Genomic DNA, 144,179 nt, shown 5'->3' with positions numbered 1-144,179 from the left:
TCGGATCTGGTGTCAAGTTATCTACAACCGGACATTAACAAATTCCCATCTGCCAATAACCGCAGGCACGGCTTTCGAAAGATTATACCCTGCAGGGGTGTCCCAACTTAGCCCATGACAAGCTCTCGCGATCAACGAAGGAATAGACCTTCTCCCAGGAAGACCCGATCAGACTCGGAATCCCGATTTACAAGACATTTCGACAATGGTAAAACAAGACCAGCAAGACCGCCCGATGCGCCGACAATCCCGATAGGAGCTGCACATATCTCGTTCTCAGGGCAACACCGGATGAACACTACGTACAACTAAAACCAGACCTCGAGTTTCCCCGAGGTGGCGCTGCAAGTGGCTCTGGTTCGGACCAACACTTAGACAAGCACTGGCTCGGGGGGGGGGGCTATAATAAAGATGACCCTCGAGAGAGCGACTCCCACGGGAAAAGTAGGTGGTGGTGAGGCAAATGGTAAAACCAATGTTGGGCCTTGCTGGAGGAGTTTTATTCAAAGCGAACTGTCAAGGGGGTCCCATAAATCACCCGACCGCGTAAGGAACGCAAACTCCGGGAACATAACACCGGTATGACGGAAACTAGGGCGGCAAGAGTGGAACAAAACACCAGGCAAAAGGCCGAGCCTTCCACCCTTTACCAAGTATATAGATGCATTAATAATATGAGAGATATTGTGATATCCCAACCAAAATCCTGTCCACCATGGAGAAATCTTCAACTTCACCTGCAACTAGCAACGCTATAAGAGGGCTGAGCAAAAGCGGTAACATAGCCAAACAACGGTTTGCATATTATGAAAGGTATCAAAGGTTAGAGGTTCATGGCAATATGGGAGGCTTGATAAACAGGTGATAGGTAGCGCAGCAAAGCGATAGAACGAAGCAACTAGCATAGCAATGATAGTAGTGAGATCCAGGGTAACGGTCATCTTGCCTGAAATCCCGCAAGGAAGAAGAACGAGTCCATGAAGAAGATGAAGCCACGAAGACGAACCAAGCGTAGACGAACGAATCCTCACGATCGCAACGAAACAGGAACTATCGAAAAGAAGCACACAACATGGTAAACACACCACACATGAACAAGGCATGATGCACAAACAAGCATGATGCATGACAAAGCTACATGAAGCTACTCATGGCAAGAGATGATGCAAAACAAGAGCAACACTCCAAGGCAAGTTTAAATGAGGCCGGGAACAACATATAACAATTCCGGTAAGTCCTCATATGCATATTTCGAAATTGGTCCAGATCTGAATAACCCTTATGTTCAAGTTGTTAAACAGCAAGTTAAGATGCACCAAGATGATCTACACGAGATTCTAGTCAAGTTACATATGAAGTTCATTTAGTTCGGAGCTACGGTCTAGAAGATATGAGCAAAACAAGTTAAACATGGCATTGATGCAAAATGCACCCAAACATCAAGCAAACACCTCAAAACAAGGATGCAACATGATAATATGAAGCTACATGCAATTCTACACAAGTTTCATATAGAGCACACTCAAAACGGAGCAACGGTTCAACACACACATGAAACAAGTTTAAAGGACAAGCTGTCCAAAACAGCAACTAGGCATATTGCAAGCATCAAAACAACATGCTACAACATCTCAACATGAAAACAAAAGACATGGACATGATGTACAAGTAAAGAACAACAAAACATGAACACTGAGCTATCTCCAGAAATCACTAGAACATGCTCAAACACACATGGTAAGATTGCAAGTTATAACAATTTCAGACTTTGCAGAAAATAACATCACGATGCAATGTTTAGAGCTATCAAACAACATGTTACAGGAACTTATAATGGCAAACAAAGGCATGGCATGAATCTACTAATTGCATAGATCAAAAGACCCCTACTGACCATAAGCCAAAAAGGATCAGAAAATATGATGGCACCCATGTAAACATGGCAAGTTATTATACAGATACATACATGCAGGAACATAATTATGAAGGCATGTTAATGAGCTTGTGCAATTCACAACAGAGCAATATATAACATGGCAAGGCAGCCAACAGTAAGAACGCATGTTTGTGAAGCTAAGCATGGCAATAGCAAGTCCATAGGGTGCATGGAACACTAGCAACAATCATGGTAACAACTGAACTTAATGTTAACAGGCTGACAGCAACATTATGAAGCAACTTTGGAGCAAGATAAGAACAAGCTACAGCAAGCTATAAATGCAACCAGGGGCATGGATGAATAGAGCATGATATATAGATCAAAACATGTTTAGTGGACATCTCCAGATTATGCATAGAATGATTTTTAGAAGCATGTTTATATAGCATCACGAAATAACAGATTCAGCCTAGCAAAACAGTAACAGCATGTACACTACTTAACAAGCTCGATTCACTCATCACAAGTCATTGCATGACAAGATAAGCATAGCATCATCAAGAAGACATGTTTGTGAAACAAACCAAGTCAAGAACAAGTTCATAGCATGCAAGGATCAACTACAACAACCTTGTCAAAATTGAATAACATGTAAATAATCTGCCAGGAAACATTTTGAAGGAAAAGTAGAGAACGCAAATGGCATTCTAGACTACTCAATAATTGCAAACAAGGGCACGAATGGACAGACAATAACCATATGTTCAAAACACCCTTACTGAAGTATCTCTAAATATGCATGGATCTCTCTGTAGCATCAAGTTTACATGGCATCAAAATAACAGCAGAACAGGGACTAAAACAACAACATCACGAAGCCTAGTTTGCATGCTTGTGCTAGTCACCACATTGATCACAAAAATACATGGTACGCACCTCTGTAAAGAAGACATAGCATAGTTCAAAACACATGTAGACATTAACCTCATAGGATGCACACATCAATAATAGAAAAAATGACAAAAGAGCTCGTTCTGTTAATAGACAGCAGAAAACATCATGAAGCACTCTTACAATGATGATTCAGGCATCAAGATGACCTCAAATGAATATGATGCAATGGAAGGAAATGATGTACTCGTTGAGGCGAACAATTTGACATATTACACGCCTGAAACGGAGCAACGGATGCCGAGATACGGCATGACGAACAGGGCATGAAAATTACTGTAGGCACGGGGACTTAGCAGTTTTCTCACCCCGGGGAAAAAGTCAACCGCGGCACGGAGATCGAGGATGGCCGGAAAACGCTCGCCGGAGCTGCGGAAGGAGGAGGAGGAGGCCGGAGGGGCGCGGGGAAGGGCGCGGTCGGCGGCGCGCGGGGCCTGCGGGCTCCGGGCGGCGCGGGGGAGGCACGGCGACGCCCGGGGCAACCGGCGGCGGCGGTTGACGGCGAAGGGTGGCCGGGGACGGCGCGCGCGACGCGCGGGCCGGCTCGGGAGGAGCCGAGGCGGCGGCGACGGTGCAACGGCGGTGGAGGGCGCGGCCGGGCGGCGCGCGGCGCTCGCGGCGGCGGCCGGCGGCGAGGCGCGAGGCGGCGGGGACGAGCGGGCCGGGCGGCGCCGGATCTGGGCCCGCGCGGGCCCCGGATGGGCTCCACGGGCCGGCGGCGCTGGGACAGCGGCGGAGGACACGTGGCGGGAGCTGGTTGGGCGCGGGGCGGCGGCTGGATGTGTCCGGTGGGGCGCGGACATGTCCGGCGGCTGGAGGAGAGCTGGGCTAGGGTTTCGTCCGCGAATTTGGACGGGGAGGACATATTTATAGATTCTGGGAGCTAGGAGAGTCCAAATGAGGAGCGGTTTTTGGCCACGCGATCGTGATCGAACGACCGAGAGCATGGAGGGGAGTTTGCTGGGTTTTGGGCCACTTTGGAAGGGTGTTGGTCTGCAAAGAGAGAGGGGCTTTTACGGTTACCCGGTTAACCGTTGGAGTACCAAACGACCTCCAAATGGCACGAAACTTGACAGGCGGTCTACCAGTGCTATACCAAGGCTGCTTTGCAAGACTTGGTCCATTCCGAGAACGTTTAACACCCACTCACGAAAAGAGAGAAGAGGGGGACGCCGGAGGGCATAGGAGCGCCGGATTGCTAAACGGACAACAGGAAAAAGGCTCGGATGCAAGAAACGAACACGTATGCAAAATGAAATGCACAAGATGACATGGCAATATGCAACACGCAAGCAAATGACATGGCAACGACGGCGAATAACTGGCAGACACCTGGCGCATCGAATCCGGAGCGTTACAGAGGAGATGTTGGTGAAGCTATCTAGATGATTGAGGTCATCCTCTGAGAATGCCTTGGCCTTCTTGTACGGGGTACTATGGACCATGGCATAGAGTCGCACAGTGGTAAATTAGTAATTAAAGCTAGCATGAAGAATGAAATTGCATGAATCGAACCACATACCAAGTGATCCCCATACTAAAATAGGTTGGAGCTCCCTTGATTGTGCGGCACACCTCGCATCTGGGCACGCTTGTCCCTGGCCTTTTGGTGGGCGGCTAGCCATTCTGGAGAGAACCACTCATCGACCAACCTCTCCCAATAGTCCATCTTATCCGCACACCATCTCGGGGGCACCTAAGTTAGACAAAAGAGAAATTTCAGCGCTACGCCTACGAATCAAATCAAGGAAACTGGTACAAGGCCTTAAGAATAGGTAATTACCTTCATGTACTTGTCCTTACTCAGATACTTGATGCGGCACTTCTTCTTCTGCCTCCTGATGTTAGTCGAGGCGTAGTAGTCTCGAACAGCCTGCACCCGAGCCTCGTGCCATGAGTTTTAAAGTAGGCGCTTGCACTCGGCTTCGAGAACCATGGCCGCGTCTTCCTCGTGCCACTCAAGACACATTATAAAGTCTGCAATCAAACAAGACAACACTGATCATTAGTACAATCACTAGGTACTATTGACTTTTAATTCTATAAAGGAGAAATTACGCAAAACCGCCATCCCACAATGTCGGCCACCGTCTCCCACACGACACCGTCGACCATCTCCACCAGCGAGGCCGGGGCAGCCTGGTACAGCTCCCAGGTGAGTGCTAGTTGTGGAATCTCACCCTCACCGGGCTACGTGACCCACCCCGGGAAGTGGTGCCGGATTGGAGTACCAAGGACCTAGTTGGGCCTGCGGGCACCATCTGCATGTATCCAACCCCTTCAGTAAGACTATTAACCCACAAGTGTAGGAGATAATTGTAGCCTCTTTCGATAAGTAAGAGTGTCGAACCCAACGAGGAGCTAAAGGTAGAACAAATATTCTCTCAAGTCCTATCTGCCACTGATACGACTCTACGCACGCTTTGTGTTCGCTTTACCTAGAACAAGTACGAAACTAGAAGTACTTTGTAGGTGTGATAGAATAGGTTTGCAATATAATAAAGAACACGTAAATATAAACCAGGGGCTGTTTAGATAAAGAAGCAATAAAGTAAATATCAGTAGAGAGCTTTTTGTCACGAGAAAGTTATTTGTCCCTAGGCAATCGATAACTAGACCGGTAATCACTATTGCAATTCTATTTGAGGGAGAGGCATAAGCTAACATACTTTCTCTTCTTGGATCATATGCACTTATGATTGGAACTCTAGCAAGCATCTGCAACTACTAAAGATTCATTAAGGTAAAACCCAACCATAGCATTAAAGTATCAAGTCCCCTTTAGGTTTGTGCTTCTGTCACTCACGCCACCCACCATAAGCAAATCATGAACATATTGCAAACCCTACAGCGGGGATCCCTCACGCTTGCGCGACACGGAGGGCACCATAGGACAACACTAATAATAAAACATGCAACTCAAACCAATCACGATCATCAATTAACCCATAGGACAAAACGGATCTACTCAAACATCATAGGATATCGATACATCATTGGGAAATAATATATAGCATTGAGCACCATGTTTAAGTAGAGATTACAGAGGGTAAGAGAGAGTTTACACCGCTGCATAGAGGGGGGAAGAGTTGGTGATGAAGGCGGTGAAGTTGTTAGTGAAGATAGCGGTGATGATGATGGCCTCCGGCAGCGCTCCGGCGCCACCTGAAGCAAGGGGGAGAGAGCCCCCCTTCTTCTTCTTCTTCCTTGACCTTCTCCCTAGATGGGAGAAGGGTTTCCCCTCTGGTCCTTGGCTCCCATGGCGTGGGGGGGGGGGGCGAGAGCCCCTCCAAGATTGGATCTATCTCTCTGTCTCTCTCCATTTCTGCGTTCCCAGATTCTGCCCCTTCACTGTCTCTTTTATATCCGGAGATCCGTAACTCCGATTGGGGTGAACCTTTCTCCTCGATTTTTCTCATAAAATTAGCTTTCTTGAGGCAAAAGAAGGGCATCAACCTCCTTACGAGTGGTCCACGAGGGTGCCAGGCGTGCCCAGGGGGGAGGGGGCGCGCCCCCCTGTCTCGTGGCCACCTCGGACACCGTTTCACGTTGATTCTTCCTCCGGAAATTCCCAAATATTCCAAAATAATTCTCCGTCTTTTTTTATCCCGTTTGGACTCCGTTTGATATGGTGTTTCTGTGAAACATAAAACATGCAACAGACAGGAACTGGAACTGGGCAATGGATCAATATGTTAGTCCCAAAAATAATATAAAAAGTTGCCAAAAGTATATGAAAGTTGAAGAATATTGGCATGGAACAATAAAAAATTATAGATACGACGGAGACGTATCAGCATGCCCAAGCTTAATTATTGCTCGTCCTCGAGTAGGTAAATGATAAAAAAGATAATTTTTGATGTGGAATGCTACCTAGCATAATCTTGATCATATGTCTAATCATGGAATGAATATTAAGACATGACTGATTCAAAGCAATAGTCTATCATTTGACATAAAAAAGATAATACTTCGAGCGTACTAATAAAGCAATCATGTCTTTTCAAAACAACATGGCCAAAGAAAGTTATCCCTACAAAATCATATAATCTGGCTATGCTCTATCTTCATCACACAAAGTATTTAATCATGCACAACCCCGATGACAAACCAAGCAATTGTTTCATACTTTAGTAATCTCAAACTTTTTCAACTTTTACACAATACATGAGCGTGGGCCATGGACGTAGCACTATAGGTGGAATCGAATATGATGGTGGGGGTTATGTGGAGAAGACAAAAAAGGAGAAAGACTCACATCAACTAGGTGTATCAACGGGCTATGGAGATGCCCATTAATAGATATCAATGTGAGTGAGTAGGGATTGCCATGCAACGAATGCACTAAGAGCTATAAGTGTATGAAAGCTCAAACTGGAAACTAAGTGGGTGTGCATCCAACTTGCTTGCTCATGAAGACCTCGAGCGTTTGAGTAAGCCCATCATCGGAATATACAAGCCAAGTTCTATAATGAAAATTCCCACTAGTATATGAAAGTGAAATTATAGGATACTCTCTCTATGAAGAACATGGTGCTACTCTGAAGCACAAGTATGGTAAAAGGATAGTAACATTGCCCCTACTCTCTTTTTCTCTCATTTTTTTATTTCATTCATGTTTTTTATTTTTTTTTATTTTCTTGGTGGGCTTCTTTCGCCTATTTTCTTTTTTTATTTGGGCTTCTTTGGCCTCTTTTATTTTTCATAAAGTCCGGAGTCTCATCCCGACTTGTGGGGGAATCATAGTCTCCATCATCCTTTTCTCACTGGGGAAATGCTCTAATAATGATGATCATCACACTTTTATTTACTTACAACACAATATTACAACTCGATATCTAGAACAAAGATATGGCTCTATATGAATGCCTCCGGCGGTGTACCGGGATGTGCAATGATCTAGCGTAGCAATGACATCAAAAACAAGCCATGAAAACATCATGCTAGCTATCTTACGATCATGCAAAGCAATATGACAATGAATGCTCAAGTCCTGTATATGAGGATGATGGAAGTTGCACGGCAATATATCTCGGAATGGCTATGGAAATGCCATGATAGGTAGGTACGGTAGCTGTTTTGAGGAAGATATAAGGAGGCTTATGTGTGATAGAGCATATCGTATCACGGGGTTTGGATGCACCGGCGAAGTTTTCACCAACTCTCGAGGTGATAAAGGGAAATGCACGGTACCGAAGAGGCTAGCAATGATGGAAGGGTGAGAGTGCGTATAATCCATGGACTCAACATTAGTCCTAAAGAACTCATATACTTATTGCAAAAATCTATTAGTCATCAAAACAAAGTACTACACGCATGCTCCTAGGGGGATAGATTGGTAGGAGAAGACCATCGCTCGTCCCCGATCGCCACTCATAAGGAAGACAATCAATAAATAAAATTGTGCTCCAACTTCATCACAAAGAGGTTCACCATACGTGCATGCTTCGGGAATCCCAAACATCAACACAAGTGCTTCTACAATCCACAACTACCCACTAGCATGACTCTAATATCACCATCTTTATATCAAAAAACTATTGCAAGGAATCAAACATATCATATTCAGCGATCTACAAGTTTATGTAGGATTTTATGACTAACCATGTGATTGACCAATTCCTGTCATCTCTCTAAATAGATATAAGTGAAGCAAGAGAGTTTAATTCTTTCTACAAAAGATATGCCTATGCTCTAACAAATATAAGTGAAGCAAAAGAGCATTGTACAAATGGCGGTTTTCTATGTGAAGAGAAACAGGCAATCCAGACTTCAAATGATATAAGTAAAGCACATGAAGCATTCTATAAAGCCATACTCAAAATATTTAAGTGAAGTGTAATGAGCATTCTATAAATCAACCAAGGACTATCTCATACCAGCATGGTGCATAAAAGAAAAGTGAAAACTAAATGCAGAAGACGCTCCAAGACTTGCACATATCGCATGAACGAAACGAATACGAAAACATACCGATACTTGTTGAAGAAAGAGGGGATGCCTTCCGGGGCATCCCCAAGCTTAGACTCTTGAGTCTCCTTGAATATTTACTTGGGGTGCCTCGGGCATCCCCAATCTTGAGCTCTTGCCTCTCTTCCTTTTCCTCATATCGAGACCTCCTCGATTAGACACTTCATCCACACAAAACTTCAACAGAAAACTCGGTAAGATCCGTTAGTTTAATCAAGCAAATCACTAATCTAAGTACTATAGCAAACCAATTCATATTTTGTTTTTGCATTGTGTCTACTGTAATATAGATTTTCCATGGCTTAATCCACTGATATAAATTGATAGATTCATCAAAACAAGCAAACTATGCATCAAAACAGAATCTGTCAAAAACAGAACAGTCTGTAGCAATCTGAACATTCACCATATTTCTGGTACCCAAACAATTCTACCAAAATTAGGAAAACTAAAAAATTGTACAGAAAGACAGTGCAAAAGGAATCAGAACCATTTGACGTTCCAGTTAAAAATGTAAAATCGAGCACTACAGCCAAAGTTTCTGTCCTGCACCGTACAAACCAACAAGCATTGTAAACATCCTAAAGGCAAACCTTGGCACATTATTTTTATAATACAATGTAATTGTACAAGGGGATAATTATTTTTGATGAAAAGTTTCTGTAATCAAGATTCACAAAGTTTCCGTGAGCATGAACAAAGTTCAAGGAGCTCTCCCACTTCAACAATGCGTGTCTCTCTCACTTTCACTTTTTGAAAAGTTGTTAGGTTCCCCTCTTTATTTTTTTTTAGACTATAAAAAAGCACTCAACCGAAATAAATGACTCTCTAAAACTTCCGGGTTGTCTCCCTGGCAGCACTTTCTTTAAAGCCATTAAGCTAGGCATATAGTGCTCAAGTAATGGATCCACCCGTACCAAGGTATATCAAAGCCAATTTTAATTAACAACAATGAAAAAAAAGCACGCTACAGAAAATAACGTGGCCCCTGAAAATATGTTATTAGCATGCTATAGCGCGCTATAGCGTGCTATTAGCGAGGCATTGTACATTGATTTATTTAGCGAGACAATTCTCTATATGCTATAGCGTGCTATTAGCGGCGTTATAGCGCGCTATTTTTTCCAGTGATTAACAATGATTTGTAATTTAGTAGTGAGCACAAAGTAACATATATCATGCAACAACGAAGTCCAACTCTCTTCCTATGCATTGGCATGTCATAAAAGAACAATTCATGCACAAATAATAAAGGCCAATGCATAGTATAAACAGTTTCTTGCAATTTCATCGTATGGGAAACATAAAGAGGCGGAGATGTAGTTCCTCTCTCATAATAATTGCAAGTAGGAGCAGCAAGCACATGCATATTATATTCATCAAAATCATCATGTGCAACGGTAAAAGGCAACCCATCAATATAATCCTTAGTAAGCACAAACTTCTCCGATATAGTGTAGTTGGGATAATTCAAAAAGATAATAGGACGATCATGTCTGGGTGCAATAGCAACAATTTCATGTTTAACATAATGAACTATATCAAGTTCATCTCCATAAGCAAAATTCATATTGGCATCTTGGCCACAAGCATAGCAAGCATCATCAAAAAGGGGTATTTCAAGAGAATCAATGGGATCATAACAATCATCATAGCAATCATCCTTCGGTAAGCACGAAGGGGAATTAAACAATTTATGAGTTGAAGAGTTACTCTTATTAGAAGGTGGGCACGGGTAGCTAATCCGCTCTTCCTCCTTTTGTTCATCGCTCTCCTCATCATCTTTTTCATCCAATGAGCTCACAGTTTCATCAATTTCTTCTTCCAAAGACTCCTGCAAAATATTAGTCTCTTCTTTGACAGTGGAGACTTTCTCAATAACTGCATCAATATTGTAATTGTATTCATAGATTTTATAGCAATATCTAAGAATAGAAAAATTTTCAGGTCTGTAAACTGAATCATCAAAATCTTCAAACTCTTTAAACATAGATTCAATCTCATAAGCACCCATAAAAGCAACGAATTCTTCTATTTGTTCCACGTCATAGTAATCATAGATACCATTAGCATAAGAAGTCAAGGTTTTATTATCATTGAATTCGCATGAAAAGGGAAGGTGTGGAGCCTTCATCCTAGAGCAACAAGTATAATCATATCTCAAGCATAGTTGCCTAGCGTACCAATACAACATAGAAATTTGATCCCATAATAGTTTCCCTTTTTGTGTTAAGCGATAATCCCTAAAGTATTCACGTTGATCCAAGGTGTCTCCCATAACAAAATTGAATGGGTTTTTCTCAAGATTATCAAAGTAGTACATAATTTCTTTCTCATAACGAGCATTGAGGGTTTTAGGAGGTTCCCCATCTCCATGAGTAGCAAGTACACCTAATTTTTTTGGTATTTCGTGTTCCATATCCATAACTAAATATAGAGAACAACTTAGAACAGCAAATAAAAATTACTTAGTGATAAAGCAAACAAGCACACACGAGAATATTCACCCCACGCTATGACTCCCCGGCAACGGCGCCAGAAAAAGGTCTTGATAACCCACAAGTGTAGGGGATAATTGTAGCCTCTTTCGGTAAGTAAGAGTGTTGAACCCAACGAGGAGCTAAAGGTAGAACAAATATTCTCTCAAGTCCTATCTGCCACTGATACGACTCTACGCGCGCTTAGTGTTCGTTTTACCTAGAACAAGTATGAAACTAGAAGTACTTTGTAGGTGTGATAGAATAAGTTTGCAAGATAATAAAGAACACGTAAATATAAACTAGGGGATGTTTAGATAAAGAAGCAATAAAGTAAATATTAGTAGAGAGCTTTTTGTCACGAGAAAGTTATTTGTCCCTAGGAAATCAATAACTAGACCGGTAATCACTATTGCAATTCTATTTGAGGGAGAGGCATAAGCTAACATACTTTCTCTTCTAGGATCATATGCACTTATGATTGGAACTCTAGCAAGCATCCGCAACTACTAAAGATTCATTAAGGTAAAGACCAACCATAGCATTAAAGTATCAAGTCCCCTTTATCCCATACGCAAACAACCTACTTACTCGGGTCTGTGCTTCTCTCACTCACGCCACCCACCATAAGCAAATCATGAACATATTGCAAACCCTACAGCGGGGATCCCTCACGCTTGCGCGACACGGAGAGCACCATAGGACAGCACCAATAATAAAAAATGTAACTCAAACCAATCACGATCATCAATTAACCCATAGGACAAAACGGATCTACTCAAACATCATAGGATAGCCATACATCATTGGGAAATAATATATAGCGTTGAGCACCATGTTTAAGTAGATATTACAGCGGGTAAGAGAGAGGTTACACCGCTGCATAGAGGGGGCAAGAGTTGGTGATGAAGGCAGTGAAGTTGTTGGTGAAGATAGCGGTGACGATGATGGCCTATGGCAGCATTCTGGCGCCACCGGAAGCAAGGGGGAGAGAGCCCCCCTTCTTCTTCTTCTTCTTCCTTGACCTTCTCCCTAGATGGGAGAAGGATTTCCCCTCTGGTCCATGGCTCCTATGGCGTGGGAGGGGCGAGAGCCCCTCCGAGATTGGATCTATCTCTCTGTCTCTCTCTGTTTCTGCGTTCCCAGATTCTTCCCCTTCACCATTTCTTTTATATCTGGAGATCCGTAACTCCGATTGGGGTGAATCTTTCACCCGGATTTTTCTCGTAAAATTAGCTTTCTTGCGGCAAAAGAAGGGCATCAACCGCCTTACGGGTGGCCCGTGAGGGTGCCAGGCGCGCCCAGGGGGGAGGGGGCGCGCCCCCCTGTCTCCTGGCCACCTCGGACACCGTTTCGCGTTGATTCTTCCTCCGGAAATTCCCAAATATTCCAAAATAATTCTCCGTCCGTTTTTATCCCGTTTGGACTCCGTTTGATATGGGGTTTCTGTGAAACATAAAACATGCAATCGACAGGAACTGGCACTGGGAACTAGATCAATATGTTAGTCCCAAAAATAATATAAAAAGTTGCCAAAAGTATACGAAAGTTGAAGAATATTGGCATGGAACAATCAAAAATTACAGATACGATGGAGACGTATCAATGACAAGGCCAACACGTTAGATATTAATTTGAACAAACATGAAGGCAAAAGGTTAAAAAGAGTAAATGCACTTACTTCTCCCCATTAGGCTAAATCAACCACCTCTGGTCACGGGTTGCCGGCACGGACGGTAGCTTAATACCACCACGTTGGTAGACCTTCTTTCCCTCCTCAACCCGCTCGCTCTCGCTGTAGCTATCCTCAGGTAAGGTGTCCTCGAGACCATCATCATGGTCGCTAGTCTCCGGAGTCGCGTGTGACGAAGACTCTGGGACCCGAGTCTCCTGGGAGGAACACTCTGGGACCCGAGTCTCCTGGGAGGAAGACATTGGGACCTGAGGCTCGGTGATCAGAGGCTCGTCGACTTGAGGCTTGGCGACCAGAGGCTCGTGGACCAGAGTCCGACACGAGTCTAGGTCAGACGGGTCCACCTAAGACGGAGCACTCAGGTGGTCCGGACACTCAGCGGGGGGTGATGGCGAGGACGGCACAGCAACCTTCCTACCTCTCCCAGCGCCCAGTCCACCTCTACCCCTCCTCTTCCCCCAACCTCCTCTCCTGGCCGAAGAAGAAGCGCCCACCGAAGGTGTTGGGGGTGTGTGCATGCTGTCTACCAGCGCTCTCCAAAGGTTCTGGGGTGCAATAACAACACCCCTCCCACGCGCCGAGGTAGGAGGCTCGGAGCGCTGTCGACCCAAGCCCACCATCTATCAACACCTGCAATGACAAAGAGTAAACAAAATTAGTACAACATAAACATAATAAAAAAATAGTGTGTATCATCATCATGAACATAATAAAAAAAATTAATACCTAATAACATAAACTAATTAATATCAGGGTGTCGTTGTCGGGGGTGCCGTGTCGGGATCTCGGGGTGTCGTATCGGGGGTCGGGGTGTCGGTGGTGTCGTGTCGGGGTGCTATGTCAGGGTCGGGGTGCCCCTCGGCAACCCTCAACCATCGGCAACCCTCGGGGGTCGGGGTGTCGGTGGTGTCGTGTTGAGGGTCGAGGGGTCGGGGTGTCGTGTCGAGGGTCGAGGGATCGAGGTGTCGGGGTGTCATGTCGAGGGTCGAGGGGTCGGGGTGTCGGGGTGTCGTGTTGAGGGTCAAGGGGTCGAGGATTTGCCATCCCGACCACGACACCCCGACCCCCTGACCCCGAGGATCGAGGGGTCGGGGTGTCGGGGTCAGGGGGTCAGGGTGTCATGGTCGGGATGGCAATCATCGATCCCTTGACCCTCGACATGACACCCCAACCCCTCGACCCTCGACACACACCCCGACCCCTCAACCCTCGACACGATACCCTGACTCTTCTTCTTCTTCCTCCTCTTCTTCTTTTACTTCTTTTTTTATCTTTCTTATTTTTTCTTAAAAAAACAGAAAAAATACTACCTAAACTAATTAAACTAAATAACCTATACTAATTAAACTAAAAACCTAAACTAATTAAACTAAATAACCTAGACCAATTAAACATAAACTAACTAAACTAGAAAACCTAAACCAATTAAACATAAACTAACTAAGATAAACAACCTAAAATAATTAAACATAAACTAATTAAACTAAACAACCTAAACTAATTAAACCTAAACTACCTAAACCTAAACTAAAAAAACTAAAATAATTAAATGTAAACTAACTAAACTAAAAAACCTAAACTAATTAAACTAAATAGCCTAAAAAAATTAAACCTAAATCTAAATGAAAAAACCTTAATTAATCAAACCTAAAAACTAACTAAACTAAAAACAGAAGAAAAAAACAAAAAAACAGGGTGGCAGGGGCTCACCGTGGCGGCGGCGACGGGTGGCGCTCCTCGGGTGCGGTCCACCGGCGGCTGCGGCGGGCAGGCGGCGGCGGGGAGGCTCGAGAGGGTGGTGGGGAGGCAGGAAGGGGGCGGCGACCGGGCGGGGGGGGGCGACTGGACGGCGATGGAGAGGTGGTGGGCCGGTGGAGCGGTGCGGCGACGGGGCGGCGGCGGTGCTCGGGCGGACAGGAGAGGAGAGGAGAAAGAGAGAGGGCGACAATGGGGGCATGGGCCGTTATCTTATTTTGAAGATTTGCCGTCCTCCTCGCCTTTGCCATCTGCTAGCTGAGGACAAAGGACGCTTTGCGTCTACTGGCGGACGGCAAAGAGGGGCCGTTAGGGCTTAACAGTCAGTGGGCCAAACACCCTCTTTGTCGTCTGCTAGCAGACGGCAAAGAAGCTTTAACGTCAGCTAGCAGACGGCAAAATGTTGGCTGATCGCAAAGCCTTCCTTTGTCGTCCGCTGCCTCTTTGCTGTCTACTTTCTGGTGGCTGATGGCAAAGCCATTCTTTGTCGTCTGCTAGCAGACGACAAAGAGGGGGCTGACGGCAAATTTTCTGATTCCAGTAGTGCAACATATCATGCACCAATGCGTATATGGTCCTAGAGAGATTTCCCTAAGTGCTCTATAAATTTCAAGAGGTAAGAGTGAGGAAGGATCAAATAAAAGGCTTTGAAGTTAGTTTATCCGCGTTTTGCTTCTTGAATGATAATTAAGTTATATTAACATTATCCACCAACATCTGTCCAAAATGTTTTGTTATCGCAAACATGGTCTTTGTTAGCAAGAAAAGAGAAGAAAAATGTTGTTTGCTGATGTTGTGTGGACCACTCAAAGAGAAATATTAAGACAAATTAAGAATTAGAGAGGGAAAACATAGGGAGGAATGAAATTGTAATCTCACCCATGAAGATATATTGGTGGCCTTTGATGGACACTTGGTATTATTAACCTTTAAGCTAGTCTCTACATAGCCACGACGCTCGATGAGCTTAAAAAAATTGAGAGTAAGAGAGGACGAACAAAATAGCAAACCTTGTGCGCCATGTCTTTGATCTCGTCTGGTGATCCCATGGGACTGCCCAAACTGGCCACGAGGATGGGGACCATGTTGCTACTAATCTCAATCTGATGTCGCTCAATCTCTGTGTCTCAATCATGGGTAGTACTCTTCCAACGTTCTATGCCTCCTTTCAGGTTCTTCGCTCTGGTCTTGTCGCTCCATGTATCTCTATTTCAACCTCTCTCGAAGCTAGTTGAGGGGTGAGTGGGATTCAGTGAATTTCATAAGGACATTTCTAGCAGATCCCCTATCCTAAAAACCAAAAATCTTCTCCCTATCCCATTTTCCAATTTTTTTAGGGAAACGCTTCTACTCAGTTAGAACATCCCCTATCAATTTTTACCAATTCTCTAAAACATTTTTGTACTTACCACAACATATTAATAAACAAACTGAACAATCAAGTGCACACAATTCAAATACAGATGAAATTAAATGTTCTCAAACATAACAATTCAAATCCCAACACAATATATGCTCCAAATGAACTAAGAATTCGAATAATCATGATAAAAGCAAGAGAATCAAGTTCTATTAAGGTCCCAATGATGCTCGATAAGATCTTCTTGAAGCTGGTTTTGAGCTTGATGGTTCTCAATCCTTCATTCTACTTGGATGAAGGATTCAATACTGTTTGGGTTATATTCCGGCTCAACCGGGTGCCCAATGAAGAGATACCGAAAGTCATGTGGGTCATCTCTTTCATCCTTGATGCTCATGTTGTGTAAGTTAACATATGTTGCCATGATCTTCAAAAATTTCTCATGCTTCAAATACTTGGCAGGGCCACGAACAATTGAAAAGCATTTCTCAAGCACACCAAAAGGACTCTCAACATCCTTTCTATCTGATTCTTGCATAGTTGCAAAGTATGACTTGTTACCTTTAGGTTTTTGGATGTGGCCCATGAATGATAGATGTGATCAGTAAGGTAGTAACCCATGTTATACTGACGAACATAGACAACATAATTTCAGTGTGGATTGTCACCGGCAGGAAGACTTGCAACACGAGAGGATCACTGAAGGACATTTAGATCATTGTAAGAGCCAAGCATCCCAAACTATGCATGCCAATCCAAAGATCATGTCATGTGTTTGCCTCAACAATGATGTTTGGGTTGTGCTTATGCCCTCTATACTGGTCTAAATAGAGTTTGACAGTCCATTTGAGATATTGTCTTGATGAAAAGGAGAAAAATGGGGGGGGGCATAGATACAATTTGACAAACACTTTGTGGGTGGACAGGGTGAAGAGACAACGGCTGGTTGCTGAGCTACGGCTAGGGCCTCAAGGCAATGGAGGACACCACAACGGCTTCCTAGGTGGACGCATAGGCAGTTACAGGCGTGGACACAATAGAGGCGGCAAGGACAAACTACTTCACTGGTTCCAGTGTCGTCAACCAGCTTGAGCTTGCATTGTAGCTTGTGACACCATCTCCAAGGTCCACCTGGTCAAATTTAGGGCTGAAACTGACCTCGGTGGCCGCCAGGCGAAGCTACAAGATTGTGGCCTCGGCAATGAAAAAGTTGATTATGGTGCTGTCAAAGGAGGAGGAGGTACGAAATATGATGAAGGGTCTGCGGGATGGAGGTGCGGTTCGATTCCGCCGCTGGGACATGGACGACAACCATAGGGGCAACTGAGGGCTGGGTTGAGCACCGCCTAAATATCCAGAGAAGTTGTGTGGACAGACTAAAAGTACGGAGAAGGACATCTATTTATGGGAAGAAAGTTATACTTTTGAGGATTATATGGTTTGGGGAATCTGCTACAAATGCCTTCAAATATAACTTTTGATGGATCTGCTAAACGTACCCTTAGCAAAGTCACATGGTAACTTAGCCCTTCATATCCACCATTCCATCCAGGTTGAACAGCAAAGACGATTCAAAGGATAAAACAATCAAGACTTTATAATATGTATTACCATTGAATTTAAGTCATTTCTATTTCAGAAGGTTATATTATTTCATTTGTAGTTTGCCATGAGGGTTCGAAGAGCTTATTGGAAGATAGATGTTGAATTAATTCAAAATTGACATTCAGGCTTAGTTTGGCAGCACAGTTTTTTTAAAAACCATAATATTTTAAAACCATAATATTCTAATGCATTGGCAAAAAATACTCTGGTTTTAAAACTATAATTTTCTCTGTTTTGTCAAAACTACAGAAGTGGTTGGCTGGTGTTGTTTTGCTATAGTTTTCAGTAATAATTATATATGCATGACAGCTGAATGTAATTCAGCTACACGGCCAGATCAATCAGCATGTGCTAACTGAACTAAACGAGCGCCTGCTAACGGCTTCCAGCTGCATGCAGCCTTGTCATGCATGATGTCAGCCTCCTGGTGCGAGTGTCAGTGTGCTCCAATGAGCTAGCATCACTCGAGACATGCGGTGCAGCCGAAAAATAATTGGCAACCAGCAAACCCCTATAAGCATCCAAGATCACCATAAAGTAACCGGTGTCGTCGCCCTGCAACCAGCGGCATGTCCGTCAATGCTGCCCCTTGCGACAGTGGTGCAACCAATCGAATGGATATGTTTCTTTCCAGTAGTGAGGTCGCATTGCTCGTGATTGCAAAGACTTAAGAACAAGTCACAACGGCCAGATTCAAGAGACCAACTAAATGCTAGGTAATCACCTAACCTAAAACGCCTAATAATCGCGAGATAGCCATCAATTCATTTAAAAATATAGTAGCAACAAATAGAGGAGGAGTTGGAGGCGATCGGATCTTGTTATCTGTACAGAGGATAGCGATGTCCATAGGCCGAGCCCTCCCGTGAATGATCTCTGAGTTCAGTTTAGAAAAAAGTGTCCGGGGCCTATTTTTTAGATACTGCAGAAAAACCACAGTATAAGAGATACTACGATATCTTATAATGTAGTCTTTTCTAGTCCAAACACCTCAAAGTATTTAATACCAAAGCTTTTTTCACAAACCACAGTATTTCTAAAAAAGTGAAGAACTAATTTGCTCCTAAACGCACCCTCAATTTTAGTTATGTTTGAAAAATATGTTAATATAAAATTGAATGGAACTACGTGTCGAATTGAGTCAAGTAACAATAAGTAGACAGTGGCAGACGAATATCAACAGATCGATAAATGGAGTGCATCATCTTGTATATATGCCTCATGTATTTATATTAAATATTTTTACTTAAAATTTATTTATCTTGCCAAAATATATGCTATTTATATTACATTATTAGAATCTATCATGTAACTTGACATTGTCTAAAATTAGTTTACTAGAACTAGATGATTTAATAATGACATGATGCCATGATATTTATTAAGATACATATCTAACAGATGATTATATTATTCACAATTAAAAATATTTTTTCTTGGATTAATCTTAAATGTAGTATGTCATTATTATTTTAATCATTTTGCCATGCTTAATATTTTTCTGTTAGCGATAGATTTCACTAAATCTAATGAAACATCAAATATCGCATTCGCCCCAACGTTAATTTATGCCCCTTAATGTGCTATAATGTTATCATATGTTTGCTTGTCCCTAGGATCCATAAATATCTACATAACTTGAAACTTAGTCGACTATTTTACATTGTAAGAATCTAGCAAGTAACTTGACAGAATTTTCTAGAGTACAAGACCAACATGATTTGGTGTAATTGAGCAAACAACTAAAGAGTGTTTTCTTCAGTTAGCGTTGTTACCGAAATAGGTAGTTTACTAAATACTATCCATAATAGACTTATCACAGATGATTCAAAATGATACTAACGTAACATGCCGATGAGTGTATTTTTCATCATATTTTATTTAGTTCTTCGCGCCATAGAGTTATGATTATCTGCATTTTATTGTGGTCCTTGCCCCTTCTTATCTGGTTTAACCATGATCCCCATTTTTATGAGGAATATGTTGATTGAATGCCGTATGAACCTTACGAAGAGAGAAACACATAGGAGGATACATCATGTTGGTTGGAGGAAGTGTAGGAGAAGACAACCAACGATACGAGTACACACACACTTGTACCAACACTTGTACGACTTGGTGACGTGTCTATTTTCACCCTGCGCAACCAAATTTGAATAACGATGAATAAAGAGGTTCCAACTTACAAAACAGTGTTAAAAACCTCACCCCCGGAAGAGATCTGAACGGGGAATCAGCAGAAGGGCATCCACCAAGATGTCAACTCAGGGATGAAGATCGCATCATCGAGATCCACCATCTTCATCTTCGTCCACACCAGTGACCTTGATTCTTTCACCAATTTTGTTGTAATTCCCAAACCTGTTGTAGATTCGTATGTGGATTACATTAACCATTCATTCGTAATTCAAATGGATAACTCGATCATGTCTTGTGCCTCTATGTTTGAGTAATTTCTCTAGTTCTCGGGGATATGTAGGAACCATAGTTTCCATATGAACTGAATGTAATATTGTACTAATGTATGTGATATGGTTGTTCTAATGTTTTACATGATGTTATGCAAATGTTGATTGCGTAATATTTTCCCTTCGGGGACATGAATGATATTAATGTCAATGCAAAGCGGGGTTAGAGGTATGACGGTGACAAAAGCTACATCTCTCCTTTGTGGACCTTTGGTAAGGGAATAACAATGATTGGCAAGCTTTATGCAACATTCACACAAGCCCATTAGTCATCATCCTACTCCAACGGTAGCTATGGAGGGTTGGTGGTTGTTGTGCATTATACCAAATTAAGACATTAGGGAATATCTTAGGATTAACTAGCACAGGTTGGTTTGTTTATTGAGATATGCTAATAAATGATATGTGATTAGATTAGTAATTTTTATTCCGGAAAATGTTTTGTCCTTCACCGAGCATACACCTTTTCCTATACGGACGCGTCAGTTTGGTGTGATACATCCTTTCCTTATTTCCTACCGTACCTATAACCCATTTTCCTCATTTCCGTGTACGCGTAACCGAGCCCCTCGGGCTGTCCATAGTGGTGGTATCTTAGCCGATATCATGCACTCGGGACTTGCAAACACACTGATGTGACGGACAATTAAAGAAGAGAGAGAGGGTTAGAGTAACACATGTAGATACCATATCATAATTAATGGTATGCTACTATGTGTCATGCATGGCAATAAATAAGATCATCTATGATACTATGCACTATAAAGGTAGTATCATACACTAGTATCATATGCATGGTAGGATTCTAGCTAGTAAATGATACTCCCCACTATGAGTAGTCTCAGACCTCTCCCAATGCAAGCTATTTTATCATGGTTTCATAGGTCTTTTGCTGAAGTGGCATAGTACTTAATAAAGAGAGAGATGAAGGTTGTATCTTAGCTAACATACAACCCTTGCACGTGAGCATAGGCAAAGAATCATTGTTGGAGCAATCACATGTATGCATGAGGCTCAAATCATTAAATTTAGATACGACCCCTAGGAAACAATGCATTGGGCTACTTGTCTCTTAAGTTCTAAGACCTCCTATGATAACATGCTAGATATAATGCATTGGGAGAGCCCTCAAAGGCATCCTTTTAAACTATATATAGGCTTCCAAAAATGCAATCCAGAGACACTGTTTGATCATTCATTCAGTTTATTACATGGGAATATATCTGTTGCCTTTCTCTCGTGACTATTCAAGACTACCCATTTTACAGTTCAACTATGTGTGTCCTCCTGCAACCTACTATGTGAGGTAGAGCGCCACAATCTGGCTCATCTTACAATTCAACTATGTGCCATGCACAAAGCATACCTCAAATTTGCATGTGAAAGAAGTTTCTAATGATATAATTTTTATACAATATATTTAATATATTAATAATTTTATCGGTGGTCAAAGGAAACTTTGAAAAACCATTAGGCCATGTATATTTGAATGGAGGGAGTAGTATGATACTGTCTACTACGAGTTGTCTAAGACTAGTGCCCATTTTCATCTTCTCCCTTTCTCTTTTTTCGTATTTATCATATTTTGTCTAAAAGTACGCGTAGAGACAGGCTCTCACATGAGAGTTCACTTCCCTTTCTGTTTTTTATGTGTCTCTTTCACATAGGCAAATGGTCATGTAAGTGGGCTATAAGACTACTATTTTTTCTTTTGAAAGATCTAGTGATCACTGGCTTTTCATTGATTTAACAAAAGGAGATTACAAAAGCTGTTTGGTCAAATAACCAGGGAATAGAGCACCACCAAAACTGGTTTCTCAAAAAGTTCAAGGGAGAATGGCTCCTCCCCGCAGTTTTCTCTGCGCTACCTCTCACGTTGGGTCCCCAAACGGGGGCGCTAGGCATTTTTCCCGGCTACTATTATATTTGCTTTTACATGTGTATGAACAATTGTGGGAGGAAGTGATGGATGACTGCAGTTGGGAAACTACAAAACCTACCTCGGCACTTTTTACAGTCTATATCTATATATGTAGGTTCTGCACTCTCCACCCATTTTGTATGAATCTACACTTGAGTAGTACTACTAGAGAAAAAAAAGGACTGCCAGAAGCCATATCGCATCAAAACGTACCTTGATGGAGCGAAGTGTCTGGACCTCCCCGACGACTCCACCTCTGGCGCTCCCGCGGGCGGCAGGGGAGGAAACCTAGCCGCCGGCCGCCTCATCAACTCTCCTCTCCTCCTTCTCCTCCCGCCGCGGCCAAAGGGTGCGCCTCGAAGCCCGGCCGGCGCCGGCGCCGGCGGGGCATCTTCGTCGCCTCATGCGGGAGGGCTAGCGCATCGGCGCTGGTGATGGCGCGCGGGTGTGCGGGTGGCATGATGGGCGGCGCTTCGGTGGTGCTCGGCTGGTGTGGTGACGACATCGGCTCGATCCAGATCCGGTAAGAGCGCGCTGCGGGCGGCTTCCTCCGCCGTGGCAGTCGTCTGGCGGAGGTGGCGGCGCAGTAGTGGCGGCCTCGGTGTTGCCCTCCTCTTCTTCAGCACCAGGGGGAGGTGGTGGTGTGAGACGGGGGTCGGGGATGGCTGCCGGCGACCCAACCAGAGCTGACCTTGAGGCGGGGCGGGCTGCGTTCGGCCTGGCGTTGAGGGTCGGCCGACGGCGCGTGGCTCCGGTGGTGCGTGCCCAGCGGCTCCGGCGCTTGGAGTTCGCCGGGCGACACGAGTAGGGCAACGGCCGGGCTGGCCGCTGCTCCGGCCGTGGGCGGCGGCGTGGGGAGGTCCGTCGGGTGGCCTCCCAGTGTCGTGGTGGCTTCACGGTGGCTCGACGGATCTGCCCAAGGCAGCGGCCTGCTTCTCCGTCGTCGACTCGTCTACGTGCAGACCGTCTCGACCTTTGCTCCATCTCCTCGTCGCCCGAGCGCTACTCTCATCAGAGGGCTGGTCCTCACCCAGCTGCGGTCCACCGCTCGTCTCGCGCCCGGTGCTGCAGGACCGATCTCGTTTCGCGCACGACAAAGAAGGACCGAGCTCGTCTCACGCACGGTGCAGCGGGACTGACCTCACCCCCCTCTTGGTGTTGCAGGACCGAGCTCATCTCGCGCTAATTCGGGCAGCGGGACAGGTCGGTGGATGCCAGTTCTGGCCGGCCTACTGGGTCTCGACGCTGGGAGTCGCCCAGGGGTGTGAAAGGTGGGACCTTTCCGCTCGTCTCTTTTATTAGGGTTGCGGCGGGTCTCGGGTGAGGTGGTGTCAAGGTCTTTGATGCCGGGGCGGCGGCTCTGGTGGTGGTAGCACGGTGCTCTTGGGCGGAGCCCGTGCCTTGGCGCTGCCCAGTCACCATGGCCGTGTGGGCGGCGTGGTTGCCGGGGTGTGGCGTTCGGTGGCGGTGAGTGTAGGTGAAAACCCGTTCTATCTTCGGACGGACCGGGGGCGGCGAAGATCGCTTCCTTCTTGAAGGCATCGTCACGGTTCTCGTTTTCCGTCATGCGGCTCCAGGGGAAACTCTGATCCTTGGATCGGGCGGTGGCGGCGCTCTGGTGTCATACCCTTCTTGAAGGCGCCGCCTTGAAGCACATGGTTCGTCATATGTAGCTTCATCTCTTCGTGGTGGTAGTGCTAGGGGTGGTGGTGTTGCGCTCAGCGTCTATATATCTTGCCCTGGGTGCGTGCATGTGTTGTGGTGGCGTGTGTTTGTACTGGATGCTCGATGATCGGTGTGTTATATATAAAGCGGGGCGAAATCCTTTCTTGGTAACGTACCTTGATAGCAAAATGCACTAGTGTGTCTCCATTTTTAGTAATGTTTTCATCTGTAACTTAAGCATGGTCTGGACCCTTGATTTTATCTAAAGGAAACAAATAACGAACCGAGTCCTTCCTTCTATAGTATTGACGTGTTGTGCCGGCAACAGCTATGTTTGTACTTCCTCTATTGATATTACTAGATGACTCGTTGCGCCAATGGCGCAAAGGCCGAGAGGGAGCCAAGTATTGTGAGAATATTTAGACACCAAAGTCAAAAACCAAATGTGCTAACACTCCCACATGCTCTGCTTGGAAGCCGCCTTTTCTCACCAAATCTAACATAGATACATATGATTCTTCAAGAGCAAATTTCAGAGAAAATATAAAGCATGGAAGGCTTTAAGTTGTACTATTGAGACTATACCACCATATCTTCATTTAGTTTCTTTGAAAATCTAAAGGTCTAAGAGGACGGTACATGTGAGAAGCTGTGAATCCACAACAAAAAACTAAACTAACTTCCAAACAAACATTTCAAGTTTGGAAGCCACAAAAAAGCAGCCAAGATCTCTTGTTGTAGTGCAGGTACATGTCCTTAATCCTGCATCCACAATCCATAATTTTTTAACACCTAAATCCACGAAATCCAACCAAAGGAAATCATGGCAGAAACATGCACCGTGGCTTACATATCCGAGAATGACTTCTTGGCATTCTTGTGCAGGTTGGACACAAGAATCCTCGCTGCGAGCTGCAAAAGAACCACACATGCACCCTCCTTCACCTAGCCCTTGGGGATGAGGGGGGCAACACTTGCAGCGCCGCGACAAGGCCTCATTAGATAAACCTTTACTCTTGTAATCTACATTGGTGAATCTATTGATACCTTTCTTTATCATATGCTCATTGAACCTTCGAAACAATATAAGTGGTCGACCTATCAAGACTAACCGTTTCAACTGACCAAAAAGAGAAATCAAAGCTAGCAGAAAAACAGATAATAGACATCCAAGAAAGAAACTTGTATGTACAGCCATGTCAATTGTTGCTTCAAAAGGCCGGAACTTCTTTCACTGCAAGCCCAATACTTTTTCACACGACTGCATGGCAATGTACTTGGGTCAAAAGTAGGCCCAATAGAGTGCAACGAACATATCAAAGTCAAAGATGCCAACATATACGTAGGAAAACATAAAGTAATGATCTTGGATTAAATTTCATCCTAAAACCTGAACACGCATGTTGAATGTACCAAGTTGACAGTACGTCGCCAACTGGCCATTTAATAGGTAAAAAACAAATTAGGTGAACGCTCACACTTATCTTACTACTTTATATTTCATCCTGACAATTAATAAAATCAAGCATCGTCACTTTTATTGCCTCTTGCAGCAGGTTCATTCATCAGAATGTTACACACTGTAATTGCGTCTTATTTACTTATTAAGAAAATGTTCTCTTATCAAATTCTACAATTCTTTTGGTGATGTGAATTTTCAGGCCCCCACTGACTGTAACTACAACAGAACACAATTTTCTCTTAGAAAATAAGCATACAGAAACAATCGTAGTTCAACAAAAATCTGTCGAAGCTACTGAAGATCTGCATACTCTGTTTCGACCGTTTTAATAGCAGGTAAAACTTTAGTTGTCAGGAGACCTTCATAGTGAGTCTTCTCCAGGTTCACATATTCGGTGGAAGAAACTACCATCAGTATATACATGCTACAGAAGATTGGGTGATCACTATTTGGAAGTACTTATAACCAACTGGTGGCCTTGGATGGAACTAAACCGAAACAACAAAAATAGTTGAATATCAATAAATTTAAGTACGTATCCAGCAGAAGCGAAGGTTGCTATTCTCCTTCGGAATTAACTACAGTATGTGTCTCCTGAGAAACATGCATTTTATCTGACAAAACACACACCAACTAAACATGTGTTAGCATAACAATATTCAGTTGTTGAACCCTCTGTGCATTGCGTCGACAGCAGATGGAATCAAAAAATACATCATTGTAGTGACAACAAAAACTGCAGTCTAGTGTAGCATCATAAGGAAAAACAAGCAATGTTAAGAATAAATGGAAATAGGCAGGAGAGTTATTCTGTTTTGGTGGCATTCTATAATGCATCGGAAATATTTCTTAAAATCTACCGGTTTTAAAAGTAAGTACCAATGCGCAGAGAAATGGCACAATCAATTGCCTAATTCTCAAACATGTCAAGGTCAGTCAATTGTCACACTATCTTTGTCTCCAACCTGTGGGTCAACTTCAGCAGCCGTCTACCGAGGCAGATTGGTGTGCTCAATACAAGTGACACAGCCTGTAAATTAAACATAAAGAGGTGTCAAGAGCTAATATCTTTTGTTTATGGCACAACTACTAAAACCATTATGCCAACAAAATTAAGAACAAAAAACAAGTTGATGTTCTGGTCTTAAATGAAAGTACTCTAGATATCAGAAAGACCGATAAAAGAATGGCCACGGAGAGGAATTAGGGATCAATCAATCTGCCTGTGTGGTTGAGCTAGCTTTGTGTTGTGAACTACACTGAACTACACATTGTGTTGTGAAGCTACTTTCTCGAGTTCAGCGAAACCGCCAGTATGCCAAACCATCTCCGAAACAAACTAATACATCAACATGTTTTGAGTAATCAACAGCTCCGTACACAGCAAGAGCTATCTGAATTTTAGTAAGTGAAAATCATTAACTAAATAAGCTCTTTTTCAAGGTCGTGCGATAAGAAAATGGGCTGGATGACCATCATAGCAACATGTAGAAGCAGCAAAAATATAGGCTTGGTGTGTAACTGATCATGAATGTCAACGAACAATATAGCCTGCAGTTCTTTCCTCCTTATCATGGTGGAGCAAAGCCCATAATAGCATATTACTATAAATTGTCAATAATAAGCTCACAAAAAACTATATTTGTCCAGGGAAACTTGGTTTTCAATTTTAAAGTTACAACAGAACACTGAATTTAACTAATCTCATAGTAGTATTTTGTGGTTCATACCACTGCTGCTCACCGTGTTCCATGGCCCCATGGGAAAGATGTGCATCAGGTGGGGAGGTGGCCGGCATGCCTGCGGGGAGAGGTGGACTGCGCGCGGTGGCGAGACCCTTTGCTAAGGTACAAAAGGACATATGTTAAGTAAAGGGTTCATGATCATTTAAGTAAAATAAAGAACTACGGAAGGAACTCAAGCCTCCAAGCTGGGGTCACAACCTTAGTAATTCATTGATCACAGAAACATGCTAATTAATCAAGCTAGTTATCCTGAAGCAAAATCAGTTCATTAAGTAGAGAGTAGAAGTCTTGCACTTTCTGTATCTATCATTGGTACAAAATAACATATGCCCACCACAGAAGAGTGCTAGGTTGTACGAAAGCAGCAGAATAAATGGCAGCAGCTAAAGAAAATGTGCTCCCCACAAGACCCTAGGCACCAACTCATTGGAAATTGATCCTACGGGTAAAATACAATAATATCTAGGAATCAAACCAGTCTAATTTATAGTAAGCTGTTGAAGCTTTGTAACTATAGCAACATGTAATAAATAGATATTAGTGTAACAACCGCAGTAGGTACAACTACCTAATGCCATTGCGACAAAGAAAATGCAATGGCTCCTGTGACTGCCATCCTGTTGCCTAACCTGACAGAAAATAGAGACAAATGTAGATATGGTTATCTATTATGCAGCTGATAAAAAAAGTAAAACACTAAACAGAGACAAATAGAAGAATAGTGAGGACTGGAGTAACCTCTACATAATAATTCTGATTGTATCACTGAACATATGAATGACAGAGAGCCCCAAAGAAATTAGCTTTATCAGGTATATGAATGACATTACAGAGAGAATTACCAAATTATCAGGTAAGTGACATGATAGAAAGAAGAAGGTGCTCCATGCTTGTTGCTTGAAACTCCATCAACTACCAGTGCATACACTACATAGGTTAATAATAAACTAATCCTTGAATTCCTCTCTCGTTATATTATCACTGGACACATACTTTTTTGTGTGGTTAGTGGATGCTGGAATTTTGCTACTGCGACGCTGCAAATCTTGTTTTGTTTTTACCGAAGGACCTTATTATGGTTTGAAACGTAGTAGTAGTATAGTACTTCGCTAGTTAGCATCCTCTCCTCTCCTCTCAAGAGAAAAAAAGAGAAGAAATGGGTAGGGGTCTCAACTGGACATCTGAAGAGGATCTGACCACCACACTTAAATCAAACAGAGTGGAAGCAAAAACAAAACAAAAAACCTTAATTGACCTAGAACCAGACGGAGTTAACACAGAGGTTAGAGAGGTGAAAGGGACCTTGATGAGCACAAGAGCGGTTTCGGCTGTCAGCGGTGGGGAAGGAGCTTTCTTTGGCTGTCAGCATCGTCCTGGTGGCTGGCCGCTATAGCTCCAACCCAACCTTGACCCAACAGAGATGAGACGTGGTCAGGGAAGCGAAGAGAGGAAATCGAGAGAGGGTGGGAGGGGGCAGACCATGATGCTGCTGCTGCTTGTCATGGGACTGGAACAAGGAGCAGCGGACCTTGATGAGCACAAGAGCGGCGTCCATGGCGCCTACCTACAGAGACAAGATGAGACCAGTTATAGGTGACACCAAATAGTACATCATTTTTATAATACACAACCTCCAGTTATCTAGCTTTCAATAATTTAAGAAAAAAAATCCAATTATATGTATACCAGCTATCTTTTGCTATCATATACCTCCAATTATATGTATACCAGAAAAAATCAACCTCAAACTGCAAGCACACCCAGTCAGTCTCTGGTCACCGAGTCAAAGCACTGCCATAGAGCAATTCTTTTCCTATCATATACCTCCTATGGCCGCCTCTCCCGTTTCACACCCGCTCTCACCGCCACCCTGAAATATAAAGAGGCTGAAGAATAGAAATAGATAGGAAAATATGTTTACCTATGACGCACAAGGTAGATGAAAAATTTGTGTTTTCTATATTAACAAATCTACGACATCTTCACCGACACAACTATATAATGAATTCCAAAGTACTTCATGGGCACCAACCAAAAGCTAATATATAGTTCAATATATCCACATGCTGCTCCCACTCACCAGAAGAGTAGAGGAGAGATCAAAATTGAGAGAGGGTCAGTGGGGGGTTGAGGGCGCTGGGAGCCGCAAGACCTGCCGTCCATGTTGTCGGTCTGCACATTTCACTTATTTTCTGCAAGAGCAAACCAAACCAAGATAGCATTAGCATGTTGTATCTTACGCAAGTGACCAGAAGATGAGAATGCTTGCCGGCAAAGGGGAGCAAGGAAACAATAACCTGAAAACATCCAAGGAAGTAGTAATCCACCTAGCAAGAAAAACAAAGGCCATGGAATATTCAGTCAGCATTCCGAGACCTGACTTGCTCTCTGGATACATATCTTGAGAGTCACAAGAGATGATCTATTTTACCTGTGCCTCTTGTCAAGTCTTCCCAGCCAGCCGAGAACCCCGTAGATCTGTTAGAGCAGCCAAAACAGAACAAATACAATTAACTTCGAATTATAGAAGTTGACAATTGCACAGAACATATGTAATAAAACTATCAAAATCGTAAAGTAGGTATTAAAAAAGATAGAATCATGAGTGTGAGTGTACTGTCCGAAAGTGCATTGATGCCTATTTTATACAGTGACCTAGAGAAAACTCCAGTACATAAAAAGGAAGGCTAACACATTACATGCGATTAATGGATGACTTGTTAAGATGCAGGGACATACATTGATTACAATTTTTTTTGCCAATCCAAGCTGTAGAAAACAGATCATCTCATCATTAAGCAGGTTATCCTTGTTTAGCCCATCGTTATACGTAGATATTAGAGGTACATTGTTATCCAAAAATATATAAATGGTTCAATCTATTTTCAAAAACTAAAATTTCTATTTTTTTATGTGATCCACATTAGAGAATAGGTGATAACCTTTTGACGAGTCCTCTACAATATCAAGAAGCTAGATCCAACTAATGCGCTCGACTTGCTCTGCAAATATATACATGGTTCAGCCTTATTTTTAGAAATTAGGATTTCAGTCACAGTTGCAACTCCAACACCAAAAATAATTGACTATTCATTTTCTGTAAGTTCAGACAGAAACAAAGAACAATGCTTACCTGATAGAAACCAACAGAGTTGAAACCTAGACTCTGGTTGAGAAGTCCAATTAAGATGCCATTGAGCACTCCAAATCCCATGACAGTCCTTGCGTCGAAAGGTTTGTGCTTAAAGGGCTTCATACATAATGCCACAAGAAGTCAATAGAATAGAACAAAGAGATGCCAGCTTGTCAACATGGTTGCTGCACAATAAAGAATAAGGGTGTTCTTATTTGTAGGGATAACATTTCTGCCAAGTTATACATGACTTTCATAGATCAGTAAACTAAATTCGAAATTTACAGGTTGTAGAGGGAAAAAATGGTAGTTATAACATGAGACACAAAATGATACTACAAACAGGGGATATGCAAACGTCAATGATCTGAACAGAAGCTCTAAATAAATAAAGAAACATTAATTCATAAGAACTGAACTCACTACCTCCAGTTCCATAGACCAATACTCAGTTTTATGTGAGTACAGTTTTCTAACACGTGAGAATCCTTTGATCAAAATGTTGACTACATAAATAAAATTAAACAAGAGCAGTGATTTTTCCATGATGGCATCAGTAGTGCTCACTGGATGTTCACGTTATCTTTCCATTTTGACTGTTGGAGAACTGGAGGTGAGCATGCTTGGACGTTGCTGAAATTTCATCAAACACCTTATAGGAATAAACAAAAAAGAATTTGCACAAGGAAACAGATGAGTTGAAGAGAGAGGGTAGGAGGCAATGGGGAGAGATTAGATTCTACAGCAGGCAGGGGAATAGCCAGGCGCGAATCCTCCTGCCTTGCCATGGCCGGTTGCACCTCGGGGTCCGCAGCTGCCCTCTAACGGAGAGAGGGAGAGATGTAGAAGGAGAGAGAGAGAGAGAGAGAGATGTAGAGAGGGGAGAGAGCCTGACTGTACCTGGGACTCACCGACGATGGCGCCGGCGCTGTGGACCAGCGCTGCGGCTCGAGCTCATCCTGGGGTCTCCGCTGCACGCGTGGAGATGCTCCGTGGACCACCGATGCGGCTCGAGCTCCTCCCGGGGTCGCCACAACACGCGTGGAGATGGACGCGGGGGCGGGGGCTCGTGGCCAAATGGAGGAGGTGCCGACGACCACAACGACCTTGTCCGGGTTGAGCTCGTCCTCCCGCGGTTTCCTCACGACGGCAGCTCTCGGCACCGCTCACCTGCGAGCGCAGCGGCGACGACAGGGCCGGCGGATCTGCGAGCGCCATGGCTGGCCGGGTGGAGGAGGTGCGGCGGCGGCTGGCCGGGTGCTGCTCCTTCCCTCGCCCGCCAGACCCCCGTCGGCCGCCACCATCGCCTGCATCCAGGCCGCCAACAGCAGCCTTGACCCGACCCCCACCCTCAGCTCACTCCGGAGGCGTCGTCCTCGGCCGCGAGGAGGAGGATGCAGGGGAGCCTGTCCCGCGTGAACCCGGAGCAGGCGTTGGAGATCGGGTTCGCCCGCGAAGCGCGTGGCCACAATGGCCTGCACGCGAGCGATGGGAAGGCGGGGAGGAGGAAGTGGCGGGCCAGTGGAGGAGTAGCAGCAGGGCGGCGGCGGGGCTCCTAGGGCACAGAAGGAGGAGGAGGAGGTGGGAGGGAGCGGCGGCGGGTGAGGGAGGAAGGAGCGAGGGGCGTGGGGCTGTGGACTGGGGCTAGGGTTCGATGCCGTTTTCGTCCCTCGCGCGGTGCGGTGTATTTTTCGCTCGCGTGGTGCGCTGCGCCACCCACGCGCGGGCGCGGTGCGGTGGTCTTTTTCGCCTCGCGTGGTACCGTGCTTTCGAGGCATCGGTTGTGCCTAGCACTTCTTGAGGCTTTATATGTTAGATTCTACCATCAAAACTAGGCAGCTTCAGGTCAATCAGTTTAGCCTGTTGCAAATATGCGAATATGATTCTAGTGGAACATAATGAATAGAGAGAATGTGTAATAAATCTGGATTCAAATAACCAGCCTACCTTGCATCAAGAATATGATATACAAATCATGAGCAAGACAATCCCAAATGATTATGCCGAAGAAGATGACCTTTAAAAGTTGCAAGTCCCGAAGAGGAAGCCCAAAGATTGGGATACTGAAATCAGCAATTTGAATCTTGTCGGGAATGATCGAAGAGTTGAAACTACCAAAATGAACCTCACCATAGGAATGTGCACTAGTAGAAAAATGGCCTAATGTGAAGCACAATAGTCCCGGTTTGTAACTGAACCGGCACTAATGTAACCATTAGTGCCGGTTCCAACGGCTAGGCGGGCCGCTCTCATTAGTACCGGTTCGTGCAGAACCTTTAGCACCGGTTCGTGCCACGAACCGGTACTAAGGGGTGTGGTGGCAGGACGTTGTCAGATTGGGGCCCGTCTAGCACCTTTACTACCGGTTCTTGCCACGAACCGGTACTCTAGGTCATCCTGCATATAAACCCTTCGTCCAGCTCGCTCTATTCTCCCCCCCCCCCTTTCCCCTCTCCTCCTCTCTGTTCTTCCTGTTCTCCCCTCGAGCTCATCACACATTTTGCCCAAATTTTGTCAAGATTTGAAGGCCCCATCCATTCAAGTGATCACAAAGGTTAGCAACTTTGTCCTTTCATCTCTCATTGCTAGATTAGCTCTTGTAATGCTTTATATAGTGATTAATTTGTGGGATTTAGTAATTTGGGAGGAATTATATGTGGTAGTTTATTTGATTTATATGCAATTTAAGCTTAAAATAACTCTTAGTTTGCATATGTAGGTGTGGTTTACTTAGTGCCTTCCCGTCTCCGTTGTAACCACCGTCGATCGTCCGCACCGACCCGTCGCCAGCACCTTGTTCTTATCTTTTTTATATAAAAAAATCATGTTTGTGTGATTTAGATATATAGTTACTTGTATAATTATCTTACTCGTACGTTGTTTGTTATACATAGTGCCATGGTTTTTATATCCGCCCCGTCGGCCCTCGTCCGTGTTATGATTTGGATGTGGTATATATTCTCTTTTAAAATTATTTGTTGCATTTTGTGTTTATGACAAATTGTGCCCATCAAGTTGACATAGATATTTTTATCTAGGAGGTATGTGAACCGGAAATTCCAACCGACCCTATTGTCGAGAGGTTAAATGTAGTTGAAAGAGAAAACGAGTATTTGAAAGAACAATTGAAAAGAATTGAGGGGGAGAAGATGGAATTTGAGTTGCATGTTGCCGATGTCGTCGATGATCACAAGATCAGGATGGAGAAAATGCGGTTGAAGATTAGAAAGATTAGAAAATATGCCATTGATAGTGTGGCTTGGTATCTTTATGTTGTTGTATCAATTGTTACCTTAGTTGCGATCTTGATCGCATTTGTTGTTGCATTTAAATTCTTTAGCTAGAGAGTTATTTGTATGTTGCATTTAAGTGTTGTATGAACTTTATGTATGAACTTGTATTAATTTGATCTATTCGGTGGTGTGTAATGAAGATGCACCGGCAATGGATGAACGATGACCGATGCTCTCGCCAGTTCATTGATGGCGTGCATACTTTTCTGATTGCGGCTCAAACAAACAAGCGAGCGGATGGTTTTGTGCCTTGTCCATGTGCTGGCTGTAAGAATGGTCACAATTACTCTAACTCAAGAACCATTCACGTCCACCTGTTTGAGTTTGGTTTCATGCCCCACTATAATGTTTGGACCAAGAACGGAGAAAGAGAGGTTATGATGGAAGACAATGAAGAAGAAGAAGTGGACGACGATAGCTATCCTGGCCATGGGTTCCCTGAATACGATGATACAACAATGAGGGAAGAAGCTGAGCCGGCCATGCGGGAAGAAGCTGAAGAAGAGGCATCAGATGAGCCCCCTGATGATCTAGGTCAGGCCATTGCCGATGCAAAGAGAAACTGCACAAGTGAAAAGGAGAAGAAGAAGTTGCAGCGCATGTTAGAGGGTCACAAGAAAATGTTGTACCCGAATTGCGAAGGTGACAAGAAAAGGCTGGGCACACACTGGAATTGCTGCAATGGAAGGCAGAGAATGGTGTATCTGACAAGGGATTTGGAAAGTTATTGGTAATGAGAAAGAATATGCTTCCAAAGGACAACGAACTGCCCAAGAGTACGTACAAAGCGAAGAAGGCTGTCTGCCCTCTAGGTTTAGAGGTGCAGAATTTACATGCATGCACTAATGACTGCATCTTCTACCGCGGTGAGTACGAGGATTTGAACGTGTGCCCGGTATGCGGTGCATTGCACTATAAGATCAGCCGTGATGACCCTGGTGATGTCGAGGGCGAGCGCCCTAGGAAGAATATTCCTACGAAGGTGATGTGGTATGTGATACGTCTCCAACGTATCTATAAATTTTTATTACTCCATGCTACTTTGTCTACTGTTTTGGACTATATTGGGCTTTATTTTCCACTTTTATATTATTATTGGGACTAACCTATTAACCGGAGGCCCAGCCCAGAATTGTTGTTTTTTGCCTATTTCAGTATTTCGAAGAAACAGAATATCAAACGGAGTCTAAACGGAATAAAACCTTTGGGAACGTGATTTCCTCACCGAACGTGATCCAGGAGACTTGGACCCTACTCCAAGAAGTGCCAGAGGCGGTCACGAGGGTGGAGGGCGCCCCCCTGGGCGCGCCCCCCTGCCTCGTGGGCCCCCTGGTGCTCCACCGACGTACTCCTTCCTCCTATATATACCTACGTACCCCCGTCAGATCATATACGGAGCCAAAAACCTAATTCCACCGCCGTAACCTTCTGTATCCGCGAGATCCCATCTTGGGGCCTGTTCCGGAGCTCTGCCGGAGAGGGCATCTACCATGGAGGGCTTCTACATCAACACCATAGCCTCTCCGGTGAAGTGTGAGTAGTTTACTTCAGACCTTCGGGTCCATAGTTGTTAGCTAGATGGCTTCTTCTCTCTTTTTGGATCTCAATACAATGTTCTCCCCCTCTCTTGTGGAGATCTATTCGATGTAATCTTCTTTTTGCGGTGTGTTTGTTGAGACCGATGAATTGTGGGTTTATGATCCAGCTTATCTATGAACAATATTTGATTCTTCTCTGAATTCTTTTATGTATGATTGAGTTATCTTTGCAAGTCTCTTTGAATTATCCGTTTGGTTTGGCCAACTAGATTGGTAGTTCTTGCAATGGGAGAAGTGTTTAGCTTTGGGTTCAATCTTGCGTGTCCTTACCCAGTGACAGAAAGGGTTGCAAGGCACGTATTGTATTGTTGCCATCGAGGATAACAAGATGGGGTTTTTATCATATTGCATGAATTTATCCCTCTACATCATGTCATCTTGCTTAAGGCGTTACTATGTTTTTACTTAAGACTCTAGATGCATGCTGGATAGCGGTCAATGAGTGGAGTAATAGTAGTATATGCAGAATCGTTTCGATCTACTTGTCTTGGACGTGATGCCTATATACATGATCATACCTACATAATCTCATAATTATTCGCTTTTCTATCAATTGCTCAACAGTAATTTGTTCACCCACCGTAGAATACTTATGCTCTTGAGAGAAGCCACTAGTGAAACCTATGGCCCCCGGGTCTATTCTCACCATATCAATATCCACTACTTTATTTACTTGCTTTGTTTTTACTTTGCCTTTTACTTTTTACTTTGCATCTCTATATCAAAAAATACCAAAAATATTATTTATCATCTCTATCAAATCTCACCCTTGTAAGTAACCATGAAGGGATTGACAACCCCTAATCGCGTTGGTTGCGAGTAGCTATCGTTTTGTGTAGGTATGAGGGACTTGTGCGTGATCTCCTACTGGATTGATACCTTGGTTCTCAAAAACTGAGGGAAATACTTACGCTACTTTGTTGCATCATCCTCTCCTCTTCGGGGAAATCCAACGCAGTGCTCAAGAGGTAGCAAGAAGAATTTCTGGCGCCGTTGCCGGGGAGCTTGCGCAAAAGTCAACCATACCAAGTACCCATCACAATCCCTATCTCTCGCATTACATTATTTGCCTCTCGTTTTTCTCTCCCCCACTTCACCCTTGCCGTTTTATTCGCCCTCTCTTTCCCAATCTCCTCCTATCTTTCTCTTTTGCCTTTTTCTCGTTTTCCTTTGCTTGTGTGTTGGATTACTTGTTACCATGGCCGAATCAAAAAGAACTAACGGATTTCTCCCAAGTTCTAATGCCTTGGATTTCTTTCTAAGCTCATAAACAATGATGCTACAGAAAGACCCACCGGGATCACTAATGAGAAGATAGATGATTTTGATGATGATGACTCCGGAATCTTTCGCTATTTACTTGATGAATCTTTAAAAGATGCTTGGGATAGGTTATTAAAGATTCGGGCTAGTTATGTGCCACAATATCAAATCGATGTTTACTTAAAAAGTTTCTATGTTGGCTTGCCCGCCTCTTTCAAACAATTTCTAGATTCTATTTTTGCAGAAGGTTTTCTTGAAGGGGATGCTATAGATACCTATGAAAAAATTAAAACCATATTTGGGCACCCTTTAAATGATAAAGTTGAATCAACTACTCTCTTGTGCTTTTATCAAAATGAAATTATTAAAGAAATGAAGTCTAGCTTGGATGCAAATTTCCGTAACGTGCTAAATATCACCTCATCCATTAATGGCAATGTTCTTAATCTTAATAGAAGGATGAATGACTTAGGAAGGAGATCTTCTCTTGCTACTTACACATCCGGTGCCAAAGATGGCAAAACTTAGATCTATCTTCGCTATCATGCCTAGCTAGAGGCGTTAAACAATAGCGCTTGTTGGGAGGCAACCCAATTTTATTTTGTGTTCTTTGTTTTTGTTCATGTTTAGTGTTAAATTTTGTTTCTACTTTATGTTTAGATGTGGTTTTATGTTTTAAATTAGTGTTTGTGCCAAGTAGAACCTATAGGATAAGCTATGATGATAGTTGATTTGATTCTGCTGAAAAACAGAAACTTTGCGCTCACGAGAAAAAATTTAATAAATCACAGGAACGTGATTTTGCATTGATTCTTTTTGATGATGATCAATAAACAAATTGTCCGGTACGTCCTATTTTGGTAGAATTTTTAGAGTTCGAAAAGTTTGCGTTAGTTACAGATTGCTACAGACTGTTCTGTTTTTGACAGATTCTGTTTTTCGTGTGTTGTTTGCTTATTTCAATGCATCTATGGCTAATAAATTAGTTTATGAATCATAAGGAAGTTGGAATACAGTAGGTTTAACACCAATATAAATAAAGAATGAGTTCATTACATTACCTTGAAGTAGTCTTTTGTTTTCTTTCACTAACGGAGCTCACGAGATTTCTATTGAGTTTTGTGTTGTGAAGTTTTCAAGTTTTGGGTGAATTCTTTTGATGGATTATGGAACAAAGAGTAGCAAGAGCCTAAGATTGGGGATGCCCATGGCACCCCCAAGATAATCCAAGAACACCAAAAAGTCAAAGCTTGGGGATGCCCCGGAAGGCATCCCCTCTTTTGTCTACTTCCATCGGTAATTTACTTGGAGCTATATTTTTATTCACTACATGTCATGTGTTTTGCTTGGAGCGTCTTGTATTATTTGTGTCTTTGCTTGTTAGTTTGCCACAATCATCCTTGCTGTACACACCTTTTGAGAGAGCCATACATGATTTGGAAATTGCTAGAATACTCTATGTGCTTCACTTATATCTTTTGAGCTTGATAGTTTTGCTCATAGTGCATCACTTATATCTTTTGAGCTTGATAGTTTTGCTCATAATGCTTCACTTATATCTTTTGAGCGTGATAATTTTTGCTCTAGTGCTTCACTTAGATCTTTTAAGAGCACGGTGGTGGATTTGTTTTAAAGAAACTATTGATCTCTAATGCTTCACTTAGATTATTTTGAGAGTTATTGATAGCATGGTAATTTGCTTAATGTTAATATACTTGGTATTCAAGATATGTGAAACTTTCTTTTGAGTGCGTTGAATACTAAGATAAGTTTGATGCTTGATAATTGTTTTGAGATATGGAGGTGATAATAACAAAGCAATGCTAGTTGGGATGATTATGAATTTAAAGAATGCTTGTGTTGAAGTTTGTGATTCCCGTAGCATGCACGTATGGTGAACCGCTTGTGATGAAGTCGGAGCACAATTTTATTTATTGATTGTGTTCCTTATGAGTGGTGAGGGAGTCCTGGATTAGGGGGTGTCCGAATAGCCGGACTACCATCATCAGCCAAACTATCATCTGCCGGACTATCATCATCGACCGGACTCCAAGACTATGAAGATAGAAGATTGAGGACTTCCCCCCGTGTCCGAATGGGACTTTCCTTGGCGTGGAAGGCAAGCTTGGCGATACGGATATGTAGATCTCCTACCATTGTAACCGACTCTATGTAACCCTAGCCCTCTCCGGTGTCTATATAAACCGAATGGCTTTAGTCCGTAGGACAACAATCACAACAACCTTACAATCATACCATAGGCTAGCTTCTAGGGTTTAGCCTCCTTGATCTCGTGGTAGATCCACTCTTGTAAACATCCACAATATCAATATCAATCAAGCAGGACGTAGGGTTTTACCTCCATCAAGAGGGCCCGAACCTGGGTAAACATCGTGTCCCTTGTCTCCTGTTACCATCCGCCTAGACGCACAGTTCGGGGCCCCCTACCCGAGATCCACCGGTTTTGACACCGACATTGGTGCTTTCATTGAGAGTTCCTCTGTGTCGTCACCGATAGGCTTGATGGCCTCTTCAATCAACAACGACGCAATCCTGGGTGAGACCTTTCTCCCTGGACAGATCTTCGTATTCAGCGGCTTCGCACTGCGGGCCAACTCGCTTGGCCATCTGGAGCAGATCGAAAGCTACGCCCCTGGCCGTCAGGTCAGGTTTGGAAGCTTAAACTTCACGGCCGATATCCGCGGGGACTTGATCCTCGATGGATCTGAGCCACAGCCGAGCGTGCCGCACTGTCACGATGGGCATGACCTAACTCTGCCGTCGGACAGCACCTTGGAGGCCGCACCCGGATCCACTCCGACTCATAGTCCGGAGCCGATCGCTCGAATCGAGGGTGGATGGCTGGACACCGCCTCGGGAGCAGCAATTTCTACGGCGATGGAGCCGAACACTTACCTTGTCCCACACAAAGCCCATGACTCCGAGGTGCCGGACTCCGAACCTCCTGCGCCCCTGCCAATCGAATCCGATTGGGCGCCGATCATGGAATTCACGACTGCGGACATCTTTCAGCACTCGCCCTTCGGCGATATCATAAATTCATTGAAGCATCTCTCGCTATCTGGAGAGCCCTGGCCGAACTACGGCCAGGACGGTTGGGACGCGGATGACGAAGAAATTCAGATCCCACCCACCACCCACTTCGTAGCCACCGTCGACGATTTAACCGACGTACTCGACTACGACTCCGAAGACATCGGCGGTATGGACGACGATGCCGGAGACTACCAAGAACCAATGCCTACAGGACACTGGAAGACCACCTTGTCATACGACATATACATGGTGGACACCCCAAAAGATGGGGACGGCGAAGAAGCAGCGGAGGCCGATTCCTTAAAGAAACAGCCCAAGCGCCGACGTCAGCGGCGCCGCTCTAAATCCCGCCACGGCAAGAATGGAGATTCCGGCACAGGAGATAATAACACCCCAGAAAGTGCCGAAGACAACTCCCTCCAGCAGATCCAGCGTAGGAGGGGGCAGAAGCAAGCCCTCGGGAGAGGGCGGCAGACGAAGAGGTCGAGGATGACAATTACTTACCTCCCTCCGAAGATGAGGCAAGCCTCGGCAACGACGAATTCGTCGTGCCCGAGGATCCCGTCGAACAAGAGCGTTTCAGACGCAGGCTAATGGCCACGGCAAACAGCCTAAAGAAAAAGCAACAACAGCTTCAAGCTGATCAAGACCTATTGGCCGACAGATGGACCGAGGTCCTCGCGGCCGAAGAGTATGAACTCGAACGCCCCTCCAAAAGTTACCCAAAACGCAAGTTGCTCCCCCGATTAGAGGAGGCAGCATCACCAGCGCACAATACGGCAGACCGACCACCTCGTGGCCGCGATAGAGAGGCGTGTAAGCCCTCCACCAAAACCGTACCCCGGCATCGCTCTAAAAGCAGGAAGCCACGGGGGAATGCGCCGGACTTGCGAGGTATATTGGAGGACAAGGCAAGACAATCCAGATCTATCTATGGATCACGTGGACGCCCCACGACCCACGACAAATACCGTCGCACCGGATACAACTACTCCGGCCGGGCCGAACACAGCAGACAACGCTCTCTCGAGCTACGTCACGATATTTCTCAATACAGAGGCGCCGCACACCCACTATGCTTCACTGACGAAGTAACGGATCATCAAATCCCTGAAGGGTTCAAACCCGTTAATATCGAATCCTGCGATGGCACAACAGACCCAGCGGCCTGGATTGAGGATTATCTCCTCCATATACACATGGCCTGCGGCGACGATCTTCACGCCATCAAATATCTCCCGCTCAAGCTTAAAGGACCAGCTCGGCATTGGCTTAACAGCCTGCCCGCATAGTCAATTGGATGCTGGGAAGACCTGGAAACCGCATTCCTCGACAACTTCCAGGGCACGTATGTGCGACCACCAGACGCAGATGACCTAAGCCATATAATCCAGCAGCCAGACGAATCGGCCAGGCAATTCTGGACACGGTTCTTAACAAAGAAAAATCAAATCGTCGACTGTCCGGATGCAGAGGCACTCGCTGCCTTCAAACATAACATCCGCGACGAGTGGCTGGCCCGTCACCTAGGACAGGAGAAGTCGAAATCCATGGCAGCCCTCACCTCCCTCATGACCCGCTTCTGTGCGGGAGAGGATAGCTGGCTCGCTCGCAGTAACAACCTCAGCAAAAACGCTGGCAGTCCGGATACCAAGGACCGCAATGGCAGGTTGCGTCGAAACAAAAACAAACGCCGCATTAACGGCGACAGCAATGAGGATACGACAGTCAACGCCGGATTCCGAGGCTCCAAACCCGGTCAACGGAAGAAGCCATTCAAAAGAACCACTCCGGGCCCGTCCAATTTGGACCGAATACTCGACCGCTCTTGTCAAATACATGGAACCCCCGAAAAGTCAGCTAACCATACCAACAAAGATTGTTGGGTATTCAAGCAGGCAGGCAAATTAATCGCCGAAAACAGTGACAAGGGGCTACACAGCGATGGCGAGGAAGAGACCCGGCCGCCGAACAACAGAGGACAAAAGGGATTCCCCCCTCAAGTTCGGACGGTAAACATGATATACGCAACGCATATTCCCAAGAGGGAGCGGAAGCGTGCACTAAGGGACGTATACGCGATGGAGCCAGTTGCCCCAAAATTCAACCCATGGTCCTCTTGCCCGATCACTTTCGATCGAAGAGACCATCCGACCAGTATCCGCCATAGCGGATTCGCCGCACTGGTTTTAGACCCAATCGTTGATGGATTTCACCTCACGAGAGTCCTGATGGACGGCGGCAGTAGCCCGAACCTGCTTTATCAGGATACAGTGCGCAAAATGGGCATAGACCCTTCAAGGATTAAACCTACAACGACGACCTTCAAAGGCATCATACCAGGTGTCGAGGCCAATTGTACTGGCTCAGTTACACTGGAAGTGGTCTTCGGATCCCCGGATAATTTCCGAAGCGAGGAGTTAATCTTCGACATAGTCCCGTTCCACAGCGGCTATCACGCTCTGCTCGGACGAACCGCGTTTGCAAAATTCAACGCGGTGCCGCATTATGCATACCTTAAGCTCAAGATGCCAGGCCCTCGTGGAGTCATCACGGTCAATGGAAACACGGAACGCTCCCTCCGAACGGAGGAACATACAGCGGCTCTCGCGGCAGAAGTACAGAGCATCCTTTTAAGGCAATTCTCGAGTCCAGCCGTTAAACGACCGGACACAACCAAACGCGCCCGGAGCAACATCAACCAAGACCACCTGGCACGTTCCGTGCACGCGTAGCAATGCGGCCCCAACCCCAGCCCTCGCAAAATTGCAAGACAAACTCTCCGCGTACATAATTACGCCCTGGAGATACCATGGGCATAGGGGGAAGGGCACAACCACAACAGACCCAGAGTGCGGTTCGACAACACCAAGGGCTCCCAAGTGTGTCACTCTTTTTTGTTTTATTTTTCTCTTTTTTATACAGAACTCAGTCCGGCGGTGAACCTGCCGAACTCATGACGCAACAGCCAGGGAAGGACAAAGGCCGCGACGAACACTCAGGTGGTCTCCATCACGAGCATTAAATTTGTTAAAATACAACATTCCGCGGCCTACCCCTGGAGGGAGACGCCTTTAATTCGTCCAATTCCTTGCTTTCCGCACTATTTGTATCATTCCGCACTGATAGCATATCTTCTCGAATAAAATGCAGCACTTTTTGCCTAATGTTCATTTACGACATGTTGCACCCGTGCATCTTGGTACGGCCAAACACACCAGGGGCTTATGTCCTCCGCTTTATGGTGTGATAAAGTCCGCACACTTTCACAAGTGCGGCACCCCGAACTTATAGCATTATATGAATCAGCTCCGAATCCTGCCTTGGGTCAATAGTTGGGTTTGCCCGGCTCCCATGTTCGGCACCTTATGTTCCGTTCTATCGGCTAAGGTAGCACTGGGAGAACCACTGCGATTGCGCCCCGGTTGAGCCGGGTTAACGCCTCAGTGGAGAAAGCTAAAACTGACCAGCACGATAAGGCGAGAGACTGGTCGCTGTTCGAGAGGTCCTTTCGGGTCCTTAAAGACCTACGCCGCTTCGAGCGAAGTTCCGGATTATGTCTGATGAAGGCGTGGATAGCGCCCCACTTCGGTCTTCCGAATACTAGGGGCTTCGTTGAAATTTAAAATTATAGAATTCTATGGCTAAGTGAGAGTGTTCAAGCACTATAAGTCCGGTTGCCTTGTTCGTTGTGTTGAGCGCCTCCCTAGATGGACCCAAAAATGGGAACAAGAGTGCTCAAGTTTATCCCGAACACCCCAGCACTCGTGGCATGGGGGCTGAAGCCGACGACTTGCCATCTCTCAGATTTAATAAACGGCCGCACAGAAGGTAATATTTTAAATTAAACAAGTGTTTCTTAGCGCATATGAACAAAGTTTTCAGCGCACAGGATAACACATTGCGAATTCACTCAAAAATTACATCCCTGGGGCACTCATCCGCAATCTTGCGGGCACCCTTCAGGACAGCTTTATAGTAAAGTTCGGGCGTACGATGCTCCTTGCCTGCTGGTGGCGCGTCAGTGATTAGCTTCTCCGCATCCAGCTTGCCCCAATGCACCTTTGCGCGGGCAAGGGCCCGACGAGCACCTTCAATACAGGCGGAGCGCTTGATAACCTCCACCCAGGGGCACGCATCCACCAGCCGTCGCACGAGGCCGAAGTAGCTCCCAGGCATGGCCTCTCCAGGCCACAGCCGGACTATGAGGCCCTTCATGGCCTGCTCGGCCACCTTGTGAAGCTCGACCAGCTGCTTCAGCTGGTCGCTAGGGGGCACCGGATGGCCGGCCTCAGCATACTGAGACCAGAAGACCTTCTCCGTTGAGCTCCCCTCCTCGGCTCGGTAGAATGCGGCGGCATCAGACACGCTGCGAGGCAGATCTGCAAACACCCCTGGAGAGCTCCGAATCCGGGTAAGTAACACGTAATTTACATTCACATGCTTGCTTTGCATGAAAAATGCCTTACCCGCCGCTATCTTCTTCATCAATTCAACCTCCTGAAGGGACTTATGGGCCTCGGCCTTGGCGGTTTTGGCACTTTCGAGAGCCGAGGCAAGCTCGGACTCTCAAGTCTTTGAGTCACGCTCCAAACTCTCATGCTTTTCCATGAGAGCCTGGAGCTCTTGCTGAACCACCGCCAGCCGCGCCTCCTGCTTTTCTCGCTCCCCCCGTTCCTTGGCCGCATTGCGTTCGGCCGCCGATACGGCCTCCTTCAGGGCCGCCACCTCGTTCGTGGCCCCTGCAGTACCCATGTTATCCTTGTTATTTTTTATCGCAACCTAAATCCTTTTCTGTAAGGTACAAATTCAAAGTGGTGTTACTCACCTTCTTTGTCCTGGAGCTGCTTCCTGGCGCGGCCAAGCTCTTGCTCGGACCGCTCGAGCTCCTGCTTCAACGCATCGACCTCCGCAGTCAGTGCGGCAGAGGTCAGCAGCGCAGCCTGCAACCCATATTGACATAATTTTTTAGCAACCCTGCGTATATCTTTTTTAAGATCCTCAGTCCGGCTTTTCTTTCCGAACACCGAACCGAGCATCAGGGGCTACTGTCTATGCGGTATTACATCGCATTTTTTTAACTTCTTACCTCAAAGCCTGATAGAAGGCTATTGCAGGCTTCGGTCAGCCCGCCTTTGGCGAGCTGCACCTTCTGAATCACCGCACTCATAATAGTGCGGTGTTCTTCCTCGATGGAAGCGCTCTGCAGCGCCTCCAACAAATTGCCCGGTGCCTCCGGTTGGACGGAAGCCGCCGGTGTCACGGTCTTGCCCTTCGATCGAAGGGGCCGCCTGCCGGACTCCGGAACCACTGCAGGTTCTGTTTTGGAGTCCGGCGCAGAGTCCGGGAGGACGCCTTGTGGCGCCTCCGGAGCCTCCCCCTGATGGGTCCCTTCTGGGGATCCCACCTCGGCGTCCTCGGTGTCGCGAGGGGTGGAGGCGGTCGGGATGGAGTCTACATCCGACGAAGCCAACGACCCGCTTGATGAAGCGGGGAGATCATCACTGGCCGGACTACAGGCAGTATGCGGCATTAGAATGACACTATGTGACGCAGAAAAAGAAATTATAAATTATTCAGGAATCCGGATACTTACGATATCGCCGGAGGCCTGGCCCTTGAAGGCCATTCTTCCTCGCCAACGTTGATGTTGGCGGAGCTGTCCGGGGGAATAGTCCTTCCCCTCTTGGACCCTTCGGCCTCCCCTGTTGGGGGAGCCTTCCTTTTCCTCTCTCCCTCCTCTGGGAGAGAGTCCTCTTCCTCCTCCTCATTTTCGGGGGAGGAGTCCGCCCCGGAGTCGTCGGACACCTGAAAACGGGAGCTCTTTCGAGCACCCGTGGCCTCCTTCTTGGCCTTCTTCTCCGGCCCACGTGCGGTGCCGGAACCAGTAGCCTCGCTAGACGAGCGTCTACTGGATTTTCTGGCATAGGAGCCGGCAGGTAATCTGCTCCGCCTTCTTCATCCAGTCCTGTCAAAGGAAAGGGGAAATTAACACCCGCATAGAGTCAAACTATGGAAAACAAGTGTCCCGTAAAAGGGTAGAATCACTTACCTCGTCAGCCTGGTGCTGCGAGTGAAATCCGCGATCTTCAGTCGCGGATGCGGGGGCTTCGGCACCCTTGAGCAGCACCTTCCAGGCACCTTCGTACATCGTGTCGAAGAGCTTGTTCAGCGCTGGGTGCTGTTCTGGATCAAACTCCCACAGTTTGAATGCCCGCTCTTGGCATGGGAGTATCCGGCGGACGAGCATGAGTTGGACCACGTTAACCAGCCTAAGCTTCTTCACCAGCTTCTTGATACAGGCTTGGAGTCCCGTCAGCTCCATCGAACTACCCCACAGCAAGCCCTTCTCTTTCCAGGAGGTGAGCTGCGTGGGGATACCAGATCTAAACTCGGGGGCCGCCGCCCATTTAGGGTCACGCGGCTCGGTGATGTAGAACCACCCCGATTGCCACCCCTTGACGGATTCCACGAAGGCCCCTTCGAACCAAAGGACGTTGGGCATCTTGCCCAACATGGCGCCTCCGCACTCCGCTTGAATGCCCTTCACTACCTTCGGCTTGACATTGAAGGTCTTGAGCCACAAGCCGAAGTGGGGCTGGATGCAGAGGAAGGCCTCGCACACGACGATAAACGCCGAGATGTTGAGGATGAAGTTCGGCGCCAGATCATGGAAATCCAGGCCGTAGTAGAACATGAGCCCCCGGACAAAGGGGTGAAGCGGAAAGCCCAGTCCGTGGAGGAAGTGGGAAAGAAAGACAACCCTCTCATGGGGCCTGGGGGTGGGGATGAGCTGCCCTTCGTCGGGCAGCCGGTGCGCGATGTCGCCAGAAAGGTATCCGGCGCCGCGCAGTTTGGCGATTTGCTCCTCCTTAACGGTGGAGGCCAACCATTTACCTCCTGCTCCGGACATGGTCGGAGAAGGTTGAGACGAGATGCGCGAACTTGGGCGCTGGAGCTCGAGAGCGCGGAGATGGATAAGCAAAGGAGGAAGAAGGCGTAGGTGAGAAGGTGAATCCTTATCCCTTATATGGGCGGGCGAAGTCTTATGCGTCCCCCACCGGCCTGATAAAACTCGCTTATCTCCCAAGCGTCACCATCAATGACGCGGTTGGGTTACCCACGCCCGTATTGATGAGAGTCCCGGATTAAGGGGAAACACGATCTCTGCTTCGACAAGACGTGCCAAGAAAACCGCTTCGCTAAATGCGCTGAGGTGGCAGAGTAAAAAACAATTTGAGTAATAGCTTGGTAGTGGTGTGACGTCATGCCACGGAAAACGTCAGCAGATTGAACTTCTGTATATATTATTATTCTCTCCACGGTGGAATGTGGAATTTATTTTGCAGAGCCGGACACTATCCTGGTGTTCACAATCTTCCATCATTTGGAGGAGGAACCTGCCTTGCAATGCCAAGCAATATACACGCCGGACTTATCGTCATTGAAGCCTGGTTCAGGGGCTACTGAGGGAGTCCTGGATTACGGGGTGTCCGGATAGCCGGACTACCATCATCAGCCGAACTATCATCTGCCGGACTATCATCATCGACCGGACTCCAAGACTATGAAGATAGAAGATTGAAGACTTCCCCCCGTGTCCGGATGGGACTTTCCTTGGCGTGGAAGGCAAGCTTGGCGATACGGATATGTAGATCTCCTACCATTGTAACCGACTCTATGTAACCCTAGCCCTCTCCAGTGTCTATATAAACCGGATGGCTTTAGTCCGTAGGACAACAATCACAACAACCCTTACAATCATACCATAGGCTAGCTTCTAGGGTTTAGCCTCCTTGATCTCGTGGTAGATCCACTCTTGTAAACATCCACAATATCAATATCAATCAAGCAGGACGTAGGGTTTTACCTCCATCAAGAGGGCCCAAACCTGGGTAAACATCGTGTCCCTTGTCTCATGTTACCATCCGCCTAGACGCACAGTTCGGGACCCCCTACCCGAGATCCGCCGGTTTTGACACCGACAAGTGGCAGTCGGGGACGAGGGATGGTCTTTTCCTACCAATCTATCCCCCTAGGAGTATGCGTTTAATGCTTTGGTTTTTGATGACTTCTAAATTTTTGCAATAAGTGCATGAGTTCTTTTGATTAATGTTGAGTCCATGGATTATACGCACTCTCACCCTTCCACCATTGCTAGCCTCTCTAATACCGCGCACTTTTCGCCAGTATCATACACCCACCATATACCTTCCTCAAAACAGCCACCATACCTACCTATCATGGCATTTCCATAGCCATTCCAAGATATATTGCCATGCAACTTTCCACCGTTCCGTTCATATGACACACATTACTTTTGTCATATTGCTTTTTGCATGAACATGTAGTTGCCAGTGTATTTGTGGCAAGGCCACCTTCATAATTTTCATACATGTCGCTCTTGATTCATTGCATATCCCGGTACACCGCCGGAGGCATTCATATAGAGTCATATCTTGTTATAAGTATCGAGTTGTAATTGTTCAGTTGTAAGAAAAATAAAAGTGTGATGATCATCGTTATTAGAGCATTGTCCCAGTGAGAAAAGGATGATGGAGACTATGATTCCCCCATAAGTCGGGATGAGACTCCGGACTTTATGAAAAATAAAAGAGGTCAAAGAAGCCCGAATAAAAAAAAGAGGCCAAAGAAGCCCACAAAAAAAAGAGAACAAAAATATGAGAGAAAAAGAGAGAAGGGACAATGCTACTATCCTTTTTCCACACTTGTGCTTCAAAGTAGCACCATGATCTTCATGATAGAGAGTCTCATATGTTATCACTTTCATATACTAGTGGGAATTTTTCATTATAGAACTTGGCTTGAATATTCCAATGATGGGCTTCCTCAAAAGTGTCCTAGGTCTTCTTGAGCAAGCAAGTTTGATGCACACCCACTTAGTTTCTTTTGTTGAGATTCCATATACTTATAGCTCTAGTGCATCCGTTGCATGGCAATCCCTACTCACTCACATTGATATCTATTAATGGGCATCTCCATAGCCCGTTGATACGCCTAGTTGATGTGAGACTATCTTCTCCTTTTTGTCTTCTCCACAACCACCATTCTATTCCACCTATAGTGCTATGTCCATGGCTCACGCTCATGTATTGCGTGAAAGTTGAAAAAGTTTGAGATTTCTAAAGTATGAAGCAATTGTTTGGCTCGTCAACGGGGTTGTGCATGATTAAATACTTTGTGTGATGAAGATAGAGCATAGCCAGACTATATGATCTTGTAGGGATAACTTTCTTTAACCATGCTATTTTGAGAAGACATGATTGCTTTAATTTGTATGCTTGAAGTATTATTACTTTTATGTTAATATGAACTTTTGTCTTGAATCTTTCGGATCTGAATATTCATGTCACAATTAAGAAGATTTACATTTAAATTATGCCAAAGTATCACTCCGCATCAATTTTTTTTTATCATTTACCTACTCGAGGACGAGCAGGAATTAAGCTTGGGGATGCTTGATACGTCTCCAACGTATCTATAATTTTTGATTACTCCATGCTACTTTGTCTACTATTTTGGACTATATTGGGCTTTATTTTCCACTTCTATATTATTATTGGGACTAACCAATTAACCGGAGGCCCAGCCCAGAATTGTTGTTTTTTGCCTATTTCAGTATTTCGAAGAAACAGAATATCAAACAGAGTCCAAATGGAATAAAACCTTTGGGAACGTGATTTCCTCACCGAACGTGATCCAGGAGACTTGGACCCTACTCCAAGAAGTGCCAGACGCGGTCACGAGGGTGGAGGGCGCCCCCCTGGGCGCGCCCCCCTGCCTCGTGGGCCCCCTGGTGCTCCACCGACGTACTCCTTCCTCCTATATGTACCTACGTACCCCCGTCAGATCATATACGGAGCCAAAAACCTAATTCCACCGCCGCAACCTTCTGTATCCGCGAGATCCCATTTTGGGGCCTGTTCTGGAGCTCTGCCGGAGAGGGCATCTACCATGGAGGGCTTCTACATCAACACCATATCCTCTCGATGAAGTGTGAGTAGTTTACTTTAGACCTTCGGGTCCATAGTTATTAGCTAGATGGCTTCTTCTCTCTTTTTGGATCTCAATACAATGTTCTCCCCCCTCTCTTGTGGAGATCTATTCGATGTAATCTTCTTTTTGCGGTGTGTTTGTTGAGACCGATGAATTGTGGGCTTATGATCCAGCTTATCTATGAACAATATTTGAGTCTTCTCTGAATTCTTTTATGTATGATTGAGTTATCTTTGCAAGTCTCTTCGAATTATCCGTTTTGTTTGGCCAACTAGATTGGTAGTTCTTGCAATGGGAGAAGTGTTTAGCTTTGGGTTCAATCTTGCGGTGTCCTTACCCAGTGAGAAAAAGGGTTGCAAGGCACGTATTGTATTGTTGCCATCGAGGATAACAAGATGGGTTTTTTATCATATTGCATGAATTTATCCCTCTACATCATGTCATCTTGCTTAAGGCGTTACTCTGTTATTACTTAATACTCTAGATGCATGCTGGATAGCGGTCGATGAGTGGAGTAATAGTAGTAGATGCAGAATCGTTTCGATCTACTTGTCTTGGATCTGATGCCTATATACATGATCATACCTAGATAATCTCATAATTATTTGCTTTTCTATCAATTGCTCAACAGTAATTTGTTCACCCACCGTAGAATACTTATGCTCTTGAGAGAAGCCACTGGTGAAACCTATGGCCCCCGGGTCTATTCTCATCATATCAATCTCCACTACTTTATTTACTTGCTTTGTTTTTACTTTGCCTTTTACTTTTTACTTTGCATCTCTATATCAAAAAATACCAAAAATATTATTTATCATCTCTATCAGATCTCACCCTTGTAAGTAACCGTGAAGGGATTCACAACCCCTAATCGCGTTGGTTGCGAGTAGCTATCGTTTTGTGTAGGTACGAGGGACTTGTGTGTGATCTCCTACTGGATTGATACCTTGGTTCTCAAAAACTGAGGGAAATACTTACACTACTTTGCTGCATCATCCTCTCCTCTTCGGGGAAATCCAACGCAGTCTCAAGAGGTAGCAGTAGGCTCCTATAATACCACGGTTGAAACGTTTGTTCCAAAACAAAGAGCATGCCAAGGTGATGCGATGGCACAGAGAAGACCGTAAGAAAGACGGAAAGTTGTGAGTACCCGTTGACAGGACGCAGTGGAGAAAAATCGAGAGAAAGTACAGGGAGGAGTTTGCAGGTGACCCAAGGAACGTATGGTTTGGTCTAAGCGCAGATGGCATTAATCCTTTTGGGGAGCAGAGCAGCAACCATAGCACGTGGCATGTGACTCTATGTTTGTATAACGTTCCTCCTTGTTTGTGCATGAAGCGGAAGTTCATTATGGTGCCAGTGCTCATCCAAGGCCCTAAGCAACCCGGCAACGACATTGATGTGTACCTAAGGCCATTAGTTGAAGAACTATTACAGCCGTGGAATGGAAAAGGTGTATGTGCGTGGGATGAGCACAAACATGAAGAATTTGACCTAAAGGCGTTGTTGTTCGTGACCATCAATGATTGGCCTGCTCTCAGTAACCTTTCAGGATAGACAAACAAGGGATACCGCGGATGCACGCACTGTTTGGATGATACCGACAGTATATATTTGGATAGTTGTAGGAAGAATGTGTACCTGGGACATCGTCGATTTCTTCCGAGCAGGCATCCCGTAAGAAAGAAAGACAAGCATTCCAAAGGTGAGGCGGATCACCGGACGAAGCCTCGCCACCGTACTGGTGCTGATGTACATGATATGGTCAAGGATTTGAAGGTAATCTTTGGAAAAGGTCCTGGCGGACAACCTGTTCTGAAGGACTCTTACGGACGCGCACCCATGTGGAAGAAGAAATCTATATTTTCGGACCTGCCCTATTGGAAAGACCTAGAGGTCCGCTCCGCAATCGACGTGATGCACGTGACAAAGAATCTTTGCGTGACCCTGCTTGGCTTCTTTGGCGTGTATGGGAAGACAAAAGACACCGGAGGCACGGGAGGACCAGCAACGTATGCACAGAAAAGATGGCATACATCAGGGTCAGGCCAGCTATGCTCTTACCAAAGAAGAGAAGGAAATCTTCTTTGAATGCCTGCTCAGTATGAAGGTACCGTCTGGCTTCTCGTCGAATATAAAGGGAATAATAAATATGGCAGAGAAAATTTTTTAGAACCTAAAGTCTCATGACTGCCATGTGATTATGACGCAACTGCTTCCGGTTGCATTGAGGGGGCTTCTACCGAAAAACGTTCGATTAGCCATTGTGAAGCTACGTGCATTTCTCAATGCAATCTCTTAGAAGGTAATCGATCCAGAAATCATACCAAGGTTACAGAATGATTTGGCGCAATGTCTTGTCAGTTTCGAGTTGGTGTTCCCACCATTCTTCTTCAACATCATGACGCACGTCCTAGTTCACCTTTGCGAAAAGATTAACGTTTTGGGTCCTGTATTTCTACACAATATGTTCCCCTTTAGGAGGTTCATGGGAGTCTTGAAGAAATATGTTCATAACCGTGCTAGGCCAGAAGGAAGCATCTCGAAGGGCCATGAAAATGAGGAGTTCAATGAGTTTTGTATTGACTTTATTTCTGACCTTAAGCCGATTGGTATTCCTGAATCGCGGCATAAGGGCAGACTGGATGGAAAAAGCACACTAGGAGGGGATCAAATAATATATATGGACGTGCATTCTCTCACTGAAGCACACTACACAGTTCTACAGAATTCCGCCTTGGTGGCTCCATATATGGAGGAACACAAGAATTTTCTACACTCCAAACACCCCGAGCAGTTTGACGACTGGATTACTCATGAACAAATGAGGACTTTCGCCGGTTGATTGCAGACACATGCCATGCATGATGACGATATTGAAGATGACATGTACTTGCCGTCCCAGTTACCATCTTCGAATATAATGACTTTCAAAAGGTACGAGATAAATGGGAATACATTTTACACAATCGCCCAAGATAAGAAGAGCACCAACCAAAACAGTAGTGTCCGCTTCTAAAATTTGTAAACATTTCAAAAACAAATCACTAACACTTTTTAAATTTGCAAACATGTTTTGAATCTCATGAAATTGTTTGACCTATTGAATATTTATAAAATTTCGAAACATTTTATAAATTTGTGATACTTTAACTTGTGAATTTTTTCCAATTAACAAACATTTTTTGGTTTTTAAATAGACAAAAGTCATGTCTTGTTTCAAACCAAGAGGTTGTTGGTTTTCTTAGAGTAGTGAACGTCATGAAAAAAAAGTGAGTAGAGATGAGCGAGTGAACCCGCACGTGGAAGGACCGCATGTAGTAGAAGGAAAAACAACTTGGTTTTTAGACTAGTTCATTTCTTTCCTTTTTATTCGGTTTTTCCTTTTTCCCCCATTTCTTTTGTTTTTATTTGTTTTTCTTAATTCATCTCCATTTTTCCTTTTTCTTTTTTAGTTCATTGTTTTTATCAGTTTTGTAGTTTTTTTAGATGAAAGGGAGGAGCTCCCCGGCTCCTTTTTATAGAAAGAGAAGCCACAAACCCGAGTACCACAAAGCCTTCAGAGGATGCAGTTCAGACACAAAGTTTTGTATTTTCTTACTCATTTAGTTTCTTTCTTGGTTTTAAATACCTTTTCTGTTTTCTCTTGTTTTTTTTTTGCTTTCTTCTCATTATTTCTGCAATTGTGTCTTCGGTTTTATTTTTCATTTCCTTTTTTTATGTTTTTTATTTCTGTGCTTCCTTTGGTTTTCCTTCTATATTTATTTTATATGTCAAAAACATTTTTCTAATAAACATTTAACATTTTTCCAATACAAAATTGACATTTTTAATACATGGTCAACATTGTTTCTATAATATTTTTTGAATACTTGATTAACATTTTTAAAATACATTGTTCTTAAGACATAGTCAGCATTTTTATGTGTACTTTTATAAATTTTTTGAATACAAGATTAACAATTTCAAATACATGGTCAGCATTTTTTCATTCACATTTAACATTTTTTCAAATAGTTGATTGACATTTTCTAAACGTAATATTCACAGTTTTTGTACACATGGTTGATAATTTTTCTATGCACATTTAATATTTTTCTAGATGCTTGGTTAAGATTTTGCAAATACTTGTTTAATTTTTATTTCAAATGCTTGATTAACACTATTTCTAGATGCATATATATATATATATATATGATCAAAATATTTTATGATTTTTTAATACATGGGCAACATTTTATCTATACACATTTAACATTTTCAAAATGTTTAATAAAAAATTCAAATACTTTGGGTTTGTACATGATTAGAGAAGTCAAGACTATGTCGTAGAACGATGAGCGAGGCCTTCCCGGAGATGGCATGTGGGGCCATAGGTGGAGTCGGGATTTGAACGTGAGGTGGTTTAAGAAAAATATTATTGCATAAAATTATATTAAATTTTAACTAAAACACTGATTGTAAATTGTAATAACATATGATTTCTATTAAATTGAATTAATTGATGGAGTGAAGGTGACCGATGCGGTGGTTTTAGCCCCTCCTCGCCCTGTGTGGGTAGCTGCAGTGAGAAGCATTGCGACAGCACTGGTAAACGGTGCTTCTAATGCACCGTGCAGATTTGTCCTCCCCTCCATGCCGTTAGTATGAAAAATTGTTTTATCCTTTTGTATATGATGCATGGTCCAATTTTTGTGCATGATATTGAGTGCATCATTACAAATAGAGCTTATCTATTAATAATAAAATTTTTTGCTTCAAAATGATTCATATATTGCAACTAAGTATATGTTGTTCATATAATTGATAGGCATTTCAATGTACTATCTTATAATGCTATTTTTATATACAAATAGTGGAATTTAACAATAACCTGGTGGCATTATATATCAATATAGATATTTTAACATATAATTCTAATATTCATTATTGATCTTTTATATTAATATACAATGATATTATGTCATAAAAAATCATTCAATTTGGCATGTTATATCTCTTACTACAACATATGTACTATAAATTTATGCAAACCTAAAGTATCACATTAATCTCAAAATTAGTTAATGCACTTAATTTATTAGAATGTGTTTATATGTATGGGTGTGCATAATATCCGTAAATATCTACATACTTTCTTAGTTGACTATTTTAGATTCTACGAGTGTAACAAATAACTTCATCGAGGTTTCAAGAATGCAAGACTATCAAGCTTAGGTGTAACTAAACATAGAATTCGTGAATGTTTGAGGTGTCAAATTTACACTTGTTGTTCTTGGGGGTTAGTGATGGCATACTACACTGGGGCGGTCCATCGGCCGGGAAGCCCTATATTGGGCCGGCCATAGGGCCCACGGTCCTGGCGGCTGGTCGCCTCTAGAGAAGTAGTACAGGGGGCCGACTCGGAGTAACATTATCTTTTGTATATGATGTGCAAAAGATCGAAATCACTAATTAAGGAGTACTCCTTACAGAGATCACTCCAACTCTCCCAGATTGCGACAAGTGGCGCGCTGCATGTGCGTCACTTGTCGCAACCTGGGAGTTTTCCCTTTTTTCGTTGATTCGTTTATTAAAAATGTTTTATCTCTTAAACCGTGCGTCCAAATCTCGAACCGCTTTCGCCATTGGATTCCACGCGTCGAGATTTTCAAAACTAGATCCCATGTTGATAGATTTTGACAAACTTTTTTTTCACGAAAAAAACCGAATGAAAAAACCCGGAAAAAATAACCGAAGTGGGAGCTCGGGTTTTTTCCCTTTTTTAAAGAGGCACAGACGTGCCTCTGACGAAATCACAACCGTGCCTCTCGTGGAAGCAAATCCGTGCCTCTTGCGAAAGAAAAGAAAACAGAAAATGCGTTTTTTTTTCATTTCCCAGGAGGCACGGCCGCGACTCTCGCGAAAGCACAACCGTGCCTCTCACGGAAGCAAAACCGTGCCTCTCGCGAAAGAGAAAAAAAAATAAAAAACATGTTTTTTCGTTTCCAAGAGGCACGGCCGTGACTCTCGCGGAAGCACAACCGTGCCTCTCACGGAATCAAAACGTGCCTCTCGCGAAAGAAAAAGAAAAGAAAAAACGCGTTTTTTTCTGCTTCCAAGAGGCACGGCCGCACCTCTCGCGAAAGCACAACCGTGCCTCTCGCGAAAACAAAACCGTGACTCTAGCGGAAAAAAGCGTTTTTTTGTGCAAACAATCTTTTTTTCGAATTTGTTTTGGTCGAAGACCGGTGGAAAACCAAAATGAAAAAAAACCGTTTAAAAAGCCAAAAACGCGTGCAGAAAAAAAAATCCGGAGGGAGCGCCCAGAGCGCGACACGTGGCACATGACTGAGAGCGCGCCAAGTGGCGTTGATCGTTGAGAGGCTCTCGAAGGAGCGCTGGTTAATTAGAGGGTGTTTGTTTCCAGGGACTTAAAAAAGTCCCTATAAGTTCCATCTAAACCAAACAGGAGGGACTTATAGGGACTTAAAGTAGGCATTTGGGACTTATGAAATAAGACTCTCAAGGAGGGACTTATAGGGACTTATAGTTGTAATATGGTCTTCTAGTCCATGTTAAGTCCCAGGAACCAAACAGGTAGGGACCTTTTAGAGACTTGGGACTTATAAGTTGGGACTAAAGAAAGTCCTAGGACTTATGAACCAAACAAGGCCTTAGTTTTTTTTGAGGGTCAAGCAAAGCTTGTATATTACTGGTGTCTAGGCAAATCACCTAGGACACATTCAGCCACACTGGCTGGTACATCGGACTCCCACTGCAAGGAGTGGTTTACATCACATAACCGACCAAGTTTAGCGAGTGCATCTGCTACAGAATTCGCCTGTCGTTTACATAACATAATTTCATGATGGGAGAACCATAACTTGAGCTGTAGCTTGGTGTCTTCAATGATCGCAGAATAAGCAGAAGAGTCTACTGTCCGCACATCCATGGCTTCCGCAAGGAGCTGGGAATCGGTCTCAAAAGTAACCCGCAGCATCCCCATATCCGAAGCAAATGAAACGGCTTCCGCCATGGCGTAAACCTCAGCAGCAAAGGCGTCAGCGGTGTACTCCTTCCGGCCAGCTCTTGCAGCTAGGACAGTTCCGGCTGCGTCTCTCGCCACCACACCCCAGCCCGCATGTGTCTCACCCGGTCGGTGCGATCCATCGAGGTTGACTTTGATCTTGTCACTCGGAGGGGCCTTCCATGGTGTTCCATTCGTGGTGACCACCTGTTTTGCATAGATTTGGTGGTACTCTAGAGCGCAGCACCTCGCCCGCCTTGCCACATCCGCAGCTGTGTCCGCTAACTCCCCTTCTCGCAATTTGTTGCGGTTGCTCCACCAAAACCACCAGAAAGTCAGGATCAAGATGCGTTTTTCCTCAGCTAGTCCCCAAAGAAAGTCCAACATCACATGCACAGACGTGATCCCCTCCAACTGCATTCTTTCAGGTTCCAAAGAGAGATCCCTCCAAACATCCTTCACAACCTTGCACTTGACAAATAAATGAGCTCCGTCCTCCTCAGCTCGGCCGCAGAATAGACATGATTTGTCCTCAAGTTGCACTCCCCTCCGCACAAGGTTCGTCCGCAAGGCCAGCGACTCATGCTTAATTCGCCATGCAAACATCTGTATGTTTCTAGGACAGGGAAGCTTCCACAATCTCTTCCAAGAATCATCACTGCATTGATCCAGGTTGCCGGGTAACCCCGTGCTGCTGCCTGCATTACCATCACGTTCCATCTTCTCCAATTGCACATGCAGTTTGTAAGCACTCCGGACAGTGTGTACTCCTTTTGGGTCGAATTGCCATGCAATAAAATCGTCGACGCCTTCTCGTAGTGGGATCTGCAGGATGGTCGCTGCATCGACCGGCCAGAAGGTGTCACGGACAAGCTGCTCATCCCACAAACCGGTGATCGGGCTGACGAGATCACTAACAGTTTCAAGTAAGCAAGCTCCATGGGGTGTAACAATTTTCCTCGACCACGGCCTGGGCAACCACGGGTCGGACCAGATCCTCACCTGAGTACCGTCCCCAATTCGCCATAAGTACCCTTCCTTAAATAGTTGCAGCCCATGGAGCAGGCTTCTCCAAGAGTAAGATATGCCATCTTTGGGCACGACTTCTAGCACATGGGTATGGGGAAAGTACCGAGCCTTCAGAATCTGCGCACAGAGTGACTCTGGGTTTTGGATCAATCTCCATATCTGTCGTGACAACATCGCTAAATTGAAACTGTGCATATCTCTGAAGCCGAGTCCACCTTGTGCTTTAGACCTGGTAAGTTTGTCCCAACTGATCCAGTGCATCGTATTCTCCTTCTCTTGCTGACTCCACCAGTATCTCCCCATAAGCGAGCTCAACTCCTGACAAAAGGATTTAGTTAGATAGAAGCAAGACATGGCAAAGGTGGGAATGGCCTGCGCAACTGCTTTAACCAGGGTCTCCTTCCCAACTTTCGCTATTAGCCTCTCCTGCCAACCATACACCTTCCCTGCCATAGATCCTTTGATGTAAGCAAAAGTTTTCTTCTTTGATTTTCCCGCATGTACAGGAAGTCCCAGGTACTTGTCGTTCCAGTTTTCGCTCTAAATCTGAATGGTTTGTTTAACCAAAGTCCGTGTCTCCACCGGCGTGTTTGGGCTGAACATTACAGCCGACTTTTCAGAATTGATGCACTGTCCCGAACACTGCTCGTAAAGCTCCAGAACTGCTCGCATCGCTGTGGCTTCCTCCGAACTAGCTTTCATTAGGAGCATGGAATCGTCTGCAAATAGTAGATGAGACACCACCGGAGCATTTGTGCAGATTTTCACTCCTGAAATGCGTCCCCTTCTTTGGGCGTCATGGAGAAGAGCCGACAGTCCCTCAGCACAGATGATGAAAATGTATGGCGATATAGGATCACCTTAACGCAGTCCACAAGTAGGACTAAATTGTTGGGACAGCACGCCGTTCACCTTCACCTGATATTTAACCGAGGTAACACACTTCATTATCAGCTCCACCCAGCGTTGTGTGAATCCCATCTTGGCCATCATAGTAGACAAAAAACTCCATTCAACGCGGTCATATGCCTTACTCATATCCGCCTTAAGAGCCGCAAATCCCTCTTTTCCCTTCCTTTTCCCCAACAGAAAGTGTGACAACTCATACGCAATGAGGACATTATCCATGATCAATCTACCCCGCACAAACGCACTTTGGTTGTCAGAGATTATATCAGGTAAGATGATCTTCATTCTGTTGGCAAGAACCTTAGACACAAGCTTGTAAATCACATTACACAAGCTGATTGGGCGCAGGTCTTTGATTCTGGATGGCTCCTTAACCTTGGGGATAAGCACAACAATCGTATCATTCCAGCCCTCAGGAATTGGACCCCCGTTTAAAACTGCCAGGACTTCATCCACCACTCGGTCCCCCATAAAATGCCAATGGTTTTTATAAACGACGGACGGCATCCCATCCGGGCCCGGTGCCTTCAAGTCTCCAATATGATCTAGTGCAGCTTTGATCTCCTCCTGAGTAAATTCTGCATCCAAAACAGCCTGCATGGAAGCGGTGATACGAGGCTCAACCGTATCAATGAGCTCTTGCAACCGGTTCCCCATACGCGAGGTGAACAGATCCTGGAAATAAGAACAAATATAGTTAGTAAGCTCCTCTCCCTCCTTCACCACCGACCCGTCCTCTCTCTTCAGCTCCTTAACTCTATTAGTCTTCCTTCTCGACGAGGCAAAGGCCATGAAGTATCTAGTATTCCTATTCCCATCCTTCAACCAAGACACTCGCGACCGCTGCTTCTCCTTTGTGTTTTTCTTCTCCTCCAAGTCTTCAACGACGCACCTGAGTCTTGCCTCTTCTACAATCTTCTCCTCGGACATAGGGTTACGCATACAATTTTCTAGGTCTGTACGAGCCTTCTTCAGCCGAGCTTCGACCTCTCCCACTACTTCTTTCTGCCAGGTGACCATAGATCCCGCAATGCTCTTCATAGCTTCACTAACACCCCACTGTTCTCCATTCAGCCCTACCTCCCAAGCTTCCTGAACCACTTCCGCACATCCCTCCTCCTGCAACCACCATGCTTTGAAGCGAAACCTTCTTTCAACATACGGCCCCTTACTCCCCCCACCCGACGTTTGGATGATCATCGGCCGGTGGTCAGAGTGTCTTGGGTAACCATTGACGACAGAGAATTTAGGAAACGCCTCACACCAATGTGCATTCGCCGTAGCTCTATCCAATCTCTCCCTTATGTAAGAATTAATGTTCTTGCTATGGTTCCTCCATGTAAACTTGTCCCCCGTGTACCCAATATCATCTAGCTCGCATGCATCAAGAGCCTCCCTAAAGTTGTCCATACAAATTTGGCCACGATCCACTCCTCCTTCCTTCTCATCACATGACAAAATCTCGTTAAAGTCACCTATACAAAGCCACGGTCTCCCTGGTTGGTGTTGTTGCCCTAGTAACTTCAACGTTCTCCATGTCTCTTTCTTCCTGTCCGCTTCAGATTCACCATAGACTCCAGTAAGTCTCCATATCCTTCCACCCTCCTCCTTCACATCCACATCCAGGTGCCTCCTGCCATACGATTGCAAAGAAACATCCACTCCCCTCCTCCAAAACAGTGCCAGCCCCCGGCTTCTTCCAACCGGATTCCAAGCACTCATTTGCGTTAACCCTAGAATCCACCGAAATCTTTCCAACTCCTTCACCGTCAACTTTGTCTCCGCTAGGAACAGTATGTCGGGATCCTCCCTCCTTCCCAGATCGAGAAGGCTACGAACTGCCGGGCCGTTCCCGAGCCCCCGGCAGTTCCAGCTTATGATTTTCATTGCTCCCGGCGGGGCTACTGCAGCAGCCCGGCCGATGTGGTGTTTGTTCCGTCTGGTATGACCTCCTTGACCTCGCCATCCTTGAGCTCAGTAGCCTCCGTTGTTCTTCCCTTCTTGCCACCCTGCACATCCTCCTCTTCAAGCCTCCCTCTTTTCTCTCCCAACACAACCTCCCTCCTCTCTTCCTCTTCACCACTTCTCTCCGTCCGCCGAATCTTCTTGTAAGTACGCCCTTCTGTCCACTTGGCTTCCTAGCCTGCTCCCTAGTCTGTTCCGGTACACGTACAGAGTCTAGCTCCATCAATCCCGACCCAGCAGTAACGGCACACCCCTTCTTATCCATCACCACCCGCTCCCCAAATGTTCGTTCATCAGCATGTGACCCCCTACCATCCATAATCAGCTTACGCGGCGTGCCCGACGAACCAAACCTCCCTCCTCGCTTTGATGGGCTGTACACTTCCTCCCCCGTATCCACCTTTCGATCACCTTCTTTGTTGTCCCGGGAGTCAGTCTTCCGCCATGACAGACTGTCACTACCGCTCCCGCTTCTCCCACTAGACCTGCTGAACCCAAAGCGACTGCTACCACTATCCCGACGACCTCCATACCTCCACCCTCCATCATCCTGAAAATTCCTACGTGAACTCATGTGTTGAATTGCGGATTTGAAATATGTTTGTAAAAAACTTTATTTTAAAGTGACTAACACAGAGCACAACACGGTTGGGCCAGTTGGGCTTAGCCCAGCCCAGTACACCTCGCACGCGCGCACCCAGGTCTCCCGTTCTTTTCACACGGGAAAAAAATCCCAGAAAAGAAAAATGCCTCCCTTTCTCCGGCGTCTCCGCCGCAAATCGGCACCGGCGGCAAGTCCTCACTCTCTCTCTCTCTCTCTCTCTCTCTCTCTCTCTCTCTGTCTCTTGTGCGGCCCCAGCCGACCTCTGCCTGTGTCCTCAATGCCGCCTACTGTCCAACGAAGTGGGAGAGGGAGAGGAGGGGTTGCCCGCCGAGATGGTGGTGGTCGGGATGCCGTCGGGTGGTCGTGAAGGCCACGACGGCGTCTGGGCGAGAACGGTGCCTGGGGCCGATCTGTTCCCCTCCAGTTGCCCCTAGCATGCATAGCAGCAAGGACAGAGAAAAGGTGCTCATTTCTGCTTCACAAAATTTGTTAGCTTGAATCTGAAACTCGGCAGCAGGCCCCTTTTTTTTTTAATTCAGATCTAGCAAATTGTTCACCGGTGTGGAAAATTTACATTTTGTACTGTGCGTGTTTGTGCTGATCTGTGAGCGTGTCGTGTCGAGCCGTCGTCTTCTCAGAGCATCCGCGACCGTCTCCCCGGTTCCATTTGCGTGCAAAAATGAGACGTATGAGGCAGGTGTGATACAGCAATGTTGGGTCTTTTTGGTCGCTGGAGCTATTGTTTTGGATGCTACCCTGGCCCCTTGGTGTAAAATTCTTTAGATTTCCTTCATGAGGCCCTTAATTTGATCCGAAAGAAAAGAAATCCAATTATAGGACTATATCGACGCGTCGTGTGCCCAACTTTTGTGTACCACCCCTGTTGATTGCTGCTGTACCATCAAAACCAACCAGACTTCAGCTCAGTCAGTTGTGTACTCTTACTGCACATTTCTTCTCCTCTCCTCTCCTCTCCTCTCCAATAAGGTGGATCTAGGCAGCACAATTAGTCCAAAACTAGCCTTGATAACTTTTGATCTGAAACCACCATACATCAAAACGCGGCTTGACAGAAGGACCATTCAACGCAGGGATAACAGATTGTCCACCGATGCGGAAACTTCATCAATGTAATATGGTGTGCGACTTCATCAATGTAATATGGTGTGCGTGCATTCACATTTCACACTGTGTGTGTATATATGTTGATCTGCAAGCGCGTCTAGCTGTCGTCTTCTTAACTGATCTGTGAGTACCGACGTATCGTGTGCCCAACGGTTGATCGATGGACACTGTACTATCAAAAGGCACCTGGCTTCAGCAGCTCAATAAGTTGTGTATTCACATTCCACACTGGGCGTGTTTGTGCTCATCTGTGAGCATCTTGAGCTGTAGTCTTCTTATCGCAACAGGGGTCATCTACCCGGTTCCATTTGCTTGCAAGAATGAAACCTGTGAGACAGGTTGATACAGCAATGTTGGGTCCATTCAGATGCTGCCCTTAATTTTACCAGATACAAAAAGGATTTCAATTTAATTCTTACGCGAGTATCGATATATGGTGCGCCCAACAGCTGCCCCAGCTATCTCTTGTTTGTTTGTTTGGGTCAACAGAGGAGTGGAGTAGGAGCAGCAAGCCAGCAACTGTATAATCCTAATGCTGGAGCAGGAGCAGGGCCAGATGCAAACCCTGGCTAGTCTCAAGGTTGCTTTGTACTGTGTGATTTGGGTCGCAATGTACTGCATGAGCAGGATCTGGTTTTTATTTTTCTTTGTCATTGCAACCAGTCAATATATTCTCACTCTAGCAGGTGAGCATCCTTTGCTATATCCTCGCGATTTCTCACTTTCATTGTTGGTCTATCGATTATTCAGGTCAGGTCATTGCCCACTCACAGAACAGTATTATTTGTCAACAGATCTGCCACTAGGTTTCTGTTTTCTTATCACCATTGCAGCTGTCTAATTTATCTCGTGATGTTTTCCTACCTCAACAGGTTCTTCATCTGCCAGTGCATCCAGACACAATTCCAGTGCTGTCTTCAGTTTATTCAGGCCATTCCACACCCAACAAATAAACCTTGCAATCCAATGGAAGTGATGTTAGCTAGTACTGCCTTAAGTGTAAGCTTAAAATTCGCTGCATCGCCAGCCTTGAAGAAGCTCCTTGCTAATGCTTCAACGTACCTTGGAGTGGACATGGTGCATGAGCTCCATGAACTGGAGAGCACTATTTTGCCACAGTTCGAGCTGTTGATTGAAGCAGCAGACAAGGGAAACCACAGGCCCAAGTTGGACAAATGGCTTCAGGAACTCAAAGAAGGCTTTTACATGGCTGAAGACTTGCTGGACGAGCATGAGTACAATCTCCTGAAGCGCCAAGCAAAGGGAAAGGATTCCTTGCCGGCCAGTGCCTCCTCCATCAACAACACTTTTATGAAGCCTCTGCATGCTGCGTCGAGTAGGCTCGCCAATCTAAGCTCAAAGAACAGAACGCTAATTCGCCATCTGAAGGAACTGAAGGCTACCCTCGTGAAAGCCAAGGACTTTCATCAATTGCTCTGCTTACCAGCTGGTTCTGGTTATAATGCAGAGAGCCCTGCCATACCATCAGCTGCTTTTCCCGAGACCACATCAATACCACCTCTGAAAGTGATTGGTCGTGACAAGGAGCGTGATCGTATAATTGATCAACTTACCAAGACAACTGCAACTACCGAGTGTAGTACATCTATGTACTCGGGTTTGGCAATTGTTGGAGCTGGAGGCATGGGAAAGTCCACCTTGGCACCACATGTTTACAATGACAAGAGGGTAAAGGAATATTTTGATGTAACTATGTGGGTAAGCATCTCACGCAAACTTGATGTCCGCCGTCATACACGGGCGATCATTGAGTCTACATCTCAGGGGGAATGTCCGCGCATTGATAACCTTGATACTCTGCAGCGCAAGTTGACAGACATACTGCAAAAATCAGGTAAATTCCTGCTTGTGTTGGATGATGTTTGGTTTGAACCTGGCAGTGAGAGGGAATGGAACCAACTATTAGCTCCCCTAGTTTCCCAACAGACGGGAAGCAAAGTTTTGGTAACTTTCTCGACGCAATACATTTCCAGCTGCTCTTTGTTGTGAAAAAGTGTGCCCTTTGCAAAACATGGGAGATTCTCAGTTCTTGGCACTCTTCAAACACCATGCATTCTTAGGACAAGAAATTAAGGATCTGCAGTTGCGTGAAAGGCTGGAAGATTTTGCAGAGAAGATTGCTAAAAGGCTTGGACAATCTCCTTTGGCAGCAAAAGTTGTGGGTTCTCAGTTGAAAGGGAAAACATGTGTCGCCGCATGGAAGGATGCTCTAACGATAAAGATTGACAAACTAAGTGAGCCCATGAGAGCTCTATTGTGGAGTTATCAGAAGTTAGATCCATGTCTGCAGAGGTGCTTCCTATATTGCAGCTTGTTTCCGAAAGGCCACAAGTATGACACCGATGAGTTGGTTTATCTTTGGATGGCAGAGGGCCTTGTTGATTCATGCAACCAAAACAAGAGAGTGGAAGATATTGGGAGGGATTGCTTCAAGGAGATGATCTCTGTTTCGTTCTTTCAACCACTTAATGAGAAATACGCTAGCACACGCTATGTTATGCATGATCTCCTCCATGATCTGGCAGAATCACTCTCCAAAGGGAACTACATCAGATTGGAAGATGATAAGGTGACAGAAATACCAGCCACTGTTCAATACCTATCTGTTCGTGTTGATAGTATGAAGCAACACAAGTTAAGTATCTGCAAGCTACATCATGTCCGCACTATTATTTGCATAGACCCCCTAATGGATGATGTAAGTGACCTTTTTCATGAGATACTACAAAATTTGAAGAAGTTGAGTGTACTACGTTTGTCATCTTACAGCAGTAGTAAGTTGCCAGAATCTGTTGGTGAATTGAAGCATCTTCGGTATTTGAACATCATCAGAACACTGATTTCTTATTTGCCAAGATCACTGTGTACTCTTTACCACTTGCAGTTACTTCTGTTAAATGAGAAAGTTGAGAGTTTCCTAGAGAAACTCTGCAATTTAAGGAAGTTGCGGCGTCTTGAATGCCGTGATGATAGATTATACGCCACATACAAAGAAACACTGCCTCAAATTCCTTACATTGGTAACCTGGGTTTTCTTCAAGAATTGGAGAAATTTTCTGTGCAAAAGAAAAAGGGATATGAGTTGCAACAGCTGAGGGACATGAACGAGATTCATGGCAGTTTAAGGGTCACAAATCTTGAGAATGTCACTAGGAAGGATCAAGCCTTAGAATCGAAGTTGTGTCAGAAAAGTCATCTTGGCAAGCTTGCATCTTGTTTGGAGTTGCAAGAATAACACAAATGCAGAGGATAGTTTACATTTGGAGATTCTAGAAGGCCTGATGCCACCGCCTCAACTTGAAAATCTTTCAATTGAGGGTTACAAATCTACAAAATATCCAGGCTGGTTACTTGATGGTTCCTATTTTGAGGATTTGAGATCTTTAAGCTTTGTTGCTTGCAGCGCGTTGCAAAGCCTACCATCCAATACTGAGGTTTTTCGGAATTGCTCTTCACTTCACGTCAGCAATATGCCACACCTGAAGACATTACCTTGTCTTCCACTAGGCCTTAAAAGATTAATAATATCCAACTGCCCACTGCTTATATTTATTTCGAACAATGAGCCGGAACATCAAGAGCAGAGGGAGAATATCTCAAGGACAGACCACTTGGCATCACAGCTTGGTTTAATCTGGGAGGTGGATTCAGGATCAGGTATAAGGATAATACTCTCATCGGAACATTCATTTCTGAAGCAGATGATGATATTGATGCTTGCTGATATGTCACATGTTCAAAACCTTGAATGTGCTCTAGAAAGAGAGAAAGATGAAGCATTTGTAAAAGAGGATATCATCAAGGCATGGATACACTGTCACGAGCAGAGGATGAGGTTCATGTATGGAAGGAGCATTGGGCTACCGCTGGTTCCACCATCAGGACTTCATAGACTTTCTCTTTCTTCATGCAGTATTACCGATGGAGCTTCAGCTGTTTGCCTTGATGGTCTGGCTTCACTGAAACATTTGTCCTTAGTAGAGATTATGACTATAACTACACTTCCTTCAGAAGAGGTCCTCCAACATTTGACAAAACTTGATTTCTTGTTCATCAAATATTGCCGGTGTCTCAGGTCATTAGGGGGTTTACGAGCTGTTACCTCTCTTTCAGAAGTTAGATTGAATTCTTGCCCTTCTTTAGAGTTGGAACGTGGAGCCGAATGTTTGCCATTAACCCTTGAGAAGCTCAGTATACATGATTGTGTGCTTGCAGCTGACTTCTTCTGTGCTGACTGGCCACACATGAATAATATCTTGATAAGCAGTTGTAGAAGCACGGCATGCTTATCTGTTGGTAGTCTCACCTCTGTTAAATCATTCATACTCTATCACTTGCCAGATTTATGTACGCTGGAAGGATTGTCTTCCCTACAACTTCACCATGTACATTTGATTGATGTTCCGAAACTCACCCCTGAGTGTATCTCCCTGTTTCATGTCCAGAAGTCACTCTATGTTAGCAGTCGTGTAATACTCAACAACATGCTCTTGACTGAAGGTATCACAGTTCCAGCATTTCTCTCTCTTGAAGGATGCAAGGAACCATTTGTTTCATTCGAAGAATCCGCAAATTTCACATCAGTCACGACTCTGAGATTCTGCAATTGTCAAATGAGTTCCCTGCCAACAAATATGAAGTGCTTCTCCAGTCTGAGGAAGCTCGACATCTTTAGATGTCCCAACATATCATCTTTACCAGATCTGCCATCCTCCCTCCAGCACATATGTGTATGGCGTTGTGAGCTGTTGAAGGAGAGCTGCCGGGCACCTGATGGAGAAAGTTGGCCAAAGATCGCGCACATCCACTGGAAGGAATTTAGAGTGTGATCTGGATTCCCAGCTACATATAAACGGGAAGGTAAATTAGCTCCCGTTGGCCATCTTTGCACAGTCAAAGATATATAATTTTTCGTAATCTATATGCACTTCATTAAACTTTTCAATCTTTGAAAAATTCCATTGGTTACAAACTTTTCTTAATAGCAGGCCCTCCAGCAAGATGTTATGAGGTGGGGTGCTTCAGCCTGGCTCATCCTGCAGCCCAAACTGTCTTCGACTTCACGGGCCGGTGTTGATCTCCTCAGTCTGTTTCCTGCTTTGCTGATTGCTTCACGCTTTGCCCTCTCACTCGACCACCTCCTGCCCTCTGGTGCCACTGTCACTGACGATGGTTTTTGTAATCGTGGTGTTGGTTATCTTCTTATTCATGCTATTATCATCCATTGACCGAACAATTCCTGGAACCGTAGTCTAATTTGCACGTTATTCCATCACTTAGTTTTGTCATGGTTTGCTTTGATTCGTGCGACTGTAATCTTTATGTCTTGTGTGATCTTACGTACCATGTAATAACTGGATGTCTCTTTTATCATTCACCCCGTAATGAGGTATTTGATGTACTGCTACTTGAGTTTCATACTCTACTTCATACAATGTGCCTGCTGCTTCAAAGTTCAGACCATTTTCCTTGCATGATTGTCTAGGAAGCATGCTGCTTCAGACCTTTGGGGCATGCTAGCCGGTCTTTCTGGTTGCTTATTTCCTGCTGTTTGAGATCTACAGGCATTATCACTATGTACATATTTCTCTGTTGAACAGCATAGAGACATTTAACTAGTAGTAGTATCTTCTGGAGGTAAGTCTGAATAAATGTGCCCTGCAGAAGGCAAGAATGAGTGTTGTAATTTCATTATCATGACCTGGATTTTATGATCTACACTTTATATATGAGGACGGTTTGGAAAGGCTTGTACAGTTCATATCAGTTGCCATGCGAGACTAATTCATATCCTTTTATATCTGAAGGAAAGGCTTGTACAATTTATGTCAGTTAATTTTGCTCTGCACCTGTCTGCTTGTAGCTTGGCGGCCTGTTCATAGTTCATACGGTGCATTTACGCCCAAGTCTAGCAAACTGTACCACAAGATGCAGTCGAGTGCCCAGCAGACGGCATCAAGTTAGTATTCTTCAATGTAGATTATGTTTGTATAAAGCTATGACTGTGTTAAGCACAGCAGTGTATGAGTGTAGAAGCATACATGCTAGTTCAACTGTTCAGAGGCTACTGTTTTTAATTTTGCAAGAGACTGGACAGTAAAGCTACACAGTAACTGCACGGTAAAGCTGCAATGTAGATATTCTTTCTGGTTAACTACTCCTGCTACCATGGCGCATTCTCTTCAGATTCAGAACAATTTTTTTAAATATTGAACAGTTTTTATTCTTTTTTTGAATTATTAAAAAAAGGAAAGTAAACAAACAGAGGGAGTACAATATTCCGGGTTTAGGAACCTTCTGGAACACCGTTTAGCTCAATGATCTAAACAGCCTTATATTAGTTTACAGATGGACTACATGGGAACCAAGTCACGTTTTTTTGCCGATTTTAGGAACCATCTGGGAGGTTGCAGTTTTTTTTATGTTGCTTTGTTCCTGGTTTTTCTTTTTCTTGTTAGTTTTATCTTTTTATTTTCTATATTATGTTGTTTTGTTTGAAATAATACAAGAAAATTTTAAAAATGTTTGCAAATTTGAAGAGGTTTGTGTTTTCAAGAAAAGTTCACAATTTTGACAAATGTTCACATTTTTTAAAAAGTGTTCAAAAAGTTTAAAAATGCTTGGATTTTCAAAAATATTTCAAATTTCGAGGAAAGCTTCATGTTTTCAAAAAATTGTTATAGCAAATTTAAGAAAATGTTCTCGTTTAAAAAATCAAAAAATTGAAAAAAAATTGTATGTAGATTTGGAAACATTTTTGGGTCTTTCTCAAATGTTCTAAAAATAAGTTTTCCATATTTGTTCCAAAAATGGAATGGCAAAATCAGTTGAAAATATAAAATAATAGTACAAACAGTAAAGCACCGAAAAATTCTTTCAATACTGGCTTGCTACAGTATACTGATGAGGGCCGGCCCTTTAGCGTGCGGCCTTTGTGTTTCGCGGTTGCGAAGAATTGGGGGCGACGGGGAGGGGTCCTAATATGAGTCCATATATTTGACCTGGAAAACTTCTTGTTTTTGTTTGGTCAATGGTTTCTATCTATAATAATAATGGATTTCATTATGGAGACAAATAACAACTAGCAGCAGGATGTGTACCGAAGTAGTCCCTTGTTGAATTTCAGCGCGTTGCAATTGTGTATCTTTTTTGACACGTCGATTCATAAGCAATCTTGGATTGGATAAGGTCTCCAACGCAAAATACTTACCAAATCCACTTTACTGATTATTAATAAACTCGCGGGAAACCTGAGTGCCAAGGAGAAATTAAGCTGTAGCTTTCATGGCCCCCGTGGCAGATGGCCGGCTCGTTGGAATATTAATTTATACTGTCAGAGATTTTGTTCTTTGGAATTAATTCTCTTCAGAGAGAAAAAATGAGGGGGTTCTTCTCTACTTAGAGAAAGGGTAGAAAGTCTGCCCAGGTCGGCCAGCGTGTACCCCCTCACGCGCTGGGTATTAATGCTGGCCCATTTCTGGACCTTCCTTAACTCTTTTTTTTTCGGTTTTCGTTTTTTTCTTTTTTCCATTTTCTAATTCTTTTCTGTTTTCCTTTTTATATTTATTTATTTTTTTATAACTTTTAGTTATTCATTTCTTTTTCTTTCCTTTTTCTTTTCCAATTTGCGAACATCTTTTGAAAGCACTAACTTTTTTTTTGAAAATCTTGAACATTTTTTGAAATCATGAACATTTTTCAAATACATGAAGATTTCCTTGAAATGGTGAACATTTTTTCCAAATTCGCAAAAAACAATCCACGAACATTTTTTGAATTTTGGGAATAACTTTTCAAATTCAGGAACATTTTGTGTGTTTTGAGAAACATTTTTTTGAGTTCACTAATACTTTTCGAATCAGCAATTGATTTTTGAATTTTGTGAACATTTTTCGAAATTTGGGAACAATTATAAAATTTCATGGACATATTTTTAAAATATTTGAAATAATTTATAAAAATTCATGTATGTTTTTCAGAAATTCATCAATATATTGAGTAGTTGAACATTTGTTTTAAAATCATGAATTTATTTTTGAATCCGTGAGCATTTATCGTTTCATGAATTATTTTACAGATCATACACATTTTTTGAACTCACGATCATATTTTCGTAATCTGCAAGTTTTTTAAAATCCTTAATTATTTTTACAAAGGAAAAAAAACTAAAATAGGAACAAAAAAGCAAGGGGTCTCATGCTTCCCTCGCCACACATGGTCCGGCCCATGAGGGCGTGCGGGGGAGAGCTGCCTGCTGCACCCATGGCGTCGGAACGCTGAGAATTGGCAATTCCTATTTAGCACCTCAGGCGCCCGTTACTGTGTATTTTACAACGGGCGCCTGAAGCACCCCGCTCTTGCCGGCCCATTTGCCTTTTTTTTCTTTTTTTAATCCGCAAAAAGGAGTTCCTAGAGTGTAAACGAGTTTCAAATCATGCACATTTTTTGAATTCACAAACATTTCTTTCACCATGCGCAACTTTTTTGAAATCCTGAACTATTTTTAAAAAGGAAGAAAAACTAAAACAAAAAGGAAAAAAACAAGGGGCTTCGTGCTTCCCGCGCCGCACATGGCCCGGCCCATGAGGGCGCACTAGGGGAGCACATGAATAGGAGCTCCCTACACCCATGGCGTCGGAACGCTGAGAATTGGCGATTCCTATTTGGCACTTCAGGCGCCTGTTACTGTGTACTTTTCAAACGGGTGCCTGAAGCGCCCCGCGCTGGGCCGACCCTTTTTTCCTTCTGTTTTAATCTGCAGAAAAGAGTTCCTAGAGTGTATCCAACCAGCGACCTCCTGTATCATCACAAGCTACACCACACCAAGTGGTTAGTTGAATCTTTTTCTTTTGTTTACTCTTTCTTCTTTTCTTTTTCCTTTTTCCTTTTTTTTGATTCTATGAACTTTTAAAATATTGTAACCTTTTTCTTCAAATCTATGACATTCTTTCTTAATTTTGATGAAAATTTTAAATTATAATGAACTTTTTTTAAACTCGATGAACTTTTTTCAAATTTGATAAACAGTTTTCCAAATTTGATGAATATTTTCAAATTTGATGAACTTTTTTCAAAATCAATGAACTTTTTTCAAAATTGATGAAATTTCCTCAAATTTGATGATTTTTTCAATATTTTTATCTTTTTAAAAAACCTATGAACGTTTTTGGGAAATTGATGTTTTTTTTTAAATGGATGAACTTTTTTCAAGTTTGTGAACTGTTCTTAAAAATGTTGAATTTTTTTTTAAGATTGATGAACGTTTTCAAATTTATGATTTTTTTCCAAATAATTCAAAAATAGAAGTGTTACAGCGGACTGTATTGTACAATAAATATCACGCTTGTTCTTATGTAGTTAGCGCTACTCACAGTCACTACAGTTAATTTAGCTCTAGTGGTTAGGCTAGCTTGCGTGATAACACAATGGTGTGAGTTCGAAATTCGAATCCTTGCAAGAGCAACTTTCTGCGTGATTTTTTTCATGCTGAGATTTGCTGCGTTGTACGCCATGGGCCGGGCGAACTGGGCGCTGCATTGAGCACCAGTTGGCCTCTGCGGTGCTAAAGGCGTGACATGGTAAGGTACAAAACACATAACACGGTAGGCCCACTTGCGCTTAGCCTACTACACCGACCACGCATGCACCCCCGCCGGCCAACCAACACCTGTGCCTAGCCCAACCAGATCGCTACTCCCGTTCTCCACCGTTGCGTTGTACGCCATGGGCCGGGCCAACTGGCGCTGCATTGAGCATCAGTTGGCCTCAGCGGCGATAAAGACGCGAAATGGCAAGGTACAAAGCACACAACACGGTAGGCCCACTTGCGCTTAGCCCACTACACCGACGACGCATGCACCCCAGCCCAGCCAACCCACACCCGCGCCTAGCCCAGCCAGATCGCTACTCCCGTTCTCCACCGTTGCATTGTACGCCATGGGCCGGGCCAACTGGGCGATGCATTGAGCACTAGTTGGCCTCTGCGACGCTAAAGGCGCGACATGGCAAGGCACAAAGCACACAACACGGTAGGCCCTCTTGCGCTTAGCCCACTACACCGACCACGCATGCACCCCAACCTAGCCATCCCACAACTGCGCCTAGCCCACCTAGATCGCTACTCCCGTTCTCCACCGTCTCCAACACAAATCGGCACCAACGGGAACTCCACTCTCTGGTCTGTTGTGTGTCTACCGTATGCTCCACCGACCTCCGGCTATGTCCTCAACTAGCATGTTAGGCCCCTTAACTTAAGAAGTCGACGCCTTTGTCTTCTTTAGTTAACGCCGAGGTTACCACTTCAATTGGATTCAAACTCCGCCCTCAAATCTTCATCCACCGGCGCTCGCAATTACTTACCGCTTCGCGCCTCTGGCCTCGACTCTAAGGCGTTGATTTTCAATCGGACGGCTGTGCCAACGTCGTCCATCGCTGTTGATCGCCAGCTTGCATCACATGCTCTATTCTTCTTCTTTTTACTTTTTCACTGTTGTAATGGCTATAAAGCTAGGATCCTTCACCCTGTGTTGTCATCTAGAATTGTATTAGGGTTTCCCCATAGCCGCCTCGTTCCGACTAGCAAACTTGTTCCTCTTTGTGTGAGAAAACCCTAAACTGAAATTTCCCCAATTTCCTCCTCTGTTCATGATGTTCGTCTAAAATTGCCAGTAGTTAGACATCGCCATAGCTCGGGTCTAACAATTGGTAATAAAAGCCTACCGTTCTTGGCAGCGTGGGAGATCTCGGAGAAGGTTCGGGCATCCATCTTCCTTCGTTGATCCAGATTTGTGGTGGTGGTGTAGCTTCGGTGGCACATCCGGTGGTAGACAACTCGGGCGTTAGAGATAGTTGGGTAGTGGTTGCTGAAGAACAATTCCCCAATCTAAAATCCCACCCACCCTTCCCTCTTAATAACCATGGGGGGGGTGTGAAGTTCTTGCTGGGATCCGCTGCCGCCTGTGCCCCACTACACGTCGGGTTATTGCAGGATCTGCCACGCCGACTTGCGGTCTCTCCGCCGGTCTGCCTTGTGATAATTGCTGCCCGATTCCACTCCCCATCGAATTCTGCAGAGTTTGTGCGGAGCACCCTCAAGGTGTCTCTCCATGGTTCACTATGTTGACAACACCTTGCACAGGCTATAATCTACTCCCTCCGTCCCATAATGTAAGACGTTTTTTGACACTAGTGTCAAAAAACGTCTTATATTATGGGACGGAGGGAGTAGTTGATAGGGATGTGTCATCTCTGTCACTTGCGTGTGCTGAATTTTACTACACTACTGGAAAAAACAATTGAGGCCGTGTATGAAACATACATGGCAAAGTGATGCCGAGTGTTACACTCAGCTTAGCCCACATAGCTTAATATGTTTTGGCTTAGGGGTTTTAAGCCGGGTGACACTTTTTGGGGACTCATCTTACATGTAAGCCGAGTATAATACAGAGGCACCCGACGAAGATAGTGAGATCACGGCTAGCAGCACCTGACGGAGGTGCCACATGGCCCACCTGTAAGCCGAGTGTCGACTAAGCCATGTGATGGCATGGATACATGGTTTACTTGTAAGCTTTGATAACTGGCTTAGTTGTGTGTTATGAGGAGTGCGCGGATTATAGATAAGCCGTCTATGCGCAGCTAAGCAGAGTGGCCTTTAGAAGTGACGGCTTACAACCATGTGCTACCTGTCAGCATTTTGTCACTGACCGAGGGTTCGCGCTGCTGCCACGTGTCGCCTGTAAACCGAGTATGAGGTACTCGACTTATATCTAAACCCACAACTGCAAACTGGCCGAGTGTTTTTCCCATAGTGCTAGGCGTGTCTTTCTCCTTACCAGTTGCATGATGCCATCTAATCCCATACCCCTGCATTATTAAAATCATAACATAAATGTAAAGTTTCTACAAGATATCTTTAATGGAGTGAATCAGATCAGCCGCAAATCGTTCACACATATTTATAGTAAATTGTTACTTCAAAATGATTCATTTCCACCTAAATATATGAGGTCTATCGTTTGTATTAGTTGATATAGTCTTCAATAAAATATCTTGTGATACTAATCTTTTAAATACAAACAGGTTAAACAATTATATGGGGTTTAAGATGCATAGTCCAGTTCAATATAAAACATTATGATACTAATTTTTTTATATATAACAAACAGATTAGCAATTACATGGTGATTAAGATGCAGATTCTAACATAAAATTACTTTTTAGGCAAACATAAAATTTGAATAATCATGATTACAATACATTTGTAGTACTAGTCTAAAACAATATTATGTCACAGAATCAAATTTGGCATATTTTAAAAATTTCTTTGTTACAATAGATATCACCAGATATCTAAGCAAACCAAAATATCACATTACTGCTAACATTAATATGTGTTGCTTAATGTATTATAGTGTGTTCATATGTATAGTTGTCTATAGTATCAGTAATTATTGACATAACTGGAAACTTTAGCTGGCTATTTTAGATTATAAAGTTCCAACAAATAACTTGATCGAGGTTTCTAGAGTACAAGACTACCATGTTTAAGTGTAACTGAATCGAGAATAGATAAGTATTTGAGTTGTCAAATTTACTCTTCTTGTCCAGTTTTACACATCATACACTCTGGAAATGTCTATTACCTATAACTAAGCTCGACAAGTGTACCCTACAATCTCTACTAACTTATTTATTAGATTCGGTGCATTATAGATACATAAGCGCCTAGGTTTCTCAAACTATTATGTAACAATTGGAATTCTTTTATCTCTTGTGATTTTACCAAACTTAAATTGAGTTGTATATTTTTTTTGAAATGTATATAAATAAAAATATATTTAGAATTTAGAAATAACATTAGTTGTAAATAACTAAAAATGTTTAATATAAATATTATGCTACGATAAAAATTTCTGAAAATTAACATCTGCAACAGGATGACTTCCATGGAAAATAATAGAACTAAATAAAAATTACCTTTAAGGAGCAGATGGGATATTATGTATAACATCAAATTTTCAGAATCGCGATTATGGATCGGATCAGAGAGTGTTTGTTAGAATCAGATCATGGAATGGAGTCGTAAAAACTAAAATTCTACCCGATTCTACCCGATCCTACCAATACGGCCTCCCCCACGCCACCCACTTCACTCCACTGACGCGATCCCCCCGACGCCCTCCTCACTCCACCGACGATCTTCCCTCTCTCAGCGGCGAATGTTGCGGCCCTCCGAGGGCGTCTCGTTGCCGTCGAGCCTCAGCACACCAGAGACCGCCGAGCTCATCCGCCTCGGGCTAGTGGTGTCACCAGGCTGCCGGCTGCCGCACGTGTTCCACATTACCGCCGATGGCTACCCGACGAGGGGCCCGACACGACACCGGATGAGCTCTGCCGCCACCGCGGTGGCTGTTGGAACAACGACGATTGACACAACTTTTGGGACGGCAAGGACTACTGGACGGTCGTCGGCGAGTTCCGACGGGCGACGAGCGTCTCGTCGTCTGCCCCGCACCGCTCCCTTCGTCTCCCTCCGGCAGCCATGCCGTCCCCAAGTTCCCCCCGCCGTCCGGCACCCGCGCTCACCGGACCCTCCGCCCCTCCCGTCGTCGAGATCCCGCCAGAGCAAGTCACGCAGCATGAGGACGGCAACCCCGACCACAGCCCCGGCTACCTCCTCGCCTAAGGGCGTCACAGGCAGCGGCGGCCGCCGCAGGGGCGGTAGCCAGAGAGACCGCTATCTGCAGGCAGCACTGGACGCGGCAGCGGCTATGGTGGCGGCGGCAGAGGCCGCTAATGTCCAGGCGGCGTTGGATGCGGCGGAGGCTATGGTGGCGGTGCAGGCGCCTATGGTGGAGGACGATGGCGTCGACTGGGACGCCGCCGTCAAGAGCGGCGACGACGACGACGACGGCGGTGACGGTGGTGTGCGCGAGGTCGTGGACCTTGCCGACTCTGCCGATGAGTAGATTAGGTCCTCTTATGTTTAATTAAATTTCATTATGTTTGAATGTAAGATGAATCATTTGTCGTAAGGTTTAATGAAATATCACTATGTTTGAATGAATTCTAGATGAAAATTATATGAAATATTTTGATCATTTTTTTGAATTTTGAATCATTTTTTAAATAAAAGTTAGGCAAAAGAAATGAAAAATTGAAAGATTGCCAGAAAAACTGAAAGGATAAAAACGATATAAACAAAAATAAAAGAAGAGAGTACAGAAGGAAAATGAATAAAACAAAATTAGAAGGGGAGAAATCTAAAAATAAAGAAAAAAAGCCATAAGTAGTATTTTAAAAAATCAAAAATTTCACCCAATTATCATTTTTTGATATATTTTTTTGGCAAAGTTAAGTTCGAAATAATTTTGAGCAACTGCAATGTTTTAGGATTGTCGGCGGCAAAAACCGTAGAAAATGCAAACAGTCCCAAAATGTACCGAAAATTGCGGAAGGTGTCCCTTCCTGCTAGGCCTAGTGCTAACCATTTTGCTCTTTCTTTTCCTTCGTAGGTAGCTAGCACAGGTTCATCTGTTTTGTTTTGCCTTAGTTTTGGTTGTTGTAAGTTTCGTAGCCTGTATCTTTATAGTACAAAATCACGCTTAGCTACATCTGTGTTCGAGATTCTTTTTCACGAGTTCCTGCTTTAATTTCAGAGATTGCAAGCTTGAGGAATCATGTAGTCTTACTGGCTTTAATGGGAAATCAGCCAATCTCATGGAAGGAGAGGAAAGCCTACACAGAACAGGTCTACATCCAATTGTGATCTCCGTGTGCTCCTATCATTCAGATCCTTCATAACCAGTGACCCTAAACAGGCACTGTCCTCTTAGTCTTGGGATCATGTCGGCAACGGCACAAGCACAGCACCATTGCCTGATTACTGCGAGTGGACGGGTGTCACCTGCAGCAACTGCCGGCACCCAGGCCATGTCACTGCCATACGTCTGCAGGGCTTGGGACTCGTCGGCACCATCTGCCCGCAGCTCGGCAATCTGACCCGCCTCCGCACCCTCAGTCTTTCAGCCAACAACCTAGAAGGTAAGATCCCGGGTAGCCTCAGTGGTTGTATATCGCTTCGTGCCTTGGGCCTGAGGATGAACTACCTTTTTGGCTCCATGCCTGCTTCCTTGGGTCTCCTATCACTCAGCGTTAGTCATAACAATCTGACTGGTGATATTCCAAATGTCCCCTCGTCCCCCTCGTGTCACCCTCGCGGGCGACCCAGGGTGAACCCTAGCCGCCGTCTCCCTCGTCCCTCCTCCGCCTCCACCTGTCCTCGCCGCCGTCCGCATCGCCGCCGGGCAAAGCTTGGCCGGCTGGGCGGCGGCGGGGCACCTCTCCCCTTTGGAGCGTCTTGGGCGGCGCGGGACAACCAGATCGCGAAGAGGCGTCGGGCTAGCGCGGGGTCTGGCGGCGCGGCAGGCGAGCATCTTGGCGGCAGCTGCGGCTTGGATGCGACTCCACGGCGAGGTGGTGGCTACGTGGTCATCAGATCGGGTGGTTGCAGGCGCCGCCATGTTCAGGTCGGATCCATATGGATGTGGCACTTGGATGTTGTCGGCCAGCGCAGGGTGGTGGTCTACGCCGCTGGCCTTGTCGGATCATGGATCCGGCGCCTGGAGATCTACAACGGTTGTCCTTCTTGATCCTACTTCCTGGTGGGTTGAGCCACATGGCACGTGCATCTTTGATGGTCTCGGTTTGTCTCACTATCAGATCCGGAACAGTCGGAAGTTTCGTGGTATAGGTTGGGGACCGGAGGAAACTTTAACCGGCTAGTCCGGCCCGGCATCGGCGGCGTCCCACGACGCCGTTACCTTCCTTGGAGGCGAAGCCGAGGTCCCTCCTATCCACATCTGAACCCCTCCCGAACGAAAGTTCAAAATTCAGTTTGGATTGGGCGGCGGCGGCGCCCTGCACGTCGTAACCTCCATGGAAGCGCCATCTTGGGAGGCTCAGATGGTCAGGCGAGAGATGCTATGGGTGGTGGGCGCCGCGTAGCTCCAGCAGCGGCAACGGTGTGAGCTCCGGGGGAAACCCTAGATCTGGGTCTACCGGATCGGACAATGATGGCACCTTCGATGTCGCTGTCCCTCCTGGGGGCATTGTTTTGGAGCACACGCTGGCTGGAGGGGACAAGAGGAGGAGCGGTGTTACATCTACCGCGAGACCGATGGCCGATCCTGGTGGCATGGCGCCGCGGAGGTTCGGCGGGCGCATCTGGAGATGGACTCGCGCAGGAGAAGGAAGTTGTCTGGCGTCATGTGGTGTTGATGGCAAAGAGGCCTAGCAAGGTCGGTGCAACATTTTTGTTCTAAGGATGGACCGAGGGATGATGGAGGTGACGGCCCTTGCAGCGTGCGGTGCTCACTAGGAGTGTACCTGGCCGGTGTGGGAGCCAATCCAGGTAGTGGCTTGGAGGATACATCCGGCTTTAGATGTTAGGCTTTAGTGCGATGTCTGTTTAGTATTAGGCACGGACATTCGGCACACCTTCATCAAGGGGATAGGAGTAGCAACGGTGTTGCCAAGATGGTGGCTTCAGGCTTATTGATGTATCACCTTGTATAATCTTTGTGAATAATTAATAATATGGCTGCATGCATCGTCTCGATGCAGAGGCCGAGGATACATCTTCCTTTTCTAAAAAAAAAATTCTCCAACCTCACGGCCCTCACTAACCTTAGCATGAGTAGCAACCACTTCCATGGCCAAATCCCGAGCTGGCTCGGCAACCTGACATCACTGATAGCTAATCTCTCCGGCTCTCGGTAAGATAGCTAATCTTGTTAGATTCGACATCAGGGCTAACAAACTGGAAGGCCTTTTTCCCACGGCCATGTTCAATATTTCTTCCATCACATACTTCAGCATCGGCTTCAACCGGTTCTCGGGATCTCTTTCGCTTGATATTGGCTTTACAAGAAATCTAACCACCAGTCGGCAGATGGTTTGCAACGTACGAAGCCATCATCGTCGGATCCTGATCGTGCAGTCGCCAACGTGCGCGAGAAAAAGAAAGGGGCAGGATGGGATTCGAACCCGCAACCTCCTGCAATTGCCCCACCACGGTAACCAACTCACCCGGACTTTGTTGCTTTCAAAAGCGCCCAGAGTATGAATATTGCGTAGTGGCTCTTTGTTCAAGATTTAAAATGTGAACGACTCGCTAACTTTGGTTGCAAATTTAGTGGGAATAATCTGAAGACTGCCATTGACTGTCACGATTTTTCTCTGAATTGGATCTGTCATTTTTTTGAGGTGCTAGATCTATTGGCACGCCCTCTTTATATGGGATTTGAATTCATGCCTAGCAGCTAATGTGAAACACACACTAACCAGCTCAGCTGGATCATTTGTTGGGAAAAAATGCACGCCATACTATTTGACCATTCCATGTTGCTTTTTTTTCTTTTTTCTGTGAGGAGTTGATCAAATATACCCCGGTAACTGTTATGTGAATAACATGGTCACTCACACATCGCTAACCCGATAACTTGTATATCCTTGTCCTGATAACTTTGGCGACCGAAGGGGGAGAGGGGAGTTGACGAACTTTTGTATGAATAGCATGGTAACTCACACATTGCAGACCTGATAATTTACGCACCCTATCCTGATAACTTTGGGAGGGGGAGGGGGGGTTGATGAAATATCCTCTCGATAGCTTTTGTGTCAATAGCATGGTAACTCAAACATTGTAGTCCTGATAGCTGATGTACAAATAACGTAGTAGCTTTTTTAACCCAAAAAAAACTAGTGTAAACATACCTTCGATAACTTTTTGTATGAATAGCATGGTAACTCACACATCGCATATCTGATAACTAATGCACCCCATCCTGGTAACTTTGACAAAGAGAGGGGGGGGGGAGTTGATGAAATATCCCCTCGGTAGCTTTTGTGTGAATAGCATGGTAACTCACACATCGTAGACCTGATAACTTATGTACCCAGGTCCTGATAACTTTGGCTACAAGGGTGGGGGGAGTTGATTAAATATCCCCCCGGTAGCTTTTGTGTGAATAGCATGGTAACTCACACATCGTAGACCTGATAACTTATGTACCCAGGTCCTGATAACTTTGGCTACAAGGGTGGGGGGAGTTGATGAAATATCCCCTCGGTAGCTTTTGTGTGAATATCATGGTAACTCACACATCGTAGACATGATAACTTATGTACCCAGTGTTGGAAATATGCCCTAGAGGCAATAATAAAAGCATTATTATTATATTTCCTCGTTCATGATAATTGTCTTTATTCATGCTATAATTGTGTTATCCGGAAATCGTAATACATGTGTGAATAACAGACACCAACCTGTCCCTAGTGAGCCTCTAGTTGACTAGCTCGTTGATCAACAGATAGTCATGGTTTCCTGACTATGGACACTAGATGTCATTGATAACGAGATCACATCATTGGGAGAATGATGTGATGGACAAAGACCCAATCCTAAACATAGCACAAGATCGTATAGTTCGTTTGCTAGAGTTTTCTAATGTCAAAGTATCTTTTCCTTAGACCATGAGATCGTGTAACTCCCGGATACCGTAGGAGTGCTTTGGGTATGCCAAATGTCACAACGTAATTGGGTGACTATAAAGGTAGACTACGGGTATCTCCGAAAGTGTCTGTTGGGTGACATGGATCAAGACTGGGATTTGTCACTCCGTATGACGGAGAGGTATCACTGGGCCCACTCGGTAATGCATCATCATAATGAGCTCAGAGTGACCAAGTGTCTGGTCACGGGATCATGCATTACGGTACGAGTAAAGTGACTTGCCGGTAACGAGATTGAACGAGGTATTGGGATACCGACGATCGAATCTCGGGCAAGTAACATATCGATAGACAAAGGGAATAGCGTACGGGATTGATTAAATCCTCGACATCGTGGTTCATCCGATGAGATCATCGTGGAGCATGTGGGAGCCAACATGGGTATCCAGATCCCGTTGTTGGTTATTGACCGGAGAGTCGTCTCGGTCATGTCTCCTTGTCTCCCGAACCTGTAGGGTCTACACACTTAAGGTTCGGTGACGCTAGGGTTATGAAGATATGTATATGCAGAAACCCGAATGTTGTTCGGAGTCCCGGATGAGATCCCGGACGTCACGAGGAGTTCCGGAATGGTCCGAAGGTAAAGAATTATATATAGGAAGTGCTATTTCGGGCATCGGGACAAGTTTCGGGGTTATCGGTATTGTACCGGGACCACCGGAAGGGTCCCGGGGGTCCACCGGGTGGGCCACCTGTCCCAGGGGGCCACATGGGCTGAAATAGGAGGGAACCCAGCCCATAGTGGGCTGGGGCACCACCCCCTATAGGCCCATGTGCCTAGGGTTCCACCAAGGAGGAGTCCTTGTGGTGGAAGGCACCCCTAGGTGCCTTGGGAGGGAGGGAAACCTCCCCTTGGCCGCCGCCCCCTAGTAGATGCCATCTACTAGGGCCGGCGCCCCCCCTGGCACCCCTATATATAGTGGGGGGAGAGGAGGGATTTCAAACCAGCCCCTGGCGCCTCCACCTCCCCCCGTTACGTCTCTCCCTCGTAGTCTCGGCGAAGCCCTGCTGCTGTGACACCCTGCATCCACCACCACGCCGTCGTGCTGCTGGATCTTCATCAACCTCTCCTCCTCCCTTGCTAGATCAAGAAGGAGGAGACGTCTCCCGTCCCGTACGTGTGTTGAACGCGGAGGTGCCGTCCGTTCGGCGCTGGTCATCGGTGATTTGGATCACGTCGAGTACGACTACATCATCACCGTTCTTTTGAACGCTTCCGTGCGCGATCTACAAAGGTATGTAGATGCATCTAATCACTCATTGCTAGATGAACTCCTAGATGATCTTGGTGAAACGAGTAGGAAAATTTTTGTTTTCTACAACGTTCCCCAACAGTGGCATCATGAGCTAGGTCTATGCGTAGTTCTTCTTGCGCGAGTAGAACACAATTTGTTGTGGGCGTAGATTTGTCAACTTTCTTGCCGTTACTAGTCCTTTCTTGCTTCAGCGGTATTGTGGGATGAAGCGGCCCGGACCAACCTTACACGTACGCTTACGTGAGACCGGTTCCACCGACTAACATGCACTAGTTGCATAAGGTGGCTGGCGGGTGTCTGTCTCTCCTACTTTAGTTGGAGCGGAATCGATGAACAGGGTCCTTATGAAGGGTAAATAGAAGTTGACAAATCACGTTGTGGCTTTAACGTAGGTAAGAAAACGTTCTTGCTAGAACCCTAATTCAGCCACGTAAAACTTGCAACAACAATTAGAGGACGTCTAACTTGTTTTTGCAGCAAGTGGTTTGTGATATGATATGGCCAAAGTTGTGATGAATGATGAATGATCTATATGTGATGTATGAGATGTTCATGCTATTGTAATAGGATTCACGACTTGCATGTCGATGAGTATGACAACCGGCAGGAGCCATAGGAGTTGTCTTTATTCTTTTAATGACCTGCGTGTCATCGAGAAACGCCATGTAAATTACTTTACTTTATTGCTAAACGCGTTAGCCATAGTAGTAGAAGTAATAGTTGGCGAGCAACTTCATGGAGACACGATGATGGAGATCATGATGATGGAGATCATGGTGTCAAGCCGGTGACAAGATGATCATGGAGCCCCAAGATGGAGATCAAAGGAGCTATGTGATATTGGCCATATCATGTCACGTTTATTATTTGATTGCATGTGATGTTTATCATGTTTTGCATCTTGTTTACTTAGAACGACGGTAGTAAATAAGGTGATCCCTCATACTAATTTCAAGAAGTGTTCCCCCTAACTGTGCACCGTTGCGACAGTTCGCTGTTTCAAAACACCACGTGATGATCGGGTGTTTTATTCAGACGTTCACATACAACGGGTGTAAGACAGATTTACACATGCAAACACTTAGGTTGACTTGACGAGCCTAGCATGTACAGACATGGCCTCGAAACACAGAAGACCGAAAGGTCAAGCATGAGTCGTATAGAAGATACGATCAACATGAAGATGTTCACCGATGTTGACTAGTCCGTCTCACGTGATGATCGGACACGGTCTAGTTTAACTCGGATCATGTAATACTTAGATGACTAGAGGGATGTCTAATCTAAGTGGGAGTTCACTAATAATTTGATTAGTTGAACTTAATTATCATGAACTTAGTCTAAAATCTTTGCAATATGTCTTGTAGATCAAATGGCCAACGTAGTCCTCAACTTCAACGCGTTCCTAGAGAAAACTAAGCTGAAAGACGATGGCAGCAACTATACGGACTGGGTCCGGAACCTGAGGATCATCCTCATAGCTGCCAAGAAAGATTATGTCCTACAAGCACCACTTGGTGACGCACCCGTTCTCCCTGCGGAACAAGACGTTATGAACGCTTGGCAGGCACGTTCCGATGACTACTCCCTCGTTCAGTGCGGCATGCTTTACAGCCTAGAGCCGGGGCTCCAAAAGCGTTTTGAGAGACATGGAGCATATAAGATGTTCGAAGAGCTGAAAATGGTTTTCCAAGCTCATGCCCGGGTCGAGAGATATGAAGTCTCCAACAAATTCTTCGGCTGTAAGATGGAGGAAAACAGTTCTGTCAGTGAGCACATACTCACTATGTCTGGGTTGCATAACCGCTTGACTCAGCTGGGAGTTCATCTCCCGGATGATGCGGTCATTGACAGAATCCTCCAGTCGCTTCCACCAAGCTACAAGAGCTTTGTGATGAACTTCAATATGCAGGGGATGGAAAAGACCATTCCTGAAGTATTTGCTATGCTGAAATCAGCAGAGGTAGAAGTCAGGAAAGAACATCAAGTGTTGATGGTCAATAAAACCACTAAGTTCAAGAAAGGCAAGGGTAAAAAGAACTTCAAGAAGGACGGCAAGGAGGTTGCCGCGTCCGGCAAGCAAGCTGCCGGGAAGAAGCCAAAGAATGGACCCAAGCCCGAGACTGAGTGCTTTTATTGCAAGGGAAGCGGTCACTGGAAGCGGAACTGCCCTAAGTACTTAGCGGATAAGAAGGCCGGCAAAACAAAAGGTATATGTGATATACATGTAATTGCTGTGTACCTTACTAGTGCCCGTAGTAGCTCCTGGGTATTTGATACCGGTGCAGTTGCTCACATTTGTAACTCAAAGCAGGGGCTGCGGAATAAGCGGAAACTGGCAAAGGACAAGGTGACGATGCGCGTCGGGAATGGTTCCAAGGTCAATGTGATCGCCGTCGGCACGCTACCTCTGCATCTCCCTTCGGGATTAGTTTTAAACCTTAATAATTGTTATTTAGTGCCAGCTTTGAGCATGAACATTGTATCGGGATCTCGTTTAATTCGAGATGGCTACTCTTTTAAATCTGAGAATAATGGTTGTTCCATTTTTATGAGAGATATGTTTTATGGTCATGCTCCTATGGTGAATGGTTTATTCCTTCTGAATCTTGAACGTGATGCTACACATATTCATAATGTGAGTACCAAAAGAAGTAAGGTTAATAATGATAGTCCCACATACCTGTGGCACTGCCACCTTGGTCACATAGGTGTCAAACGCATGAAGAAGCTCCATGCTGATGGACTTTTAGAGTCTCTTGATTATGAATCATTTGACACGTGCGAACCATGCCTTATGGGTAAAATGACCAAGACCCCGTTCTCAGGAACAATGGAGCGAGCAACCGACTTATTGGAAATCATACATACCGATGTGTGCGGTCCAATGAGTGTTGAGGCTCGCGGTGGCTATCGTTATGTTCTCACCCTCACTGATGATTTAAGTAGGTATGGGTATATCTACTTAATGAAACACAAGTCTGAAACCTTTGAAAAGTTCAAGGAATTTCAGAGTGAGGTTGAAAATCAACGTGACAGGAAAATCAAGTTTCTGCGATCAGATCGTGGAGGAGAATACTTGAGTCACGAGTTTGGCACACACTTAAGAAAATGTGGAATAGTTTCACAACTCACGCCGCCTGGAACACCTCAGCGTAATGGTGTGTCCGAACGTCGTAATCGCACTCTGTTAGATATGGTGCGATCTATGATGTCTCTTACCGATTTACCGCTTTCTTTTTGAGGCTATGCTTTAGAGACTGCCGCATTCACTTTAAATAGGGCTCCGTCGAAATCCGTTGAGACGACACCGTATGAATTATGGTTTGGGAAGAAACCTAAGCTGTCGTTTCTAAAAGTTTGGGGATGCGATGCTTATGTCAAGAAACTTCAACCTGAAAAGCTCGAACCCAAGTTGGAAAAATGCGTCTTCATAGGATACCCAAAAGAAACTATTGGGTACACTTTCTACCTCAGATCCGAAGGCAAGATCTTTGTTGCCAAGAATGGGTCCTTTCTGGAGAAAGAGTTTCTCTCGAAAGAAGTAAGTGGGAGGAAAGTAGAGCTTGATGAAGTATTACCTCTTGAACCGGAAAATGGCGCAACTCAAGAAAATGTTCCTGAGGTGCCAGCACCGACTAGAGAGGGAGTTAATGATAATGATCAAGATACTTCTGATCAAGCCCCTACTGAAATTCGAAGGTCCACAAGGACACGTTCCGCACCAGAGTGGTACGGCAACCCTGTCTTGGAAATCATGCTGTTAGACAACGGTGAACCTTCGAACTATGAAGAAGCGATGGCGGGCCCGGATTCCGACAAATGGCTAGAAGCCATGAAATCCGAGATAGGATCCATGTATGAAAACAAAGTATGGACTTTGACTGACTTGCCCATTGAGCGGCGAGCCATAGAAAATAAATGGATCTTTAAGAAGAAGACAGACGCGGATGGTAATGTGACCATCTATAAAGCTCGGCTTGTCGCTAAGGGTTATCGACAAGTTCAAGGGGTTGACTACGATGAGACTTTCTCACCGGTAGCGAAGCTGAAGTCCGTCCGAATCATGTTAGCAATTGCCGCATTCTATGATTACGAAATATGGCAAATGGACGTCAAAACGGCATTCCTTAATGGTTTCCTTAAGGAAGAATTGTATATGATACAGCCGGAAGGTTTTGTCGATCCTAAGAATGCTGACAAAGTGTGCAAGCTCCAACGCTCGATTTATGGGCTGGTGCAAGCATCTCGGAGTTGGAACATTCACTTTGATGAGATGATCAAAGCGTTTGGGTTTACACAGACTTATGGAGAAGCCTGCGTTTACAAGAAAGTGAGTGGGAGCTCTGTAGCATTTCTCATATTATATGTAGATGACATACTGTTGATGGGAAATGATATAAAACTCTTGGATAGCATCAAGGCCTACTTGAATAAAAGTTTTTCAATGAAGGACCTTGGAGAAGCTGCTTATATATTAGGCATCAAAATCTATAGAGATAGATCGAGACGCCTCATAGGTCTTTCACAAAGCACATACCTTGATAAGATATTGAAGAAGTTCAATATGGATCAATCCAAGAAGGGGTTCTTGCTTGTGTTACAAGGTATGAAATTGAGCTCAGCTCAATGTCTGACCACGGCAGAAGATATAGAAGAGATGAGCGTCATCCCCTATGCCTCAGCCATAGGTTCTATTATGTATGCCATGCTGTGTACCAGACCTGATGTTAACCTTGCCGTCAGTTTGGTAGGAAGGTACCAAAGTAATCCCGGCAAGGAACACTGGACAGCGGTCAAGAATATCCTGAAGTACCTGAAAAGGACTAAGGAAATGTTTCTCGTTTATGGAGGTGACGAAGAGCTCGTCGTAAAGGGTTACGTCGACGCTAGCTTCGACACAGATCTGGATGACTCTAAGTCACAAACCGGATACGTGTATATTTTGAATGGTGGGGCAGTAAGCTGGTGCAGTTGCAAGCAAAGCGTCGTGGCAGGATCTACATGTGAAGCGGAGTACATGGCAGCCTCGGAGGCAGCACATGAAGCAATATGGGTGAAGGAGTTCATCACCGACCTAGGAGTCATACCCAATGCGTCGGGGCCGATCAAGCTCTTCTGTGACAACACTGGAGCTATTGCACTTGCCAAAGAGCCCAGGTTTCACAAGAAGACAAGGCACATCAAGCGTCGCTTCAACTACATTCGTGAAAATGTTCAAGATGGAGACATAGAGATTTGTAAAGTACATACGGACCTGAATGTAGCAGATCCGTTGACTAAACCTCTCCCTAGAGCAAAACATGATCAACACCAGAATTCCATGGGTGTTCGATTCATCACAATGTAACTAGATTATTGACTCTAGTGCAAGTGGGAGACTGTTGGAAATATTCCCTAGAGGCAATAATAAAAACATTATTATTATATTTCCTCGTTCATGATAATTGTCTTTATTCATGCTATAATTGTGTTATCCGGAAATCGTAATACATGTGTGAATAACAGACACCAACCTGTCCCTAGTGAGCCTCTAGTTGACTAGCTCGTTGATCAACAGATAGTCATGGTTTCCTGACTATGGACACTAGATGTCATTGATAACGAGATCACATCATTGGGAGAATGATGTGATGGACAAAGACCCAATCCTAAACATAGCACAAGATCGTATAGTTCGTTTGCTAGAGTTTTCTAATGTCAAAGTATCTTTTCCTTAGACCATGAGATCGTGTAACTCCCGGATACCGTAGGAGTGCTTTGGGTATGCCAAACGTCACAACGTAACTGGGTGACTATAAAGGTAGACTACGGGTATCTCCGAAAGTGTCTGTTGGGTGACATGGATCAAGACTGGGATTTGTCACTCCGTATGACGGAGAGGTATCACTGGGCCCACTCGGTAATGCATCATCATAATGAGCTTAGAGTGACCAAGTGTCTGGTCACGGGATCATGCATTACGGTACGAGTAAAGTGACTTGCCGGTAACGAGATTGAACGAGGTATTGGGATACCGACGATCGAATCTCGGGCAAGTAACATATCGATAGACAAAGGGAATAGCGTACGGGATTGATTAAATCCTCGACATCGTGGTTCATCCGATGAGATCATCGTGGAGCATGTGGGAGACAACATGGGTATCCAGATCCTGCTGTTGGTTATTGACCGGAGAGTCGTCTCGGTCATGTCTGCTTGTCTCCCGAACCCGTAGGGTCTACACACTTAAGGTTCGGTGATGCTAGGGTTATGAAGATATGTATATGCAGAAACCCGAATGTTGTTCGGAGTCCCGGATGAGATCCCGGACGTCACGAGGAGTTCCGGAATGGTCCGGAGGTAAAGAATTATATATAGGAAGTGCTATTTCGGGCATCGGGACAAGTTTCGGGGTTATCGGTATTGTACCGGGACCACCGGAAGGGTCCCGGGGGTCCACCGGGTGGGGCCACCTGTCCCGGGGGGCCACATAGGCTGAAATAGGAGGGAACCCAGCCCATAGTGGGCTGGGGCGCCACCCCCTATAGGCCCATGCGCCTAGGGTTCCACCAAGGAGGAGTCCTTGTGGTGGAAGGCACCCCTAGGTGCCTTGGGGGGGGGAGGGAAACCTCCCCTTGGCCGCCGCCCCCCTAGTAGATGCCATCTACTAGGGCCGGCGCCCCCCCTGGCACCCCTATATATAGTGGGGGGGAGAGGAGGGATTTCAAACCAGCCCCTGGCGCCTCCACCTCCCCCCGTTACGTCTCTCCCTCGTAGTCTCGGCGAAGCCCTGCTGCTGTGACGCCCTGCATCCACCACCACGCCGTCGTGCTGCTGGATCTTCATCAACCTCTCCTCCCCCCTTGCTGGATCAAGAAGGAGGAGACGTCTCCCGTCCCGTACGTGTGTTGAACGTGGAGGTGCCGTCCGTTCGGCGCTGGTCATCGGTGATTTGGATCACGTCGAGTACGACTACATCATCACCGTTCTTTTGAACGCTTCCGTGCGCGATCTACAAAGGTATGTAGATGCATCTAATCACTCGTTGCTAGATGAACTCCTAGATGATCTTGGTGAAACGAGTAGGAAAATTTTTGTTTTCTGCAACGTTCCCCAACACCCAGGTCCTGATAACTTTGGCGATGAGGGGGAGTGGGGGTGAGGGAGTTGATAAAACATCCCCTCGATAACTTTTGTGTGAATAGCATGGTAACTTACACATCGCAGACCTGATAACTATGTACCTGACCCTGATAAAAAAGTCATAGAGGAGTCCCTCTACACATTCGCACGTATAGTACATCATCATTTATGCAGTGATTTTTTTCAAGAAAATACCTTTCTTTTTGTCATCTGACAATGGTGAAAAAGAGTTTTAAAAGATTTTTATTTTCACGTATTGAACAACAGCCTGGGTTGGTGTAATGGCTGTTGGTCATGGTATTAGGCGTGCCCTAGCTACCTGATGCAGGTTCGAATTTCATGTGGCGCACTTTTTCTCAATTCGCCTTTTTATTAGTGTCAATCGGGGGGAGAACGGGAGAAGCGGGAGCCATCGAATGAAGTTGTGCGGAACGGAAGAAGCGGGAGCCATCGAGGGGAGTCGTGCGGATCTGTCGCTAATGACCAGTCGACTGGTCGTTAGCACAGTCCTTGGCTTCAAGCTTTCCAAGCTAAATCTTTTGGCCACACATGGGAACTAATTCGTAGGACGAATACCATCTTCCTTGTCAAATGCATCTGCACTTGAATATTTGTTTCTTCGCGAAAATAAGCATCATGGTCTGATTCCACGGGACATTGGCATCCATGGTCATTTCCAGAAATTTTCGTTAGGACACAATTTGCTTCAAACCACAGAGCCTAGGGATTGGGATTTCCTCACATCATTGACAAACTGTAGCACCTTGAAGGTGTTATGCCAGTTACCATTGCTAATCTATCTACAAAGCTCGACTGGATTACAATAGGTGGTAACAAAATAACTTGGACCATACCTGCAGGGCTAGGAAAGTATAAAAAACTTACAAAGTTTAACATCGCAAATAGCCTTTTCACTGGCACCTTGCCTCTAGATATTTGCCAGATTCCTAGCCTCCAGTATCTCGATCTATCCCATAATAGATTATATGGGCAGATTCCACAATCATTAAGCAATATCACGCAATTGAACAACCTCTCTCTTTCTAATAACTTTCTGGATGGCATCATTCCATCGAGCATTGGAAATCTCACAAAACTTATATCTCTGGATCTTTCCGGTAACTCATTGAGAGGGAGGGGGGGGAATCCCATATGAGATACTTAGTATTATCTCTCTGACCTTACTTCTCAACCTCTCCAGCAATGCTCTTAGTGGCCCCATTCCAACACAGATAGGATAGTTGAACAACCTTGTCACAATCGACTTATCAATGAACAAGCTCTCTGGTGAAATCCCAGATGCTCTCAGCAGTTGCGTCCAACTGAATTTCCTATATTTGCAAGGAAATCTTTTGCATGGGAAAATACCAAAAGATTTTTCTTCTATAAGAGGCCTCGTAAAGTTGGATCTTTCCAATAATAATTTAGCATGACCCATACCTGAGTTCCTCCAGAGTTATGAGCTCCTAACGTATCTAAACCTCTCTTTCAACAGCCTATCTGGTCCCGTGCCAAATACATGGATCTTCCACAATTCCACTGTAATGTTGCTCCCTGGTAATAGCATGCTATGCGGAGGTCCCCTATCATTGAAACTGTCTTCATGTCCATATATACGTTCTAACCAAGCTTCACAGCATCGACGTCGGGTCATACGGATGAAGCCAAGAATCAAACCAAACATTGTTGATCAAGAAACCGGATTTCTTTTTCGCGAATACGCAAGCTGCGTATCTTTGCATTGATAGAAGAAGAGTTTACAGCAAGAGATTACAAAACCACACGCAAGCCATGTACGCTAGAGGCATGATCGCGGGTGGTGGAGCAGACAGAGCAAGGGGCTGCTCATCCCCAATAACGCAAAAGTCTAACTCTCTGGTAAAACGTTGCTAATCCCTTTGGCGCCGGCCTTGGCCCAAAGGCGCGCCTCATCTTTGATGGATGTGGTGAGGCGGGAGGAGGATGGCCGATCGTGATCGAAGACACACCCATTGTGGTGTTTCCAAATCCACCATGCAGTGAGGATGATGATGGAGGCGAGACCTTTGTGAGCGGAGTGGGACGCTTGGTTTGTTGAGGTTGCCCACCAAGTTTGGAAGGGGGGTGTTGCCGTCGGGAAGGCAAGTGGGTGCTCTCACCCAACCGAGAATCTCATGCCATATCTGTTAGGGAACGTAGTAATTTCAAAAAATTTCCTACGCACACGCAAGATCATGGTGATGGTATACCAACGAGAGGGGAGAGTGTTGTCCATGTACCCTCGTAGACCTTAAGCGGAAGTGTTATGACAACGCGGTTGATGTAGTCGTACGTCTTCACGATCCGACCGATCCAAGTACCGAACGTACGGCACCTCCGAGTTCAGCACACGTTCAGCTCGATGACGATCCCCGGACTCCGATCCAGCAAAGTGTCGGGGATGAGTTCCGTCAGCACGACGGCGTGGTGACGATGATGATGCTCTACCGGCGCAGGGCTTCGCCCAAACTCCGCGACGATATGACCGAGGTGGAATATGGTGGAGGGGGGCACCGCACACGGCTAAGGAACGACCACGAAGATCAACTTGTGTGTTATGGGGTGCCCCCCTGCCCCCGTATATAAAGGAGGGAGGGGGAGGTGCGGCCGGCCCCCATGGGGTGCGCCTGGAGGAGTCCTACTCCCACCGGGAGTAGGACTCCCCCCTCTTGCCTTGTTGGAGAAGGAAAGGGGGGAGGGGAAAGAGGAAAGGGGGGCGCCGCCCCCCCCCCTCCTTGTCCTATTCGGACTAGGGGGGAGGGGGCGCGCGGCCTGCCCTGGCCGGCCCTCCTCTTCTCCCTCATGGCCCACTAAGGCCCATTATCCCCCGGGAGGGTTCCGGTAACCCCCCGGTGTTCCAGTAAAATCCTGATTTCACCCGGAACCATTCCGATATCCAAATGTAGGCTTCCAATATATCAATCTTGATGTCTCGACCATTTCGAGACTCCTCGTCATGTCCGTGATCATATCCGGGACTCCGAACAAACTTCGGTACATCAAAACTTATAAACTCATAATAAAATTGTCATCGTAACGTTAAGCGTGCGGACCCTACGGGTTCGAGAACTATGTAGACATGACCTAGAACTATTCACAGTCAATAACCAATAGCGGAACCTGGATGCCCATATTGGTTCCTACATATTCTACGAAGATCTTTATCGGTCAAACCGCATAACGACATACGTTGTTCCCTTTGTCATCGGTATGTTACTTGCCCGAGATTCGATCGTCGGTATCCAATACCTAGTTCAATCTCGTTACCGGCAAGTCTCTTTACTCGTTCCGTAATACATCATCTCGCAACTAACTTATTAGTTGCAATGCTTGCAAGGCTTATGTGATGTGTATTACCGAGAGGGCCCAGAGATACCTCTCCGACAATCAAGTGACAAAACCTAATCTCGAAATACGCCAACCCAACATATACCTTTGGAGACACCTGTAGTACTCCTTTATAATCACCCAGTTACGTTGTGACGTTTGGTAGCACCCAAAGTGTTCCTCCGGTAAACGGGAGTTGCATAATCTCATAGTTACAGGAACATGTATAGGTCATGAAGAAAGCAATAGCAATATACTAAACGATCAAGTGCTAGGCTAACGGAATGGGTCGTGTCAATCACATCATTCTCCTAATGATGTGATCCCATTAATCAAATAACAACACATGTCTATGGTTAGGAAACATAACCATCTTTGATTAATGAGCTAGTCAAGTAGAGGCATACTAGTGACTATATGTTTGTCTATGTATTCACACATGTATCATTTTTCCGGTTAATACAATTCTAGCATGAATAATAAACATTTATCATGATATGAGGAAATAAATAATAACTTTATTATTGCCTCTAGGGCATATTTCCTTCAGTCTCCAACTTGCACTAGAGTCAATAATCTAGATTACACAGTAATGATTCTAACACCCATGGAGTCTTGGTGCTGATCATGTTTTGCTCGTGAAAGAGTCTTAGTCAATGGGTCTGCAACATTCAGATCCGTATGTATCTTGCAAATCTCTATGTCTCCCACCTGGACTTGGTCCTGGATGGAATTGAAGCGTCTCTTGATATGCTTGGTCCTCTTGTGAAATCTGGATTTCTTTGCCAAGGCAATTGCACCAATATTGTCACAGAAGATCTTCATTGGTCCCGATGCACTAGGTATGACACCTAGATCGGAAATGAACTCTTTCATCCAGACTCCTTCATTTGCTGCTTCCGAAGCAGCTATGTACTCCGCTTCACATGTAGATCCCGCCACGACGCTTTGTTTAGAACTGCACCAACTAGCAGCTCCACCGTTTAATAAAAACACGTATCCGGTTTGCGATTTAGAATCATCCGGATCAGTGTCAAAGCTTGCATCGACGTAACCATTTACGACTAGCTCTTTGTCACCTCCATATACGAGAAACATATCCTTAGTCCTTTTCAGGTATTTCAGGATGTTCTTGACCACTGTCCAGTGATCCATTCGTGGATTACTTTGGTACCTTTCTGCCAAGCTTATTGCTAAGCATACGTCAGGTCTGGTACACAGCATTGCATACATGATAGAGCCTATGGCTGAAGCATAGGGAACATCTTTCATTTTCTCTCTATCTTCTGCTGTGGTCGGGCATTGAGTCTGACTCAATTTCACACCTTGTAATACAGGTAAGAAGCCTTTCTTTGCCTGATCCATTTTGAACTTTTTCAAAACTTTATCAAGGTATGTGCTTTGTGAAAGTCCAATCAAGCGTCTTGATCAATCTCTATAGATCTTGATGCCCAATATGTAAGCAGCTTCACCGAGGTCTTTCATTGAAAAACTTTTATTCAAGTATCTTTTTATGCTATCCAGAAATTCTATATCATTTCCAATCAATAATATGTCGTCCACATATAATATCAGAAATGCTACAGAGCTCCCACTCACTTTCTTGTAAATACAGGCTTCTCCAAAAGTCTGTATAAAACCATATGCTTTGATCACACTATCAAAGCGTTTATTCCAACTCCGAGAGGCTTGCACCAGACCATAAATTGATCGCTGGAGCTTGCACACTTTGTTAGCTCCTTTTGGATCAACAAAACCTTCTGGTTGCATCATGTACAACTCTTCTTCTAGAAATCCATTCAAGAATGCAGTTTTGACATCCATTTGCCAAATTTCATAATCATAAAATGCAGCAATTGCTAACATGATTCGGACAGACTTAAGCATCGCTAGGGGTGAGAAAGTCTCATCGTAGTCAACCCCTTGAACTTGTCGAAAACCTTTCGCAACAAGTCGAGCTTTATAGACAGTTACATTACCATCAACGTCAGTCTTCTTCTTAAAGATCCATTTATTCTCAATGGCTTGCCGATCATCGGGCGAGTCAACCAAAGTCCATACTTTGTTCTCATACATGGATCCCATCTCAGATTTCATGGCTTCCAGCCATTTTGCGGAATCTGGGCTCACCATAGCTTCTTCATAGTTTGTAGGTTCGCCATGGTCAAGTAACATGACTTCCAGAATAGGATTACCGTACCAGTTTGATGCGGATCTTACTCTGGTTGACCTATGTAGTTCAGTAGAAACTTGTTCTGAAGTTTCATGATCAATATCATTAGCTTCCTCACTAATTGGTGCAGTTGTCACAGGAACTGGTTCTTGTGATGAACTACTTTCCAATAAGGGAGCAGATACAGTTATCTCATCAAGTTCTACTTTTCTCCCACTCACTTCTTTCGAGAGAAACTCTTTTTCTAGAAAGGATCCGAATTTAGCAACGAAAATCTTGCCTTCAGATCTGTGATAGAAGGTGTACCCAATAGTCTCTTTTGGGTATCCTATGAAGACACATTTCTCCGATTTAGGTTCGAGCTTATCTGGTTGAAGTTTCTTCACATAAGCATCGCAGCCCCAAACTTTAAGATACGACAACTTTGGTTTCTTGCCAAACCATAGTTCATAAGGCGTCGTTTCAACGGATTTTGATGGTGCCCTATTTAACGTGAATGCGGCCGTCTCTAAAGCATAACCCCAAAACAATAGCGGTAAATCAGTAAGAGACATCATAGATCGCACCATATCTAGTAAAGTACGATTACGACGTTCGGACACACCATTTCGTTGTGGTGTTCCGGGTGGCGTGAGTTGCGAAACTATTCCGCATTGTTTCAAATGTAAACCAAACTCGTAACTCAAATATTCTCCTCCACGATCAGATCGTAGAAATTTTATTTTCTTGTTACGATGATTTTCCACTTCACTCTGAAATTCTTTGAACTTTTCAAATGTTTCAGATTTGTGTTTCATTAAGTAGATATACCCATATCTGCTCAAATCATCTGTGAAGGTGAGAAAATAACGATACCCGCCGCGTGCTTCAACATTCATTGGACCACAAACATCAGTATGTATGATTTCCAACAAATCAGTTGCTCGCTCCATAGTTCTGGAGAACGGCGTTTTAGTCATCTTGCCCATGAGGCACGGTTCGCAAGTACCAAGTGATTCATAATCAAGTGGTTCCAAAAGCCCATCAGTATGGAGTTTCTTCATGCATTTTACACCGATATGACCCAAACGGCAGTGCCACAAATAAGTTGCACTATCATTATCAACTCTGTATCTTTTGGTTTCAACATTATGAATATGTGTATTACTACTATTGAGATTTAATAAAAATAGACCACTCTTCAAGGGTGCATGACCATAAAATATATTATTCATATAAATAGAACAACCATTATTCTCTGACTTAAATGAATAACCGTCTCGCATCAAACAAGATCCAGATATAATGTTCATGCTTAACGCTGGCACCAAATAACAATTATTTAGGTCTAAAACTAATCCCGATGGTAGATGTAGAGGTAGCGTGCCGACCGCGATCACATCGACTTTGGAACCATTTCCCATGCGCATCGTCACCTCGTCCTTAGCCAATCTTCGCTTAATCCGTAGTTCCTATTTCGAGTTGCAAATATTAGCGGAACCAGTATCAAATACCCAGGTACTACTGTGAGTATTAGTAAGGTACACATCAATAACATGTATATCACATATACCTTTGTTTACTTTGCCATCCTTCTTATCCGCCAAATACTTGGGGCAGTTCCGCTTCCAGTGTCCAGTCTGCTTGCAGTAGAAGCAATCAGTCTCAAGCTTAGGTCCAGACTTGGGTTTCTTCTCTTGAGCAGCAACTTGTTTGCTGTTCTTCTTGAAGTTCCCCTTCTTCTTCCCTTTGCCCTTTTTCTTGAAACTGGTGGTCTTGTTAACCATCAACACTTGATGCTCCTTTTTGATTTCTACTTCCGCGGCTTTTAGCATTGCGAAGAGCTCGGGAATAGACTTGTCCATCCCTTGCATATTATAGTTCATCACGAAGCTCTTGTAGCTTGGTGGCAGTGATTGAAGAATTCTGTCAATGACACTATCATCAGGAAGATTAACTCCCAGTTGAATCAAGTGATTATTATACCCAGACATTTTGAGTATGTGTTCACTGACAGAACTATTCTCCTCCATCTTGCAGCTATAGAACTTATTGGAGACTTCATATCTCTCAATCCGGGCATTTGCTTGAAATATTAACTTCAACTCCTGGAACATCTCATATGCTCCATGACGTTCAAAACGTCGTTGAAGGCCCGGTTCTAAGCCGTAAAGCATGGCACACTGAACTATCGAGTAGTCATCAACTTTGCTTTGCCAGACGTTCTTAACGTCGTTAGTTGCATCAGCAGCAGGCCTGGCACCCAGCGGTGCTTCCAGGACATAATTCTTCTGTGAAGCAATGAGGATAATCCTCAGGTTACGGACCCATTCTGTGTAATTGCTACCATCATCTTTCAACTTTGCTTTCTCAAGGAACGCATTAAAATTCAACGGAACAACAGACAAGCCATCTATCTACAGTAAACATAGACAAGCAAAATACTATCAGGTACTAAGTTCATGATAAATTTAAGTTCAATTAATCATATTACTTAAGAACTCCCACTTAGATAGACATCTCTCTAGTCATCTAAGTGATTACGTGATCCAAATCAACTAAACCATGTCCGATCATCACGTGAGATGGAGTAGTTTCAATGGTGAACATCACTATGTTGATCATATCTACTATATGATTCACGTTCGACCTTTCGGTCTCCGTGTTCCGAGGCCATATCTGTATATGCTAGGCTCGTCAAGTTTAACCTGAGTATTCCGCGTGTGCAACTGTTTTGCACCCGTTGTATTTGAACGTAGAGCCTACCACACCCGATCATCACGTGGTGTTTCAGCACGAAGAACTTTCGCAAGGTGCATACTCAGGGAGAACACTTCTTGATATTTAGTGAGAGATCATCTTATAATGCTACCGTCAATCAAAGCAAGATAAGATGCATAAAGGATAAACATCACATGCAATCAATATAAGTGATATGATATGGCCATCATCATCTTGTGCTTGTGATCTCCATCTCCGAAGCACCGTCGTGATCACCATCGTCACCGGCGCGACACCTTGATCTCCATCGTAGCATCGTTGTTGTCTCGCCAACTATTGCTTCTACGACTATCGCTACCGCTTAGTGATAAAGTAAAGCAATTACATGGCGTTTGCATTTCATACAATAAAGCGACAACCATATGGCTCCTGCCAGTTGCCGATAACTCGGTTACAAAACATGATCATCTCATGCAATAAAATATAGCATCACGTCTTGACCATATCACATCACAACATGCCCTGCAAAAACAAGTTAGACGTCCTCTACTTTGTTGTTGTAAGTTTTACGTGGCTGCTACGGGCTGAGCAAGAACCGTTCTTACCTACGTATTAAAACCACAATGATAGTTTGTCAAGTTGGTGCTGTTTTAACCTTCGCAAGGACCGGGCGTAGCCACACTCAGTTCAACTAAAGTGAGAGAGACAGACACCCGCCAGTCACCTTTAAGCAACGAGTGCTCAAAGCGGTGAAACCAGTCTCACATAAGCGTACGCGTAATGTCGGTCCGGGCCGCTTCATCACACAATACCGCCGAACCAAAGTATGACATGCTGGTAAGCAGTATGACTTGTATCGCCCATAACTCACTTGTGTTCTACTCGTGCATATAACATCAACGCATAAAACCAAGATCGGATGCCACTGTTAGGGAACGTAGTAATTTCAAAAAAATTCCTACGCACACGCAAGATCATGGTGATGGTATAGCAACGAGAGGGGAGAGTGTTGTCCACGTACCCTCGTAGACCGTAAGCGGAAGCGTTAAGACAACGCGGTTGATGTAGTCGTACGTCTTCACGATCCGACCGATCCAAGTACCGAACGTACGGCACCTCCGAGTTCAGCACACGTTCAGCTCGATGACGATCCCCGGACTCCGATCCAGCAAAGTGTCGGGGATGAGTTCCGTCAGCACGACGGTGTGGTGACGATGATGATGCTCTACCGGCGCAGGGCTTCGCCTAAACTCCGCGACGATATGACCGAGGTGGAATATGGTGGAGGGGGCACCGCACACGGCTAAGGAACGATCACGAAGATCAACTTGTGTGTTATGGGGTGTCCCCTGCCCCCGTATATAAAGGACGGAGGGGGAGGTGCGGCCGGCCCCCATGGGGTGCGCCTGGAGGAGTCCTACTCCCACCGGGAGTAGGACTCCCCCCTCTTGCCTTGTTGGAGAAGGAAAGGGGGGAGGGGAAAGAGGAAAGGGGGGCGCCCCCCCCCCTCCTTGTCCTATTCGGACTAGGGGGGGAGGGGGCGCGCGGCCTGCCCTAGCCGGCCCTCCTCTTCTCCCTCATGGCCCACTAAGGCCCATTATCCCCGGGAGGGTTCCGGTAACCCCCCGGTGTTCCGGTAAAATCCCGATTTCACCCGGAACCATTCCGATATCCAAATGTAGGCTTCCAATATATCAATATTTATGTCTCGACCATTTTGAGACTCCTTGTCATGTCCGTGATCACATTCAGGACTCCGAACAAACTTCGGTACATCAAAACTTATAAACTCATAATAAAACTGTCATCGTAACGTTAAGCGTGCGGACCCTACGGGTTCGAGAACTATGTAGACATGACCTAGAACTATTCTCGGTCAATAACCAATAGCGGAACCTGGATGCCCATATTGGTTCCTACATAGTCTACGAAGATCTTTATCGGTCAAACCGCATAACGACATACGTTGTTCCCTTTGTCATCGGTATGTTACTTGCCCGAGATTCGATCGTCGGTATCCAATACCTTGTTCAATCTCGTTACCGGAAAGTCTCTTTACTCGTTCCGTAATACATCATCTCGCAACTAACTTATTAGTTGAAATGCTTGCAAGGCTTATGTGATGTGTATTACCGAGAGGGCCCAGAGATACCTCTCCGACAATCGGAGTGACAAAACCTAATCTCGAAATACGCCAAACCAACATGTACCTTTGGAGACACCTATAGTACTCCTTTATAATCACCCAGTTACGTTGTGACGTTTGGTAGCACCCAAAGTGTTCCTCCGGTAAACGGGAGTTGCATAATCTCATAGTTATAGGAACATGTATAGGTCATGAAGAAAGCAATAGCAATATACTAAACGATCAAGTGCTAGGCTAACGGAATTGGTCATGTCAATCACATCATTCTCCTAATGATGTGATCCCATTAATCAAATAACAACACATGTCTATGGTTAGGAAACATAACCATCTTTGATTAATGAGCTAGTCAAGTAGAGGCATACTAGTGACTATATGTTTGTCTATGTATTCACACATGTATCGTGTTTCCGGTTAATACAATTCTAGCATGAATAATAAACATTTATCATGATATGAGGAAATAAATAATAACTTTATTATTGCCTCTAGGGCATATTTCCTTCAATATCTGCCTAGAGAAGGAACAGCCTGCAAGGAGGTGTTGCATGGTCTCAGGCTCTTGGTCGCATAGGGCGCACTTGTTGTCATCAGAGAGGCCATGACGGGCAAGGCGGTTCGTCATCCAGCAGCGCTCTTGCATCGCAAGCCACATGAAGAACTTGATGCGAAGAGGTGCCCATGGTTTCCATGTGAGTTTCCAGTGGTCGTCGCCGCATGACCCGATGAAAAGGGCCTGGTAGCAAGAGCTGACCGAGTATAGGCCAGAGGCCGTCCATCTCCAGGTAAGGGTGTCAAGGGTGGTCGAGAGCTCAACATGCTGGATTTGACGCCAAAGGTCGACGTACTGGAGCAAGGCCGCGGGTCCCAGAGCTCCCCTGATGTCTTGAACCCAGGACCTAAGGTGCATGGCCACTCTGACGGTGCGGAGTTTCCGTTGGCGTCGGGGAACAAGCGGGTGGACGAGGGGGGCGATCTCGGCCATCAATCTCCCCTCGATCCAGTGGTCGCTCCAGAATTTGCAGCTGGTACCGTTGCCAAGGTGCCATGTGGTGGAAGCCCTGAAGATGGTTGTGATGTCAGTGTCATGCGGGATATGAAGGTGGCTCCAAGGTCTCGAGGGGTCCGTGCGTTGCAGCCAAAGCCATCTCGAACGCAGAGCGATTCAAACGCGGTGTAGATCACGAATGCCGAGCCCACCGAGGGAGATGGGTCTTCAAACCTTCTGCCAGTTGACGAGGCATTTTCCGCCTGTCATGCCCTTGCTGCCAGCCCAAAGGAAGCTCCAGATGATCCGGTTGACCCGCTTGAGGATCGACTTGTTGAAAGCAATGGCGACGAGGAAGTGCGTTGGGATCGCGTAACGGACATGGCGGACCAAGGCAAGCCGGTCACCTTTCGAAAGGAGAGAAGCGCGCCAAGTGGAAAGTTTCTTCTTGAGCTTGTGGACGATCGGAAGAAGGCTCGAGGTCGGTGGCTTGCGGATGGAGAGAGGCAACTCAAGGTATTGGATGGGGAAGTGCTTGATCGGGCATTGCATCTCGGTCTTGATCGTGTCAATGTGGCCATCGCTGCACTGAATTGGCGTTGCGGAGCATTTGTCGAAGTTGGTGCGGAGTCCCGAGGCCACCCCAAACACCCGGAGAAGATTGCGAACGGTGGCGATATCGTGGCTGTCGGGGTGGCCGAAAATGACGACGTCGTCCGCATAGAGTGAAATGCTCGAGGCCGCATGGCGCGGCGTGAGGCGCTGGAGGAGGCCGGCGTCGACCGCATGGAGGAGGAGCAAGTTCAGGACGTCGATGACTATGGTGAACAGCATGGGGGAGATGGGGTCGCCCTGTCTGAGGCCACAAGCGTGGTCGATGGGAGGGCCAGGGTGGCCATTCATCATGACTCATGTCGACGCGGTAGAGAGAAGGATCGAGATCCAGTCTCGCCAACGGTGGCCAAAGCCAAGGTGCTGAGGACTTGCAACAGGAAGGGCCATGAGACGCTATCGAAGGCCCTGGCGATATCGAGCTTGAGAAGCATGTGAGGGGTCTTGAGGTTGTGGATGAGGCGCACCGTTTGTTAAACAAGAAGAAAGTTGTCGTGGATGCTCCGTCCGGCGGTGAACGCGCTTTGGTTCGTGGAGATCATCGAGCTAAGCCTTGGAGCGAGACGCAAGGCGAAAACTTTAGCGAAAAGCTTGGAGATCAGATGGATGAGACTAATGGGCCGGTAGTCCGAGAGAGAGGCGGCGGTAGGCCTCTTGGGGAGCAGAGTGAGGAGGGCCTCGTTGAGCCTCTAGAAGCCACGCCCATTCATGGTCTATAGCTTGTCGAAAGTGTCACATATATCTTGCTTGACGATGTCCCAACAGGCACGCAGGAATTCAGAGGTGAAGCCGTCGGGGCCAGGCGCCTTCCCAGTTGGTAAGCATTTCACGGCCTGCCATATTTCATCCTCGGAGAAAGGGGCCTCGAGGTCCAGGAGGTCGAAGGAATTGACGTGCAGGCTGGTCAGATCCAGCGTGCAATCACGCCCGGATTCGGTGCCGAGGATGTTGGATAAGTGGTTGAAGGCCGCCTCGGCCATGCCCTCATGGTCCGAGAACACTTGGTCACCCACGCGCACGGAGGCCATGTAGTCGTGTTGCTTACGATGCGAGGCATGCACCTTAAGCGCGGGCACAGAAGCGTCGTCACTGCGGAGCCAAGCGAGGCGGACGCGCTGCCGCGCAATCGTTCGTTCGAGGGAGGCAAGTCCGAGGTAGGAGGCTTTGAGCCTGTGTCTTAGCCAGATTTCGCCAGTGGAGAGAGGTTGCATGTCCTGGGCAGCGTCAAGTCGTGCAATGATCTCGCGCGCCAGCATGAGCTGGAGAGACACGTTCCAATGGTGCGGGCGCTCCAGCGTTGAAGGTGCCGAGCGGTGCTCTTGAGGCGGGAGACGAGTCACCGGAAGGGGTCGGGGTCAGGTGGCACAACATTCCATCCCTCCTGGACGGCATCCTGGTAACCCTCCATTTTTGGCCAAAAGCCTTCAAAATGGAACCGTCTAGCCCCGGGCGGGCGTGCAGCGCAGTCGATGACCAAAGGGCGGTGATCGGATGCGGCTGAAGTGAGGCAGTGTAGGAGACAGTTTGGGTGCTCAATTTCCCAACCGGAGGTGCAAAGAACACGGTCATTGCACATGAGCGTAGGGGAGTCGCGCTCGCTCAACCACGTGTAGCGGCGGCCGTGGAGGTACATGTCCCAGAGTTCCTCATCAGCAATGAACCGTGTGAACCTGCTCATGACACGGTGGTTAAGGTTCAAATTGTTTTTATCCACTGCGGAGGTGATCATGTTGAAGTCTCCTCGATGAGCCAAGGACCAATGCGGGAGGCGCGCACGTCCTGCAGATCAGCGAGGAGGTCGATCTTTGCCTGGTCATCCTGAGGGCCATACACCCCGATTAACCATCAGTGGTTTGTACTGCAAGGGGGGGGGGGGGTTGATCAGCGCCGTAATATGGTGCTCGCCAATCAACGGGTTGGAGATGGAGGTTTCCGATCGCCGCCAGGCAAGGAGAATGCCACAGTGGGTGCCGGTTGCCGGCAGGAAGTAGAAGTCCTCGAACTACGGGCCAAGAGTGTCGAGCACGATGGAGTCCGAGACGTGAGCTAGCTTCGTCTCTTGAAGACAGACGATGGAAGGGGAAGCAGTGGAGATCACACTGCAAGTTTAAACCTCGCACGTTCCAAAATAGATTTTTGAGGTTACAATCCATGGGAGGGGTGGGGGGGGGGGGCGTTGCGAACAGCTAGCAAGAAGACTACGCCTCGACCAGGCGCGGCTGGGCCCGCTCGGGGCAGGCATCATGGTCGGAGAGGCTTGGCACTTGCCAACCGTAGAAATCTGCCAAGGCTTCCAACATGTCCTCCGCGAGCGGTCGCTCGAAGATGCGTGCGTATTTGCTCAGCATGTCGCTGGAGATGGGTGCGTCGTCGCTCTCAATAAGTCCAAGGCGTCGGAGCAGCACCCGCCTAGCCTTCATTTCTGAGTCCAACCTACGGTCGGCCTTGGCAATCCTGTAGCTGCGCCTGAGGGTGAAGTTGGGCGGAACCGCGTTCCTGCGCCGCCGTGGAGGCGGGGTGGGGAGCACATGCTGAGGGCGGACGGAGATCACATCCAAAAATGAGGCCAGGGGGTTGCATGGTTCACTGCATGCTTGTTGGGCTGCATGGCGACGTCGCTGTCGGCAGCCAGGCGGGCATCCTGGTCGGGGGACAATGGGGCGGGCAGCTTGTACCTGGCAGGGCTGGACTGCATGGCCCGGTCGTGGATGTCGACAGACTCGATGTCAGCGCGCATGTTGGTGGCCAGCGCAGCGGGGCCAGGCGCTTGGCAGGTAGCGCCGGCAGCGGATTGCGGGACGAAATCACTATTCTAAGTAATCTTTGTCACAAACTAAACTCGACATGAAAGTATTTCATGATCTGGCCCTTTTAGAAACGTCACAAACCACGGCGTTTCTGCTCCATATAGAAATACCGAGCTATCTAGCGTTTCTGCTCCACATGAAAACGCCGACGTATCTCGCGTTGCTTCTTCACATGGAAACGCTGACCGCTTGGCGTTTCTGTCCTATATGGAAACGCCATTGCCTTTGGCGTTTCATATGTGGCGGCAGGTGATCGTCTGGACTGGAGGGGAGGATGGGATTGAGCAGCGGCAGCAGGTGATCGCCTGGCCGGCCCAGCTCAGGTCGATGTCGCCGTCATCATCGTGGCGCGCGGCCACACTGTCGCTGACACCGCGCGCGCACGCTAGCTCCATCTCGCATGCATGCAGCCAGCTGCCAGTTGTGTACGTCCATGGATAGAGCTAGAAGCCGCTGCTGGCTGCACGAATTCATCCTTCACGTGCTCTTGCCGCCTCTCTCCCTCGCTCTGTCGCCCAGCCCAGCAGGCAGCAGCTAGCAGGTCGGCCGGCCGTGCATGTCTATCCAGCGAGCTGTGCGCTGCTCTCCCTATCTATCTACTGATGTTCTGTGAACTCCTTTTCTCTAGGTGTGGGCATGTGGATGGTCTCGTTTCCACGAGAGGGTGCAGTGCAACAGTGCACTATGGAGTACTACCACATATAGAACGCCAAAGGCAATGGCGTTTTCATATAGGACAGAAACGCCAAAGCGGTTGGCGTTTTCATGTGGAGAAGAAACGCGAGATACCTCGGCGTTCTTATGTGGAGCAGCAACGCTAGATAGCTCGGCGTTTCTATGTGGAGCGGAAACGCTGTGGTTTATGGCGTTTTTAAAAAGATCAGATCGTGAAATACTTTCATGTCGAGTTTAGTTTGTGATAAAGATCGCTGAGAAGGTTAGAACAGTGATTTCGGCCCGGATTGCGTGGGTGGCTGGGGATCCGAGGCAACAGGATCCGATGCTGCATGCAGCGGCGAGGGGCCATCAGAAGCCGCATGGGAAGGGCTGTCATCTGCCCGTTGGGAGGGGGAGCCCGAGCAGTCCTGGTTAGTCTCCGCAGGAGGTGGGGCCGGGAAGGCGTCTCGCGGATTGGTACACGCGTCGACGGGGTTGGGGCTGGGTTGTGGACGGGGGGAGGCCACGTCGCCAGAAATTGAAGTGGACCGGTCTTCGCCAGAAATTGAAGAAACCGGCTTTCACCATGAGAGAATATCCTATGATGAGATAGATGCAGCAACGGAATCATTCTCACCGGAAAATTTCATTGGTTCTGGAAGTTCTGGCAATGTGTACATTGGAACTCTAAATCTTGATGAGAGTTTATATATTGTAGCAATCAAGGTTCTCAATCTTGGCAAACGAGGAGCTAATAGAAGCTTCTTGAGAGAGTGTGAGGCCCTAAGGAAGATTCGACACCGGAAACTTGTCAAAGTGATCACTGTGTGTAGCAGTTTGGACCGTAATGGTGATGAGTTCAAGGCACTTGTCCTAGAGTTTATCTGCAACGGAAATTTAGATGAATGGCTGCATCCAAACTCCATGACTAACAGCCAGAACCTTAGAAGGCTAAGTTTGATGGAAAGGCTATGCATTGCTCTAGATGTTGCGGAGGCATTAGAATATCTTCACCATCAAATTGAGCCATCCATAGTTCACTGTGATATCAAACCATGCAACATCCTTCTGGATGATGACTTTGTTGCGCACATCACCGACTTTGGTCTAGCAAGGATAATGCATACTGAAGAATGTGAGCACAGTGGTGGTGGAACTGAAAGCAGCTCATTTGTGATTAAAAGCACAATTGGATATGTCACACCAGGTTAGCAACCTCTTAAATTTTTCTAGGAATATTTATCATTGTATTATTTAATTCAATATCAAATTGTCAGATTTCACTTGGCAAGCTAAATAGCTTTTTTTAGAGCATAAGGGGATTTTGGGCCCCTGGTTCCATTAAAAATGAAACCACAAAGTCTTACATCACACTTCCAAACCGAAGCATGTTCCGATATCACAAGCCACCATAAACTAGAAAACAGAAATCGCATCAGCCTCCAGCCATGCTACTTAAGACTTTATATTACATTAAGAGTGAACTCTCTAAGGAATTTCAACTACTCCCAGGGCAACATCTCTGGTTCAGCACCTCCAAGGGGGGCAACACAGCCTGGCCATGTCGCCTTGTCTCGGGTGATCAGCATCAGCCTCGCCATCTTGATTTGCTCCACAACATCGCTCCTCATCTTCTTGAGCGGCTGGGTCGGCGAGCCAGGCATCTCTAGAGGAGTAACTGGGCTTGTTGTGGCCTGAAAAACTTTCTTCAACGAGGAATCATGCGCCCGGGCAGAGCTCTGCTTCCAAAGATCCTCACCTGTCCTCAGTGACAGGTTGGCGAGCTTAGAGGTTTGGGAGACACCTTCAGTGTCAACGTCACCATCACTCACCCCACTGTCAACTGAAAGGGCGCTGCGAGGATGCTGGATATCCAGAGCAAGATTTGCTGAAACTTCTCCAGTGATTCCCCTTTGTACATGATCATCCATCTTTTGAGTGTCCTCCAGACTTGCCACCATATCTGTTTCAAGTCAGACCAGACAGCGTTATTAAACACATGATTATTTCTAGTTTTCCATATGCTCCACGAGACACAAGCCACAAAGGTATTCATAGATGTGTGTTTCTTGTTAGCCGGCCAAAACCTGGAAATGGATAGGTAATTTGACCCTAAATCAACAAAAAAAGTTCGATATTGTTGGAAATATGCCCTGGAAGCAATAATAAAATGGTTATTATTGTATTTCCTTGTTCATGATAATTGTCTATTATTCATGCTATAATTGTATTGACCGAAAACTGCAATACATGTGTGAATACATAGACCACAACATGTCCCTAGTGAGCCTCTAGTTGACTAGCTCGTTGATCAACAGATGGTCATGGTTTCCTGACCATGGACATTGGATGTCATTGATAACGGGATCACATCATTAGGATAACGATGTGATGGACAAGACTCAATCCTAAGCCTAGCACAAGATCGTGTAGTTCGTATGCTAAAGCTTTTCTAAATGTCAAGTATCTTTTCCTTAGACCATGAGATTGTGCAACTCCCGGATACCGTAGGAATGCTTTGGGTGTACCAAACATCACAACGTAACTGGGTGGCTATAAAGGTGCACTACGGGTATCTCTGAAAGTGTCTGTTGGGTTGGCACGAATTGAGACTGGGATTTGTCACTCCGTGTGACGGAGAGGTATCTCTGGGCCCACTCGGTAGGACATCATCATAATGTGCACAATGTGATCAAGGAGTTGATCGCGGGATGATGTGTTACGGAACAAGTAAAGAGACTTGCCAGTAACGAGATTGAACAAGGTATCGGGATACCGACGATCGAATCTCGGGCAAGTACTATACCGCTAGACAAAGGGAATTGTATACGGGATTGATTGAATCCTTGACATCGTGGTTCATCCGATGAGATCATCGTGGAACATGAGGGAGCCAACATGGGTATCCAGATCCCGCTGTTGGTTATTGGCCGGAGAGTTGTCTCGGTCATGTCTGCATGGTTCCCGAACCCGTAGGGTCTACACACTTAAGGTTCGATGACGCTAGGGTTATAGGGAATAGATATACGTGGTTACCGAATGTTGTTCGGAGTCCCGGATGAGATCCCGGATGTCACGAGGAGTTCCAAAATGGTCCGGAGGTAAAGATTTATATATGGGAAGTCCTGTTTTGGTCACCGGAAAAGTTTCGGGTACTATCGGTAACGTACCGGGACCACCGGGAGGGTCCCGGTGGTCCACCAGGTGGGGCCACCGGCCCAAGAGGGCTGCATGGGCCAAGTGTGGGAGGGGACCAGCCCCAGGTGGGCTGGTGCGCCCCCACCAGTGCCCAAGGCGCCTAGGGTTGAAAACCTTAGGGGAGGGGGGCGCCTCCACCTTGCTTGTGGGGCAAGTCTCCCCCTCTCCCCCTTTGACCGCCACCCTAGATGGGATCTAGGGGCTGCCGCACCCCTTGGGGTGGGAACCCTAGAGGGGGCGCAGCGCCCTCCCTCTCCCCTATATATAGTTGAGGTCTAGGGGCTGCCCAATAGATGAGTTATTCTCTCCAAGGCGCTGCCCTACCTCTCTCCCTCCTCGTCTCTTGTAGTGCTTGGCGAAGCCCTGCCGGAGTACCGCGCTCCTCCACCACCACCACGCCGTTGTGCTGCTGCTGGACGGAGTCTTCCCCAACCTCTCCCTCTCTCCTTGCTGGACCATGGCATGGGAGACGTCACCGGGCTACATGTGTGTTGAACGCGAAGGTGCCGTCCGTTCGGCACTAGGATCTTTGGTGATTTGGATCACGACGAGTACGACTCCCTCAACCCCGTTCTCCTGAATGCTTCCGCTCGCGATCTACAAGGGTATGTAGATGCACTCCTCTCTCTCGTTGCTAGTCTCTCCATAGATAGATCTTGGTGACTCGTAGGAAAATTTTGAATTTCTGCTACGTTCCCCAACAGATATATCACTCCAGATTTTCTTGGCAACCACACAATCAAAGAACAAGGGATCTACCGTTTCTTGCTCCAGGAAAACACATTCCGGAGGTTTTTCTATCCCTCTTTTGAGCAAGTTATTTTTGGTTATCAGCTTGTTGTGAGCTAGTAACCACAGGAAGACCTGCACTCTGGGTGGTACTACCAAAGACCAAATGGAAGGAATATAGACAGGCTTTACACCCCTAAAATTAATAATAGCATAGAGAGAGCTAGAGGTATAAATCCCTTTTGATTCATACTGCCAGATCATAGCATCATCCTCATCAGAGAGGGGAGTCTGCTTAATGATCTGCTCAAGGCAGTACAAATCCTCCATCATAGCAGTGGTAAACACTCTCCTAAAGGTTAACTTGATATTCTCCCCATCCCAAATCTCAGACACTGTTACACATTGTTGGTGGCAAATTGAGTACAAATGCCAGAACTGCACAGAGAGGGGTGAGGTCCCAAACCAGATTTTCCATCTATAACCAAACTTCAAAGCTTTGGCAGCCCACATCACACCCTGCCAAAAATTTGAGGCTGCTTGTGGTTTGCTAGCAAAGATATTGGGGGCATTTCTAATATACTTATTATCTATAATAGTCTTCCAGATTTTCCCATTGTCTTGAGAATATCTCTTAACCCAGCTCCCAAGTAAGCAAAGATTCACATCTTTGATGTTTGGCACACCTAAGCCACCATGCTCTTTTTTCATGCAGACTAAGTGCCAGTTGGCTAGGTGAAGTTTTCTGTTTCCCTCAAAATAACTTCACAAACAATGTGCCAATTGACTGTTAATTAATTCTAAGGCCCATTCTGGGAATTTGAAGAAGGATAACAGATAGACTGGAATACTTGCTAAACAAGCTTTAATCAGAGTAAGCCTAGCTATAAGTGGTTGGATGTCATCTCTTCTTAGTTTATCATAGTGTAATGGGATCCCTAGGTATTTTATGGGAAAAGTACCTACAGTACACCCAAAGATCTCAGCAAATGATGCTACCTCTCCCTCATCTACACCTAGAGGGATCAGCTCACTTTTAGAATAGTTAATTCTCATGCTTGAGACTTTTTCAAAACAGGTTAGGTTTTTTTTAAGGTTAGCTGCTTTTGTCTTATCTTCATCCATGAAAAGGATGGTATCATCTGCATATTGCAAGCAGATGACCCCCCCTGGAATGAAATAAGAACCTAGCCCTCTAATCAATCTATGGGAGGATGCTTTAGCAAGCATTCTTGTCAAAACATCTACAACAAGATTGAAGAGTAAAGGTGAAGCAGGGTCCCCCTGCCTTAATATAGTTACAAAGAAATTTCTCTCCACTCCATTCACTTTAACACCTACAGACCCCATATGAGTGATCTGATGGATCCAATTGATCCAAACAGGACCAAAGTTCCTCCTATGTAGGCTTTCCATCAAGAAGTCTAAATTAACTTTGTCAAATGCCTTCTCATAATCTAGTTCAAGCACCAGACCTGGGTTATTAGAGTGGTAAGTGGAGTGTAAGACCTCATGGGCAGTCACCACACTTTTCAGAATGAATCTCCCCTTTATGAAGGCTGACTGATTATTAGAAGTCAGGAAATTCATAATAACAGCAAGCCTATTGGTTGGTACTTTGGTGAAGACCTTAAAGATGCAGTTCAACAAGCTAATTGGCCTAAAAAATTTCATACTGGTGGCATCTTCCTCTTTTGGAATAAGAGTGATCATGGCAAAGTTGAGCCTGTAGATGTTTAAATTACCAGAGTGAAATTCCTTAAACATTGCCATTACATCATTTTTAATGACCTCCCAGAATTCCTGGAGGAATATGAAAGAGAGGCCATCTGGTCCAGGAGCCCCATCAGAGTAGGAACCAAATATGGCCTCTCTCACCTCTTCCTCAGTAAATGGGGCTTGAAGAGCTTCATTTTTGTCATCAGAGATTTTCTCATCTGGGGAGATGAAATCCCGACTTAGAGTGAAGCCCTGTCTATCCTCTTTAAAAAAATATTTATAGAAATCAACAACTATTTTTAACATCTCATTGATGTCAGAAGTGGTGCCATCTGGGCCATCAAGAGCATGAATCAGGGTCTTCCTTCTCCTCTGATTAGCTACAGCATTAAAGTACTTAGTATTCCTATCTCCCTGCAGGATTTCTTTATCTCTGGATCTCTGTCTAGCCTTTGTTTCTTTGAGCCAAATCACTACAAGAAATATGTCAACTAGTGACCTCCACTATTGGTCACTGAAAGGTCATAGTTTTCAATTTGTGACCTTTTTGTGACCAAAAACATAAGGTCAAAAGTTGGGGGTCGTTAATTGACTATAGCGACCTTCTCTGTGAGAAGGTCGTAGACGTTTACGACCAAAATATTCCTACTGTGGCGTTTTGGTCACTAGCAGCCTCCCCAGTCCACGTAGGTATCCAGCGTGGCAAGATGATGTGGCACAAGATTCAGCCCGGTCCAATTCAATTTTCTACATGGGCCTAGCCCAACAATTCGGCCTATTTGTGTTTTTTTCTGTCAATTTTTGGTCAGGTTCATAGGCCAAGCCCTACATTGCATCCTCTTTTATTGTTGGGTTGTGGCCTTTTTGTCTAAACAAATTTAGTTTTTCTTTTTTCCCCCAAAAGAAGGGTCCACTAGTCAGATGGGTCCCAGTTGTCTGGTTCTCGTAACTGGGTCCCATTTGTCATGTTATAGTAAGTGGGTCCAATCTATCAGGCTCATATTCTTCATATTTGAAACAGTATTTAAATGGGCAGACAAAAAGCACACATAATACTTCAAATAAAAGCAACCAGATCTTTACAAGTGTAATACAGTGGCAATCACAGTAATGACTTGTGTAATACAGTACTTTACAAGCTTTACAAGCAATCACAAACTGGCACCCTCTCCCGTCATGAACATGCCAAACTCACAACATGCCAAACTTGTTGGACTACCATAGTGATATGAACAACATGCCGAGCTAGCTGGACAACCGTAGTTAGGGCTGGGAACAAACAAAACGGCCTTCAAGAAAACAAACAACATGCCTTACTTGGTCGCCCTGTTACATGAATCAGCAGAGAAGAATCAGAAAAAGTGAGGCAAGTATATTATGAACAGACCATTCATGAAAAGGAAACTTATTTAGAATGATAATACAAATTGAGCTAGTACCATGCTTTTTGTTCTCCAGCTAGTTAAAATTAGATAACTCGTTCATACAAGAAAACAGAGACACAATATGAATACACAGCAGGATTGACAAGTACACAGAAGGATTCTATAATTTTTTAGGATCGCAAGACACCAATATAAGCTAGAATTGACAAGTACATTGCAAGATTCAATTCATCTTTCCCATATACAGCAACCAACAGACATCTAACATTTCAGCATCCACATACAATTTATTTACTTATTTTTGAGCAAAACCGCCCACTGCCAAACAGAATGTCCTTTCATTTGATAAATAAAAATAGTAGGCCAAAGAAAGGCAAGCGTACAACAGACACATTATAGATGAGCAAGGTACTAGAGGTCTGCACACAAGTCATGTCATATATTCTGTTAATCTTTAACACATCATATAGAATTATGAGCTTGACAGTCGTCGATCTAACCATATCACGCAAGCAACGGCATACAAACTAATTGGCAGTACTATATATGATGCAGCATACGGACAAAATTTCTACCTTGTTATCATCAGGGAGCAACAGGGGGTGGGGGAAGATTTTGATCGGCTCCGTGTCAGCTGCCACCACCACAAACTCAAAGTCTTGGTAGCTGGGGAAAACAGAAAATGGAGATTAAAAATCATAGGAACTGAAATTAGCAGGACCGACCAAAGCGCGCAGCTAGGGACTGGTCACCTTCAAGGTAGAACAATGAATTAACTAGTTTTAGTCAAAATCTTAAGCATGCACATACAAACATACATATGAATTGAACCAGAATCCATATATGTCCATGCACTTAATTGTAGGTTCTATCCAACTTGCACTTGGAAAGAGTACAACCTGGTTTACTAGCAGCCAAATAAAAGATTCAGGTTCTGGGCTTGGTGCATGAATCCTACTACGTGGACAGACAGAGAGGAAAGAGTTGAGCAGGAGAAAGAATTCATTCATCTTTATTGTTCCAGTAGAAGGAGGTACAGCTTGGCTACAGTTTTAGAAAGGCAAATTAAATTACTACAGTACACTAGTGCAGAATGACTAAAGTCATCATAAGAACTTGGCAGTACCTTCAAAGTACATGAAGACACTATCCTTTCGACGCCATGGCTTATGCTGTCTCACAATGATAGCCGGCATGACTTTCTTCCTCAGGTGTGGCTTTCCCTTCTTGATAGCGGCCATAACCATGTCATCAATGCAGGTAGAAGGGAGCCTGTTCAGGCGCCCCTTGATTACCTTCATGGAGATTATGTAGAGGTTCTTGGCACCAGTGTTATCAGCGCAGTTGACAGTGGCTGCCACCGGCAGACCCAGCGACATTCGGAACTTGTTACCAGCAGAACCTCCGCGCCCTGCAGTTCAAGAACAAGCATACACAAGGAAGATAGTTAGACAAAATGATCACACATATCTATGGTACACTAAACCAATAATCTGGAGATGCATGACAGCACACACCAGTTTGGGTTTTAAAAAATTTCATCTTCAAGCATCACACTAGCAAATGATAGGAAAGATCACAGGAAATAGGACTGCCCTGATCAAGTATACATAAGCATAGAAAAGATCAAACAAGCTCATTGTGCATTTTCTCTTTCAATGTGATACACAATAAGCATAAGTAACCACTAGGAAAATAACTTGCTATCTACAGGCCCTATTATCGGCAACAAGAATATTACGCAAGGAAGAACAATATATTAACAAAGCAATCTGTTAGACAACATTATGTGGGGGCGACATGAGTATTATGTGGGGGCTGCATGATCCGTCGTTTTAAAATGCTTCCTAAAAATACAAGACTGAAAGAATGCAAAAGGTGCATCATTTATGATATGTTTAGCGTTTCTATTTGAACTGGAATAGGATTGCACAAGCGTATCCAGCAGGTGATCTGAACCGGTGCATAAAAGGAACTGCTGGTGCTGGCAGCCAATTTAAATTCAGCATACAAAGTTTAACATATGCTGGACAGGAATATGCCTTGGTCACCAAAGGAACCGGATCAGCTTGTTTCTTTCATACACGAAAGGTGACGCCTATCATACAAGCAGGCAGGCAACTGTCCTGGAAACTTCATGATCTAAATAGATTACAATATGAACTCCTCGGAAAAAAAATCACTAAATGAACTGATCTAGAAGGTTACTACAGTGCTACTATATGGCTGCACTAAAGAATGTGAAGATGCAGTTCTAGATACATAGGATTTGAATCAATTTTGGTTGTACAAGTAGAGTTCTTCACTGTGGCCGTGAGAGATTTCCATGAAGCAATGCGAGTCGGTTTTCAGTAGCTACTACTAAGACAGACTGACTGAACAGTTCTATCTGTGATATTCAGTTCTATGGAAAGAAAAATGCTATGCCAAGGCACAAATGCGCTACAGATCAAGACAAATTTATCTATACACATGCAGTCTCATGTCTACAGGAGCAGATGTAACACATACTTCACACTGTATCAGATTCATACGCAAAATGATGTTTATATAGTAGCACAGTTCTCTGATAACCCAGTTTTGCCCAAATATTATAGTGTGTCAGTAAACACGGATGTTATCAGCAGTCGAATTTGGAACGGACGAATTTCACTACAGTCTACAGGTGTTGTACTGGCAAGAAAACTGATTTCAGAAACCGCAATTTCGTTTACAGTTCGCACTTGTGTCAGGCAGCAAGCCAGCGCCAGAACAATTAGAAATTCAGCTCACCAAAGCGCAGAAGACAGTGTTGGTATTTCAGTTACCTCTTGACGGGGCAGAAAGCACGGCACCCCGTGACGAGCAGATCGTCCTTGAGTTCGGCCGCCACCTTGCAGATCTTCTCCTTGGGATCCCCCACCACCACCTGTGTCTTCACCTCTACGTTCAACAGACCAACAATCTGACCCAATTTAAGTACCAATTAAGCACGAGCAGCCGGGGGAAGAGAAGAAATCAGCAATCGGAACAGAGACGTCTTACATTCTTATCGGAGCAAATCTTGAGCGCGTGCTCCAGGATCGCCTCCGTGATCCGCTGCTAGTGCGACTCGGTCGCCTGCACCTCCGCCACACCTGTGCAACGCCGCGACCCACCAAAGAAGCGGTCCGTGACGAAGAATCGAGGTAGACGGATGCGGATGGGGCGACGCGGGTCCAGGTAGCCGGATGCAGATGGGGCGACGCGGATCCAGGCAGCCGGATGCGGATGGGGAGATGTGGATGGAGGGGATTCGTCAGTGTGTGGCGGCGGCGGCGATGTGGGAGCGGATTCGTCTCTGAACTGAATTGAATTGGGGTTGGGTCTCTGAGCAAGGGTGGGAGGTCGCCGGTGGTGATGGGGTTAGGGGAGGTCGCCAGTGGGGGTGGGGTTGGGTGTCGGCGGCGGGATTGGAGATGAATCGAGGGTGGGGAGGGCGCGGATCCGGAAGCAACACGGCGGATCTGGCTGCCGCCTCCGCCTGACCTGCTACTGCTCGACCGGGGAGAGAAGGCTTTCATGGCGGCGGTGTGGGGGGAGGGCGTAGGACGGCGGCAGCGGCGGCGATGTGGGTGGGAAGAAGGCGTGGTGGAGGTGGGTGGCGGCTGCGCGAGAGGAGGGGAGGGGAGAGGTGGATCGCTAGGGTTAGCTGTGCGAGAGAGAGAGGGGTTTGCTGTATGAGAGAGAGGGGGGTGGATGGACGGACGGATGGATGGATGGATGGACAGATGTTTGTGATGTCATTGATCCATGACACAGTTGGTTCCACCAATCAGAATTAAGGTATTTTTGTTTTCTCTCTTATAGTTTGTACCCTCTTATTCGGGCAAACATTTAACCTCTTATAATTAGTTCAAATAAACCAATATTTTGTACATGTGTGTATTTAGGGATGACAAACAATGTTGATTTGGGAGGTTTTCATTTTCTTTGCTCAAAAGAACCATTTTCCATTTTCTGAGTCACCAAAATGTGTTTTTTTGAAGGAACTACCATACATTTGTTGCCAAAATGGCACTAAATCATTTTTCTAAAATATTAGTCCATATTTAATGTATAATCGACCAAACGGTTGGGTGTCAAAACTTTTATCCACCTCTGGTGAAAAAGACAAATTTCCGCCGATTAAGTAGGAAGCGGGTCAAATTTGAACTGTAGCTACCTCATAGTTTGCTCTTTATTTTTTCCAAAAATCATTTCTAGGTAAAGAAGTATCTATTTAATCACAGAAACACCAAAAAAATTCCAATATTCAACCACTAGCTAGGAACGGTCATGCCCGCCGTTTTAACCGCATTTTGAAACGGGCATAAAAAATTCAAAAAAAAAAATTGGAAAACCTTCGCATTGTGTCATTATATGTGACCAAGTTTCAAGGAAAAATAATAAACTTGTAATACGACAATTATTTTAAAAAAGTGTTCTCAGAAACGAGCTATCACGTGTGGAGATCAATGGCTTTCAAGCCAAATGATCAATCTTATGGCCACATTCATGGCATAGTTTGTTCAAATGATCTCATATTGTGCACAAGGGTACATCTTGGAATTCCAAACAATGTTGCCTAAGGAAGTTTTCGTTTTTTTTGCACGGAAAATTCATTTTTCATTTTCCGAGTGCCCAAAAGGTGGTTTTTTTAAGGAACTACCAAATAATTGTTGTAAAAATGGATCAAATCAATTTTATAAAATACTAGGCCATGTTTAATGCACAGTTGACCAAATGGTTGGGTGTCAAAAGCTTTGATCCACCTCTCATGAAAAGGACAAATTTCTGCCGGTTCAGCTGGAGGCGGGTCAAATTTGAACTGCAGCTGCCTCATACTTTGCTATTTATTTTTTCAAAAAATCATTTCTAGGTAAATAAGTATCTATTTAATCAGAGAAACATCAAAAAATTTCCAAGATTCAACCACTAGGTAGGAACGGTCAAGCCAGCCGTTTTGACCGCATTTTGAAACGGGCATAAAAAATTCAAAAAAAATCAAAAAATTGGGAAACCTTCGCATTGTGTCATTATATGTGGCCAAGTTCCCAGGAAAAATAACAAACTTGTAATACGTTAATTATTTTAAAAAAGTGTTCTCAGAAATGAGCTATCATGCGTGAAGATTCATGGCTTTCAAGCCAAATGATTAATCTTATGGCCACATTCATGGCATAGTTTGTTCAAATGATCTCATATTGTGGACAAGGGTACATCTTGGAATTCCAAAACAATGTTACCTAAGGAAGTTTTCATTTTTTTTGCACGGAAAATTCATTTTTCATTTTCCGAGTGCCCAAAAGGTGGTTTTTTTGTGAAGGAACTACCAAATAATTGTTGCAAAATTGGACCTAATCAATTTTATAAAATACTAGGCCATATATAATGCACAATTGACAAAATGGTTGGGTGAAAAAAGTTTCGATCCACCTCTGGTGAAAAAGACAAATTGTCGTCAATTCAGCTGGAAACAGGTCAAATTTGAACTGTAGCTGCCTCATAGTTTGCTCTTTATTTTTTCTAAAAATCATTTCTAGGTACATAAGTATCTATTTAATCATAGAAACACCAAAAAATTCCAAGGTTCAGCCACTAGCTAGGAACGGTCAAGCCCGCCGTTTTGACCGCATTTTGAAACGGGCATAAAAAATTCAAAAAAAATCAAAAAATTGGAAAACCTTCGCATTGTGTCATTATATGTGACCAAGTTTCCAGGAAAATAATAAACTTATAATACGGTAATTATTTAAAAAAGTGTTCTCGGAAATGAGCTATCATGCGTGAAGATTCATGGCTTTCAAGCCAAATGATCAATCTTATGGCCACATTCATGGCATAGTTTTTTCAAATGATCTCATATTGTGCACAAGGGTACATATTGGAATTCCAAACAATGTTGCCTAAGGAAGTTTTCATTTTCTTTGCACGGAAAATTCATTTTTCATTTTCCGAGTGCCCAAAAGGAGGTTTTTTTGTGAAGGAGCTACCAAATAATTGTTGCAAAAATGGATCAAATCAATTTTATAAAATACTAGGACATATATAATGCACAATGGACAAAATGGTTGGGTGAAAAAAGTTTTGATCCACCTCTGGTGAAAAAGACAAATTGCCGTCGATTCAGCTGGAAACGGGTCAAATTTGAACTGTAGCTGCCTCATAGTTTGCTCTTTATTTTTTCCAAAAATCATTTCTAGGTACATAAGTATCTATTTAACCATAGAAACACCAAAAAAATCCAAGATTCAACCACTAGCTAGGAACGGTCAAGCCCGCCGTTTGACCGCATTTTGAAACGGGCATAAAAAATTCAAAAAAAATCAAAAAATTGGAAAACCTTCGCATTGTGTCATTATATGTGACCAAGTTTCCAGGAAAAATAATAAACTTGTAATACGGTAATTATTTTAAAAAGTGTTATCAGAAATGAGCTATCATGCGTGAAGATTCTTGGCTTTCAAGCCAAATGATCAATCTTATGGCCACATTCATGGCATAGTTTTTTCAAATGATCTCATATTGTGCACAAGGATACATATTGGAATTCCAAACAATGTTTCCTAAGGAAGTTTTCATTTTCTTTGCACGGAAAATTCATTTTTCATTTTCCGAGTGCGGTTTTTTTGTGAAGGACCTACCAAATAATTGTTGCAAAAATGGACCAAATCAATTTTATAAAATACTAAGCCATATAGAATGCACAATTTACAAAATGGTTGGGTGAAAAAAGTTTTGATCCACCTCTGGTGAAAAAGACAAATTGCCGTTGATTCAGTTGGAAGCGGGTCAAATTTGAACTATAGCTGCCTCATAGTTTGCTATTTATTTTTTCCAAAAATCATTTCTAGTTACATAAGTACCTATGTAATCATAAATACATGGTTTGGTGGCAATACGTCGTGGTTTGGGCGGTGGCCGAGGGGCCCAACTCTAGAGCGCGTAAACTCGCATGCCCGACGCGTGGTCACCTCGTGACCGTGGCGTTGCCATGTGTTCTGGGCGGCCTAGGTATGTCTAGTGGGTTGGGCACTCCCCAGGTAGGTGCTAGGAAGAAAATCACAACATAAGATTCTCACGAGGAGACCGATCGATGCTCAAACATGAATAAGCAGCCAAGTGTTTGATTTGCGGTACGGGAAATGCACATGGCTAATGGGCATGAATTTTGGCTGAGGATGATCAGTTACTAAGAAGACCGTCTTCACAAATTTTCACCTCAAAAGGAGGAGCCTAGGTGGTAGTTGCTTTACAAAGTACCACACTGGACATAAATACGAATGTTGAAACTCGGCTCAAAATAATGAATGGATTGAGCTGGCATTTGGTGGAGGATGGTTATTTGGGCATAGGAAAGCACTGTAGAAAATGGATACTATTTGGACATGCCAAAGTGGTACTTCCTTCACAAAGTGCTGCTCTGAACAGAATAGGAAAATGAATATTTTTAAATTATTTTTGAACTAGGCAAGGAAGGTTTTTACATATTTGACGAAGATATGACCCAAAGAATTTATGAGATTTTTTGGGAATTTTGGGAAATAACAGAAATATAAGTTGCTTCACAACCTAGGGCAAAAACCGCCACATGGACATGACACATAGGCAAAACTGATGAGATGGCGCCTAGTCATCACAACCCACCACAATCTATAAGGCTATGACCATCTATATTGGTCATTAACAACTAGAAATAAGGCAGCGGACTAACACTGTTTGCTTTGTGACCTTTTCGTGTAAGGAAATTACGACCTTTCTGACCAAAATGGTCGCAATGGTTTAGGGTTTGGAGCCCCTCGAACAGCTTTTGACCAATTGGTCTGAAATGGTCATAGATCTATGACCAATTCTTCCAGGGTCACTGACAAAAGGTTACTAGTTGACATATTTCTTGTAGTGAATGGCATGAAGTTCCTTAAGGATGTTTTGCATCCTGTCATTCTCCACATCAGACAGATGTGTAGTTTCAGACCTGATATCTAGCATATCAAATTCTGCAGTAAGCTCATTCTTCTTCTTTCTAATACTAGCCTCTAAGTTTTTTCTCCAGCCTCTAGAAAACCTTCTAAACCTTCTTACCTTGGCAGCAAGCTAAGTAGCTAGAACTAAAATATGCCAAATATCAACTTGGCAGATTTCACTTGACAAGCTAAATAGAACTGAAATATGCCAATTTTGTGTCTACCCATTACGTGGCCAGTAACATCTTTGTTTACATGTTTGTCAGAGTATGGCTCGGGATCTGAATCCTCCACAGAAGGTGACGTATATAGCTACGAGATGTTGCTATTAGAAATATTTACTGGAAGGAGGCCAACCGACAATTTCATGGATGGTGTGATAAGCCATGTCAAATATGTCAGGGTGGCCTATCCTGATAAGCTACTGAACATATTGGATGCTAGTGCAACCTACAACGGAGACACATGGCATATCATAGATATGTTCTTGTATCCTATGTTTAAACTTGGCCTAGCTTGCTGCGAGGATTCCTCAAGGCACAAAATGAAGATCGAAAAGGTGTGACGACACCCGGGTGCCCCGGCACCCAGTTATCCCGTCCGCCGAATGCGTTAAAGATTCGTGCCGTGTATCTTTCAGGTGCAGACGCTTGTACAGTACTAGTGTGATTAGCAGGCTTTATCATGGAGACAAATAGCGACGGGAGGAGAGAGGCTAGGCAGGAATAGGCTCTGCAGGTATAGGCCTGTCAGCGACGGGAGGAGAGAGGCATGGCAGGAATCAGGCTGGAAAAGATAATGCTGTCCACGGGTGGTATTCATTGAAGTGACAGCAGAGGGAGAACGATGCATGCGCACAGTGGCATGACATGATATCCCCTTACGCACAGCCTACATCCCTTCTTTTCAGAGGGATAATGTTTCTTTTTAGCCGCATTATTAGTTTACCTTCACCAGACCGTACTTCACCTGAAAACAACCAAATGTGTCCATAGAAGGATTTAGTTTTCGTTATGTTTGGCTTTAATGGCTCTATAATGCATGCCGGAAATGCTATTATTAAGTTAAAGTTGGCTAAATGTCTTTTCTCTAAAATAAATAAATTGTTTTGGGGTATGAAATACAGTGCTCTACCAACATCTTAATTTGGTGGCATGGCATCTCACACTAGTGGTCTCCCACACGCAACAAACGGATTGATTATAGTCCCCACTTGACAAATAGTCCACCTTTTTTTTGAGGGAGACAAATAGTCCACCTAAATGAACAGAAAATGTCTTACACCTGAACATACTATAACAGAAAATGAAATTGGAAACGTGTATCCATGTAAACTGCTAGTAACAAGCTTCGATGTATTTTTCTAAAAAAATTAACAGGTAAAATGTCGATCACTTGGTTTGGACCGGTGCCGAGAGTGACCATCACCGAGCCTGAACTGGTGCGTGAAGTTCTGTCCAACAAGTTGGGTCACCTTGAGAAGCTCAACCTGGGCCGACTTCAAAGGATGCTGCACCACGGTGTGGGTAGCCATGAGGGTGAAAAATGGGTTAAGCACCGGAAGATCATCACCCCTGCCTTCCATCTCGAGAAGCTCAAGGTTATAATACATGTGTTCTGTCATTGACAACAAGTTCAGACCGTAACAAAAATCTCCGTTCCATTTTCAGCGAATGTTGCCGGCTTTCGCCGCATGTTGCACGGAGCTGGTGAGGAGGGAGGGGTAGGGAGGAGTAGCATGCAGAAATAGGCTTTGCAGGAGTAGGCATGACAGGAATAGGCTTTGCGACAGCATGCAGATGGTGCATGCGCCCAGTCGTATCACATGAAATTCTCATTCGCCACGTGATGTTCAGCTTACTCAATGCTTTTAACTTTATCGGTTCTCTAGTAACTGCCTTCCGGATAAAATCATAGCAACCCACCTCCCGAACGGCCCATAACAAAATCCACGACCTGCTACAGTTGAGAGTCTCTCGAGACAGTTCCTTCCCGGCCCGATCCCGGATCCTCTCCGCCGGCAACGCTCGTCGAAGAAGTGATGGGGGAGGTGCTCGGCGTGTTCTTGTACATAGTAGATGTAGGTTCAGTTTCCGTTCTGGTGTGTTGGGCGTGATGCCTAGGACTGGCGATATGCCGATGAGGAGCGCGCCGCCTGCGCGTACGAGCAGCGCATGGTGGCTAGCGGCGATGCTTTGGTTGGTGGCGGTGGCGTGGTGCTACTCGCTGCTGCGTGATTCATCGTCGGCGCATCCTCCAATAAGCTCGGTTGCTGCCATGATTTGGAGAAGGATTCGTCCCCTTCCTCTGTTGCTTCAAGCTGCCATGGAGGTGGATGGAGCGATGGTGATGCTAGAGGATCTGGTTTTTGCAGGTGGGTTCGGAGCATATCAGCAGCGGCAGATCAGGTGGAGCTACGGCGCCCGCTGGCAACCGGTCTTCCACACCATGGCGTTGCCCCTTCTGGCCGAATGGCGGCCGTGTATTTCCTCCCAGCCTAAGAGCGATAGGGGAGGCAGATGCATCTTCTATCTGGAGTTCGAAGCGGTTCCAAGCTGCTGCGATGGTCTCGTCGCCCCAAGTGGTGCGTCCCCGGCGACGGCGAGTCTACATCCAGGAAGAAGATGTTGTGGACCCGATTGCAATTTTCAGATCCAGTTTAGGGTCCTTCTTGTCAAAATATTTTCCTTTTATGTGAGTCCTTGTGTGGGCTTTGTGTTGTAACCGCTGAAGTTTTAAGGAAGATCTAGGCCCTTCATGGCCTTTCCTGTTCAAAAAAAAAAAAAAGTAACTGCCTTCCTCTTTCTTGTACTGACGCCATTAGCTGCCGGTGCGGTAGAGATGCAAAACCACCGGAGCTGCTAGCGTAGTGGGTTCTTTCAGCTGTCACTTCGCCGGCGAGAGGAGCCGGCGTGGATGTGTGAAGAGGTGAGTGCAGTAGCGCCATAATGGGGAACGTGCAACCTTTTACTGCTATCCACCTATAAGTGCATGCACCGTATTATTTAACTTTCTTGAAGAACGCGTAGCCCCCTAGCACTGTTCTGCGCCGAAGTACTGTTCAGCGACTGGACGAGTCAAAGCAGTGTGCGCTTCGACGTCGCATTATTTCACCCAACTAGCCAGAAGTTTCTCTAAGGCTGGTCACAATGGGCAAGAACATAAGCTAGTGACTTACACACTTCCCTATACTATGTTACTATCTTCATAGTGAGTAGGAACATCTATGTAGTGTCATGCAACGATGTATTTATTAGGTTATAGACTCATTGTTTCTTGGAGTGTGTGATGTTCCGGTAACTTAGCTAGTTACCACAAGCATCTCTCTCTTCATTAAATACGTGCCACATAAGCAAAGTTGTATTAGAGTGTGTGATGTTACTCCTAAGTTCCTCCCCACTGTGACCAGCCTAAGAAAAAGAACTAGCCAGAAGTTACTCCGTATGCATTGGGTGTCGTTACTTGCTCCCCGCATGCAAAAACGGAGAGCAAAGGCTCGGTACGGCATGGTTAGGCCGGAAATGCCGAACGATGGACAAGCACTAATTGGACTTAAAGAAAAATCATTTTTCATCATGTAAAAAATTGAAAATTTTGTACATACACAAATACTCATAACACGTTCAAGAAAATTCTCATAACAATATACTTTCGTACATGGCATAGAAAAAAATACGTACATGAAAATGAGCCAATCTTTTTTATTGTTAGGCCGGGATTTTATTTCTTTTATGCTGTTTGCAAATCATATTATTTTTGAACGAAAATTCACAGATCCATCGTGAATATGTGTAAGTTTTCACAGTTTTTCTTCGAATTTGTTTGAAACTTGGAAATTCACAGTCGCTTCTATGGCGAGGCGTCTTCTTCAGGCTGACAACAGTGCTACTCAAGCGGCAAGAACCAGGCACTACGTCGAGTAATATTTTGTTTCGAGTAAAATGCTGTTCACCCCATGATATTATGCCAGGAACATCCTTATGCGAATAGGCAACGTACATGACACATTTGGCGTATTCTAAGTATAATTTCTTTGCTTTCATGTACATGGCACATATTTGGTTTCATGTACATGGGACATTTACCTAAACTGGCAACTGGTCCAGTATCGCCGTCATCGATCATGCATTAGGCACATCGGGCAAAAACCGATATTCTCAGACTAAGAGCAACTCTAGTAGACCCCGCATCCTGCTCCGACCAGTAAAATAACCGCCAAAATATGGGTCAGGACGGAAAAACCAGCCCGATCAGACCCGCATCCCGCCCCGGCCCGTAAAAAATTTTAGGGGGCGCGGCAAAATTCTGAGCCCAACCCGGGAAAACGCGGGTTTCCCCCTCGCGGCGGCGATGCCCTGCATATAAGCGGAAGCTGTTGGTGGGGGTACATTTCATCCCGCGCTTTCTCCCACCAACCACCTCTCCTCTCCCCCTCGCGCCGCCGCCGGCCGCCGCCCAAGATTCCGGCGACCGCAGCCGGCAGGAGCACGTCGGAAGGCCGCCACGCGCACGAGGCCTCCCCCCTCCCCCCTGCGTCGGCGGCCCGCCGGATTTGCAGATCTGCGGCACTTCATGGCGGGCTGCCGGATTTGGCTTTTTCCGGCCGCCGGTTGCTGCCCCAAGCGATGGAGTGGTTGGGGAGCCTCTCCCGCAGCCCAGGCTAGGGCGCATCTCCGCATGCAGGTACGGGTTCATCCGCCCGCCGTCGCCGAAGGTTTGCGGGCACGGACTCGTCTGGCCGTCCACCGGGCTCGGCGCTCGCGCAACGTCTTTGTGGCTTGCTGATGCCGCTCATAGAGTGCGACGACTGCACGTGGAAAGTGCTGTGGCTCACTTCGAGCACGCCGAAGCACCCCGGATGGGTGTTCTTCAAATGCGAAAATGACGGGGTACGTGCACTTGCGGTAGCTCGTTTCATAGTTCATTCTTTAGTTCAATTACGGTGGCTCACTTCGAGCTTGCTCATTCTTTTGTGTAGGACGATGGATGCTCATTTTGGTTTTGGAAAGGGCAATACATTAATTTGTTGATAGAAAGAAATTTAATAGATGTTACTGCACTCCTTAGTACAATCGAAGGCAATGATGCGGCTGTATGTGCAACTAGAAGGGAAGCAGCATCTACTTCTTCCGAACCAAAAATGAAGAAAGAAGAATGCAAAATCGAGAATTCACAGATCAACAACGAATGCATGGAGAAGATATTAGTCCAACTAGTGGGAGCAGTTATGGAAGTTGGAAATCTTCTAAAATGCATACTTGTAGTTCTTGTTTTCTTTGGTCTTGCTATTCTAGCAAAGATTTGGTGATGCCTTTTGTATCCAATGTTATTAATAAAGCAAAGCAATGCAACATGCTAGATCAAATTAAGTTGCAAATTTAAGTTTTGCGGGCCGGGAGGAGCTGCGCCAGATCAGACGCTGCAACCCCAGCCCGTAAAAAAGCATGTTCTGGGAATATCCTTTTTATGGGTCCATTATGCGGGGTCTGCAACTGCAGCCGTCCGTGCCAGCCCCAAAGGCGTTTTTCCGTGAACTACAAAAACGTTTTGCGTGTCGGGAGGATTCCGGATATGCTAGAGTTGCTCTGACTGGGTGCATGAACTTCCAAAACGAAAAAAGTGTCCAGATTATGTGGCCTGGAACTGTTGATGCACCTTTTTTAATTGAAAAATATGGTTCTAGTCTAGCTGTTCCCAGTACACCACGTCAGAAGCCGGGCGAAGCACATGTCTAGTTTCTTTATTACAACTGGTACAGGTCCACGCGCGACTAAAAGTGTCTGAAAGAGGTCACTGTTTCCACAGACAAGTCGTAATACCCACAACACAAAAAATTTGTTTTATGTGCTTACCCGGAACAAATCGTTAAAGATTTACCTGGCACAACTCCTCAAGCACGACAACAAAGGTACTCTGCCTTATTGTACCCTAGACCCAGTGGTACCGGGTACTATTATAGTCTACGATTTAGTGCCTGATACTACAACTATACAACAGTGGCTCCAATACGTGGGGCGGTACTTGCACTGTACAGATATTGTTCTTGCACGGCCATTGATTTTCGGCATAATTAAATTCAGATATTGAGTTATTATTTGATGCCCTGCTGATTACTACCCAATAAAATAAATAAGGAAAATAAAAATAGAAATACTCATTTGGCCTTGAATTTCAACAACGCGAATGCTTAGCTATGTGAAAGTTTTGTACAACGACTTTCATGCAACGTGGTTGTTTTTTATGTGATGCAGAACTAGTTCGCGGCCGAGTCCGATGTGATTGGGCATGCCCATGTTCAGTGTGTGCATGGGAAACTTATGTTGGAATCTATTTTTGCTGCATTAGAAACATTTTGTAGCTTCCCAAGCAGCCGTAGTGCGGCAATGATGCTTAGGGGCTGTTTAGATTTTGACTATGTTTATCTTATGTTGCCACATTATTTTTATCACACTTGCCTAACTTAAATTGCTTAAATTGTTAGCCACACTTTGGCTTGCCTAAAGAAATCTTACCACACCTTTTGTGTTTATGATAATGTGGGGGTTTACTACTCATAAAAATTCTTCCTTATGTGTGACTTGGAAACAGTTCTGTTAGGGACGGCATTTTGAGAAAGTCCTCCTCTACCAAATCCCAATATTGCTTGAGAAGTAGACGTCCGTCCCCGATCGACCATGATCAACAACTCGAACTCTTTATCACTCTCTTGCTATCTCTACCCCTCTTATCTTTTCACTGGGTGATGTCAGACCGCCTCACATCGGCCCATTCTGACAGACATATATCTCACTTAGACTTGGTAGAGTGGTGGAGTTCGACACATCCAGGTACCATATCATATCCGCTGATTTCAGTGGACACAACCCTAACTGGACCTGGTACGTTTAGCGGACGCAACCACACTTGGACTTGGTACGTTTAACAGACACAAGCCTTCTTTAACCTGGTACATTCACCAGACACAACCATACATGGACGTGATATATTCACCCGACCAAGCCGTACTTGGACCTGGTACATTCACCCGATACAACCATACTTGGACCTGGGACATTTAGCGAACACAACCTTACTTCGACATGGTACATTCACCCGACTGAACCTTATTTGGACCTGGTAAATTCACCCGACACAACCATACATGGACCTGGTACATTCACCCGACCCAATCATATTTGGACCTAGTACATTTATCCGATACAACCATACTTGAACCTAGTACATTCATTGGACACAACCCGACTTGCACATGGTACATTCAGCCGCCGACGCAGCCATACTTGGACCTTGTACGTTTAAAGGACACAACCCTTCTTGGACCTAGTACATTCAACAGACACAACCTTACTAGGACCAGGTACATTCACCTGACTGAAATTTACTTGGACCTGATACATTCACCCGACACAACCATACTTGGACCTGGTACATTCACCCGACCTAACCTTACTTGGACCTGGTACATTCACCCGTTAGAACCATACTTAGATCTCATACATTTATCGGACACAACCTTACTTCGACATGGTACATTCACCCGACTGAACCTTATTTGGACCTGGTAAATTTACCCGACACAACCATACATGGACCTGGTACATTCACCCGACTCAACTATATTTGGACCTAGTACATTTATCCGATACAACCATACTTGAACCTAGTACATTCATTGGACACAACCCTACTTGCACATGGTATATTCAGCCGCCGACGCAACCATACTTGGACCTTGTACGTTTAAAGGACACAACCCTTCTTGGACCTGGTACATTCAGCAGACACAACCTTACTAGGACCAGGTACATTCACCTGACTGAAACTTACTTGGACCTGATACATTCACACGACACAACCATACTTGGATCTGTTACATTCACCCGACCTAACCTTACTTGGACCTGGTACATTCACCCGTTACAACCATACTTGGACCTCATACATTTAGCGGACACAACCTTACTTCGACCTGGTACATTCACCTAACTGAACCTTATTTGGACCTGGTACATTCACTCGACACAACCATACATGGACCTGGTACATTCATCCGAGCATCCGTTATTTGCCCCGATTGAAGATCCGACACGACACCCTCTCTTCCATCTCCGGCTTCCTAACCCGACTCATTCTTATTTGGGCCTGGTACATTCACCCGATATAACCTTACCTGGACCTAGTACATTCAGCGGACACAACCCTACTTGCACCTGGTATATTCAGCTGACACAATCATACTTGGACCTTGTACGTTTAGCGGACACAACCCTTCTTTGACCCGGTACATTCAGTAAACACAAACTTACTTGGACCATGTACATTCACCTGACTAAACCTTACTTGGACCTGGTACATTCACCCGACACAACCATACATTGACCCGACTCAATCTTACTTAGACCTGGTACATTCAGTCGATACAATCATACTTAGAGCTAGTATATTCAGCGGACATAATCTTACTTAGACCTAGTACAATCACTCGACTGAACCTTACTTGGACCTGGTACATTCAGTCGACACAACTATACATGGACCTGGAATATTCATCCGATACAATCATACATAGACCTGGTACATTCACCCGACGCAACCGACATAACCATACTTGCATCTTGTACATCCAAGGTAGACAACCCTACTTGGACCTGTTGCATTCGCCCAACACAACTATACTTAAACCTGGTACTCCCTCCGTCCCATAAATAAGACATTTTTTGACACTAGTGTAGTGTAAAAAATCATCTTACATTATGGGACGGAGGGAGTACATTCATCGAACATAACAATAGTTGGACCTGATACATTCACCTAACACAACCATACTTGGGCCTAGTATATTCAAAAAACGTCTAAGAAGGCATCCATCCGACCGCCGGCTTTCCGGGCGAGTGAACCAAGTCGAAGTACTCATGTATTAGCTTGTAGCTTACAATCGACCTAATTTGCCAGGTAGGAATCTTATACCGGGTGCCGAATGTTGTTTCGCCTTAATGTAACAGGTTCAAGTATGGTTGTCTCGGGTGAATGTACCAGGGTCAAGTATGGTTGTGTTAGGTGAATGTATCAGGTCCAACTGTTGTTGTATCTGCTGAATGTACTAGGTTTAAGTATGGTTATGTTGAGTGAATGAAATAAGTCCAAGTAGGATTGTGTACCTTGAATGTACCGGTTCCATGTATGGTTATGTCGGGTGAATGTGCTAAGTTCAAGTATGGTTGCATCGGGTGAATGTATCAGGTCCATGTATGGTTATGTCGGGTGAATGTACCAGGTCCATATATGGTTGTATCGGATGAATATTTCAGGTCCGTGTATAGTTGTGTCGAGTGAATGTATCAGGTCCAAATAAGGTTCAATCGGGTGATTGTACCAGGTCTAATTAAGGCTGTGTCCGCTGAATGTAACAGGTCCAAGTATGATTGTATCGGTTGAATATACGAGGTCTATGTAAGGTTGAGTCGGGTGAATGTATCATGTCCAACTAAGGTTTAGTCGGTGTACCATTTCCAAGTAAGGTTGTGTCTGCTGAATGTATCAGAACCAAGATGGGTTGTGTCTGCTAAACGTACCAGGTCCAAGTATGGTTGCGTCGGCTGAATGTACCAGGTGCAAGTAGGGTTGTGTCCGCTGAATGTACTAGGTCCAAGAATGGTTTTATCGGGTGAATGTACCAGGTCCAAATAAGATTGAGTCCGGTGAATGTACCTGGTCCATGTATGTTGTGTCGGGTGAATGTACCAGGTCCAAACAAGGTTCATTCGAGTGAATGTACCAAGTCCAAATAAGGTTGTGTCCGGTGAATGTACCGGTCCATGTAAGGTTTAGTCCGATGAATGTACCATGTCCAAGTAAGGTTGTGACTGCTGAATGTACCAGGTCGTAGAAGGGTTGTGTCCATTAAACATACCAGGTCCAACAGTGGCGGAGCTAGCTCCCGGCGACCTGGGGCAGCTGCCCGGGCTGCTCCAGCCATCCTTCACTAAGCAATAGAAAGAAATCATGATTAGTATTACTAATTAATTGGGCAAATGCTGGGCACTATGGCTGTGTGAAGACTCTGCCCCGGCTCCTTGAGCTGGCTGGCTCCGCCACTGAGGTCCAAGTATGGTTGCGTCTGCTAAACGTACCAGGTCCAAGTATGGTTGCGTCGGCTGAACATACCAGGTCCAAGTATGATTGTGTCGGCTGAATGTACCAGGTGCAAGTAGGGTTTGTGTCCACTAAATGTACTAGGTTCAAGTATGGCTGTGTTGGGTGAATGTACCAGGTCCGAATAAGGTTGAGTCAGGTGAATGCACCATATCCATGTATGGTTTTTTCGGGTGAATGTACTAGGTCCAAATAAAGTTCAGTCGGGTGAATGTACCAGGTCAAAGTAAGGTTGTGTCCACTAAATGCATCAGGTCCAAGTATGGTTGTATTGGATGAAAGTACCAGGTCCAAGTAAGGTTGATTTGGGTGAATGTAACATGTCCATGTATGGTTGTGTCAGATGAATGTACCAAGTCAAAGTAATGTTCAGTCGGGTGAACATACCAAGTCTAAGTGCGGTTGTATCTGCTAAATGTATCAAGTACAAGAACAGTATTGTCCGATATACATGTCAGGTCCAAGTAGGGTTGTGTCCACTTAAATAGACGGAGATGATATGGCACTAGGATGCATCGAACTCCACCACTATACCAAGTCCAAGTGCGATATATGTGTGTTAGAATGGGCCGATGTGAGGCAATCCGACATCACCCAGCGAAAAAACGAGAGGGATAAAGAAAGAAAGAGAGCGATAAATGGTTCGAGTTGTTGATCATTGTCAATTGGGGACGGACATCTACTTCTTAAGCAATGTGGGATTTGGTAGAGGAGGCTTCTAAATTGCCCTATGTGATGGAACTGTTTCCTAGTCGCCGATGCCGCCGGTGCTGATGCGCACTATCCTTAGGACGGATATAGATAACATCTCCAGTATTTTTACCGGGAACCGAAGCTTTCTTAACCCGCCATTATGAACATCAGCGAAGAAGCTTGATGACCAGGGAAAAACCCTATATCGGGCTTCCTCGTGCAAATCAATTTATCGGGCAAACCATTTTATAGTTTTTTAATTAACTTTATGGTAACTACCAATCCATCGGAGCTAGATCTGGTGTCCTCCTCCTTCACAAGACCATCCCATTCGGAGCTAGATGTTTATCATCATAGACCTTACTGATCTCATTTCCTTGCCAAGATCACCACAAGTTCCCCACACCGCAATCACGCCAAGGTTCTTCGGTCCGCTAGTGACCAACTGATGGAGATCCACCTTGGGCTTCATGTCCTCTCCTCAATGGCAGCAAGCCTTGCTTCCTCGATGCCAAACATTTTTCGCACTAGCAAGGCTGCCCTGATCTTCTGCAGCAGCAGGGTTGGATCCGGATGAACCTTCCCTGATGAGGCAGTACCTCAGGTTTCTACTGCTGGCATCCTCAACCTCTGGCCTTAGCTCCTTCACATCTATGACGATGTGGCGTCGATCACATCTCGGCATCTTTGGCCTTAATATCGAATGAATTACAATCGATTGGCTTTTTTATATTGAATGAATTACAGTCGAATATATGCTTTGTGTAGCTCACATAGTGATTCACCAGTCACAACAAACGTGCCAACCAATGCTCTCGACATGTCACTTGAACGATCAGACTAATCAGCTTTCCTCGTATCCGTACCAAAATGTAGGGCGTATATGAGGCACTGCTACCCAATCCCTGATTCACTACCTCCCTGAAGATTCCGTCACCCCCAATCCATCGTAATTCATAGGGATGGTAGCCATATCAATAACTAGCATAGAACCCGCCAACAACTCAAAAAATCATTAGCTGTGGGCGTTCCATGTTCCCGGATCAAGTTCAGAACTCATTATAAATGTGTACCAGGAACACCATATGAGGCTTATATGTATCTGGAAGTAGTTCATAACACACCACAAATAAATACCCCGAACACCATGTGAGGTTAATATGTACCTGGAACAAGAATGACGGTTGTTACCGAAACAAGTTCATGACTTACCACAAATGTGTACCATTTGGGGCTCATACGTACCTAGAACAAGGATCACTGTGTGTTCGTAGAACGAGTTCAGAACTCACCGCAAACATGTAACCAGAACCCCATCCGAGGCCTATATGTTCATGGAACAAGAATGACTGTTGTTCCCTTTTGTTATCTTTTTTTATGACTTGTGCTTGGCTGTTTAGGAGAACCAGTCATCCCCTCCCTCTCATTTGGCCCTTGTTCGGCAATTGAGGTAACCCTAAGCTACATTGTTTTGCTGATATTCGTGAACACAATAATTATTGCTAATGAAAGATTAGTATTTTGGACGTCGACCATTTATAACAAGTACTAGTATGCTAAATGGATATCATCGTAATTTGACCAAAACAACTTCACCCAACCCCCCGCTAGCCCTCCCACCATAGTTTAAGATATAATATTAGTAACATAATCAACATTTTGGACGTAGTAGTAGAGAACAATACATCCGTTCAATACATACGATAATTATTAGTTCTAATACATGGACGTGGTACTTTCGTATGCCGGTATTCTTGTTCGTAATCACATTCGACCAACTTGATGGATAACTTTTGAAACTTAAAACTTTAAAGCAGGTGTTTGATTAGGTTATCTCGTGATACAAATACACGATCTTGCAAGCTGATGGATCTAAGAGGTTGTTTGGTTGGCGGTCGCACCTTGCCACGCCAAAGGTGCGGCGCGCCACAGCTACCTAGGCTGCCGTTTGGTTTCCTAGTAAGGTTAGGCTTGCCACAACCTGCATTGTGTTTTGCAGCAAATTTTCTCGCCAAAAGTGTGGCGCTGGTTTTGGCCGCCACACTCTGCGGTGCGCCACAAGTGTGGCTGGATAACTGTGAAAATTTAAGACACCAACCAAACAACCCCTAATATAACGAGACATAAATAAACGGTACACTTAACGGACATCCTAATAAACGGTACACTTAACGGACAGCCTGTAATCAGACTTCATATGCAAAAAAAGAATTCTTTTTTGAAAAGGGGGACATCCCCGACCTCTGCACCGGAGAATTGCATACGACCACCTTTCTTAAACAAGCAAATAGGTTCAAGCACAAGTCTAAAAGTCTCCAACAAAGCTGCTCACAGAGAGCTAAGGAGCAAAAAACAAAAGCCATAGCCAGCCGACAAGAGAAAGACATGAAAACTAATTGCCTATCCTATTACATGACCGTCATCCAAACCGGCTAAAAATATCCCGTGCTACCATCTTCCATTGGATAGATCCAGTAACCAAACGCTCCCTGGCCTCCGTCGGAGTGAGTAATGACCACATACGGATCAACGCAATGGCCCGGAATATAACCTGCAAAAAATGAGTATTTGATATTCTGTTAAAGACTAAATCATTTCTGCAGTTCCAGATAGCCCATAATAATGCACGTACTCCTACACGAATGTGTCTCGCTGTTTGGGGCTCAATCTCATCCAACCACGTTCCAAATAATGTGTTAATATTGTGTGGAGGAGTAATATTAAAGGCTATGTTAACTGATTGTCAAAGAATTTTTGCCATGGGAGAATCGAGAAAGAGGTGCTTGATTGTTTCATCTCTGTCACAAAAGCTACACCGAGGATCTAGTCCAGTTGCGTTTAATCAAGTTATCCTTAGTTAAAATGACTTGTTTATACACAAACCACATGAACACTTTAACTCTCAAGGGAACTTTGACATGCCAAACATGTTTCGACGTAGAAATATAACTAGAATTAATAACACTCAAGTACATTGATTTGACCGTAAATTCTCCATTCTTAGTAAGTTTCCAACACAACTGGTCTGGACGTTGAGAAAATTGAACCTCCATTAGTCTTCTCACAAGATGGAGCCAAGCTTCCCACGGTTACCGGCTAAAGCTCTCCTGAAGCTAATATGTAAAGGCACGGACTGACATACCGTCTGAACGGTTGCATCTCTTTGTTGAATAATGCTATAGAGAGTAGGATACTGAATCGCCAAAGACGTATCCCCTAGGCAGGTATCCTCCCAGAATCTTGTAGAAGTACCGTTACCGAAAAGCACCTTGGTCCGGTTAAAGAAGAGCGATTTAACTTTCATCAGGCCTTTTCATAAGGGCGAATTCATCGGCCTCACTGTCACCTGGGATAAGGTCTTGGACTGAAGGTACTTATTACAGTAAGAGAAAACAAAAAAAAGCCTCAACACCCGTCCCTAGGCGTTGTGGACTAGTAAAACCAATACAAACGGTGTATGGATGCACTCGGGATGCTTCCAGACAAAGCAGCACAGCGATCCGTCGCGTGACGTGACAACACAATACGTCCATCTAAGATAAACAAAAAACAAAAAAATTTATGGAGCAGAGCAGCGGTCGCCCCAGCTGTGCGGGACGGAAGCTAGTTCTTTTTTATTATTAAATCAGGCCGACATGTCATCTCAACGCCTCGGGCTGGGGGGAGGAGAGGTGAAGGTGGTGCTGGACTGAAACCTAAATGTACAGCGACAGCCTAGGCCCAGCTCGGTTTGAATTGACGCTGACCGCCCGCGTTTAGCAAAGAACTAGCTTACTAATAGTTTGAACGCTACAGTGGTCAGCGCGTATCCCCACGAGGACCATTCTGGACCAACGGCCATGATAACAGGGTGCCTAGGCCCCCGGGAGCTCAAAATCCGTTCTCAATGAAGATAAACGACGTAGTCAAGGAATTGAATGCCATAAAGAGAGCATGCGAGGCTCATATGGTTATCCATGAATTTTGAGCAACCTCTTAATCCAGGCGAGCAATGAAGCGTTACGATCATCTTTACAGCCCTGCGGTTGCCAGTTGTTATCCTGTGGCTGGCCTGTGATATTATGGTCTGGGAAGCCTGTTTTGTGGCTTTGGGGTGATTCTGAAGTCAATATTTCCATTTTCATCCATTATTATATGTTTGTCCAGTATATATGCATTTGTTTCTATAATATGAAGTATCCATTTCCTTGAAGTTGTATTGTCTTACTCTTTAGCCTGAAAGAAGTGCTGCTCTGATTCGGAGCGCTAAAATTGAAGGTGCTACTCTCGTCGCAATCTGGTTGCTTCTCAGATTCTTGTCATAAAAAATCAGCTCTTTGGTTTTCATAGTATGTATGTATGTGTATATATATTATATATATATACACACATATATATATATACACATATATACACACACACACACACACACACACATACATATATATATATATATATATATATATATATATATATATATATATATATATATATATATATATACTTTGGCTGGACAAATGATGTCGTTCTTGTGATCTTGTCATCTCCAGTCCTCTATTTTCTTTAACATGTCCAAACCTCTATGTAAGTTAGTCATATCTTGCAGCGCTGCTTTGATTTCGGACCCAAGTGCATGAAATTTGGTGAAATCTTGCCGCCATTGATTGCTGCCTGAATATTGTCAACGCAATCTGTGTCTCTGCCTCTGCCAATATTCTCCAGCCTCTCAATTGCAAAACACAGGGTTTGTTTTGTCCGTTCATCTTTAAAATTTTGATTGTAAATGCTTTGCATAATATTATATTGATAATTATGAAATCACAATAAATTTATGAATACGAACTCAATGGTATCAAGTTTATGCACATAACCTACATATTATTAGATTAATTTATGGTCAAAATATGTGAACAAGCTAATTTTGAGTTATCGGTACTACAATTGAGAGGGGTAAGAAAAGATTTGCATGTATTGTATGGCACATGTGGTAGGTAAGCATCTAGAAAATATGGAAAAAAAAGAAAGAGAAAATATTTTGAGGCTAAACAGAGCACCCGTATAAACCATCATCACTGCCTTTGTGGCCTGCTCCTCTTCAATTCGACCCAACACTAATGTGCCCAAAAGTTGCCCTAAAGTTGCCGGCGGGTGCGGCGCCTGGAGCTGCGGGTGGTCTTAGAGACCGCAAAGGAGGGCCACCGTTTGAGCCTGGGGCGCACGGCCACCGCGTGAGTCGAGCTGTTCCTCCCGGCGAATGAGGTGAACATTCTTTTCTTGCAAATCCCCTCTCTTTCAATGTGGATCTTAGGCAGCAAAATTAGTGGACCTCAGTCCACAATAGCTTTAGTTTCTCTGCAATTCTCCAAAATCGGCGAAGCTCAGTCCGCCGCAGCAGTAATATAATCCTGAATCTGCATTGCTTGCTGACCATCATTCTTTTAATTTGTTTCTCTTTTCTTTCCATGTATGTGTATGTATGCAGTATGCTCAGTGCTCATTTTTTTGGTTTGACCGAAAGACGGAGGAGCTCCAGTGAGCTTCCTGGAAGCAACCTGAAAGAAAATAAATGAACCATTCATTCATTTGTTTTGTAAAGTTCAGTCTATTGTTTGGGCTTCTGGACCACTTTTGCTGTGAAGGAAGATGAGAAATCAGTCGTTTTCCCATTTGCAAAAGACAACGGCGTGCCCACCCACCCCCCCACCAGGAAAACCCAGTCAAGGGGAGGGCAACCGGATGGAGACGGTGGCCACCGGAAATGACGGATCCCGCGGAGCACAGTGTGCGGACAGGAGAAGGCTACGTAGGCATTAAGCTGGTAGAACAGGCTTTGAAAGGTCAGACAGGGATTGGCAAATCATTGTGGAACCTTGGAATTCAACCGGACACATCATGTAGTTGGGTTTCTCTATTATTGCCTTGTCTTGTTGAGCCGTTGTTTGGGAATTCTTGCCTTCACTCATCTCCTGCAGCCTTGCCTCATCGCTGTGCCGGCTCCTACAACGCTGATTCTCATTTCTTCGTCCGTGTAAGCTCACCACTAATCTCCTCTGTTTTCCTCTACAAATCTGGCCTTTTACTACTGTATTATCTATCTTCCTTTTTGCACGGCTGATCTATATTGTGATTTCCCAATCCAACAGGTGTTCACCCGTTTGCTATATTCACTGATTGTTTCTACCTTTGATCCAGAAGAACTTTCATTGCTATTCTATTATTTATTCAGGTTATTTCCCATGCTCAAAATAGTATTCTTAGTTTTCACTGTTGTCCACTGATTTGATCTGCCAACAGTTTTTCTTCTTATCGCCACTGCAGTTGGCTAATTTATCTCGTGATTTCCTACTCCCAACAGGTTTTTCACCCATCACTGGATCTAGAAGCAATTCCAGTGGTGGTCTTTCAATCCATTCAGGCCATCCCACACACAGAAAATCAAAAAAAAATAAAAATTATTGCTATAGTGTTTGCCCCCTTTTTTTTCATTGTCCATCTTTATGAGTCGAATTTGTTCTCCTGTTTTCCTCAATTCCTCTGGAAACTCTCTTTTAGCCTAGTGGCCCTCACCTTAGAAAAGGAGAAGTCTGCTTAGGAGAAGTCTGTTATTTTACCTGTTTCTCGTAATTAGTCTTTCTACATCCAAGATCTCTTCATCCACAAAACAAACACAACTCCCTCCCTTGTCCTATACACCCAAAAAAATAAACCCTATAATCCGATGGAAGTGGCATTAGCTACTGCTGCCTTAAGCGTAAGCTTAAAATTGGCTGCATCGCCGGCCTTAAGGAAACTCCTTTCTAATGCTTCAACATACCTTGGAGTCGATATGGTGCGTGAGCTCCATGAACTGGAGACCACTATCTTGCCGCAATTCGAGCTGTTGATTGAAGCAGCAGATAAGGGAAACCACAAGCTCAAGTTGCACAAATGGCTTCAGGAACTCAAAGAAGGTTTCTACCTGGCTGAAGACTTGCTGGATGATCATGAGTATAACCTCCTCAAGCGCCAAGCAAAGGGGAAGGATTCCTTGCCGGCCAATGCCTCCTCCATCAGCAACACTTTTATGAAGCCTCTGCGTGATGCATCAAGCAGGCTGTCCAATCTGAGCTCTGAGAACAGAAAGCTAATTCAACATCTGAATGAACTGAAGACCACCCTGGCGAAAGGCAAGGACTTCCGTAAACTGCTTTGCTTACCAGCTGATTATAATGCAGAGAACCCTCCCATATCATCATCTGTTGTTCCTGAGACCACATCAATACCACCTCTGAAAGTGATTGGCCGTGACAAGGATTGTGATCATATAATAAAGCATCTTACCAGGACAACTGCTAGTACTGATTCTAGTATAGCTTTGTACTCGGGTTTAGCCATCGTTGGAGCTGGAGGCATGGGAAAGTCCACCTTGGCACAACTTGTTTACAATGACCCGAGGATAAACGAATATTTTGCTGTGACAATGTGGGTAAGCATCTCACGCAAACTTGATGTCCGCCGTCATACACGGGAGATCATCGAGTCTGCCTCTCAGGGGGAATGCCCACGCATTGATAACCTTGATACTCTGCAGCGCAAGTTAACAGACATACTGCAAGGATCAGGGAAATTCCTGCTTGTGTTGGATGATGTTTGGTTTGAACCTGGTAGCGAAAGGGAATGGGACCAACTGTTAGCTCCTCTAGTTTCCCAACATACGGGAAGCAAAGTCTTGGTAACTTCTCGACGAGATACATTCCCACCTGCTCTTTGCTGTGAAGAAGTGTGTCCTCTGGAAAAGATGGAGGATGCTCAGTTCTTGGCACTCTTCAGACACCATGCATTCTCTGGACCAGAAATCAGAAATCCACAGTTGTGTAAAAAGCTGGAAGGTTTTGCAGAGAAGATTGCTAAAAGGCTTGGACAATCTCCTTTGGCGGCAAAAGTTGTGGGTTCTCAGTTGAAAGGGAAAACAGATATATCTTCATGGAATGATGCTCTAACTTTAACAATTGACAAATTAAGTGAGCCCATGGCAGCTTTGTTGTGGAGTTATAAGAAGTTAGATCCATGTCTGCAAAGGTGCTTCCTATACTGTAGCCTATTTCCAAAAGGCTACAGGTATGTCATTGATGATTTGGTTTATCTTTGGATGGGTGAGGGTCTTTTTGATTCCTGCAACCAAAACAAGAGAGTGAAAGATATTGGGAGGGATTGCTTCAAGGAGATGGTCTCTGTTTCATTCTTTCAACCATACGTTGGCCCGTATTATGTTATGCATGATCTCCTTCATGATCTGGCAGAATCACACTCCAAAGAAGACTACTTCAGATTGGAAGATGATAAGGTGACAGAAATATCATCCACTGTTCGACACCTATCTGTTCGTGTTGATAGTATGATGCAACACAAGCAAAGTATCTGCAAGCTACATCATTTACGCACTATTATCTGCATAGACCCCATAGTGGATGATGTACGTGACCTTTTTAATCAGATAATACAGAATTTGAAGAAGTTGCGCGTGCTATGCTTGTCATCTTACAGCAGTAGTAAGTTGCCAGATTCTGCTGGTGAGTTGAAGCACCTTCGGTATTTGAATCTTAAAGAAACACTGATTTCTGAATTGCCAAGATCATTGTGTACCCTTTACCACTTACAGTTACTTCTGTTAAATGGTAAAGTTAAGAGTTTCCCTGAGAAACTCAGCAATTTAGTGAAGTTACAACATCTTGAATCGAGCTTCAAAGAAGCAATTCCTAACATTGGCAAGCTAACTTTGCTTCAACAATTAGGGGAATTTTCTGTGCAAAAGAAAAAGGGATATGAGTTACAACAGCTCAGGGACATGAACGAGATTCATGGCAGTTTAAGGGTCACAAATCTTGAGAATGTTGCTGGGAAGGATCAAGCCTTAGAATCAAAGCTGCACAAGAAAAGTCAACTTGGCAGCTTAGAACTTGTATGGAGTTATGAAAATAACACAAATGCAGAGGATAGTTTACATTTGGAGGTTCTAAAAGGCCTGATGCCACCGCCTCAGCTTAGGGATCTTACAATTGACGGTTACAGATCTTCAGAATATCCAAGCTGGTTACTTGATGGTTCATATTTTGAGAATTTGGGATCTTTAAGCTTTAATAATTGCAGCGCATTACAAAGCCTACCGTCCAATAGTAAGCTATTTGAGAATTGCTCTTCACTTTTCCTCAGCAATGTGCCAAACCTAAAGTCATTACCTTTTCTTCCAGTAGGCCTTCGTTTTTTACATGTAGACAATTGCCCACTGCTTATATTTATTTCCAACGATGAGATGGAACATCATGATCAGAGAGAGAATATCATGAGGACAGACCACTTGGAATCACAGTTTCGTTTAATCTGGCAGGTGGATTCAAGATCACTTATTAGGTCTGTACTCCCGAGGGAACATTCAGTTCTGAAGCAGTTGTTGACACTGATGCATAGTGATGTGACACATGTTCAAAACCTTGAGAGCGCTCTACAAAGAGAGAAGGATAAAGTATTGGTGAAGGAGGATGTCATCAAGGCATGGATATATTGTCACGAGCAAAGGATGCGACTCACATATGGAAGTAGCATTGGGCTGCCACTTGTTCCACCATCAGGACTTCGTCAACTTTATCTTTCTTCATGCTGTATTACAGATGGAGCTTTAGCTGTTTGCCTTGCTGGCCTAGCTTCACTGAAAATTTTGTTCTTAGTAGAGATTATGACTCTAACTACACTCCCTTCAGAAGAGGTCCTCCAACATTTGACAGAACTTTCCAGCTTGTCCATCTATGATTGCTGGTGTCTCAGGTCGTTAAGGGGCTTACGAGCTGCTACCTCTCTTTCATGTGTTGATTTGATTTCCTGCCCTTCTTTAGAGTTGGCATGTGGAGCAGAATGCTTGCCATTATCACTTGAGAGGCTCAGTATACAGAATTGTGTGTTTGCAGCTGACTTCCTCTGTACTGACTGGCCACACATGAATGATATTGTCATACGGAATTGCAGAAGTGCCGGATGCTTGTCTGTTGGTAGTTTCACATCTGTTAAACGTCTGTCGCTGGAGTGCTTGCCAGATTTATGTGTGCTCGAAGGATTGTCTTCCCTGCAACTTGACCATTTAAGTTTGATTGATGTTCCAAAGCTCACCCCTAAGTTTATCTCACAGTTTCGAGTACAGGACTCACTTCATGTTAGCAGTCCTATAATACTCAACGACGTGCTCTCAGCTGAAGCTTCCACAGTTCCAGAATCTTTGACTCTTGAAGGCAGCAAGGAACCATTCATTTCATTTGAGGAATCCGCAAATTTCACATCTGTCAGGAGTCTGAGATTCTGGGATTGTCAAATGATTTCCCTGCCAACAAATCTGAAGTGCTTCTCCAATCTGAAGAGTCTAGACATCTATGGATGCCCCAACATATCATCTTTACCAGATCTGCCATCATCCCTCCGGCACATAAGCATACGTTCTTGTGGTGAGCTCTTGATGGAGAGCTGCCAAGCGCCTCATGGAGAAAGTTGGCCAAAGATCAAGCATATCCGCTGGAAGGGTATTAGTTGAAGTGTGATTTAGATTCCCACTTGCAAATAAACGGAAAGGTAAAGTAGCTTGTGTCGGCCACGTTTTCACCCAAAGTTCATGGGCATTTAGTTTTTCTGTTATCTTTCAGATACTCAATTTGTTTCAAAGTTTTATTCATTTGTTTACTTCAAATTAATAGCAGGCCCATGTTTGTGTGCCTTGCAGCAACCTGTTACGAGGTGGAGTTTCTTATTGTTCGACTGTTTCTTCTCACTCTACCAGCTCCTGTGCTGTAGTGCCACTATCACTAGCGGTGGATTCTATACTCGTGTTGCCAGTTATCTTTTTTGTTCTTGCTATTTCATTGACGGAACAATTGCCGAAAGTAGTGTCTGATATGCATCTTTTATTGTTGTATTGTTCTGCTACCCTCTCCTGGAGCCCGTCGTACTATCAGATTATACGAATTGTAATCTTTATCTCTTGTGTGCACACACCATGTAACTAAAGTTCTGTTTTATGATTTACTCCCATAACAAGTTATGTGATTTATTGCAGTACTTGAGTTTGGTATCTGGTACAGTGTTTCATGTGCCACGGCCAGTTTTCTTGCATGATAAAACTTTTGTTGGATCTGCTGCTTATTATAGACTGATACTCCCTTAATCCGGAATTACTTGTCGGAGAAATCAATGTATCTAGATGTATTTTAGTTCTAGATACATCAATTTCATGACAAGTAATTTTGGACGGAGGGTGTATACAGCTAGATCTTGATGGTGAATATTAAGGAAAGGAGAGCGAACCGATCATCCAATTCGCTCCGATGATCCAGGCATGGTTTAGTAGTCAAAGCAATTTCCTCCCTTTTGATACAAGTTTTACAATAGTTGGCATTATTTACAGCCGTTCGTTTGCCTCAATCTAACAGCACACATATACGTAGTACTCGGTAGTACCTGGACAAAAGTATTCGAAAGTACTGGCCGGTACTAATGACAATGTAGGGACACCTTTTCATCTAGGGGCATTTTAGTCATAGGAAAAATTAATTTGCATGCCCATCTCGTCCAATGCTAAACCGCCGCTCCTCTCGTCCAGTGAAAAACCGCCACCATCGTCCTTCCCCTCACCCATCACCATTACAACCGCGGCATCTCCTCCTTAATTTTCTAACAAATATCTAACTGCTTCATTATTGAAAATTGAACTTCTAGTTGTTTTTGAACCGGGAACATCATTTTTTTAATTAAAAAATTGAACCATTCCTTTCTTTTTAACATGAACTTCTTTTGGTCTTTGTAATAAACATCGGACCGCTCCGTTATTTTTAATTTGGAGTTTTTTTTTTGTTGTTGTAATAAATATTGAACCGCTCTGTTAGTTTTAATTTAAACTTCTATTTTTAGAAATGGGGAAAGCACGTTTTTATAGTCATCAAACTGAATATTTTATTTGTAAACATTAAAATATTCAATTTTAAAGTTAGGTTTCTTTTTTACAAACGGGGGAAAATGTTTTTTTAATAAACTTTGAACTACTCTATTTTTTAATTTGAGCTTCTTGCTTTGTTTATAAACGTAAGATACACAAGCTGTTGTTTCATTTTAATTTGATATTTTTTAAAAACCAAAACAAGGTGATATGCAGTCAACCACATAGGCCGGTACAAACATAATTAAGTTATCTATTTTGTTATTTTTTCAAACTAAAAAATGCTTCTCGTCCGAACTAGATGGCACACCGACCGCATCTGCTTGCTTATCTGGTACAGTGTTCCATGTGCCACGGCCAGTTTTCTTGCATGATAAAACTTTTGTTGGATCTGCTGCTTCAGATATGTTTATTTTTACAGCTGCTCATGCGACTTTATGATTGGCATGGGAGGTCGGAGCTGGTCTTTCTAGTTGCTCATTCCCTGCTCTGTTTATTTTTCTCGTGTACACTTCTAATATGTAGCTTCAGATCTTCAGGCATTTGTCATCATGTACAGTTTTTCTCACTTGAATATCTTCTGGAGGTATGTCTGAATTAATGCGACTGCCAAAGGGTTCATAGTATTGGTGTGCCATTTGGTTCAGTAGCTACCGGCAGGTTAGATTTCCCAGTTTATCTATCTCATGTGTTCTGAATGAGAACTTTAATTGTATGTACTCCCTCCGTTCCCAAATACTTGTCTTTCTAGGCATTTCAAATGGACTCAACATACGGATGTATGTAGATATATTTTAAAGTGTAGATTCACTCATTTTGCGCCGTATGTAGTCACTTGTTGAAATCTCTAGAAAGACAAGTATTTAGGAACGGAGGGAGTATATTATGACAGTTTGGCAAGGCCTGTGTTAGTTATGAGACAATATGAGCACCAGTTTGTATAATATGAGCACTTTAATTGGTCCTAGCTAGTAGATAACTGTAATCATCTTTTGCTGGTGCTATCACTGAAATTGCTTATGAAGAATCAGCACATTGGTGGCTCGGTAGCAATGGATGACTGCATCTAGGAACTGCAGAAGATGCAAGACTCACCTGCCGACAACGTTGGGACCGTTTGCTATCTCCGGCCAGTCGGTGTCACATTTCCTCGACCACATTTTCTCAAACATTAGGCTCTGCCATTGCCTGTTGTCTGACGCCGAGAGGCCAGGCTGTTAATTTCGCTCTGGCCTCTATGTCTGCATGCAGAATGGTGGCATGTGTTCATATGGACGTACACCTACAGCCTGATGCACAATCATGTAAGCTGTCCCAAAAGATGCAGCCTGATGTACACCTACAGCTGGATTTATTGTTGGGCTAGTCATTTAGCTGCAGTAGCTGGTCATCGGTGCCGGTGCCCTGCTCAGATTCATCCAGAGTTCTCTCGAATCGATGGGGTAAGATAAGCATCCACTGATCTCTGTCTGTCTACCTGTAGACCATAATTTCTGAAGTCATTGTTTTCACAGAGATTTTCAGTCTTTATTCAGCCACACGAAGTGTCCTGTGTTTGATCTCCTTGCATTGCAGCAACGGCACGACATCCTGCATCACCCTCACCCTGGCACAAGGGAGTCACCCGTGGACATAGTCACTATTTACTAGGAGAGATCACGCCGTCATGGAGAACACTTGTCTGAACTCTGTTGGAATTTGCTACTGGGCTTTTGGCCCAAAGCCCAACTAAAATTCTGAAATTCTCTTGGCCCATTCATGCACACATGTGAGTGGAGTGAGTGAGGCTAAAGTTTAGTCCCACCTCATAAGTTGAGAGAGAGTTGCACCTCTTTATAAGGTGAGCTCTCCTACCACTTGTATGAGCATGAGAAGAGGAGACCTACACGCGCGCTCCTCCTCCTCGCTCGGCTCGCCATGCCACGCCTCGCCTCGCCTCGTCCCGACGCGCTGCGCCGCGGGTTGCGGGATTGAGCCGAGGACAGAGCTATGCATGTTCTCTATATTTTTGCTGTTCGGGAAAAATTAATGAGTCATTAATTAATAATTAACGG

General features: G+C 44.9%; 1 protein-coding gene, 2 long non-coding RNA genes and 2 pseudogenes across 8 annotated transcripts; 3 read left to right on the top strand and 2 right to left on the bottom strand.

The window, feature by feature from the left end:
* Positions 1-25,953: 25,953 nt before the first annotated feature.
* Positions 25,954-27,690, bottom strand: LOC123083572 (uncharacterized). Its single transcript, XR_006439321.1, has 2 exons — positions 26,937-27,690; positions 25,954-26,236 (listed from the first exon to the last, which is right to left on the bottom strand). It is a non-coding gene; the product is annotated as an uncharacterized lncRNA (long non-coding RNA).
* Positions 27,691-28,437: 747 nt separating this feature from the next.
* Positions 28,438-29,275, bottom strand: LOC123083571 (uncharacterized). Its single transcript, XR_006439320.1, has 3 exons — positions 29,032-29,275; positions 28,662-28,821; positions 28,438-28,515 (listed from the first exon to the last, which is right to left on the bottom strand). It is a non-coding gene; the product is annotated as an uncharacterized lncRNA (long non-coding RNA).
* A 33,591-nt stretch (positions 29,276-62,866) lies between these two features.
* LOC123083570 (putative disease resistance RPP13-like protein 1) lies at positions 62,867-67,392 on the top strand (annotated as a pseudogene).
* Positions 67,393-75,746: 8,354 nt separating this feature from the next.
* On the top strand, positions 75,747-134,166 carry LOC123084532 (probable LRR receptor-like serine/threonine-protein kinase At3g47570; annotated as a pseudogene).
* Positions 134,167-135,965: 1,799 nt separating this feature from the next.
* Positions 135,966-141,246, top strand: LOC123088537 (putative disease resistance RPP13-like protein 1). Of its 6 annotated transcripts, XM_044510744.1 has the most exons (5): positions 135,967-136,206; positions 136,322-136,404; positions 136,534-139,330; positions 139,409-140,768; positions 140,917-141,246. In XM_044510744.1, exons 3-4 carry the CDS (start codon positions 136,897-136,899, stop codon positions 140,728-140,730), a joined length of 3,756 nt encoding a protein of 1,251 aa, XP_044366679.1. In that variant the 5' UTR covers positions 135,967-136,206; positions 136,322-136,404; positions 136,534-136,896; the 3' UTR covers positions 140,731-140,768; positions 140,917-141,246. The 6 variants fall into 6 exon arrangements, with proteins under 6 accessions (XP_044366678.1, XP_044366677.1, XP_044366679.1 ...); XM_044510743.1 differs by having other exon boundaries at positions 135,966-136,206; positions 136,322-139,330; XM_044510742.1 differs by having other exon boundaries at positions 135,966-136,206; positions 136,322-139,330; positions 139,406-140,768.
* Positions 141,247-144,179: the final 2,933 nt, after the last annotated feature.

Source organism: Triticum aestivum, chromosome 4A (genome assembly GCF_018294505.1).
Source record: "Triticum aestivum cultivar Chinese Spring chromosome 4A, IWGSC CS RefSeq v2.1, whole genome shotgun sequence".
Lineage (NCBI taxonomy): Eukaryota > Viridiplantae > Streptophyta > Magnoliopsida > Poales > Poaceae > Triticum > Triticum aestivum.
Note: the sequence above shows the minus strand (reverse complement) of the source record. Positions and strands in the feature narration are given on the sequence as shown.

Coding starts and splice junctions, on each gene's coding strand:
- LOC123088537 (XM_044510741.1), top strand. CDS start 136,897: ATGGAAGTGGCATTAGCTACTGCTGCCTTAAGCGTAAGCTTAAAATTG.